Here is a 144,179-nt window from a genome sequence, read left to right as displayed (position 1 = left end):
CTAATATATAAAATGACTGTGTATGTATGCATTGAAAAAATAATGGGAAGGCAAAAGTATCTTTTACCTTGGGAAATAGGATTATCTGTATTCTTTGTGGGAAATAGAATTATCTGTGATTATTTGTGGGAGATAGAATTATGTGTTATTTGCAGGAGGTAAGATTACAGAAGGAGGCTAGTGGCAGCACTGGGATGTTTCCCTCCAACCTGAGGGTCTAGGGGGAGATGGCCTCTTTAGTTACCTCCTGGTAACCACATCCTCAAATAAATCCCTCCCACTCTGACTCTTGGTTAGCTCATGTGTGTCACTCTGGCCAATGGAACTTCAGCAAACATGAAACAGATGGAGGTTTGAAAATCACTGTGCATTAGGGTTCTATTGCTGATAGGAACTCTTCTTCTATCCTGCAGACAAATCTGGGCTGCTCTCCTGGAGGATGAAATGCTATGTGAAGAGAAGCCTCAGCCATTCCAGACATTCGAACCATCCCACCTGACACCTCAGACATATGAGTGAGAGATAATTTTATGGTGGCTGTTGAGCACTTGAAATGTGGCTCATATGATATGAAATGTACTCTAAGTGTAAAATACACACAACTTTGAAGACTTGTATGATAAAAAGAATGTAAAATATTTCACTAATAATTTTTATGTTAATTATACATAGAAATAATAATATTTGGACATCGGGTTAACTTAAAATACATTGTTAAAATTACCTTCACCTGTTTCTTTTAAGTTTTTTAAATGTGGCTACTAGAAAATTTCAAATTGCAGACATGGTTTGTATTATATTTCTATTGGACAGCTCTATTCTAGACTGTTTAGCCACAGACAAGCCATCCCAGACCAGAATAACCACCCAGATGATCAACAGAATTGGAGTAAATAGAATGGTTGTTGCTTTAAATGACTAAGTTCTATCATGTTTTCTTATGCAGCAAAAAAAAAAATATATTACCAGAAGTATACTGTGCTTTATAGATCCTACCAATTCAGCTCTTTGGCCTTTACAGGAATGAGCCAGACCCTCCAAAGAAGCTTGGAAAGAAAACAGAACATGATGGAGGACAATGGCCAGTGATCTAGTGCTGGAATCAGGAAGACTCAGAAAAAGGTTGTAGAGTTTGGAGGGGCTGGAGGATGTTGAGAGATCTTCACCTTCTCAGATTCCCAGCCTGGAAGACACGCCTCCTCGGCCTGTGGCTCTAGAGAGCAGGGGCTTGGGGAATCCTGGAGAAGTCCTTCTTCCCCTTTCCCACTCCCGCTCTCCTTTCCTATCTGCTCTGTGTGTTCTCTGCTGTCCTATCCCACAGAGCTCTGTGGGAAAAAACACTACATCAACAACAAGATAATAAAGGACATGTCAATGAGAGAACAGGAGGAGGGAGGGGAAAGGGTGATTTTGGCAGCAATAACCCATCATCTAGGACCTCTGTGCTTCCCTCAACTCCCTCCTTCCTGAGCCAGAGTGGACTGGTCGTCAGAACTAGGGAAAGCCATAGAGATCATCCAAGCTCTTTTCTCTTACATATGAGTTAAACCCAGTCTCAAAGATGTTAAATGACTTGTATAAGGTGATCAGGAAATTAGTGATGGTCAGGTCTAGGATCTAATTTCTGAACTTCTGGGCATGACACCTCTTTGGAAGGCCCATCTTCTCATACTGCTCTATTTACTGCCTTTTGCTTTTATCATTTGATATCTTGTGGATAATCTATGGATGTTCTTGAGGATTTGAGCACAGGTTATTATGCTGTGTCATCCCAGGGACTTTGGCATCCATATGGAGGTATCTCTGCCCTCCCAGTCCAGTTCCTTAATGGAGTCAGTTCCAATGATCTTTATCTTTGTTCTCTTTAGTTCCTCATCAGCCACATATTAGTGCTGATTACCATACCGTGGCTGAACTCAGAATTGCTTATCTGCAAGAGTCCAAAATCTTTAACCCCAACCTCCTGTACGTTCAGTCTTCTCACCTGCCTGCTTCTGCAGTGTTCTCTTAGATCTCTTCTGTACTGACTCCATTTACCCCCAGGGTGAAGATGCTCAGCACTTCCTTCCCAGAGCTTACTGCCCTTCTTTGGAACAGAAGAATGCTCGCCTGGAAGGCTGCTTACTGTTGACAAAGCAACATGCAAGGAGATATTGAAACCAATAACCAAAAAAGGATCTCAATGAAGGAATAAATCTGCAGGTATCTGGAACCTTGTCACTATGATGCTAAACATCCTGATTTTCTGAAAGGATTTTCTACTTTTCATCCAGGTATTTAAAGTCAGGAAGATACATCCAATATTGTATAACTACAAAGCTATTCCCTATCTCAGTATTCGGAAGCAAATAATAAGAATGTGGCCCAAACCAGGGAAATCAGATGGCAGATGATGACTCTTATGGGTCTAAGGAGTTGGCCTTTGGATTATTTCTGGTCCACCTGACAAGTGCTCAAGGTGGATGTCTCAATTCGTTCTGGCTGCTGTAACAAAATACCACAGACTGGGAACCTTATAAACAACAAAAATCTATTTCTCACAGTTCCATGGTCTGCAAGTCCAAGATCAAGGTGCCAACACGGTCAGGTTCTGGTGACCGCCCTTTTCCAGACTGCAGATTGCCAACTTCTGGCTATGCCCTTACATGGTGGAAGGTGCAAGGGCTCTCTGGAGTCTTTTTACAAGGGCATGCATCCTATTCATGACCCTCAAAGCTCTCATCACCTGGTTATATCTCAAAGATCATAGCTCCTAACACCATTGCCTTAGGGGCTTCAACATAGGTATTTGTGTGTGTGGTGGTGGGGGGGCACAAGCACTCAGACTATAGCAGTGAGACAGAGCAGAAAAGCTACATGAAGTGATGTGAGAGTTGAAAGGAGAAAAGCATGTGATGCTATCCAGGAACCATCTAAGGAAAAAACTCTTGTGAGGCAGATTGAGAATTTTAAAACAACACTCTCCCACCCAACTGCCCCATGACATCTGTTAACACAAGAGGCAGAGCTATTTCCTGGAAAGGCTCCTTGTGTTTACAAGGGTGAGACCCTCTTGATATTTTCATAACTTTAATTAAAGAGCTGAGGGGTGGATTTACATCCTCAGCAGTTCCCATGGGAGAACACACAGGCTGGTTGTACACAATACCGCACATTCAAATAAAAAGAGAAAAAGTCAATCAATTATCCAGATGTTTTTGAATTTTACATGAATGTAGCCACAGTGGGGAATTGGTTCTTGATAATAATGTATTATTCTTGCAAAATGGTGGAGAGAAACATTCTTAAAAGGAAGGAAGAGAGTGTTTTCCAAATACTCTTTTATGTTTTCTTTTCCTTTCTGGGTTTAACATCAAGCAGAACACAGAGATGGAGGACAGACAACAGGAAGAAGCCTTAGGCAGGCCCCTCTCTTCAAACTACACTGAGTGCTCCTGGTTGGAGTAGAGCAGCCTTGAGCTGGGGGGTTAGGGCTTGGAACAATACTTAGGCAGAGTCTGGCCATTCTGGGGTGTGCAGATTTATACCACAAAATAAGCATGTGCTCAGAAAGTATTAATGGCATTCGACCTAAGAGTCTCTCTCTCTCTCTCTTTTTTTTAGATTTTATTTTATTTTTATTTATTCATGATAGACACACAGAGAGGAAGATATAGGCAGAGGGAGGAGCAGGCTCCCTGTGGGGAGCCCAATGCGGGACTTTATCCCAGGACCCCAGGATTACGACCTGAGCCGAAGGCAGATGCTCAACCACTGAGCCACCTTGGTGCCTGCCACATAAGAGTTTCTACTGCTCAAATAATTCTTTGGTCTTCCTTTCTCTGAAGTCTGAAATTTCACTGTTCGAAATCTTGTTCCTCGACTCAAGAAAAAGGTTCTGAGATATTAATGTGCCTAAGAATTGTCCTAGAAATTAAGATGTGAAGTTACAGGCTTGTGGCCCAGTCCCAGATATTCAAGTTCGATAAGTCTGAGGTGCATTTTAGGAGTCTGAACTATGAGGAAGGACCCTGATGGTTCTAGCATGTCTTTGCCTTAAGGCTTTGCCTATTTCAGCTGTTCTTTTCAAAAAGGAGACACACAGGCTGAACGAGCAACCATCCAGCCAGTGTGGGAGCCAGGTTCCAGAACCCTCTGACCAAGTCCCAGCTCCCCATCTGTCTAGCTCTGTAATTTTGGGCCAAATCATTAAACTCACCCTCAATTCCCTCATCCATGAAACAGAGCAGAAAATTTCAGCCCCAATGGGCCAATCAATAGAAAAAACATTATCAGGTGAAATAATTAGTGTAAAATCTTTGAAAACTGTCCATCGCTTTGAAAAGTATCTTATTGTATACATATGTAAAAGGTTGTTATTGTTATTTTCCATTATAGTCCATTAACACATCCATTTGAATTATTTCAAAAAATTAAATGATGGGGCAAGAGGTGAACTTGGGTACCAGGGCTGCTTGGGAGGTAGGTGGGCTAACTATGCCACTGTGGCATGCCCCAGGCTGCTAGGAGAGGGCAGGGGGTATCAAGATGGGGAGAGAGGCAAGCAAAGTATGTGTGTGTGTGTGTGTGTGTGTGTGTGTGTGTGTGTGTGTGTATGTGTATAGAAGATGTTGAGTGTTGGAGAAAAACTGAACTTATTTTATAGCTTTGTTTCAGGTTTCAGATTATTGAGCACTAATAACATGCTTGGAGGGAGTTCTCTGTTTTTTATCCTGAAGACATTTGAATAAGCCCTGAGAGTCACCAATAGTAGAGTATAGGAGAATAGCTTTTATGGAAAAATAAATAAAGAAAAGGAACATTATGGAAATAGTATGGGAAAAGAATCAACTTCAACGTAAAACTTAAAGAATGCATTCAAACTAGCCACAGAGGGCCTCTCACCTTCTGGATATTCTCACTCTCTTTTTGGACAATGAGAATGGTCAGCTATCTTCATATCCCCCAGGCTGGTTTCAAAATAGCCACTTCCCTTGAGAATTCAAACCAAAAAAGAACCCTGCCTTCCAGGAACCGAAAATGGAACTATGTGCGTGCACTTCATCTCCCACAAATGTGGAGGGCACCATCTCTATCTCCCCTGCACTTTGTGATCAGCAAATCTGTGATTTGGGAAATTATGCCTGTCTTTTCCTTAGCACAGACCATGAGAGACTCCAAGATGTGAGTCTTGGGGAAGGGGAGAAGGTACAGGGTGGAAAGGGGAAAGAGCTGGTTGCAGGAGTTGTCCCCATCCCCAGCTCAGAATGAGGTTGCCTCTGGATCTAGCAGATTCCATCTCGATAGGTTAGACTTCACTCTGAATGGAGAAGGCACCTGTGGTCCCCACTCCTGCTGTCAGCTCAGCACACCAACCAGAGTTTGCATGGCACCTTGACGTGGTGCCATGGGTCACTGAAGGGCATCCATCTCCACAAGGTGGGAAGTGGCAGACTGCTTTAAAATCAGTGGAGGGAGTGAGACAGGAAATGAAGAGGAGCACATCTCCCATTTAAAATTTTGTGGAGAAGGCAAACCAATGGAGATTTGATTATCAGCTCGGAATTCGGCCTGGAAGAATGGAATGCTGCAGGGATGTGGTCCAACCTAGCCTGCGGAGGGCCAGGGAGGCCTTTTGTGGTCAGGCTTGGGCTGATGGGTGGAGAGGATGCTGCTTTGCTAGTGAGGCCCCAGTGAAATCTCTAATGCATCCTGAGCTTAGAGAATGGAAAGCGCCATACAGAGGTGGGGCTGTTTTCACATCCCTAACACATCCCAGATTTGTGCCGTTGGGGGTCAGGTCCAGTTGTGTGAAATTCCTGTTGTTTTTCCTTTTCTAACAGAGCCCAGATATCAGATCTGCTTCTTTAAGCAGGATAATAGAATATGCCACAGTGCAATTGACTCTAGGGGAACAGTGAGGCACACTATCCCTGCTCTGGAAAAATCCCCAAATCATATATAACTAGCTTTAGCGTGTGTGTGTGTGTGTGTGTGTGTGTGTGTGTGTGTGTGTGTCTGGGGTGGAGAGTGAGAAGAGCAGATTTAACTGTATTATGCATGCTTTAGTTGATATTAAAATACAGAAGAATGCCCTGGTCCTTGCTGACTAATGACAGGTGCTAGAATGCCCTGCAGTACTTGTGGGCATGGGGTGGGGGTTGGGGCTGTCACCCTGCTATGGCAAATGGGGTGGAAAATTAATGATTAATGAAGTTACATAAATGTAATGAGGTGTTTACTACATGTGGGTACTCTTTTTAAATTGCATATGATGTGAACTCTTGGTTAAGCTGCTATTCCTCTTAATTCTCTAGGTGATGTAGGAATAAAACAGGCTTTCTTCTATATGCAAAGTAAGTTCTCAAGCCCCTGAGAATGAGCCTTATCCTGGAGGTGGTTTGTGATTAGAGTGATTAATTTATCGATATATTCCTGGGAAGGAAGCCTTCAAAGCACTAGTGGACTTCTGAGAATTTTGACAGAAGCCCCTCACCCCCTCCTGCCCCTCCACTCTAGGAGCATGTGGTTTATGAAACTGACTTGAGAATAGTGCTTTGACACTCTTTGGGACTGCGTGCTTGCTACTCGTTACCTGGAACAAGCCACATTTTGCAGTGATGCAATTTTGCCAGACATCTGAAGGGGAAAAGTCCTCTTGTTCTTACATTGTTTCTGATGTTAACTTTATCCCTTCTGGGGTGAGTATAAGCTTGAACTCTCTGGCCTAATAAGATGGTCTGCACCTTGCTTGCTTGGGCTCCTTTCAAATGCAGCTTCGTGCCCTACCCCCTACTTTACACAGCCTTTTAAATAATTCCGGAGAGATAAGCTGGAGTCTCCCCTAAATTTTCCTGCAGCCCCAGTCAACCCATTCACCAGCTCAGCTGGATGTATTTAGGGAGGACCTGCTTTACATTCTATATGGGGCAAGGAAGACATATAGTATAACCTATCTGCTCTGTTACCCCAAAAGTTGTAATCTCATGAAGAGAATGATATATTTAATAACACACAAATAATTGCTTTTGAAAAAATGCTATAATGTGCTGTAGTCAGAGGGAAAAGGTTAACAAGGAAGGATTTCCCCTGGACAAGAGTGAGCTTCCCCTCGCAGGTAGGAACCCTTCGTAGAAGACTTATGAAGCTATCATACCTTCTGGATGTTCCACAGTCAACAGCAAATAGATTTCAGTGAGTTTCAAAGATTTGTCACTGATAAAAGCAACTTGAGTTGAAGTCCCTAAGAACTTAGCGATATAGGAAAGTTTGTTAGACTTTCCAATGGGTCCCCTATGGAATTCTTTCTCTCCTAATTGTGGAATAGAAGGCAGCACAGCACAGATCTGAATCCTAACTTCATTTATATTTATATTTTTATTTGACCTTTATAAAATGAGGACAATATTGACTACTTGCGGGGTTGTTGTGGGATTAATTCACATGACTATCCAAATACATGGCTTATGGTAGAGTCTCAGCTGGTAGCAACTATTATAATTATGATTCAATACTAAACTATTGAGATAGATAACTTCTTTGTGATCAGTCAAAGAATTCAACTGGAAAATACTGAGGAATTTTGGCAGTAGAAACAAATTAATTTTACCTTTTTATCACTTAATAGCTCTGGGACTGAGAAACTATATAATCTCTCTAAGTCCTAACCTCCTTGTCTATAAGACATTACAGGTTTGTTGGAAGAATTGAAACAGCAATCATGACAATGCTTTCCACTCTGTTAATTTTTTAAAGATTTATTTATTTATTTTAGAGAGAGACAGTGCATGCGTGAAAGTGAGCTGTGGGGAGAGGCAGAGGGAGAGGGAGAGAGAGAATCCTCAAGCAGACTCCACACTGGGCACAGACCCTGATATGGGGCTCAATCCCAGGACCCTGAGATCATGACCTGAGCCAAAACCAAGAGCTGGACACCTAATGGACTAAGCCACTTAGTCACCCCAAATGCTTTCCACTTTATACATAAAACCTCCAGAAATGATTCAGCTCAGATCTGTGTTGATAAATAAGCGCCTTTTGCAAAGCTGAAAGAACCTCCGGTGTGTCTTCTTGGTTATGGAAGCAATTCTTGGGTTAGGAAGGAAATGGTTTTTGGAATTCTTTCTTATATAAATAGGAAAATTGAGACTTGAAGAAGTTGTGACATGCCTCAAATTGTGACATGCCTCAAATTGTGACAAAGCCAGAGAGTAACTTGGTTCTCTGATCTGGCGCTTTCTGGCAGACAACTTTAAAAGTGGGAGACTGATGAGCATAATGGAAAGAGGGCTCTCCACTCTCTGCTCCCAGCCCTCATGGAGTGAGGTTTACTCTTGTGCTAAAATGAGCCTTCAACTCTGGCGAGATGGGGTAAACAGCTCTAAGATCTCCAAAGGTTTACAGTAAATGGAGTGTCAAGTTGTCACAGGGATTGATTTTAGTCTCAGGTACTGTAAAGGAAATACTTTTAAGGCTCTTTTAAGAATAAAATTCCTCTGAGGAGATGTTTGGCCTGTGGCTAATGTGTTTGGAAAACTGTTTTCTGTAAAACTTCAACCTCATTAATCTACTTGCAAATCCAGAAAGGCAGCTTTCATTGCACACATCAGGGCTTGCCCCAAACCTCCCCTATTCACAGTGGGAGACACAGAAAAATGAAGCACTGGCCCAGGGTGGCTCTATCTTTTTTATCCCCATACCGTTCAGGAATTGAGGATGTGGGTGTCATGTTCAGCCCCTCCTCAGCTCTGGAAGCTGGCCCTCAGGGCCCAGGAACCTCTGGGGAGCCTATGTTCTTTCCCTGTGTCTTAGCACTTTTCATCCCTGATGCCGTAGGGGACCTTGGAAGGGGGTGAAAGCTGTCACCCCCCTTACAAATCAGGGAGAATCTTTTCTCTCCAAGAAAGGCTTTTGCTTCTTTCTGGTTCCTAGCTATTTTCATGGTTCCTGAAGAATCAGCCTCTGACATTCTAATTATTCATTTATCAGAGCTGTCAAACCTTAGGAATCTCTTCTCCCTTCCTCTGGCTGGCTTACCCTAGACACTCATCTTCAACAGGTTTGGAATCACCAAAGACAGCAAAAAATACAAAGAACTCAATTCCAACAAACTGCTAATTTACTGATATGTAATTGGGGAAGTGGCCGTTTCGTAGATGGAGGGTGACTGCAAAGGAATGAAGGAGTCAGGTGAAACTGAGGACCAGGACTTGGATGCTCACACGCTTCTGCTTTTCTTCTCTATTATGAGATTGCTGATCCAAGCAGAGAGAGGTGAAGTTTACATGTGACATTCACAGGATGGAGATGGGTGTCATGAGTCTCCAACAAAGTCCCAGTGTGTCCTCAGTGAACCCAGGGTGAGTCCCATATGGAACAGACTTTGTCAGCTTTCATCAACTTTGCCCCAGACACTCTTCAATATTGTGCCTTGAACTGATGTGATTTCTTCTAATAAAAGGATTGAAATCCATCCTTGACCTACATATTTCACATGCATATTAAGAGGGTTGTCCTAGGAGCAGCAGCTTGATGTTAGGAAATCTGAGCCTGAATGGTGTGTTGGGGGAGCTTTACAAGGCATTCCACAATGTCTAGCTTTAATTTTGCTTTTATTTCAATGTGACAAGATGTGTTGGACTGAGATGCCTCTGGCTCTAGCCCTGGAATTTATGAAGAGCGAATGCTGCAGGGTTATGGTGTGGGTGAGACTGGAAGATGTCACCCACACACAGGGTTCAGCACAATAACATTTAATAGAAGAATAAACCAACGCTGGAACGGTAAACACACACACACACTTATCCCTACGCATACACACAGCAAAGCCCGTGTCAAATCCTGGACACCCTCCATTTGGTCCTCTTAGCCTTGTGGGGGTTGGAGACCAGTTTCATTAGGACTGTCCTTTCTTTCTCCTCTCTCATACATAGGAACATAATGGAGGACAGGAGCCAGGAGCCAGGAGCCACATGTCTGGACCCCTCTCAGCCCTTATTCCACTTATTCTCTTCCAGTTATTATTGGAAGTAATTTATCACTACTGTCTCCTCTCTCTTAGCCCTTCTCTTGAGCCTTCCCTTGAGCTGCCTTAAAGGTGGCAGATGACAGGCTGGCCTGGCCAAGAACAAAGACAGTTATCCTTGGCCGGCACCTGTATTCCTCTGGGTGCCTGCCCTGTCTTGTTGCACTCCCTCTGTGTGTCTAATTCACATGGCAAACCCTCTGGGCAGGGTCTTTTTTTTTTTTTTTTTTTTTTTTAATTCTCTGCTCTCCTTTATGGTTAGATGGCATGGTTAGACGGCTTATGTCTGATGTTGAGCTATTTGGCCCCACTCTGCTTCATTCTTAAAAAACACCAACAGAAAAATATTTAACACATTTGATTGTTGTTAGACATACAAAAAAATTTTTTAAGGTAAGTGGGACCTGGGAAGAACTACGGCTGGCATGTCTGTAAACCCTTTAAATTTATATGCAGAAATCCTGCCCCCAAGGTGATGGTACAAGGAATTGGGCCTTTGAGAGGTGATTATTAGGTCATGAGGATGGAATCTTCATGAATAAGATTTGTGTCCTCATGAAAGAGGTCTGAGAGGGCTCTTTTTACCCCATTCACTAAGTGAAGACACAGTAAGAATGCAGCCATCTGTGAATCAAGAAGGAAGATCTCATCAGACATTGAAACTGCTGAAGCCTTGATCTTGGGCTTCCAGCCTCCAGAATTGTGAAAAATAAACTTCTGTTTTTTATAAACCACCTGGTTTGTGGTATTTTGTTATAGTAGTGTGAACTAAGACAGGAGGCTTTTGGTGGCTATTGTTGGCCACTTGGTATAGCTGGTGATTGCCAGAAAGAAGAGCTGAATAAGTCTTCATCCTTACTGAGAATGGTGACCCAAACATAGACCAGGACCAGGACCTCTGATTGCTTTGCTCAGAACAAAGAAGACTTTATGATTTGGACCTTGAGATTGGGAAGTGTTCTGGGACAGAAAAACTGGCCTCATGTCCAGAGAAAAGTCCCTTTCTTGAGTACTTTTCTGAGTATTATGCTGAAGATTCTTGTGCTAAATGGGACATTTAGGGTTAGACAAAAATCTAGGGCCTGGTGGAAGTCACTATTTCTTTAATCTATCCATCCATTTACCCATTCATCCATCCATTCACCCACACAGTTTAACGGTAGAGACAACTTTAGAAGGTAAGTGTGGTAATGTGCCCCAAACTTGCATCCACCTGCATATAAGCTGACATAATGTGGCTAAAAGACCAGAAGGCTGGAAATGAAAGGGGAAGGGCAACAACCTGGCTAGGTGCGGTCCACATGGGCAGGTTTTCTGGAGGGGTGCTCAGGGTAGAAGTAAAGGGGCACAGAGGTGGGGAGAAGGGGCCAGTGGGCATGGCTTAGGACTTGGAACAGGCACTCAGGAATGAGGGCAGTAATGACAGGTGGAGGCTAGCTAGAAGAATAGAGAAGGATTGTGGGAACTGTCAGTGTGCAGTTGGGAATCTGATAAAGAAGTCATGCATCGTCGTAGGCCTAGAGACTTATTTAAGGAAGTGGAACAAACAAAAAAATGGTCCTCAGTACAAGCAAGGGTGAGCATTCCATATCAGACAGTTAAGAGTCCACACTCACAGCTCTGAGTCTGTGGCAGAGGAAACAGTCTGGTTGAGATATTGACAATGTGCAATTTGTCCATGCCCAAAGGGCCAGGGGCTAGTCCTGTGGCACAATGAAGGCTTTGAGAATCAAAGGTCCCAGGGCCTGGGGGCTCTAACAAGATGCCAAGACCTAGAGAAGTAAGACTTGAGCACTTGCCATGAAGGTGCAGAGAGCTGTAGTCTCAGTCCTTGGAAACATCATCAAAAGAAGCCGTTCAGACCAAAATGCATTCCATGTGTTGGCTCTGCCCATGTGTTTCTTGTCAACGAGGCTGATCTTCCTGGGTTCAGAGGGTTTCTGTTTGAAATTTTATGAGCCTTGGCTGGGAAGCAGCACTTACCCCTGAGCTGTGGGAGTTAATGGCTTCTTCTGGCGGCATGACTCTGGGGGCCTGGGGGAATTCCCAAATGCCAGGCAAGGATAAGCCTATAGCCCATATTTCAACTTAATATTGTACTTTATTTACAGGCAAGCCAGGGACCAAAGGCTCCCCAGAGGAGTCCTTCTTCAGCATCACTTCAGAAACTGAGGCAGTGTATTTAGGCTCACAGGGCTTTCCTTGGGCCAGTGCTTAGGGTTCTGGCCAGCTCTCTTATGGGGAAGATCGCCAAGTCAGGGGCTCTTCACTCCTTAGTGTCAAACAGAGACATCAACCCTCATCCAGAGAAGAAGCTGCGTTTGTTGCTTAGTCTTCCATTTTTTGGCTATTAAAATAGAAAAGTCAACACTAGTTCCTGACACACCATGCCTACTTAATGCACCTCAACCAACATTTTTGGGGCAAAGACTGGGACTTGATCTTTGTATTAGGTGTCATGGTGAATACAAGGGACATAAATGGGCTGAGGGATTCAGAGTATGATAGTTCAAGCCCTGACCTTCCATAATCTTTTTTTTTTTAAGATTTAATTAATTTATTTATAAGAGACACACAGAGAGAGGCAGGGACATGGGCAGAGCGAGAAGCAGGCTCCCTGCAGGGAGCCTAATGCAGGACTCGATCCCATGACTCCGGGATCATGCCAGAACCAAAGGCAGATGCTCAACCACTGAGCCACCCAGGCATCCCTGCCCTTCCATAATCTATCAAGTTCTGTCACTGTGACAAATCATGGCCCTTCTTTAGGCCTCCGTTTCTTCATTTGTAAAAAAAAGGAGCTTGGATCAATTAGTACAAGTCCTGAAGAAATTCAAACTAATGAAAAGATTCTTGAAGTATTAGTCTTTGGAAGATAATTGAAGGAAACCCATGAAATTTATGCAGATATTGTTATTTAGTATGAGTGTCACTTAACCGCCTATGATCTATGGTAGATTTTCTACCTGAAATAAAAAAAAAAAAAAAAAAAAAAAAAAGACTCCTCACTGCCGCCCAGCTTGGCTGTCTGGGGCCCCTTGCCATCCTGTATCTTTATGCCAGCCTGACATCTCATGTGCTAGTTTCCTACAGATGAGTTGCTATTCACAGCAATGATCCCAGACCAGGCTCTTGACCTGCACCCATTCCGGAGTTCTTTCTGCCTGGGCCTGATTCTTGGCTCTAGGTCCTATTAATTGTCTCCTGTCCTTTGGACTAGGGTTTTTCTTTGTTCTTCTTGGCTGGACTCTTATGTTTCCCTCAAAGTCTTTGCTGGGACCCATGCTTGGATTCATCTTTTTTTACTACCTCAGATAGGACTTGAGTGCTCCATTTGGTCCCCCATGACTCATGTCCTGTCGCTAGACAAAAAAGAATGAGAAGCAGGGAAGTTGGAAACTCCTGACTATAACACTCCTAGCTGGGCAGTAAACACCTCACCAGAATTTTAGTCAAAAGTAATAATGTATAAAGAAAACTGTATAAGATAAGCAAAAATATGACTCATTTAGGATACCAACCACTAGTCTCAGTTTTATCTTTTGAGATCACAGATGAACAAGCTTAATTCCTTCCTCCTATGCCAGCTCTTCACATATTTAATTACAATTATCAAGCCTTCAACCTTCTGTGATGATCTCACCCCCTACCTTCCCCCCGCCAAGTCAGCTCTTCTCCAGGCAAAACATGTCAATTTTTTTCCAACATTCTTCAGGTATTATGGTTTTGAATATTTTTGCCGGCCTAACTGCCCTTCCTAATCCTGTCCAACTGATCTCTATTTCTCTTTCTTTGAGATACCCAGAGCTGCATGCTGCCCTTTTGATAGGCTCTGAGCAGCCCAGGAAGCTGAAATTCTCTGCTTCTCAAAGTGAGTTTCACTCATCCCAGTTCCTGTGACATGATTAGGGGGTCAGGGCTGAGTGGTCAGTTAGTTTCAGTCAAATATGTTCAGGAAATCCTGTGGACTACCATAATCTCCCAGGAATTTAGAATGTACTCAGAACACTGAAGGATCTGAGCAGACCTGTTGATCTTTCTAACCTAGCGTTTCCCAAACTTATTTGACCACAGAGCTATTTGTTAAAATTTCACATGTTAACCTCCCTAGTGGCCCAAAGCCTTGGAAAGCACTGCTTGATTTCTACCTATGCCACCTGAAATTACTTACTTTTTCTCTCTTTCATTCTTTTTCCCTCTTTCTTCTCTTCTCCTCTCCTTCCTTTCTTCTTTCTTTCATTCTGACATATTGAGTTTTATATCAGTCAAAACTCTTAGATATTTTTAAAATCCATTGGTGATAAATCATGACCAACTCCTCCTGTACTCTTTCCTGTGTCAGGACAATTGGTATTAAGCATAACTTGTATACCTTAATTTAAGTCATTAATAAAAATACGGAACAATAAATATTTGTGGCATAATTGAAGTATAGGGCTGAAGGCTGTATCCATCTAATACATAATTCAATTAGTTATTAATTGCCCTAGTTATATTATCCAGGTAGTATATCCTAATATCTAGCTCTGTTTCCATGCTTGGAGGCTATCTTGAAATGCTTTTCAAACGCTTGACTGTAATCATATTCACTACCAAGTCAGATTCCCTAACCTACTCATATTCTAGATATCCAGTCTAGAATCATCTTGTCCCAGAAGGAGATGAAATTGAGATGGCAGGTCTTTGCCCTTTGGGATTCTATGCACAAGTTTAGAAACAGGTGAGCCATGAATGATGGGTAGGGTTTAAGTAAACAGAGGAGATCAGAAAGGGGGTGGTGAGAGGGTTGGGATTAATATGATTAATGGACTATAGGTATGTGTAGACAGGCTTGCAACAGTGAGAATAAATTCAACACATGTTTATCTAGAGTTTTCTGTTGTGAAGTTTTATGCAAGGAGCTGGCAGGAAGGGAATTTAAATGAAATGAATAAGTAGCTAATGATTTAATTTTGTAATTATCACTTAAAGGATAAAATGTGTTGAGTGTTATGTAAAAGAAATGAGCAAAGTAACAGAACTTTTGTCCTTGGGGGAGTCAGGGAAAGTTTCACAGTAGAAGTATCCCCCAAGGTAGACATGAAGACTGAGCAGCCTATCCCATGTAGGGATAGAGGGCTTCAGAACTCAAACAGATCCCACTGCTGATGAGTTGAGTATGATTGAAGGGAGACAAAACTTGGTGGGGATGGGGGTTACTGACAAAACATAGATCATAGCATGAAATAAGAGCCCTTTGCAGACATTATTGAGGGGAAGACAGGGGTAGCAAGAAGGACTTAAAACAGGTGTGAAGGATGGGCTAGGGTTGTAGCCTTATGGGTGGAAAAACAAGAGCAAATGTGAATGCTTTTCAGAAGAATTAGCAGGAGATACTGATGTTGGAATAAGGAAAAACAAAAAGAAAGAGTCAAGAATGCTTGACTAGCTGTCAATCTGTGAGGCTGGAGGGAGGATTTTGGGGGAAGGGGAGATAAGAAAGGATGATGAATTCAAGCATGGGGAGGGAACTTTTGCTGGTAAATGCCCTTGTTACTCGAGTGGGTTAAAATCCTGGGATTAAACATTTTGAGTGTTCAGAGTTGGTCTAGGGCCAATATGGGTTTTATTTTGTTTTAAACATTTCTGAATGTGGTGAGATTAGCTCGCGTCATTGATACCAGCCATTCTCACAGAACAAACACATTTCTGTGTTTGTTGGACATGGGGCAGTACAGGAAGTAATTCTGGTGTATGTTGCTCTGGAGCCAAATGGCTCCACAGGGTCTTTTCCTTGGGGGTTTTCCACTGTGGGATTTTTCAAATGTTCAAACACTATGGCTCCCATTCTGGGATTGATGTTCATCTAAGACAAATCCATATAGATTCCTAGAACCTCCAAACTGGTTCTCTGCTTCTTTTCCTCATTGATTTCTCTACCAGCTAGAATAATCCTAAACCATTCATTGAATGCCTCTTTCTTTCAAAGATGTTGTACCTGCTACTTTCTTATTGGCCCTTTTGGGAAGGAATAAACTTTTACTTCCTCCAGATCTTTCCTTGTTCCTGTCTTCCCCCAGAGTCTCACACCACATTTTTGAGCCTGTTTTCCCACCAGTTTATATTTTCTGGATGAGGCTGGGACCATATAAGAGGAAATCTGCATGGTGAGCTGTAGGACTGTGATGTCCATCCACTGTCACTCATCTTTCCACACTGCCATTGCTCCTCACTTCTCCATGGCTAAATATGCTTCAAGGTCTTAGAGGACCACAAAGGTGGGCTAGGGAAGCTCAGGGATGATTAGGAGCTTGTGCAGATCCCTCTGTTCCTCATCTCTCATGACAAGTGACTGGCTGGCTCTGTTAAGGCCAGTGCTCTTCCATACTGAATAGAGGAGCACCATGGGACCAGGGGACCAAGGGACACTGTATGTGAGAATGGTAGACAGTGGTCACAGTGATTGTTTTTTAGCCAGAAAGGTGCCCTAGAGCAGATTCTTTCTGTTTAGGAGCACTGAGCTCTATATGCTCACTCCTTGTCCTAACTTCATTCCTTCTCCCTGCCCCCAGGTCCTGCTCCCCAGACAGCATGTTTGAAGTCTTTGGGGGAATCTGTGGGATTCTCTGTTACTCATTTTTTTTTATATAGCAATACAATTCCTCTCTAATATGTCTCTAAAGAAAGCAAGTTTTCTTCTGGTGGGAGACATGAGGCCTCAAGATTTATTTAAGAAAGCTTTATATAAAATAAGCTGAATTTGTCAAACAAAAGAGTGCAGACTTTGAAGCAGGCCTCACCACAAGTTCTCCAACTGATAATATTTATAATCTAATAGTACTCACTAAAAGATCTTTGCACTGTTGCACGTACAAAGACCTTATGTGCTAAGTGATTAGCCGCATTTTACACATCAGTAAAGATCAAAGAGATAGGGAGGGACTGATTCCCTTTCCTGAGGTCTCACAGCTGGCAAGTGATGGAGCCAAGATGCAAATAGAAACCATGCCCCTTCAGGACTATGCCATTAACCTCCACACTATGGCTGGCATCCTGTACCCTAAAACATTTACATCTATCCTTCTAGGAATATGTTCTTAAGGTGAATCCCTTCATTTTCTCCCCCTTTTCCCTAGGGTTTCTCTTAGCTTTGGAATAGCTAATACCTCCTAGGACAACCAGGCCTGGGACGATGATGGAAAGTTTTCAGATGATAAACTGTTGACAGCTATCTTGAGTCTCCCCAGACTTCTGACCCTTTGATCCTCCTGGTAAAGCTGGAACCCCAAGGTTCAAATTAGTTCAGAGCTTTGCAGATTAAAATGAGAGGCTATAGTTGCCCATCTATGTGGTCATTGGAGTGAGTGCAGTTTTGAAGTACTTGATCTCTAGTAAGTAGCCTAGAGTTCCTTAGTTCCTTATGTGGCTGAGCAGATGGGGTTGTTGGGCATGGTGAAGGGGCAAGGGAAAGGGCCACAGTTCTAGGCCAAATGCCAGATTAGGCCTTTCTTAGCCCCAGAACATTTAAGGATTTGAGGCTTCCTCATGAATTCAGGACACGAATTGTTAATAACTAAATCTCAAAGGAAATAAATAAGAATTAACTTAATTTAATGTCATCTGGGGACATTATTCAATTCAGCATTGTCCATTTGAATATTGTTGAAGGTGTGGCTTAGAGCAGAGGGACCCATGGGCATTTGTCCCAGCTTGGGGGACTGTATATGTAGGGATGGGAGAGGAAGGGGAAGATGAAGCGTAGGGTCTGGAAACAGGATGTGCAGATGGAGCTGGGAAGTGCTGATGGGCTGGAGCCAGCAGTACCTTGTGGATTCCATTGCTGCCAACTCATGCTCCATAGGCGAGGACACTTCTTTTCCAAGTGTACTAGGTCTTGAATGACCACCTGGTTCACACTCCTATAATGTAGACATGCATATTAACTCTTTATGAATCATCGAGCCCACTGACTCTTTTTACACATGAAAAATCCCTGGCCCCCGAAGCAAGATGTCTTCCCCAAGGTCATCTGGGTGGTTTGTGGCAGAACAGCAGCTAGAATCCAACTCTCTAGATTTCCAGATTCATGAGATTTTTCTTGGATTTGGTGAGGCCCTATGGAATCAGACAGAGCTGGATTTTTCATGCACACCAGTGATCGATCAGTCAATTACTGGCACAGATCTTTGTCTGAACCACAGTATTATCACTTATAAAATGAAGATAGTAGTCCTATAATGGTTGCATAGGCAGGATAAGCAAATCTGTCTTACAAAAATGCAAAGTTACAAAATGGATGAAGTTTGTCTTTGGTGTCCTCTCATACACATGTACAGCTGTCCAAAGCTGCCTTCCCTGAAATATCCCTGCCATCCCTGTCGGGTCTTATTCTCTTGTTCCCAGATTATCTCTTTTTCATTTGCCCTACCACTTAAAAAAATCACCCACCAGAGGTATTTAATGAACTGTCTTCCTCCTCACACAGGTTGGCCTCCCTGTCCCATGTGGGCTCAGTGTGGCAGAGTTGGCTGCTGAAGGATGGTTTCCTTTGGCACTGACCCAGGGCTGAGCAATCCAGGCTCATAACTCCTTGTCTAGCTTCATTCACCCTGATGAGGCTGTGGCACTTATGTGGATCTGCCTAGGGTCCAGGCACATGGGGCACCTCCTCCCCATGGACTACAAGGTCAATACCATTGCCTTCTACTGTGACACCTTCTCCAAGGTGGCTATCTCTGGTTTGACCCCCTCCAAGTCCATTGGACATTGAGTGCTGGAAGGAAAGAGACTTTTCCTTTCTTTGTTTAAAATGCATATATGGGCAGCCTGGGTGGCTCAGCAGTTTAGGGCCACCTTCAGCCCAGGGAGTGATCCTGGAGACCCAGGATCAAGTCCCACGTCAGGCTCCCTGCATGGAGCCTGCTTCTCCCTTTGCCTGTGTCTCTGCCTCTCTCTCTCTCTCTCTCTCCCTCTCTGTGTCTCATGAATAAATAAATAAAATTAAAAAAAAATAAAATGCATATACAAGAAAGTAAACTTACTTTACCTTCCCCAGTTCCCTCAAACCCACCTTTCCCAATCATTCCAAAGAAGGAAGGACAACCGGTCCTCTGATCTGTTGACTCAAAGATCGTAAACCCAAACTCTTAGTCTTTCACTCCATTCAACTCTGACTAGTTGGTTGGCATATTAAGCCCTTAATAACAATTGGTAATAGTTATTACAACAGTAATTGCAATAGTTAGGAATTACTGTTTTATGGGAGACTCTATGCCAATTACCCACATTATCCTCATGTTACAGAAGAAGAAACTGAGGCTTAGAAAAATTATATAGTTTTCTCACAATTGCACAGCTAGCCAGTGGCAGAGCATGGATTTGAATTTATTTGAACTTACATTTGGCTGATCCCGAAGTTCTCTCAGCCACCGTGGTTTACATGACATATTTCATGCGGAAACATTTTCTTTTTTTGTTTTTTTGTTTTTTTGTGTTTTTTTCGGAAACATTTTCTGTGGAAACTCGACTGTGAGCCTGCCACCCTAGATTGGGTCCACCCTGCCCCATAGTCACACCCTCAACCTCAGATATGGAACAGGTTGGCAGTCTCAGCAGGGTTCGCTGCCAGGAAGAACTTGTCTTCATCACTTCCACAGAGACAGCAACAGAAGCAAATAAAATATGAGGAGAAGGCTTCCTAGCCTCCCTGGTGGGGCTGGCTGTTTTAAATCCTTCAGCACAACAAAAAGGTCATAAAATGGGAGGCTGCAATTTCCTTTCTTCTGCACTGGCTCTGGCATTATAGGGAATTGATGGAGGAAGGGGACACTCCAGTAGGGTCGCCACTCCTTGTTCAGCAGGGCCTGTGATGTTTCATTGGCTGTGCTATAAGTTAGGACTGAAATGGCATTTCCATCTTTGGGTTCAGGAACTTGGGAAGTGATGCCTAACAGAAAATATCAACCACCACTAACACTTTCTTGAGGTCTATAATTTATAGGGCATTTGTGCTTTATACTTTGTACCTGTGTCTCCTGATTATTTTCCAAATTTCCTGAACGAAAGTTTGCGAGTCTTTTTGACCTTAAGGATTGAAGTTTCATAATGGCTGGAGAGTTAATCAAAAAAGTTGTCAAATTATTTTGGCCCTTTAGCCCTTGAAAGAATGCTGCATGAGGAGTCAGAAGCATTAGTTTTCTCATGTGTAAAAAAAGGAGGATAACACTGAGCCCATGTTTTTTCATGTGTAAAAAAAGGAGGATAACACTGACGTTGCCTGCTGTACATGGATGTTGTGAATATCTAATGAAATGCAGTTTAAAAGGTGTTGGGAGCTCTAAAGTCCTAAAACCAGGTAAATTAGAGGGAATGTACTGTTACTCTTACAATGTATTATAATTTAAATGCATACATTAATGTATGTATGTATGTATAAAGCATACATAATGCATGTATGTATAAATGCATACATTTAGCTTCTTATTTATGCCCTGCATGTATTTCATTGTTAATCCCTAAAACTTATCTATCCTTTTTTAAAGAAAAACCCTGCAATCTATTAACTTTCGTTAGTTTTTCAGTGCGCAAGCTTTTTTTTTAAAAAAAAAAAAAACCTTTATTTTTTAGGGCAGTTTCATGTTTACAACAAAATTGAAAGGAAGTTACAGAGATTTCGCACATGTTGTCCACTCCCACACAGGCATAACCTCCCCTTTTAGTAACACCACCTCTCAGGATGTACCTTTGTTACCAAAGATGAACATATATTAACACATCATAATCATCCAAAGTCCACAGTTTACCTTAGGCTTCAGTATTGGTGTTCTATGTTTTATGGGTTTGGACAAATGTATGGTCACATATATCCATCATTATAATACCAGATAGAGTGTTTTTTCCTGGCCTAAACAACCTCTCTGCTTTGCCTATTCATCTCTCCCCCACCTCCTGCATCCCTGGCAACCACTGATCTTTTTATTGTGTCCATAGTTTCGCATTTTCCAGAATGTCATAGAGTTGGAATCATGCAGTAGATTGGCTTCTTTCACTTAGTAATGTGCATTTAAGATTTCTCCATGTCTTTCCATGGCTTGATAGCTCATTCTTTTTAGTGCTGAATAACATTCCATTGTCTGAATGTGCCACAAGTTATTTATGCATTCACCTACTAAAAGACATCTTGGTTGTTTCCAAGTTCTGACAACTATGAATAAAGCTGCTATAAACATCCATGTGCACATTTTTGTGTGGACACAAGTTTTCAATTCCTTTGGGTAGATACCAAGGAGTACAACTACTGAATTGTATGGTAAGAGTATGTTTACTTTTGTAAGAAACCACCCAAATATCTTCCAAAGTGGCTGTACCATTTTGTATTCTCACCAGTAATTTCTGGGGCTCTACATCTTCACCAGCTTTGATGTCATCAGTGTTCTGGATTTTGGCCCTTCTATTGGGCATGTAGTGGCATCTTGTTGTTTTAATTTGCATTTTCCTGTTGATCTTCTTTAGTGATGTGTCAAAGTCGTTGACCTATTTTTTAATTGAGTCATTCATTTTTTACTGTTGAATTTTAAGAGTTCTTTGTATTTTTGGATAATAATTCTTTATCAGATGTGTGTTTTACAAATATGTTCTCCCAGTCAGTGGCTTGTCTTCTCATTCTCATTATATTGTTTTTTTGCAGAGCAGTTTTTAATTTTATGAAGTTTTGCTTATAGATTATTTATTTCATGGATTGTGTCTTTGATATTGTAATCTAAAAAGTCATCACGAAAAATAAAAAAATAAAAATAAAAAGTCATCACCATACTCAAGTCATCTAGGTTTTTTTCCTATGTTATCTTCTAAAAGTTTTATAGTTTTACATTATACACATAGGTCTCTGATCCACTTTGAATTAATTTTTGTGAAGGGTAAAAAAATCCGTGTTTAGATTAATCTTTTTGGGGATACCTGGGTGGTTCAATGATTGAGAGTTTTCCTTTGGCTCAGGGTGTAATCCCAGTCCAGGGATCAAGTCCCACTCAGGTTCCCTGTGAGGGCCCTGCTTCTTCCTCTGCCTGTGTCTCTGCCTCTCTCTCTATGTCTCTCATGAATAAATAAATAAAATTTTAAAAAATCATCTTTTTGCATGTTGATGTCCAGTTGATACAGTACCATTTGTTGAAGAGACTGTCTTTGTTCCATTTTATTGTCTTTGCTCCTTTGTCAAACATCTCTTGACTGTATTTATGGGGGTCTATTTCTGGGCTCTCTGTTTAGTTCTGTTGATCCATTTATTTATTCTTTTGTCAATACCACACTGTCTTGATTAGTGTAGCTTTATCATAAGTCCTGAAATTGGGTAGTATTAGTTCTCAATTTTGTTTTTCTCTCTCAATATTGTGTTGGCTATTCTGGGTCTTTTGCCTCTCATCTAAACTTAAGAATAAATTTGTTGATATCCATAAAATAACTTGTTGAGATTTTAACTAAGATTGCATTGAATCTGTAGATCAAGTTGGGAAGAACTGACAACTTGACAATACTGTCTTTTATTTACAAACATGGTTTATCTCTCCATTTATTTAATTCTTCTTTGATTTCTTTAGCCCTTTTCTGATATCGTATAGCAACTGTGATCAGAATATTCATTTAGCAATAAATCATGAATTGTTTCACAATAACCTAACTATTGTTTTGAGCTATTATTATCATTTAGCATTTTATGTAATAATAATTCCATGTTTTCTAATTATATCTTAAATGCTGTCCTCAGGGGAAACGAACTTTGGAAAGTTTTAGTATTCTGTCCAGCACCGCATGTGGCTCACTGAGGTTAGAATTCCCTAAGAGTGGCAGCTTTCCTTTCATGACACTATAGTTTTCACTGCAAATGTCGGTGGAGTCCATCTCAAATAGTTCTTAACATCCCCCCCGCAATTCTTTTATGTTGGCTTTCAAGAAGAGTAACAGGAGGATGATTGATAGAAGCTGAACCTATGCGATAGAATGAACCATGTAGAATTTGTTAAACAGTTAATTTAAGAGCATGGTGAGTGTACATGTGAATACCCCCAAATACATACATGCTAAATAAACTAAAAAAAAAAACCCATAAAACAGAGTAGTGGGATGCCTGGATGGCTCAGTGGTTGAGTGTCTGCCTTTGGCTCAGGGCATGATCCTAGAATCCTGAGATTGAGTCCCACATGGGGCTCCCTGCAGGGAGCCTGTTTCTCCCTCTGCCTGTGCTTCTGCCTCTCTCTCTCTTTGTGTCTCTCATGGATAAATAAATAAAACCTAAAACAAAACAAAACTACAAGAACAACAAAACAGAACATACAGTTTTGGTTCTGGTGCTTACTACAAAAAAACCTTGTTCCGTGGAGCACTAGTGAAATACTGAGCCCGGAATGATTAAGGAGCATGGATTCTGGTTTTGGACCTCTATCTTTATTGTTCTTTTCTGAGTGTCAAATTGATTCAGGACAGCACATATACATCAGTCACTTCCTTTGACTACTGCGGGAGGTTTATACTTAGTATGGGAAATGGGCTCCTATGATTCTCTGCCTGTGATTAGGTTAAGGTACAGAATTACCATCCCCTTTATTACTGCAGTCTTCACTCTGCTCCTGCTGTTTATTGTATGTATTTGTGTAATGCTGAACCTAAAGAAAGAGGGACTTTACTTCACTGTCTTTTCTGTTGCTTTGATGATGTTATTCAATACCTGCTCTTTATGGCCCTGTGGGAGTTAAGGAAGATTTATAAGGTTCCATAAGACAGAACAACTCAGGACTGAATGATGCCACCTTTGTCTTCCCCCATCACTTATGGTTACTTTCTGCCTACTATGAAACCCTCCCTCCTCAGTTGCTGAAGTAGGCTGAGTGTTTGTTGTTCAATGACATCACATTTGCTGTACATCTTGCACTTAAAACTTCCTTTATAAATTTTGTTAATGTAGTTCTTATCTTGATTTTTAATGACTTCTATTTTATTTTGTGTCCTACACAGTATTGACATTGGGAAAATCTAAGGGTGGTTGGGTTGGTCTTTGTGTCTTTTCCTTGGAGTTGGGGAGGGCATTTCTGGGTGTCCAGGGATCCCATGTCACCTTTTCCAGACAACAGTCTGTGGTTTAGGACAGATTTTCTTATAAATCTGTTCTCAGCTCACCAAGAGAAGGTGGTCACCACTGATGTGGGCTTTAAGTACAATGCATCTTTTAGGAGGAAAAGGCAAAGAATCAAAGTCATACATCATGATGCTCCAACATATTAGCAAGAATAAATGACTTCTGGACTCCTAGGCAAGGTACAAGGAATAAACATAGAGGTCAGAAGGGAATGTATTCTGAGAAGGAAGACAAAGATGAAAATAAGTGCCAAGGACAGCATGAATGAGGGAGAGATCCTCAGCAGGGAGAGAAAGAGCAGAGATAGAAGCAGTGCCTTTGGAGCTATCTGTATAGACAGCAGGTGTGAAAGCCTGCCCCAAAAGGTGAAGCTGAAATGTCAGCAGAAGGAGCAGAACATCTGATAAATTCTGGTACTGCTTCATACCTTTCTCTCTTAGAAAGTGGAAGAAGCAGTGAAGGGACTTGTCATTCTGCACTTGATTTTTTTAAACAGTCTATTTTATTTTGAAGAAAAATATGGAAAAGTACTCAACACAATCTAATAGAAGTGAATGTACTAACTAACCTCTAGAATTAACAAATATTACAGCTTCGAGATATGTGCTCTAGATTTTCTTTGGAGAAGTAAACCATTTTTAAAAGATGTTTTCTCTTTTCCTTCCTTCCTTCCTTCCTTCCTTCCTTCCTTCCTTCCTTCCTTCTTTCTTTCTTTCTTCTTTCTTTCTTTCTTTCTTTCTTTCTTTCTTTCTTTCTTTCTTTCTTTCTTTCCTTCTAGATTTTATTTACTTATCTGTGAGAGACACACAGAGAGAGGCAGAGACACAAGCAGAGGGAGAAGCAGGCTTCATGCAAGGAGCCCGATGCAGGACTGGATCCTGGGACCCCAGGATCATGACCTAAGCTGAGGGCAGATGCTCACTGAGCCATCCAGGCGTCCCAGAAGTAAACCATTTTTGGATGGAGTGAGGCTCCTTTGTCCCCCAACCTCAGTTCTGTGGCCCTCTCTCTCTGGAGACTGCAACTGTTTTGAATTTGGGAGTTTTCACAGTCTTTGGACTGAAAGGTGAGAAATATGAAACAGCTGATTTTGAAGAAAAGGAGATGACAGAAAAATTGGGAGGAAAAGTCCTAGACAGCAGTAGCCAAGGATGGCAGCCCTGGTAACTTCCCTAGATTTAAGGAAACTAATGTCATACAAAATCAGATGTAAATTCTGGCCTCTGAAAGGTGGAAGCAGAGGTAAAAGTTGGAGAAAGTCTCAGATAATACATTTGGGACTATTCAATTGCAAAGGAATCTGCTGAGGAAGAAAAATGGAAACAACTTTTAAAATAATGTAGTTGCCTTCGGAGCTCTCCTTGAGTTCAGCTTTCCAAGAGCACATCCCAGAGACATGGGAGGAAGTGACTAAACCAAGGTTAGCAGTCAGGAAATAAATAAAAGAAACCTCGGTTCAGATGGAGTCGAGAAGCCCTTGAAGGGGGAGCTGTCATGCAGGTCCCACTTATGGCAGCATGTGGAACCACAGAAAGGAGGAAGATCAGGATTATCTTGACAAGGATGGACATTTTTCACGTCAGAGTTTCACCTCCCACCTTTAAGAGATCCCTTCCTGCCCAGCAACAAAATAGTAACCACTGCTTGCACCGCAACCTTGAACTTGTTCTTTCCCAATGAACTTTTGTTTAAAACAACCCTCCTTAAGTTCCTCCTAAGATCTTAGAGGTGACTTTCTCTTTGTGTCTTCAGACTTGCAAAGATTCACCATAGTTTGCTTGTCCCAAATTACAAATTCTTTGCTCTTCCTGAATAAACTCAATTTGCTGATAACATAACTGGCTTCTTTATTTTTAAGGCTGACTGCAGAGAATTGTGAGAAGAGTGTCAGAGTTCTGGAATTGCTAAAGGACATGAAGCTCTCAAGCAGTGCTGAGAACATGAACAAAAAATCTGCTTTTAAGACTATAATCAGAACAAAAGAAAGATCAAAGGGGTTGCAGGCTCACTTCTCCGGACAGTTGGTGAAATGTTAATGGATGATAGAAAAAACCCAGAACAACTCATTTTCCATTTTTGATCATTTGTTCATTTCCTCCATTTTTTTTTCTGTAAGAACAATCAGTCACAGCAGAGCCTGAGGTCTCAGACAAGTGAAGAGCTGGTAAGAGAACATTCAACGTGGCCCAATCAGCCATAATCCCAGAGGCAAATGAGTGGTGCCCCAGGGGATGAGTACAATTGCAGATGTGATTATAGAATCTTAAGTACTTCCAAACGTGGGATGGGCAGATGTTTTAATTTTCAAAATGGTGGAAAAATTTACTTGAGACTAGAGACCAGAAAACATGCTTTCTTTCTTAAGCAAGACACTGGAGGTGTGGTATGGAGTTCTCTCCATACGTCTCTCAAGCCCATAGGGGCAGATCTTTGCCAAGAGATTTCCTCCACCTGAGGCCCTTTAGTTCCTGGTGGCAAAGGAACCAGGAGACATAATCCTGAGGGGATACCCTACCTCCAAAGGGAATAGTTCAGAGTGGAACTACCGGAAGGCAGTATGTTCACCTTTGTGACCTGTAGGAATCTCTTGTATCTCTGGATATCTTTTTGGGAGAGTATCCAAAAATCCTTTACTGGCCTTAATTTGACAGACATGGAAGCTTAGGTGCCTGGATTGGCAAGGTCCAGAGAGAGGAAGCAACCTGTCCAAGTTTACACAGCTGTTAATGGCTTAGCTGAGATCAGAGCCAAGTGGGCTGAGTCACCACCTGGGGTTCTCCCCCTGTATGCCACACTTGCATTGCCTCACATGCACTTTTCATTGTTGCCTATATAGCTTTTATCTCCCCAATAAGACTGAATTCATTTCACATTTTATTGAGTATTTATTAAATGGCAGGCACTATGCTAGCTGCTTTGTGGGTATGAAGATGATAAAAACCTGGTTCTTGGGTTTGGTGAGCTTCTACTGTAGCAAGGGACATGAGCAGTGACCTACTCACAGCATGAGACTCAATGAGAAGAGGGACAGGCAGAGTGCTATGGGGTCACAGTGGAAGGGGCCACTGTGATCTAGAGGAGCCAAGGAGGCTCTACCAGGAGGCATGAGCCTTCTATGGGCAGGGGCAATACTTTACACACATTTATATTCTTCTCAGATCATTGCACAGTGTGGTGGAAGCTGAGAAAATTGCATTGCCACTGTTTTCCAAGACCTCACAGAGCTTCTTGTTTTAGAATTCAGAGAACTATTTTTTATATTCCCCAAATGAATGAGACCATATAATGTTTGTCCTTCTCCTATTTATGGTCTCATTCATTTGGGGAATATAAAAAATAGTGAAAGGAAAAAAAATAGTGAAAGGGAATAAAGGGAAAAGGAGAAAAAAATGAGTGGGAAATATCAGAAAGGGAGACAGAACATGAGAGACTCCTAACTCTGGGAAATGAACAAGGGGTGGAAAGGGAGGTGGGCGGGGGGTGGGGGTGACTGGGTGATGGGTACTGAGGGAGGCACTTGATGGGATGAGCACTGGGTGTTATGCTATATGTTGGCAAATTGAACTCCAATAAAAAAAATAAAGAATTCAGAGAACTAGCTCAATCTGCTCCTTAAAAAAAAAAAAAAAAAAAGATTTATTTATTTATTTTAGAGTGAGAGAATGGGAGAAGGACATAGAGAGGAGAGAGAGAATCTCAAGTAAACTCCTTGCTGAGTGTGGAGCCCCAGGTGGGGCTGGATCTCATGACCCTGAGATCATGATCTGAACTGAAACCAAGAGTTGGCTCAACCAACCGAGCCACCCAGGCACCCGTAACCCAACTTGCTCTTGATCTCTGCTCTGAAGGATACCTGAGACCGAGATATATCTCTTTCTCCTTCCCCCCTCTCTCTTTTTTTCTTTCTCATGCCATTCAGATCTCCTGGGCTCCTCTTCAAAGATTTAATGAAGATTAAAATTCATTTTTGAGCCAAGATATGTCACTGGCTGGGAAATGAGAGGCCAGTGAATCATACCAGGAGGCTGACAATTTATGGTGCTTGTACTGGCTCTGAGGCTGGACTGTACCCAGGCCTGCCTGCGGGAATAAGAGGGAGTTATGGGGCAGGGAAAATTTGCATTGTGGGGCTTCCCCGCTGAGGCAGTGTAGAAGCATCCATAGTCTAATGAGGAAATTCAGAGAAAGACATGGAATCAAGGACATGGATGTTAGGAATACATTCTTTCCCATTGAGCCTTGCTCCCTGGGGTGCAGGCCTGTGGGGTGATTTGGAACAGAGACAGCTCCCTGGGTGCCTGGATACACTGGCAAGGACTAGATTTGCCGAGACTCCTTCAGACTAGAGGCCAATGGTGAGAACAAGGATACTGTGTGGGCAGGCTGCTGGGGTCCCTGCCCCCAGCCCCGGGTACCTATTAACCTGCACTGGGTGTCTAGGCAGAGGGGGTTGGAGAAGAGAGATGTTGGAGCCGATAGGTCTTAATAGTCAGTTTCCTTCTTTTAAGTTGACCTTCAGTTCAAATGCACATACGTAATTCTCCAAGGCTAAGGAGGGCCTCATATAGCTGATGGGTGTTTGGAACAGAGAACCTCTAAAGCTCTTTCCATCTCAGGGATCTGGAATTCCACAAGGAAGAATTTAAGGAAGCCCATTTGTCCTCTTTTCTGTCTCTGTCACTATGTTGCCATCTTCACTTCTCTGTTGTGTGACTGTGGGCTCTCATCTTCCCTAAGTGTCAGTCTCCTCATTTGTAAAATGGGCATAAAGCTCCCTACTGCCCTGGGTCATCTCAAAGACTAAATAATATATGTGAATGTGTGTGATTAAGCTTCATAGAATACAGTTTCCTCCCTTCCTCCCTTTCTTCACTTCTTCTCACCAATATCTTAACAAAGATGCTGAATACAGTCAAGCGTGAAAACTTAAGCAGGTCTTTTACAAACTGAAGTTGCCCAAGTGAAATCACATTAAGAAGACCCTCCTTGTCCTACCCTAGACCAAAATTTTATCTTCCAAATCCTATGATAATTGGTGTGATAATGCCTGGTGAGGTGGCATTTGTCAAAATCAAATGATTTTGTACAATATTGGATTAGTCATTGAAATCTTAGTGGGAAATAATTTTAAAAACATAGCTTCCCAAGGTTGGAGGTCACTTTGTCCAACTTCTATATCCATCCCATCCCCCAAAATTGTTTTGATAACTTCTTGATAGATGGTTATCCAGACTCTTTTGATTCCAATGGCAAAGTGCTCAGTACTTTATGAGGTAGCCCATTCCATTGTGGCGGAGTGGAGTTGGCAAGACATTCTTTTATAAGTTGAAATAAGTCTACCTCCCCAGATCTTTGGCCTGAGTTCCGTGAAATAGAGCAAGCAATCTGCTCTCTCCTTCATTTGATAGAACTTTAAATATTTGAAGACAACAATTTTCTGTTTTTCCAGCCTCTAGAACTTGGTTTATCTGATCATTTCCCCTGTGACAGTTTCTAGATCCTTTGCAATACAGGCTGCTCTTCTCTAAGGTTGCCCACATTTTCCAATGTTCTCTGAATGTCTCACCTGAGTACTACCCCAGGAGGGTTCTAACACTATGGAGGACAGGAGGTTAAAATCTCCCTTGGTCTGAATTTGGGCTGATAGCATTACAGTTTTGTTTCTAAAAATCAGATTGTATGGTTATTTAATATTTAATGTCTAATAGATTAAACCCTCAAGACTTGTCCATAGAAATTGCTATCAAGTTAGGTCTTACTTGGACTATACTTAGACTTGCCTATACTTACCTATACTTGGACTAGTATATTAAGCAATTAATATCTTAACCTAAATGCAGATAACTTTACAATTAGGTAAAAATTTCTCCTTCTCCCCTTTCTGTTTGTTCCAGGCCATTGTTCTTGTCTGTGCCTTGAATCTTACTTAATTTGTCACCCTACCTGTTAGTGGCTCCTCCTCGCTTTGTATCATCTGTGAGTCTGAATAAGCAGGTCCAGTGGCAGAGCCCTTTTGCCCAACACTGAAGTCTTTCCGAAAACTGGCACATATCCACCATCTCTAAATAAGATTGCTGGCAAAATTATTTAAGAGTGCTGCATTGAGTACAATCTTGAGAACTCCCAAGCCCAGATGCTTCCATAGTCATTCAGTTAGTGAGTGAGAGTTCACTCATTAATAATATGAGTAGGGTTCTTTACATGCATATGCTTGGCAGACAGTATTAATCAGTATGAGGTTTCTGGATGCCTGCAATGCCACCTACAAGGTGGAGTGGCTCTGGCCCAGAGGCAATATACTCATTCTCTGAATAACAGGAATATTGAGAAATGCACATGAGAAATCCTTAATTTGCCTGATGTCTCAGAAGGTTGAGGAAGAGCTGGCTGGATTTAATTTTGACAGCAAAAGGAACCTTGATCCACCCAGGGGCCAGGATGCCCAATCTTCAGGTGTTTCTCTGTTCTCACCTTGCCCCATAAACCAGCAATTGTATGAGAGACCTCTGCAATTGTGAAAACTGCTAAGATATTCAAGGACAGACAATAGAGGAAGACTATAGAGGAAGACAATAGAGGAAGGACTGTCATTGGGAGGAAACCTAAGCCTTAGACAAAGGAAGCTTTGAACACTGGGCTCCATGTTGGGCTGGAGACTGAGGTCAGTGGGAGGAAGAGATTGTGCTATATAATTATTTTCCTGAGACCACAGACTTAGCTTGAACAGTTGAGTTGATTTTTCCCTCCCATCAATTGGTATGCATTGTTGTAAGAAACCAGCATGAAACCATCACCACTCTTAAGTCTGGTTCCAAATATGCAGAATCCCTCAGCACACTGGGAAAGCCAGCTGTCAGGGTGCTAGCCTCCTCTGGAAACATCTACCAACTTATCAGGGATGTGGACAAACAAGAACTCTGGGTAAAAGTATCATATTTTCATGTAACTGGTCAAGGCCGAGGGAGGCCTTGTTGAAAATGGCAGATGGCCTGAGGTTCCCAATACAGCTTCTCAAAATATCCCAAAGACATAAATACCCCTGAAGGACCAGCAAAAAAGACAAAAACCAATGAAACTAAACTAAACTAAACTAAAAATGACGGACAACCTGATGCTAGAATCTAAGAAGAATCTCTTAGGTATAAGAGAGAAAGAATTAACTTGGGGGAATAAATCCTGTGCAGGTTTCTTTTCATGTCATATTCAAGCTTTGTTTAACTTCATGAGACAGAACAACTGGTGGAAAGAAAAGTCACTTCACAATCCTTGATATCTGCTTCAGTGATTAGAGGCTAAGGATTTTCACAAACCAAAAAAAGTAGGGAAATATTCTTTTAGGGCCCAGGGTAGAGCACTTAAGGGTTTCCTGAAAACTGTTCTCCTACTACTTAGCCATCTTTCATAGAAAGACAGATATAGTCTCATCAGTTATGAAAATATATCAGTGAATGTACTGGGAAAAGCTACTGAACATCTGGAAAACAATTGCAGGAGCAAAAATGGACATGCAGGAAGTCGGTAAGAGAATGGAAGGCTATTGGAGAAACGGTGGGGGGGGGGGCACTGCATTTAAATAGGTATTCTCCTGAGTAATATAGGTGAGGAAAACAGTGAAATCACAATGTCAGAGAGAAAAACAATATTGATAACAACACGTGCTGGAAACTATAGATTTTCTTTAGCCACATTTGTTTAAAGTATTAGAGCCTGGAACAGTAAGTATAGGAGAAAATACCACAGAAACTGAAATAACTGAAGTATATATTGTAGCAACTTGAGCCATGAATATCAACCTGCCCTTTATCTATAGAACTGAGAAGAGCCATCCTTTAGCCTGGGAATGCAGCCAAGAACAGTTCATACACCCTGTTGTTCACAGGGATTCAGACTATATAGGTCCTGCCTTATCTGAGGATGAATGAAGAAGAACCCTGTTCATGGAGACAATCTAAAAACAAACAAACAAACAAAAAACCAAAAACAAACAAACAAACAAACAAAAAACACTGTAGAACAAAGAAAATTTAACAAGAGTGTGAACACTCAGAGGAAGAGGGCTTCAGTTTTTCATGACGTGGAAGAGACTGGAGAAACTCGCCAAGTGAAGAACACCTAAAGATGCTGGATAATTTATTTAAATGCTTTGCTGAGTTGATGGAAAAATAAAAGAAATATTTAACGTCTGGAAATGACAAGAAGGTTCTGGCCAAAATTTGCCCCAGGGTTTATGCGGATCCTTAGAGCTTAGTATTTAACTGGGCAGAAAACAGAGCCTATGTTGGGTGGAAGGTTAGTCAGATTTGAGACTCCTGCTGAAAGCTGGCATCACTGAAAAACAGCATCTTCAGGGGTAAACTAGGGAAAAAGTGCCACACTAGAGAAATAAATAGTAGGAATCCTTGCACATCATGCCTTTGAATTGGGTGGAGGAAAATAAGATAAAAGTCTTCTACAAGAATTCCAAACCCCAAGCTTACCTTGGGTTACCTAGGACCAAAATTTACAACCACTTGAAGATTTAAAAACCAACCTCCAATGTAAATACTTATTTTAAAGAGATCTCAGGATTTGTTGTTCCCCAGGTATCTGGAAGAATTAAATGAAAACCTGTCTGTGAGAATATTTTTAAGTTTCAGGATCCCAAAATTCCTATAGATAAATTTCCAAGGACTATGCACTCACACACACACACACACACACACACACACACAGGAAGACACACACACACACACACACACAGAGTACTAGGTGCTAGAATCAGAAGACACAATAAATTGCAGAACAGAAACAGAAAGTCAAAACTTGAAGATATTGAAATTGTCAAAAATAGGATGTAAACTATGTCAACAAACTTAAAAAAGATGGCATTTAAAATGTTACAAAAGGGAAGGGAATTATAAAGACTGACTGAAAAGAACTCAAAAAGAACCAAATGGAACTTCAAATTGAAATTAGAATTTCAATGTGTGGAGTATTGTGTGCCTACTTGGTTAGGCACTGGTGGGGCAGCAGGGAGGGAAGTGATACAATAGACCAGATATTTGTCCATATGAATCAATAAGAGAGGTGAAATGACATAATCACACAAATACATGTAATTATAAAATATGGTAGGTGCTATGAAAGCAAAGCAAAGAAGGCAGTGAGAGAATGTAATGGGAGTCCTTCCCTGAGGAAGTGTCATTCAAGCCCCTTCTGTGGAATGCCTGACAAATGGAAGGCACCCAGTATATATAGTTTTTAAATGATTGCTACTTTTACCTTCTCTATTCATTCAACAATATGTATTAGGAACTTCCTCCATGACATGTATTAGTATAGGTGCTAGAGATACAACAGTATCTTATTATAAAGACACAGCCAATGAACAAAGCAAGGAAATAGCTGTATTTGAAGGCATCGAGATCTAGTGAGAAACATAATGAAGGAAAGCAAGGCAGAGAGTATTGGGAGAATGTTGGAATTTAAAATAAGGTGGTCAAAAAACTGTAAGTCCTTGAGAACATGAAATTTGAGCAAGGCTTGAAAGTGGTATAAAAGCAAGAAAATATTATCAGTCTACAAAGGGGAGCATAGAGATGGCTAAGGGGAAATTAAGGCCCAATTTAGGTAAGAACTAGTTGCTTTCAGTTCCAATTTCCAAGCCCAGAGACCATTCATCCTAGGGAATTTAAGCAAAGGCATATAGAATCTCTTCACTCAAATGGAGACACATAAATATTGTTTTTAAGAAAAATTCAGAAAAGGTAGATTCTGGCCTTGACCAACTGGTTAGATTTCTATGCATCCTTGAGAGAATTCTAGAATGCATAATAAACACATGATTTGTGACCATTTACTTTATTATTTTAAGTAATCTCTGCACCCAACGTGGGGCTTGACCTCAGGATTGAGTCAGTCAGGTGTCCTGATTTGTGAACATTTAGACAAACAAATAGTTAATTGGTGCCCAAATATACCCTATTACACAATATACCTCAATATACTTACACGTGTATGTGTGTGTATGTGTGTGTGTGTGTGTGTGTGTGTGTGTGTGTGCTTATGCATGCCCAGCGCAGACTCCCTGGTCAACGAATGTGAAATTCTACATAGAATACTACTCTAACTAAAGCTTCACAATGTACATTAGCATATTAAGAGCTCCACAGTAAATGAACTAATCTAGTTTTTAAGCCCAAGAATCACTCCTTAAAACAGAAAAAAAAAAAAAAAACATTACTGGCAGAAGGCGTGTTCCATGAAACACACTTATAGATACATCGTGTGAAAAGGATCAGAGATGGGGCTAGAATGTCAAGGAATTAGACTAGGCAGGGGAGGTTTTGGGAATAAGACTGGGCTGGACTGAACTAGAAGAAGCAAGAATAGCCCTGTGTGATGACCGTGAGCAGCTGGGTAAGTGGTGTAGGGGAGCCAGGCTCACTTAGAGGGCCAGAAGGAGGGCAGGCAAGCATTGGAGCCAGCATAGATCCTTTAAGAGCAATCATTCCAAAGTAAATCATTTTCTCTGATGGTTTTATTGACCTTGAAGATCAAGGGAATGCTATAAACAGTATATTTTGACTTAAGGAAAGCATTTGACAGAGTTCTTTCTAATATTCTTAGGGAAAGGATGGATGAAAATAGGTCAAATGATATTTAGTTTGACTTCTAGCTGGTTGACTCAATTGTTCCTAAAGAGAATTGATTGTTGGTTTAATGATGTCAAAGTGGAGGGAAGCCTCTTGATATCCTCTAGCAGGGATGGTGCAGAGCAGCGGGTAAGACCACAAGCTCTACAGCCAGACTTCCTGGCCTCAAATCTTAGCTGAGGGACCTTTGCAAGGTACTTAAACTCTCTATACCTCAGCGTCCTCATCAGTGAAGTGGGGATACTGATTGCACCTATATATGAGGATTGATGAGAGGATTAAATGTGCTAACTCATGAAAAGTGTTTGTTTTTTAAACATTGTATTTATTTATTTGAGAGAAAGAGAGAGCATGAGCATGGGGAAGGGGCAGAAGAAGTGGGGAGCCTGATGCGAGACCTGATCCCAGGATTCTGGGATCATGACCTGAGCCGAAGGCAGATGCTTAACTGACTGAGCCACCCAGGCACCCTGAAAAGTGTTTAGAACAGAGCCTGGCACATGGTAAACACTCAGTAAATGTTGTTAACTGCTGTATATTCTGTCCTGGCCTGTCTATTGTATGTATATATATATATATATATATATATATATATATATATATATATATATATTTTAATCTTGGGCTTGGATTAAGATAGAGAAGTCAGGGCAGCCTGGGTGGCTCAGGCGTTTAGTGTCTCCTACCGCCCCGGGCGTGTCCTGGAGACCTGGATGAAGACCCGCGCCACGCTCCCTGCATGGAGCCTGCTTCTCCCTCTGCCTGTGTCTCTGCCTCTCTCTCTCTTTCTCTGTGTCTCTCATGAATAAATAAATAAAATCTTAAAAAAAGAGAAGTCAGCTTACTCATAAAACTAGGAGGGTAGATGCAGTGTTAGATGACAATTTAAAACAAGTTCAATAGACTAAATAACCTTTAAACTGTGAAAATAAAACTTTCAGAGGTAAAGGTCAAGGTTCTGTGCTCAACAGAGTCCAGGATGAGGAAAGGGTGACTTAAAAGCCTGTTACTGCCAGAACAAAACCCAGATAAACTACAGAATGCTATGATGGTGTTGTCTCTTTCAAGAACAAAAGATAAGGAAGATTGCGATTCCAGACTCCTATGTACCCAGCAGAACACGTTCAGAGGATTTTATTCTGATCTGGGAGCACCCAGCCTGCCTGCAAGACATCTTCCATCAAGAGCATGTCCAACGGGCGCTGCCTGAATGGGGAAGAGCTTGACAATCCCATCGCCAGTTTCAGGAAACCAGGACTATTTAGCCCAAAGAAGGGAAGACCCGGAGGAAGCTTGACAACTGTTTCAACATATTTGACTGTCTGCCATGAGAAAGAGGGATTTGATGTATCCTTTGAGGCTTCACAGGGTAGAACAGGTCTGATGGTTTGAGTTACAAGAAGCAATTGAGAGTGGAATATGGAGATGAGCTAATAAAGAGGTCTGGACTGCCCCTTGAGGTAGCAAACACCTGTCAGAGGGAAGACGACCCCCTAAGCGCCTTGTACCACAGGGAAATTCTTGCATGGGGAGGAGTGTCCCATTGGATGATCACTGCATTTCTTGCCTACTCTGAGAATTGCCATTCTGGGAGCAGAGTCTGGTAGGTTTGGGAGAAATTTCTTTGAAGAAAAAAAAAATTCACGAGTCTCTGTCTGCAGAGAATAGCAAGAGGACATTTGGGACTTGGTCTATTATTTCTGGGAAGATGGCAGTGAAGGGGCCACTGCCCACCACTAGTCTCAGCCTATTGGCCTGTAACCTCTTTCACATCATGGACAATGCCTTAGAGACAGAGCCAATTTTGGAAAAGATAAAAGAGAAATGAAGCAAGTGTATGCACTGTAGAAGGCAGTTCTTGTTTGGAGAGTTTGTTTTATTCTTCTCCTTTAGTTATTTCCTAAACAGCTTGGCAGCAGAACCTACTGGAGATGGTGTCTATGCTCCCGAGTGTGAGTTTCCAAGCATTATAGGCACAGATGTTTTTGAAATCTAAACAGGCTGTCTGAAGCTGCTTTTTAAAATGAAGGACTGTTTTCAAGTACTGTGGCAGTCCATTTGGACTGAATATTTAAAAATATTCTGTATTTGGATAAAGACCAGTTTTAACTCATGGCCTGACCATAACTTTTTCTTGAAGATGATTGGAAGAACTTTAATGTGATTGAAATCTGGGGCCACAGAGAACGGATTCTACAGCAAAGGAGGAAGGCCCTCTAAAACCCTTCGTTTCCATTCCTGGAGGACCTTTCTCCAGCCTTCTTTCATTTCAGGGTAGATTTAAATGGACTTGATAAGGCTTCTGTGTCTGAGTGATAATAGAGTTAGACAGAAAAGTAGGATCCGGGTCTTCAGGAAGCTTTGAATCAAATCAGGAAATTGTTTTACCTGCACAAAGTGACTTGAGGTTCATTGTAAGGCAATTCACAGATAAACGGGTCTGGCCACGGCCAGGGTGGAGACAAGCCATGTTCACCCCCTTACGCGCCAATGTCTCACATGCCAATGCAACTTTTTTTTTTCTTTTGTAGAGCGACTCATATGATGGAAGCTTCTTAGGAAACACGATTACAGACAGAGGTAGTTCCCGAGTCTGCTACATAAATCTCCAAGTGGCATGGTTAATGCAACTGCTCTACTTGGCCTCTGATCCTCAGGAGGCAAATTAGAGAGTATCAAGGAGGAGCTTGGTATGAACTTGCTGGCAGAAGGACATGTGTATCTCTCACTTGGCTTTGAGCAAGAATAGAAAGTAGTAAGAGTTCAGACAACTTCATTGAGTAACTGTGGTTAATTCATGCTCATCAGATGAGTTGATATAGACTCTCATTCGGCATTCATGTTTTGAGCTCTTTTATGGGCATCTTCTACGTGTGCAGTACCTAACTACAAGGGACAGCTTATGCTTGTGGAGGAGGCAGATTTGTGAACACAAATCCCAATACGTTAGACGTAAAGAATTAACCAGGGTACCCTGTTTACCAGCATGGAACAAAAGGAATTCTGCAAGGACTACTTTGCTTGCCAAGTCTTCCAAATGGAGCCCTAACAGAGTCTTATTTTTTTAAACCTCTAGTACATGGTTATTAAAAAGAAAGCATTGATAGAAAGGGGTAAAGTGTCTTTCATTTGGGGTTGTGAGAAGGAAGAATGTGAACCTTCTTTTTCTTGTAATAACTACTCATCTGAAGAAATTATAGCATTATTTATCTGATCCTCATGAACGTCATTAATGGCGATGTTTTCTATGTAGTGAAAATTATGTAAAGGGAAGGAAATTGGATGTAAGACTCACCGTCTTAACCCTCAAGGCTTCCTGCTGTATCCCTTGCTTGAAGGACAGGAGTTATAGAAGAAAGATTGGGTTTGGTTAACCAGCCATATATAGCCATTTCTTTACATGTCTTTAAAAATTGCAACATGATGCAACCGTTCTTCCTTCTCTGTCACTCTGTCAGGATTCTTCCCTCATGAGTTTCATTTCTTCAGAATGTTGGGATAATAGTCCTTGGTTTTAGGCTGGACATGCATCCTTCTCTTAGAGCTTGCAAGTCTGTCTTTATTCTAGAGGAGATCATCCACCTGAATGCTGAGTATGCACTAGCATCTCATAAGGGTCTTCAACACAGACCTCAAATTATCTGGTTCCTTCTCTCAGAAAGTTTTTCCTTTAAGTTAAAGAACTGTGTCTGTTACTTCAGTTTCTTTGCTCCCAGCTCTCTGCACAACAAGAATTGATTATCAAAGTGAATAGAGAGCTTGCAGTGGACAATCCTTATCTGAGACTCTATGAGTCTTAGTGGTCAAATGCACCCCCTAGAATATTGCAACAGCAAGAAGTTTCTTATCAAATTCCCATTACCTGGAAAACTTGGAGTCATCTTCAGCCTTCCTTCTTCATCACCCATATCCAACTTCCTAGCAAACCATCCTGATTTCACCTCTGTGACACCTGGTGTTTTCAACTCATTGTCACCACCACAATCCAGGCTGTCATCCCACCACTGCATCTCCATCCACATTCCCCTTTCTGCTCCTCAGAGGGCTACTGCCCTGCTCACTACTGATCTCAGCAATCCCATCTCCTCTTTCTGGCCTTTGATGCCTACCATCAATCCTAGATCCCCTTCTTGCCACCTTATTTCTCCTGAATCATTAACATGCATTCCTCACTCTTAAAAAAAAAAAAGCAAATTTGCCACCACAGAAATGTGACTTCAGCTGTCTGATTTTTAAATTCTTTCAATCATTTCAATAAGTGATTTTTTTTTCTGTTCCAGGCCTCATGTTCTGTGCTAAAGAGTCAAAGTTCTGTAAGACATGGTCCTTGGTCTCCAGATAGTACTGTGGAGTATGAAAGCTCTGGGTTGAATCTAAGCTCTGATGTTTGCCAGCTGTGTAATCTTGGGTGAGATGCATAATCTCTGAACTTCAGGTTTCTCATCATAAATGAAATAATATGCCTGATTGACCCATATTTTGGTCTTCCATAAATGTTGGGTTATTTTTGTTATTATTATTATTATTATTATTAATGAGTCAAGTCATCCAACTCCTGGAATTCATTCACTGTCAAGAGCTAATGCAGGAAAGAAGGACCAGGTGGGCCCTACCTGTGGTAGACAAGAGAACTGTGTTTGAGGGAACAAGTGAGCTACTCCTTGGTGACGTCACAAAGAGTTTGGTGGGATATTCCAGTTTGTTCTCATATTGGGTCCTATTGCAGCTCGGGGAGGCAGTTACACTCAAGGGGTCATTATCCTAATCACCTGCCTGAGAACATCGGGAACACTCACATTTACAGGGTGCTTCCCATCTTTATACTTTGTGCTCTGGTTCTGCTCAGAAACATTAGATTCTGCCTGTATTACAGAGTAACTCTTATTTTCTAAGGTTTTGTAAGCTCCTGGAAGGCAGGGAATCTTTTACAATATTTATACCTCCCATAATGTTATAGGAGTAGGTGCTTCAAAAGTGTGTTAAATATACTTAGCCTGAACTTCAGTGATTCCCCATTGGTTATCTGAGTTCCAAACTCGGCCCACCACCAAAATGCTTCATCAACTTTATCTTCTGTTATTTTCCAGGGCTGTTTTAGACAACCCCGTCTCCTTGTGGTCCTGGAAAAACATAGTGTTTATTGCTTTCTTGGCGTGGAATAAAAAATTTCACAGGTTTTGGGACCGAGGACACTTGCATCAGAGGGCCAGTTCTGTAATTAATTATTGGAGGTATGTTTTTGGGAGAACAAGCCTCAAGATCTGTCTGAGATCCAGTCTTCTCTATAAAATGGGGAGCATAAAATGTAAACCTTCCTACAAAGTACTTGGGACATAATAGGTGATATATAAATTTTAGTTCTCTTCCCATGTTTCTCTGTTGTTTTCTCCCTCTTTTTTTTTTTTTAAGATTCTATTTATTTATTCATGAGAGACACACAGAGAGAGGCAGAGCCACAGGCAGAGGGAGAAGCAGGCTCCCTGCAGGAAGCCCAATGTGGACTCCGTCCCAGGACCCCAGAATCACGACCTGAGCCAAAGGCAGATGCTCAAGCACTGAGCCATGCAGGTGCCCCTGTTTTCTCCCTGTTGAGATGCTATGTTCCTCTCTGCACCCCATACCTACTCACCTCCCCACTTTTAATGGTGTGTTCATGTCCTACCTCTGTCGCAAAATCTTCCCTTATTATTCAACTCACATGGATTTCTCATTCATTCATTAATTCATCAAACATTCATTTAGCACTTTCTTCATTTAGGCCTTGATTAATATTGTCTTAGATTGTTGTCCAGTTTTGCATGTATTTGTGATATATTTCTATTCATATTTAGTACATTTGTGACAGACATTAGTCCTGCTCTTCAGTATTTCCGGTTCTCCATATTGTGGGCACAGTAGGATCATACTTCCCACCTCTTGAAGTCAGTCATGCCATGTAACTTGTTTTAGCCAATCAGGTCAAGAAAATTTGACACAAGCGACACATTCAGGCAGAAGGTGAGGAAGGGTCAGTACAGGATTCTCCCTCTTCCTGCCATTGCTGTGACCTGTGACACTCCACAAAGTTGAATCTCTGTTAACCTAGATTAACCTGCCCCCTCCATGACTTATGAAAGACATGTAGCATATTTGAGCATTTAAGCGCTGATTATTTTAAGTTTTGGAAATTAGCCTAATGAGGTGTTTTATTTCCTGACTAAGGTTAAGTACCAGGATTGAGACTTCATTTGTTTCTGCATGTCTCATGGTACTATAAGCAGTATGGTGCACATACCAGGCTCTTAGCATTGGTTAAAGGAAGATGTTTTAATTCAGTCATCACACCATAGGATTGAAGGTAACTAAGATCATCTAATAACAACATTTACTTGCTTGTTTGAATCTCTTCCATAACTTTTTTGCCTGGTATTCAGTCTATTTAAATAATTCAGTGATATGGGGCACCTGGGGGGCGCAGTGGTTGAGTGTCTGCCTTTGGTTCAGGTCGTGATCCCAAGGTCCTAGGACTGAGTCCTGCATCAGGCTCCCCATAGGGAGTCTGCTTCTCCCTCTGCCTATGTCTCTGTCTTTCTCTCTGTGTCTCTCATGAATAAATAAAATATTTTTAAAAATTAAAAAATTCTAGTGACAGGAGACTCTGTTTATTAAAAACAAATTATGCTAGAAAGTTCAGGCTTGTGTTGATCCAAAACTGATTTCAGCATAGCATCCTTCATCTGAGCTACCTCACAAGCTGTAAGGAAAAGCTGTAAGTTGGCCCAGCAACTCACTGTGTTGGTGCAGAGGGAAGGAGTGGCTCCCTCTTACCTTAGAGAATGCACATCAGTGAATTCCATGACTTGGGTTGAATATTCCTCCCTGTTCAAGAAAAGCCTCAGAAAGCCCCAGGTCACTTGTGGAATAGCTTTTAAATGTATTGCTGTGGCATTGCCATGATGCGAAGGAAGATCTATCCTTTTGCCACTCCCAAACTGTGCAACACACTGGTGAAGGTTTGAGGAAAAGTGGGAGCAATCTGTGACTACGAATTATGAGGACAAACAGTCACTATGTGGAACTCTACTCATTTATCCCATAGATATGATACAACACCCTGACTGATGGCTACAAAACCATGCAGAGATGCTCACCTCATCAGTCCTGGCCTCAGCTGTGCTGTCTGGCCACAGACCCTATGCTTTCTCCAGGGAAAGTTCCATGATTAAATAGACATGGGAGGGTCCACTTGCAAGGATGCTGCTGACATGGACCTGAATAGAAGCCCAGGGGATAGTGATTTATTTCTCTGAGCTGCATCTCCAGGCTCTGCAGCTAGTGGCAGACTCTGCAGAGCGGCCATGTGTTCTACCCTTAACAGCACCCACAGCCTCGGAGCTATTCCAGCCTCAGAGGAGTTTAGAAAGTTGAAAGCTCAGCAGAGGAAATAATATCACAAATTAAATCGTTTTGAACCATAACAAAATGAGTTTTCCTTGGAAACTCTTTTGTTTCTTTAAATCAAAAACAAAACCTCTCAGACTGTGGAAAAACACAACCCAGAGACTTAGGCAATGTTGCAAGCCTGGGTACTTCTTTCTGCCCTTCCCTTCACTTGTTCAGTCCAGGAGACATGAGGCAGGGTCACACTCAAAGCTGGTGACATGTAACTTCTTTGACAGTTGGATGGTCCCTAGCATGTGACTTTCTAAAGTCCAGAGATGGAGTTTTCTTTAGGAGACTAGAAAGAAGAGAAGAGAATAGAAAAAGGTGAGGAATTTATTCAGTTCCTCCCTCAAACAATTACCTAACCTGTCTACTTCCCAGGCATTGCAGATGTGAGGAGGAAAAAGACTCATTTCCTGTCTTCAAGGTGGGCGATATACTCATTCAATAAATAATTATGTTTTGATATATAGATGTTCTTCATTATATATTAATATGTTGTATATTTGTTATTAAATATTAAATATATTTGTTATAGATTTATAACTGTAAGGCAGCTTTCTTAAGAATAATTCACATTGGGATCCCTGAGTGGTGCAGCGGTTCGGCGCCTGCCTTTGGCCCAGGGCGCGATCCTGGAGACCCGGGATCGAATCCCACATCAGGCTCTCGGTGCATGGAGCCTGCTTCTCCCTCTGCCTGTGTCTCTGCCTCTCTCTCTCTCTCTCTGTGACTATCATAAATAAGTAATAATAAAAAAAATTAAAAAAAAAAGAATAATTCACATTGATTGAGTTCCGCTATGTGTCAAGAGTTCAATATTTCTCAATAAATCTAATGAAGATAGAGATACCACTACTATTCTCTCTATAGATGGAGAAACTGAGGCATAAAGTGTCTAAGTAATATGCTCAAGATCATGCAGCAGGTAGGAAGTGACACCATGACTAGTACCAGATCTGTTTCTACAACCAATGGTTTTAACTGTGGACACTTTATTTAACCCACCAAACAGACCTAGGACATGGGAAATTATATTGTAGTTTTACTAAATAAGGAAATGGAGACAGAGAATAAATAATAACCTGCTCATCCTCTCACATCTAGTGAGTGGCAGAGCCAGGGGTTGGCCCCAGCTTTGTGTGCAGCAGTAAGCTCTGGAGACAGTCCTAGGCAGCTGGTTAGGACAACCCAGACTATTAGATATAGAAGGGGCTTTTAATATCAGTGAGCACTGAGCGTGGTGCCTGGCACCTACCACAATTTCTGTAGATATTTGTTGAAAATTTTAATTTGTACTTTAACTTCCTTACAAATGAAGAAACTGAGAGAATCAAAGAGGTAAGTGACTTGTTTGAGTTTGCGTAGCTAGTCAATGTAATGAACTAAAGCTTCTTGCAAGAAGACAAGAACCTGGTCATTGTAATGGGTGAGGCAGTATATTCATCAAGATAGGCTCTGTGTGTGTATGTGTGTGTGTGTGCATATGTGTGTAGGCATATGTGTGTGTGTGCATGCACGTTTGTTTGTATAGCATCTTCAAATCCCAGTGGTTGAAAAGTCCAGAAAACAAAGGTTTCTTTCTTCCTTTCTTCCTTTTGTCTTTCTTCTATCCTTCCTTCCTTTATTTCCTTTTGTTTGTTTGTTTGTTTGTTTTTTGAGAGAACCAGAGATTGAGTGCAAGGTGGCAGGGAGGGACCCAGGGAAAGAGAATCTTAAGCAGGCTACACATCCAGCATGGAGCCCTATGTGAGGCTCCATCTCATGACCCTGAGATCATGACCTGAGCCAAAATCAAGAGTCAGATGATTAACCAAGTGAGCCACCCAGGTTCCCACCAAAGGTCTATTTCTTACTTATGCTTAGACTCTGTAGGTTGATGAGAGACTCAGCTCACCTTGGTCACTTAGGAACCAGGCTGACAAGAGCCCTACCCTCTTATGATTCCATCATGTCCACACAGAGCTCTGGAGTTCACTGCAGCAGGGAAAAAGAGTATGGAGAGCTGCAACTAGTGTTTGGATTCTTCTGCCAGAATATGACTCACATTGCTTCCACTCATTTCTCATTGACCAAAGCAAGTAAAGTGGCCACTTTTAACCTTATAGGGGGTTGGAAGTATAATCTTCCCTTGCACCTGGAGGGAGTTGGAACTGGAAATACTGGTGAACACTAACCATGTCTTCTTCGGTGGCAAGTTCTTATGTGTGTAGTCTCTGGACTTGGACAGTTACATCTATGAATTCCATCTGAGACATACTTGCCATGTGATCTTGATTGAGTTAATCTCTCTCAATTGTGGCTTCCTCTTCCTTAAAATGGCAACAGTAGAAGTAACCTGTGAATCTCTTAGTCCATGTGTCTGCAGCTACCTGCCTTATGTCTTCTTTGATGCTTCCTGAAGAAGCATAGGGACAGTTGCTTTGCTTTATCTCCTTTGGGTTACCTATCAGGACACTCTACTCCCTCTGGGTGGTAAGCTAAAGTATCATGTCCTAAAATATAATTGACAAATATTACCCACGCCCCCACTATATAATACCTAGTAACACCCCAATAGAGCTAGTGTTCTGTAGAACACACTCTAAGGAAGAATTGAGCCAACTCTGTCTTTTCAGGGATTCTGTGATTGTCATTAATGTTAAGATTTTCTGTCAAATAAATCAAAATAATACCACATGTGAACCACCACATGTGTATGGGCCAACCAGTCACTGGTGTCAGACGAGTTAAAATTCTCCGTGACTTTTCATGATTACAAATTATGTCTTTACATGGCTGCCTTGGCAATCTTTTAAAGTACAAACTGGGGCTTCATAGGCTTGCCATTGCTCACGGGATAAAATCTAGATTCTAGAGAGCAGTGTTCAAGGCTCATCATGAATGACTCCTAACTGTTTTCCCAGCATCATCTCTCTCCTGACTCCTAAGGACATCTTGGACTCTGTCCAAGCACCTTCCTCCAGTTACCCAGAATCCCATGCTTTGCTTTGCCTCCCTCCCTTTGTAAATGCTGTTTTCTCTGCCTGGGACTTCCTTTTGTCCTTGTAGGGTGCTCCTCCTCATCCTCTGAGCATAAGCTCAAATTCCCCCTTTTGTCAAAGGCATTGCTGACATCCTTAAGCAGAATTAAAAAGCTTTCTCTCACCTCATGTTACCTTTTACCACATTCATATCTATTCCATTACTCACTAATTGGATTGGGTCTGGTTTTCCCACTAGACTGTGAGCTCTCTGAGGGCAAATACTTTGTCTTACTCATATCCTCCCCACCCAGTGTCTAGCACATAGTAGAAACTTAATATGTGTTTGTTGAAAGAATAGATGATTAAATGAAAGAACAATAAAAGTAGAGGATGTTACTGCCTGGTTACAGATTTGTAACTGGTGTTCAATAGTCCAGGAATGAAGGAAAATGAGCTTCAAATTGCTTGGTCACCAGCTGTTATTTCTTACCAACAAGGAAAAACATTGAAAAAATGGAAAGCAATGCTGAATGATGTGATCCTTAAGGACTAGTGAAACCCTTCAGAGAAAGATGTCAGGCAGGTACCTAGTGTTTTCTCAGAAAGGACTTTGTTTTTCATCCATATCAAAGCTTCCCTAGCATCCATATCTTCTCCCTCTTTGATTCCTTCCCTATGCTTTTAAGTATGTTCATACATTCCATGTTAAACAAGAAAAGCAAACAAGTAATCTCTAATCACGCCTAAAGTTCTACCTCTGAGTTCCACGATGGAATCTCAGGGTCATGATACGCACAAAGTAGTTTGACTTCCTCAAGGCATTTGACAACATAGCTCATGAAATCCTTGCAGACAGGATGGAAAAAGCAGATTAAAGGTTTATGACAACTGAGTTTAAGAAGCAGTGGTTGTAGATCAAAACTAATCTGGAGGCAGGTCTTGGTGACCAGCCAAGTGGCTCTCTCCCATGGCCTCATCTTCCTTTAGGCTCCTTGTTCTGCATTCCATTCCAGCCATGCTGGCCTCTTTTCAGCTTCCAGTACTTCTGGGCTCTCTTCACCACCAGACCTTTTACAAAGGCCTTTGCATCTGTCTAGAAACTTCTTTACTTTCATCCTCATTTGGTTGGTCCCACGCATCCCTCACCTCACACATGATCCTTCTCTCCAACTAGGTCAAACCCCTTTATTATGATGCTCAGGGGTCCCTCATATTTCCATTTGTAGCACTCCTCATGGTTGCAAAGTTATTTATTTTGGGGTTATCTTTCTTCTTCACTAGACTCTAAGGAGATGTTTCTTTTCCCATGTCCGATTTTTCTTACTGATGCAGTCTCAGTTCCTGTACAGCTCTTGGCTTGGATGAACAAATGAATGAATAGAAAAGCTGCAGTCCAAGTTAAGCAAATTCAAGACCTGAAAGTATGTGAGAGTGTGCTGCCTGGGGTCCAAAGTTGACAGGAACAAGCAAACAAATAAGGAGAGTGTTCAGACAAAGTGAGTTTGCAGTGAATTTCTTGGACCAAGGTCACATATGTTGGTATTTCTTTTAAAAGCTCCAGGTTGGCCCGAGTCACAGGCCTCAAGCCACAATCCTCTGGAGGTTGAGCGAATCGATCAGAATGTTGGATCACCAGATCAGGATTTAGAAAAAACGCAAGATCAATGATCCTTCAAATCATTGGGCCTCTTTTATCAGTCTTACACTTTAACCTCTAGGGGGAGCTCTAGGCTTCTTCTCCTCTTACCAGGTGACCAAATAGAGGGGTGGGGCTCCTAATAGGAGGAATAATACAATGATTAAGAGGAGATGGACTGAGCAGATGCTTTTATTCATCTCTTGTTTCATGGTTTTCTTTTGTTCTTAGTTTCTTTTCTTTTTCTTCCCTGCTGTTTGTCATCAGATGGGCTTGTTTGGATGAGATCACACAAGTTCTACAGCAGTCAGAGGTGCTCCAGGCCAGGTTGCCAGGGTGGGAGACATTATGGGGATATGAGGGGGTAGGTGGGGCAATGCTATAATTAGGAGTAAAGATCAAGCTTTTGCCTGATGTATTATTGGTGCTTTTATGCCTTTAGCTGTCATCATGTTGGAAGGAAGCTATTACAAAACATAGTTAACATGTCAGTGAGCCAGGCACTGTGCTAGGTTCTGCAACACCATAATGGGCTAGACATAGTTCCTGCCCACAGAGGCTTTCGATCTCACTGTTTAGTCAGCCACACTCCTATGTTTAACCTAAATAATAAGTGGCAGAGATGAAAGATGGAGGAGTACTGGTTTAATAATAGTAAGAAAACAAAACACAACAAAAACCCAAGGAATTATAATTTACCATAAACTCAAAGTGAAAAAATCTAGAGTGATGTGGCAGCTGAAAAAGTTTTTGTAATTTTAGGCTCCATTAATAGAAATATACTGTGTGGATCAAAGGAGTTAATAGTCCCATTGTAATTAGTGCTGGTCAGTCCACATCTGGAGTATTGTGTTTCCTTCTGGACACCACATCTGAAGAGAAACATGGACAAATTAGAGTGTCTCTAGTGAGGGCTGCCCGGGATGGTAAGGGGGCTGGAAACCCTATCATACACAGATAATTGAAGGACCTGGGAATGTTTAGGCTGGGAAATAAAAGACTTAGGTGGGGGATATAATAGCTATTTTCAAAGATTTGTCATATGGCAAAGGGCATGGGCCAACTTCATGTGTTGCTACAGAGAACACTTCTCAGGGATAGCTCTTGGGAGAACTGGTGGAAATGTTGGAGAAAGATTTTTAGTTTGACATGAGGAGAAATTTTCTAGCATCCAGGCTGTCCAATGGTGGACTGGGTGTTCTCTTTTCTTACCATTTCAGTTTCTTGTCTTCTTTCCTGCCTCTCTTTCCAAGAACTGGTTTGCAGGTTCTTTTTTCCTCCCTAATGATCTCAAATTCCTGATTCTTCTTGGTCATGATGGAATGAAGTCTTAGAATTTACTTCTGTGTGAGTGGATGGTAATATTGACAACTGACACTATGCTAAGCAGCTTATTGTGGAGATACTGATTTTTATTTAAAGCAAAGTATGGAATAAATATAGTCATCATTCCATTTTAGAGAGGAAGAAACAAAGCTTAGATGGCTTGCTCGAAGTCACATACCTAGTATTGTGGACTGAGTAATACACCCCTCAAATTCATATGTTGAAGCCCTAGCCCTCAATATAACTGCATTTGGAAATGGGGCCTCCAGGGAAAAAAGTTAAAGTTAAACAAAGTCTTAAGGGTAGGGCTCTGATCCAATAGGGTTAGTGTCCATATAAGCCCTCTTCCTTTTCCTCCTGATTATGCCCCCTCCTCTCTCTCTCTTTCCCTTCCCTCCATGGGAGGACATGGTGACAAGACACCATCTATAAGCCAGGAAGAGAGCCCGTACCAAAACTCAAATCAGCCAGCACACTGATTTTGGACTGCTCAGCCTCCAAAGCTGAAAAAAATTATTTTCTGTTGTTTAAGCCACCAGTCAATGGTATTTTATTAAGGCGACCCAACCTAACTAAAGCAGTCAGTAAATGAAGATTTGAACCCAGAAATTCTACTTTCATAGCCTACTTTCATAGCCTATTCTAGCCACCCTGTTATACTTGCCTTTCTCCACCAAAATATAAATTCATGAAAAAAAAAACCAGAAAAACAAATCAGGTAGATTCAGAGTTTGGACCTAAGTGGACTAATGGAGTAGGATTTTTTTCCCCAGTGAATGGGGGCAGGCGTACATGGCAGAAATAAGTAGGTAGCTTGTGTGAGTGTATTGAGGGCAGCATTGCTCAGTGTGTTCTTCTGGACTTGTCACTTCTTGCTACCTGAACTGTGCACAGTCTCTTTGTTAAAGGGAAATAGTACTCAGATCCACCCCGTAGTCCAGATGGTCTGCATGTGTCATCAGGCTGGACCTACTTTATTTAGTGGCACAGCCAGGATTCTGATTCAAATATTGCCTTCCTTCTCTGACACTCTCCCTTGGTGCCACAGGGATCTGGATATTCTATTTTAATTGTGTCTTTATTGCTTGACGTGGGACAAAGTCTTTTATAATGAATAAGACAATTGAAAAGCTCTTTCCTCTTAAGAGGCTCTATGACTCACTAATGCACTCAAACCACAACTCAATAAAGCCATGATTAAAGTCTATGTCGAATAAATCTCTCAATGAGCAGAGTTTTGCATGCTGTTACCACAAGTCATCCAAACCCTTTGATGTATGTTGGGCCCTCTTGCTCATAGACCCCTGTCCTATCATCACTTTCCCCAGCCATGAATCTTATGCCTGTGTGATTTCTCAGTGGAGAAGTCTTGTCTAATGGGAGGTACAGAGGGAAGGCTTCCTGGAACATGTGGAGAAAAACCAGGAAAGTGACCCAAATGAAAGGTAAGCCTAGAAGAAGAAAATCAGCAGCAAATGGATAGCTTTCCCAGCTGGACTTGCACTGAATCCAGGGGCTGCTGGAATGAGTGAACAAGACTGATTTAAAGGAAGTTTTGCCCACATTTTCATCTTCTGGTTCTTGTTCTGTGTAGAATTATGTTGTGGAAAAAAAAAACCACACACACACATACACACAACAAAAAAACCACCCTTCAAACTGTGTCTGAAACAAAATTCTTTCCAGAGATAAATTTATATTTATCACCTGAGGCTGTAAGTACCAATACCAAGAGGTAACTGAATTATCTGAATATATGATTTCTGGTATACATGTACAACATTTTCTTTGATTTTAATGCTTCCGGCAACTATGAATTCAGAGAGAACTAACTGGCCATCTGTTCTGATAAACTCGAGGTGGCTTGAATTTTTTGCAATTTTTTTCAAGCAAAGTTTCTCTTAGGGCAATTGAAAGCCTCATTTCTTTGTGCATTCATGATGCTTTACTCAAAATAGTGATTTTTTTTAACTTAACAGGTAAAAGGGGGATTGTAATTACAGCAGCAACTGTATAGATCCAGAAAGGAGCCACATAAAGAGAAAAGAATAGAAATGGATGTCCTTTTAATTTTTTAAAAGATTTTTTTATTCATGAGAGACACAAAGAGAGGCAGACACATAGGCAGAGGGAGAAGCAGGCTCCCTGAGGGGATCCCGATGCGGGACTTGATTCAAGGACCCTGGGATCATGCCCTGAGCTGAAGGCAGATGCTCAACCACTGAGCCATGCAGGTGCCCCTGGTTGCCCTTTTTAAATGATAATCTTCATATATGACTGACTGTAAAGAAACTGTATATTGCCCTTGAAGGGTGAAAGCCAGAGGTGGAAACTCCACATATGGCCATCAAGAGATCTGGTTTGGGGTTTTCAAATGCTTCGAGTGCCTCCTGATATGGTTGGGCTATGGAATTAATCTATTTAAAGCTGAAGGGAGACAAATTCTGAGACCAATTGGAGCTACTTGTTTTACACACTTAACTCTGACTTTTTTCATTTTTACAACCATTGCCGATAGCTATATCGAGTGTTATGTAAACTGTTCTGGGTGCAGTAAAAACAGCCCCTGGGGGAAATTTTAGGATAGATCGGAATGTCTCACAGTGTTGAGGATGACTTTTCATCCCTCTGTTATCAAGATGGAGACTGGGGGTCAGAGAAGAAAGGGAGCTTGCTCAGATTTATTTTGTGAGGGAGAGGCTCTGTATCAGGCTTCTGTGGTGGTGCTTTGCTTGTCACTGACTCTTTTTCTGCAAGTAGGATCGAGCCTGGTGCTGAGTGGCAGATGCCCCCTTTTCTTCTTCTTCTTTTTTTTTTTTAAGATTTTATTTATTTACTCATGAGAGGCACACAGAGAGAGGCAGAGACACAGGCAGAGGGAGAAGCAGGCTCCCTGTGGGGAACCTGATGCAGGAATTGATCCCAGGACCCCAGGATCATGACCTGAGCTGAAGGCAGACACTCACCACTGAGCCACCCAGGTGCCCCATTTTGGTATTTTCTTTAGCAAAACCCACCCAGCTGGATCAGAGAAGATCCAGCATCATAGCTCTTGAAAGCCAAGGGAGTGCCCAGAAGACCCAGATTCTCACCCGGGTGTTGACCCATCCAAGTGCCCTCTGCACCAAGGAAACGGACCTGCTGGTTCTTGCTTTTACTGACAAGAGAAAGAGCTGGTACCTAGGTGCCAAATCCAGATCCCTGATGTGCACGGGTGTGGGTGGGGTGTGGGATGGTTAGTGCCAACCTCTGTAGAGCCTCAGGAATGAACTCCGCTTGCAACAGCCTTCTCCTGGCAAGAGTTAATGCTAAGGTGCAGCCGGAGGAATGCGAAGGCTGCAGAGCCAGCTCAGGGGATTGCTATTGCAATCAGGACGGCCCGAGTCAGAGCTCCAAAGTCCTTTGAAGGGATGCCAGCTCAGACACATGTTTCCAATTATCATATGCAATCTTGAGTCAGTGTGCAAGTTGCACTTTCATTATGTCAAAGTGAAAGGAATGGTGAGGGCAAGTTAAAGGGGAGAGAGGCCGCCAAGCCCAAGAGGGCACAGAGCTGTGGCACCCAACATCAGCCTAGGCGGCTGGCAGGCCTCCGGCCCAAATCCATCCCCGAGGCTAGGGGCTTGTGGTGCCCACTCTGAGGGCCAATCTTTTTCCTACTCATTTTGGGGATTAAGTAAACCTGGCTGATAAGGCTGGAGGAAGCTTCATCTTCAAGAAACTCTTGGACTCTTTTTGCATTTGGGCTGAGTATGAAGATTTTGTGGATAGCATGCAGGGACCTTGTGTTCATCCACAGGATTTCACACCGTTCTTCCTTGGGTTTTCCCAAGGTCTGTCTGTGCAGGAGAAGTTTTTTCCCCTTTGCCAGTTTATAGCTCAGAATGAGGCAGCTCTCCTCTCTCCCTCATCCAGGGTTGGGCAATCTCTTGGGTGGGTTTTACATGGTGTGTAAATCTAGGTAAAGTCCTAATGCAAATGATAATTTCATTTGATTTTTTTTTTTTTCCAAACAGGTCTTAGAAGTTGTTTCCTTCAGGAAGTCTTCCCTGATTTACTCTTTCTACCTGATTGCTTCTTAGCACTGTGGCTGTCGTTTTGAATGTTTATCTGCACGGGTTTATATGTCCCTCTGTGTTTTTAAGTCAGTATGAGTGTAGGTTACGCCGGCTGCTTCTTAGCTCTGGAGGGCTCTCTCTGTATGTGTCTTTGTGTGTTGTGTCTATATGTGGGCATACATGTATATATATAGCCATGTGCCTATTTATATATGTTTTATATACAATGATTTACAAAGTGCCAAGCACTGGACTAAGTGCCTTACAATTCAACAAAGTTGGCTCTATTATTATCATCCACATTTTCCATATAAGAAGACTGAAGTGCAGAGAAATAAGGTAATTTGTCTGATATCACTCAGCCAAGCTTGTGGTGGGACCAGGATTCCATTGCAGCAGTCTGATTATGCTCATCACCCTGACACCAACCTCTGAAACCTTCTCTGATGACTCTCATGCAGTGACCTCAGGAAGGTCTTTAACCCCTTAACTCATTTATTGCTGACACAGGGGAGGCACAGACAGGGTGTATGTTTTGGGGGGGGGGGTTGCTGGACAGGGGGTGGAGAAAAAGATAGGAATTCAATCTGTCTTAACCTGCCCTAAGGTGCTGATCAAGTGCCTGTCACATGCAAGATCGGGCCAGGTGCCAAGGGGACACAGATGAAACGCATCCTTGATTTTAAGGAGGAGCCCTGGGTTGGAGGGCTTCTCTCCAGGCTTCTGCTGCAGGAAGGCCTGCCCAATTTAAGCTTGGCCCTGGACCTCCCGAGCTGTCTCCACCAAACTCAGGTGAATTTTGAGAAGGTCGCGTCTGTTTTGTTGCACACCCAAGTGAACTGGACCAAAACAGATCCCACGTGCTTGACACGTGGAAATTCTCAGAGCCAGTGGTTTATAAACTTGCCAAAGGCCAGAGGAGTAAACACATCCCAGAGAACCGTGGAGTAGTCCTCTGGCAGTGAGGCATGCAAACAGAAAGCACAGATTTCTGGCACGCGCCTTAAGGTGGTCCTGGGTTTGGAACCCAGAGGCTTGCTCAGAGGTGAGCCGCATGAAGTGCTTAGTACTGTGCTGGCACGTAGCAAACTCTTAGGGAATGGCAACAATCACCACTAAGATTGCTTGTCACAGAAGGACCTGTGATGCATATATGAAACTGTTCATGAACCTCCTGGCCCTGTTGAAAGCTGCTCCACCCTGTTCGAACATCTTTTCAGGGTTTTGCAGCCAACTCAACTTTTCAAAACTAAAATTTATGACATCCTTCTGAAGTGCTAGGTGCTTATGGATCTTTATATATTATCTCCTATAATCATCTCTAGGCCCTCTGAGAAAAGTGCAATTATTATTCCCATTTCTCAGATGAAGAAATTGAAATTCAGAGAAGTGAAACAACTTGCCTAAGGTCACAAAGCCTAAGTAGAAGTACCTGGCTTGTCTGCCTCTGAAGCCCACACCCTTCACAGTGACTCTAGAACCTTTAGAATGTGTGTGGCCTTCCTGAGCCCGGGTTCAAACAGAATCTGAAGCTGAAGAACTGCTGGCTCTTGCTCTTGACCTTCTGGGCCTGGCCATGCTGTACCCATACTCATAGTCCATGACATCCGCTGACCAGACGGTTTCCTTTACCCAATTTATACCTCTGCCAGTAAACTGGGGTTCTATGAGTGCCAGCATAGCTGTTACTTGCCTACAATCATTACAGGAATCGTTCCGTTTAGGATATGTTACTTTTTCCTTATACATGCATAGAATGTGGCTGTTTACTTTCAAATATGTGGTTTTGCTTCCTGGTCATAACTCTGGGAGATAGGAATGATTATTTTCATTTCCCAGCTTCAGTATCTGAGGCCAAAAAGGAGCCGTGGCTGGCCAAGGCTCACAAACAGGAATGGGGGAGTGGGGCCTAGAACCTAGCTCTGCTGACACCAAGCTCCTTGTTTGTGGCATCACACCCGGGTTGCTGCCTCAGTGCCTGGGGCCTGGGGGGCTCCCCCTGTTCCATTCAGGCCCTTGGAAGAAAGCCTGAGGTCCCTGCCGATTGGGGCCCTGGGATCCTCACAGCCCACACGTGCACTCAGCTCTGCACCCCCCGATTCCTAACTACTCCATTCTCTAAGGAGCAGAGACATGTGGCCTGGGAGGGGCAGATCCTGCCCCTGTGTCCCCTGTCCTCCATCCAGTTCTGCCTCGGACGCTTCTCCCATAATACAGATTATACAGAGGAATAAGTGGTGAGACTTCGGAGAAGAACATTCCTGTGTCTCATGGGGATGAACATGGCCATTTGCTGGCTGCTGAAAATCTGGATCTCTGGGGTAGGTGTTTTGCTGGTGGTGGAAGCTGATCTAGGGGAGGCTAGCGCTCCAGCTGGAGGAGGAGAGGTCAGAGGGATGGATTTGGAGTATAAACTAGAGCCAGGCACCATATTACTCTCGTCCCCCAAAACCAGGAATTTTACTTTTGCTAGGAGGGCTGGGCCATGTCAGGCGGAGGATGAGCCAGGGTCTGCTCTAGTTTTCTTTGGCATGCTAGAAGGAGGCCTTCCGGGGAGGGTGTCTGCTCTGACTCTCCAGGCTTTGGGGAACTGGGTGGGAAATCTCAGTGAGGTGAGCACAGGAAGGGCTGGGGGGATTCTCAGTAGGACATAATGGGTGGTTTTGAGCTATTGTTCCAATGTGTTCAAGTGTCTGGCACCCTGGTGACCTGGGCCAGTCTCTCAGAGGCAGGCCGGGTGGATCTGGAAGCCAGAACTCCCCTCTGTGTGTGTGGGGGAGGGGCGGTTTGTGGGCAGAGTCCAAGCTGCACAACCACTAGGCTCCGGGTTGTTTTTGGACTGTTCCAACTCCCTTCGGCCAAACTGCTATCCTTGTGCGTGGTGTGAAAACACTGCCTCCCACACAGCGACTCGGGAATTGGGCCTCGAGCTCTGTTGCCTTTGGGGAAGGCCTTGGTGTTAGTGGGGTGAGGGAGACCTCCTCTTACCTGACCCTCGACCCCCGTCCTTCCTCAGAGCCTTGGAGGCTGCCTTCCCTCCAGGCAGGCCGGAAGAGTCCAGAATATATATTCTAGATGTCCCAGTGGTCTATAGCGCGGGGAGTAGCTGCTCACAGATGAAGCTTTGGGACTGGGAGCTTCCTAAGTGCCTCCCTCACTGGCTGCCCTTGTCATATCCAGGGCCCCCCAGGCCTGCCAGCCCTTGGGAGGGAGGCCCCCCAAGAACTGTCTGCAGGCGGAGCCAAGAGGCCGAGGCCACTGGCGCTAGAGCCCAGAAAAAAGCCACAGACACAGGCCAGCAGGAAGGCTCCCTCTCCCCAGCCTTTATCTGACCAAGTATCTCGGCACACAATGTTCTGGTTGGTGTTTCTTGAACATAAATCTTTATTCCAATTGCAGTAGCTTTGATAGGAAAAACAGGGCACATTTCATCATACTCTTACCCTAACCAAATGTCTCTCTTCCCAAAGCTCTCCATGTTTCTAATCTGCCCTATTTGGATTGGGTTGGGGGCGGGTGGGACAAACAAAGGAATGAATAGGACCCTTTGCTTTTTTTTTTTTTTTTTTTAATCAGAGGGACCATTTAGATAGAAAATCTAGTGCAGGGCTTTCACCCTGGGCAGGAAACGATGGCAAGGAAAGCAAAAAAAAATTGCTGAAATTCTATTTCAGTGTAAATGAGATTTACACTGAGGGGAGAAATTATGCCTTCAGGGGAAAAAATTAAAAAGTTACTGGGGAAGGTGGCAGCTTGAGGATGGGTGGAGCCCTGCTCTCTGTCACTCCCATGTCTGGCCAAGACCTCTTGAAGTAGTCAGTGTTGAGGAGTACAACCCCTCAAAACACGACTACTCAGGGTGTTGGAGTTTGGGGAGGCCTGGGATCCTGAGGCTGGTTAAGTACCACACATCTTCCTCCTCTTCCTTCTCCGTGGCCCCCTCCTCCCCTGCCTCTCCTCTCCACTCTCCTGTTCCCAGTCCCCTATCGGGGAGGCGCAGGAGGGCAATGTTCCCTTCTGGCCTGGCCCAGTTTTCCTCTGTACCTCCCTGGCTTTTGTGTCAGTTCTTACCCTGTTTACCTCTTTTCTCCACCCTCCATCCTCTCTGCAGGTTCCCTGACCCCATCCACCTTCGGCCACTTGTGGAAGTCACCCAATTAGAAATCAAATGGTTCTTTCTAGGTAGGTCTCTGCCTCCCTGATTATAGGCCAACGTTGGGACCGCTGGACGTTGCTGTGGGCTGTCAGTGGGTGGCAAGAGGGCTAGAGGCCTTAATGTTTTCTCAGATAATGAACACTTGGGCAGGAAGCCTCTGGGGGCTAGGTGGGGGACCAGCTGTTAGTCCTAAGGCAATGTTACCATGAAATCAGATCTACCATGACAGAGATTATTTCGTTACCGTTCTTCCAGACAGCATTTCAGGCAAAAGCACATCTCCCCCTAAAAACAAGCCAACCTCATAGGTCTTTGGTGCAAGTCTCCTCCTACTATACAGTGAGTCGCCCCCAAGACCCAGCCTGGGCATCGCTGAGGTGGGGACCTGCTTCTGCTGAGGCTCCATGGACTTCCCCCAAGTAAAGCAATCAAGGCCCACGCATTGGGGCGGTGGGACAGGTAATCCAAGGATTTAGGTAGCTTTGGCTCTGGAATGCAGAGCAGAGTCGCAATCCAGCAGACTTCCCTTTCTAATTATGTCCGGCTTAGGCTAATATGTGAACCCAGTCAGATTTCCCTTAAGTTTGCAGAGCTGGCTGGGGTGGAGTGAGAGTTACAGCCAGGGGACGCTGTGGGTAGTCCACCCGCACAGTGGCCGGGGCTTGCACATGGTCACACTGGGAGAAAGAACTGGAGCGCCGGCACACCGGATGCTTCCAAAAATTTAATAAATAATGATTTTTTAAAACTGTATAAACTATAAATTACCATGCAGTCCTTATAATTTAAAATAATTTACAGGTTGAGGTAGGGAGGGGCCCAGGAGGGTGTGGAGGGGGAGCGCGGGGAGGGTGGGGGCCGCCCGCAGGTCAGGCTCGCAGGTCAGGCTCGTCTCCCGGCCTTCCTGCTGAGCACACACACGCAGGCCGTGTCGATCCGGATGAACCGCCAGGCAGCCTGCTTGCCGTCCATGGTCAGCGCCTTGACGAAGGTGTGGGTGGTGGTGCAGTAGGAGTTCCAGTGCTTGGAGTCGATGCCCCTGCACCCGCTGTCCACGGGGGTGGGGTCCCGGCACTTGGTCTCAAAGAAGTACTGTTTGAACACACTGTTGTTAATGTTCACCTCTCCCAGCACCATCACCTCCTTGCCCTTGATGTCGGTGGCTGTGGTCTTGTCGCCCACCCACACGCTGACGCTGTCACACACCGAGAACTCCCCCCGGTGGAAGACAGGGTGGGACGAAGACCGCTTGCTCCTGTGAGTCCTGTTGACGGAGGCGGTGCTGCCGGCCTCCAGGTCCAGGTCCTGAGCGTCCGCAGCCACAGGTGGGGGGTGCGTGCTGAACAGCACGCGGGGCGAACGCAGTCGCCGCTTTTTAAAGAGTTTGGGATCCACAGTGATGTTGCGGGTCTGCCCTGTCACCCTGGCAGCTATTGCCGCGGCCGGGGCGCTGCGGGCTCTGCGGAGGGCTGTGTCAAGGGAATGCTGAAGCTTAGTCCAGTGGGCGTGGGGGATGGCGTGTCCTGCTGGGACATGGCTCTCTGGATGCGGTTCTGCCCGGATGCCGATCAGAAGAGCTGTGATCAGAGTGTAGAACAACATGGACATTACGCTATGCACCTGCCAGGAAACAGAAACAAGGGTCAGTCCACCGGAGCCTAAGGGCGAGGTGACCTTGGAATTCACCGTCCAAACTGGGAGACTTTTGAGAGTGAAAGGGGCTGCTGGCCATAATTACCTGGGACAATAGGCATCTATCTGCAGGGCTGGCTCAGATGACTGGAGATGTGGTCACACCATGGATGGGTAGGCTTTTTCAAGAAGGGACAGAGCCAGGGCACTCCGGGGTGGCTCAGTGCTTGAGCTTTGGCTCCGGTTGTGATCCCGGGATCCTGGGATCAAGCCCAGCATCAGGCTCCCCGCAGGGAGTCCCTGCCTCTCTTTCCGCGTCTCTCATGAATAAATAAATTAAATCTTACAAAAAAAAAAAAAAAAAAAAGGAAGGGGCAGAGCCCCTGAAATTCTGCCCTTTGGCTCCCATGTGAACTTGCTAGCACTGTATGCAGAGTCCCTTGAGTGCTGTGCCTGCCCACTTGAGGCAGCTGAGGGCGGGCGGTGTGTGCCTGACACCTGTCCTTAGTGCTGTTTCCTGCCCAGTGGCTTGACTCCCCCGGGAAGGCAGTGGGAAGGGTTGCTGGGGACTAGTCTGGACACCTCAGCCCTGAATACACCCTCTTCAGACAGCAGCACTGGCTCAGCTCTGAGATCTGGTGACTCTGGACCCTCGTTACAAGTCCACGAAGCATCATGTTTGGTCAAAAAGCATATAGCTCTGGACCATGATTGCCAGCCTATTCAGCCACCAGTCAGCACTCACAAATACCGATGCTGAGGATAGCTCCTTGTTGTGTGAAGTTTTAAAACTTCTCAAGCACATTCGTTTCTAATTTCTCATTAGTCTGTGTGTTGGGTTAGGATTTTTCATCTTTCTTTCATATACAAAGAAAGTAATCCACAGAAAATTAACCAACAGGTCTAAAGTCATCAGTGCCAACAGGACTAGAAATAGAACCCAAAGCTGACCCGTTCTCTGCCAGCCGACCCTTCCTCCTTCCTCTTCACTTTCTCTTTCATTCTTACAGGTACCTTTGCCTGTTATTATTTACTCTTATGTGAGTATAAACCAAATGGCAGAAATCCATCTGTCCCCAAGAGGCAGTGCAAGCCCCTCTGGAGCATGGTCCAGACAGGGCTCCGCACTGCACTAGAGTTGCCCACCAGTGATCACCCCCAGGGCAGCTAACTGTGGGGGCCCCAATCACTACCTGTAGATGGATATTAGGTGTCACCTCCTCTGCAAAGCTTCCCTAAATCTTGGTAGGGTTAAAGGCATCCCCTAGAGAGGGTGCTCAAACTTCCTACTCCATCTCTACCGCCTCCCCATTCCCACAGATCATTCTGCATTGGATCTGGATCCAAACCTTATTTGGATTCCCAGCTCAGTTACTTGTTAGCAGAGGAAAGTCCCTTAATCTTTCTGAGCCTTCGTTTCCTCCTTGATAAAAAGCAGGTGCTAAACACTATTTCATAGGGTTGTTGTTAGGATTGAAAGGTGCCCACACACCTACTTAATTCTGAGTCATTCCAATGTCCTGTGGTCAAGGACTTCGTCTTCTTCAGTCACACTGCTGCCTGTTCGGTCTCTGAGCCGGTTCCATGCACACCTTTTCATAGCACGCTCATTACCTTGATTAAATTTCTTTTCAAGCTCAGTGATTTGAGCTTGTCTCCCCCACTGGCTGCAAGATCCTGGAGCACACAGCCATGTCTAATCCACCTGCCCTAATCACTCGATCCCTCGTTGTGCACCTCCCCTGTCTTCCATGGTGGCTGTGCATAGCCCTATCATCTTTCCTTAGTGCTGTGGATAATCGAGTGCATGCCTGACTCTTCAGAGCACTTTACAAGCTGTACCATTTGTAGCTGTATATTTCTGGGGCCATGCGCAGTGCTGGCATACAGTAGGTCCTCAAAAAATATAAGAAGAATGAATAAAGCAATGAATGGGGATGGCTTGAGAAGCTCACTCTCTGCCTTCTTTTCACTGTGGTACATGCTTTCTTTTGGATTTTGTGGACATGGCTGATTGCTGCATTCCTAATCTGTTTCAAAGTGATACATTCTTCTCCTCAATACTATGCCTTTTTTTTTTTTTCAGCTGGAACTAGGCAGCTCTTTGGTGAGACACCAAAAATAAAACCACCAAAATTCTTTTCTCTTGGGTTACTTTGAAAAACATTGGTGTTTGCCCCAATCCTCCAGCCGGCCATGCTGATGAGGTGGTGGCACATCTGGGCTTTGACCACTGCTGGGCCTGCTGGCTAATGGTCTGGAAGATAATTGTCCAAGGCAATTGCCACAGAACCGATCATTTGGTTGGTTGGCAGCTGGGTCAAGCCTCTTAGTTTGCTCCTTTTCTTTCTTCCCAATACATGGTAGCTCTCATCAGATAGAAGAAGGGAGAAGAGATGAAACCGAAATTCATCCGTTTATATCCAAATTAGTAACAGACTTTGGATGGGGAAATGGATCTCTCATCAGATAGAAGAAGGGAGAAGAGATGAAACCGAAATTCATCCGTTTATATCCAAATTAGTAACACTTAAAATTTGGATGGGGAAATGGAAAAAAAAAAACACTAAAATTTAGAGTTTTGATGGTAATGAGGGACATACTGCTCCCTATTTCCCATAACCAGAGGTTCCTACCTCCTCCTACAATCTCCTCTTTGGTAAGGTCATCCTCTTCTAAGGAGTCAACTGAGACTTCTGTGGGATTGATGCCCATCCATACCGCACCTCCAGCCTGACGTCTCTTTTGAAAGACTGTCCTGAACCTCCAGCAACTCTCCATAGATCCTGATGTTTTAAATGCAAGGTACCCCAAACAAAAATCTTTACATTCCTGCTCCTCATTAGGATAATCACTCCCTGCCCTCCCTGTACTCAACAGCAGCAACCCCATTTTGGACCACTTGATGTTTAATGATGAAGTTCCACAGCTGCTATCTCCTGTGAACACTGCCCCCCCACCAATGTATTTCTCCAACCTTTTGCTTTATTCTGGCACTGGAACCACCATCTATTTGTTCACCGGCTCCAAACCTCAGCTTGCCACTGGCCTCTGCTCCTTCCTCCCAGCCCTCCCCCAGAACTCTGCATTCTGCTCTGGTAGCATCTCTTGAAACTGTATTTTCTATTCTCACCTCTTATTCCTAGTTCAGGTCACAGAACAGTTTCCCAACTGATGTCCTGGAGGCTCCTCTCTCTTCTCCCAGTGCCAACTGCCCCTAGCTACCCCATTTAACCTCTTGAAGCACCGCTCTGATCACATCACCCTGCCCAGGAGATCCAGCGGTGAGTAGTCTAGGGAGCCAGGAACCAGGCAGACACTGCCCTTCTTCTACTCCCCTTCCATGTTTCGCATTTCAGGCAAATGGCACTCCTGTGGCAGTCCAGGCTTGTGCTTCCCCACATTGTCCCTGGTTCAGACTCTTTTATGCCTGGCATATTCCCCCTCGCCCTCCTTGTACCTTTTCTGCTCCCCATCTCTGCTGGTTGGAGTCCTACCCTGTCATCTTTTAGCACGCAACTTAAACACCACCTCCACTGGGGACCTTTTTCTATTTCTACAGATACAAACTCTCTCCTTTCTCCACCTCTGTAAAGCATTTCCTTAATACTGCCTTAAGGCAGTTGTGTTCTCTTATCTTCCCACCTACAGGCAAACTCCCTAGAGATGGCAAAGCATCCTATACATCTCCCTTGTGTCCAGGTGACCTAGTGTTCACAGGTGACTCCAGCTCTAAGAATCAGTGAGTATGTGGATGAGTCCCTTGCTTCTGTGCTCCTTCATTTCTTCATGTGACTGCGGATCCTTAAGAAATCTTCCAGCTTAGACATGCTTCGAGTTTAAGCATCCATACAGGTCACTGTGCTGCCTACCACTCTGCAGGTTCTACTGAACTGACTTCACAAAGTTCTTTAAGTCAAATGTGATTTCTCAGTTCGCTGTCAGAATAACACATGGTAGTGGAGGGCATTTAATCACAGCGGAGATCTACATCAGGGACAGGTTGTTTTATTAAGATTTGAAAATGTTCCAGATATATCTCTTATTTGGGCCTTAGATTAAAAATTTTTTTTTAAAATTGATTCACTCATAATAGCATGCCCCATAATCTTTTTAAAAAAATTTATTTATTAATAATAAAAGTATACTTCCTAGCTTTTTTGTCAAATGAGAATATTGCCATGTCTGACATTTTCCCATAATGCAGTGATGATATAAAATATTTTATTTTTATTTGTTTATTTTCATGAAGCTTTTTATTTTAGTTCCAGTTTAGTAAACCGTGTTGTATGAGTATCGGGTATATAATACAGTGATTTAACAATTCTGTGCATTACTCAGCACTCTTCATGATAAGTGTATTCTAATCCCCTTCACCTACTTCTTTTTAAATTAAATATGTCTTTCTTTTTCTTTTTTTTAAGATTTTATTTATTTATTTGAGAGAGACAGAGAGAGCATGAGCAGAGAGCCCAATGCAGGGCTGGATCCTAGGATCCTGAGATCATGACCTGAGCCAAAGGCAGATGCCTACCTTACTGAGCCATGCAGGTGTGCCAAATAAGTCTTTCTTTGTAAAAATCATCAATGAAGCAACAAAGAAAAGAAAAAAAAAGTATGATTTCTATTCTAGTGATATAATGAACAAAGCACAATTTACAAAAGAACATTCTCTCCTTGGTTGATGTGAACCAGGGAGTGAGTTTTATTTATCTATTTTTAAAAACAGCCTTTGAAGCCTTTCTTCTGAAGACATGACAGTCCTTGCCAGCGCTTCACTAAGCAGAGCCCTGTGAGCTGAATGATCAGCCAGGGATGATGCCATTAGGGGCTCACACGTGGGAACGCGTCTGTGTCACTGCTGAATGTTCTGTGTTTGTTCCACTTCCTAGTCTGAATGGAGAATCAATGATGAAGAGTGTGTGTGTGTGTGGGGGGGGTTGCCTTTTATCCAGGGCTTCTGTGAGTGCCCTGTTCTGGGCCAGTGGTACATTCTGTGGGTTTCCAGTGGTTCCTAGCCCCAATAATAACAGAAATTTCCTGAACGATCCCACATTCTTGTGGCGAGGAGGCCTGATGGCACCGGAAGATGGTGCCTGGGGAGGTGCACTGTCCAGGGAGGGTGATAATTCCTGCCTCAGAGGGGTGGTGCCTAGAGCTGTTAGTGATTCTGGGGCCAAGGATTGGCTCAGTGAATTGGAGTCACTAGTGTTAGTGAGACGAGGTTCCCATGGCTGAGGAAATCCAGCCTCTTTCTCTTCCTCTTCCTGCTCCATCTCCTTCATGAGAGTGGAGCATGAAGAGAGTGGAGCTCGAAATGTACACCTGCTGCTGTCTTCAGTTGTAAAGACTGGGACACCCCCAGTTGTCAGGGCCCTTGTGGATTGTGAGAAGCATTCTGTGGCTCCTCAGCTCCCTCAGGGAGGTACCCCTGGGGCTGCAACAGAGAAAAACATTGCCAGGATAGAACCCAGTGAGCGTTTCTCCTGGCATCTCCTGGGGGAAGCTAGGAGTGGAAGGGACACCAGAGATTATCAAGTCCAGGGGTTCAGGGCATCAGAATCACCTGGAGGTTCAGCTAAACTGCAGGTTTCTGGGCCCCACTCCCAGAATCTCTGACTCAGTAGATCTAGAGTGGGGCCCCTAAATCTACGTTTCTCACAAACTCCCTAGTAATACTGATGCTGCTGGGCCGGGGACTGCATTTTGAGAACCAGTGATCTGGTCCAATCCTTAAACTTGACAGAGGAGATACATGGATGTTGGGCTGTGAGTGACCTAAGGTTCTGCAGCTAGTGAGTGGCAGGCTCTGCACGTGGGTGCTTGGCATTGCTCAGCCTTAGCACCTTCCAGAGGACAGCGCCCCGAGGCCGCACTTACTGGTTACCAATATCAAAATGAAAAGTCCACTCAACAGATGATAAGTTTTACCTTCCTCATGCCACACATCTTGACACTGGGGAATGCCTGGACATTTGATGATTTTCATATTTGGTTTTTCAGGTTTCTGGGCATCAGGTAGATTTGGTCCAAAAACACTTAAAGTGCCCATGATTGAAATATGCAGCCAGAAAGCACGAGCGCGTACAGCACCCGTGGCTTTGCTGGGAACAGAAGCTACTGGTCTGTATTCTTAGACATACGTCTTAAAATGAATAAGGTGAGATCGTAATTATCATCATCCTTTATCGGGCATAAGTATCTCATTAATCATCATCACAGCAAACTTGGGCGGAGGCCTTATTATTCCCGTTGCACAGAGGAGGAAACAGAGAGGCAGTAAGAGTGAGGAATCCGACATGGGCACACACCTGGTGGAAGTGGCACTCAAAGCTGGCCTCCATCCCCTGATCTGGAGTTCTCCCTGCCTTCTACTCCACAGCCAAGGGCGATCAGGGACGTTTCATCTCACAAGGTTGCCTGCTTAGAGAGACCAGGAGCTGTGTGGAGGGTCTGACTGATGCTCTGTCTATTCAAGGGAAACATTATCCTGTGTTCTGTTACTTCAGAGGTGGGCAGCTCAGACTCTTAACATGTCTCTGGAAGCTGTGGGGCCAGCAGAGAACATGGGGGACTTTCTCTTCCAGTTGGACGAGGGAGAGCTACCTGTGCCGTATCACTGGGACCCACCCCAGGTCTCTGATGATTAGCAGTTAGATGGGACGCCCCTTCTTCAGCCCTGGGGCTCATTTCCAGCTCTCCTGGGACACTCCAGAGCCAAGAGCCTTGGCGAGGCCAAAGCCCCTCACGTGCTTACCTTGATGTGGCCAGGACAGAAAGCTGCTCCCTTGGAAAAGCCGTTATTGGGCCCAGACGCTGAGCTGAGCTTGGGTCCAGCATGCCATCCAGCCCCCTAGACTGCACGACCATGGGCCAGGACTCTGTGGAAGGAGAGAGCTGGCATTAGATGGGCACTTCACCATATTCTCTAGTGGATGGATAACTGTACCCTAGGCAGAAGGGGAGGGATGTGCCAATAGGACAAACCCTATTCTCTGAGTTCTGGGACTTTATCAGTATCAGAACCCAGGAAGGGCTGAGAGTCTAGCTTCTGAAATTGCCAGGTGACCTTGCACAGACCTATGGTGGCACCTGCCTCCCATTCTTATGCCAAAGCCCTTGGTTTCTGCCGGATGCAGTCCATGGGTCCCAGTGAGGAGCTCCCAATCCCACCCCAGAGTCCTGCTCCAGCAGACCCCTAACTTAGCACCAAAATGGAAATTATTCTGTACATTGCACACACAGAGATGTAGTAGATCCAACTTTGGCCCAGCCTAACTGAAGATAAATTATACAGAAGAAAACATCCTGACAATTGAGAACAAGCTGGTACTTTGATAAAAATCCGGATGAGTTATGGTGGTAAATATGACAACCTGACTACATGATAGATAACAGAAACCTCTGATAGAATTGAGTTAGAATTGTGACTCTCAGGGAATCACAGCCAAAAGTCAACTTTTATCAATCAGAAGATATCTAGATGACATAATGAGGAAAAAATACTATTCAAAGTTTAGGTTGTAGTTCCTAGAAGCAATGGAAGGTTTCTATTCTTTTCTCACTTCTATAAACCTCATATATGTAGGTGCTTCCTTCCTTCATTCAACAAATATATCCTGAGCACCTGCTATGTGTTAAGTACCTGATCTAGGTAGGTGCTGGGGACCCAGCAGTGAATAAGGCAAACAAGGTCTTTCATCTTATGGAGCTTATAGTCTTATGTAAATAAACAACATATCTTCTGATTCTTTACATGTCATGGAGGAAAAAACAAAGTGCTAATAGAGGGTGACTGCAGAGTGTAGTATGCTAATAGAGGGTGCTAATAGAGGGTGACTGCAGAGTGTAGTAAAGGGATCCTATAGACAGGCTGCCAAGTGAAGAGTTCTTGGAGGAAGTGGTCTTTGGGTTGAGATCTGAAGGATGAAAAGGAATGAGGGAGATAATTTTCTAGGCAAAAGGAATAGCAAGTGCAAAGGCCCTGAGATAGAAATAAGTTAAAGTTGCTGAACATGTAGGGAAGTAAAATGGGAGGTAGAAGAAACCAGGTCTGCAAGGACATAGCTAGAGCTATGGTTTTATCATAAGGGTAATGGGAAGGGAGTGGAAGACTTTAAGCAAGAGAATGACATGACATTTTTAATGAATGAATGAACCATTACATCTATTGTAGAACTTGTTGTAGGATTGAGTCCCCCACAACCCCACAAACTTCTAGAATGATATCTGTATCCTTCCTGTTTATATTCTCTTTCCAATTACAAAAACCCCTTTCCCTATCGTGGTTTTTTTTTTATCATGTTTTTTTCCACTGTGGACCCCTAGCGCTTACCTTCCTTCAACCCTCTCTCATCTTTTACAATGAAGATCTTCATCTTTTCCAATGAAGCCACCAAGTCTCTAATCACTTAGAGGAGGTAGAGAACAGGGAAGTATAAAGAGCATCTGGAGTGTTTTTCCTGCTGCTAGAAATCATAAAATTAAGGACTAGGATGTTTCCCTTCCTTTTCCTTACCCATTCTGCTCAAAAATATCCTTTCTGTATCAGAAAGACCTTCTAGAAGTACCAGAGAAACCTTCCAATAATCAGTTGGAGTTCAAGTCTAGAGATGGAAATTTACCTAAACACCCTTTAAAAATGTTAGATTCTGTGGCAGAGTATGCTGTCACACTTTCTCAGGGTTGGGTTTATCAATGGAGAGGGAAGATGGCATGTCCCCAGAGTAATAGGTGGACATTGTGGGGCCTGATTCCATTGCTTCCGGGAAAGAAGGTCTGGATCCAGTCCACAAATTCTTCATCTGGGTATTTGGCCAAGACTGATTGACCATTAGACTGGAACTCACAGAGCTGGGTCCTGGTCCAATTCACTCTGTTTCTTAGGTAAATCACTTAGTATCTTTAAGCATCTCTGAGCTTCCTCCTCCACAGGATAAGGAACTGCTATGATGATATAGCTAAGGTCTCCAGCTCTGATCATCTGTTATTCTACAAGGTCAATTCATATTTTTCAGCCTCTATCCCTACTGGATTCTTTTTAAAAAAGATTTTAATTTATTTATTCATGATAGACAGACAGAGAGAGAGAGAGAGAGAGAGAGAGAGATAGGCAGAGACACAGGCAGAGGGAGAAGCAGGCTCCATGCAGGGAGCCCAATGTGGGACTTGATCCCAGGTCTCCAGGATCACACCCTGGGCTGAAGGCAGCACTAAACCACTGAGCCACCGGGGCTGCCCTCCCTACTGGATTCTTAAGTAATGCTTTCTCTCATCCAAAGACTAGAATTAATTTTTTTCCTTAATTAAAGAGTAAAACTTGCAGACCTTGTGCCAGCCACTATGTGAGGACACGAGGAAGAATATAACATAATACTTCACTTCCAAGAGCAAATAATCTAGAGGTAAGGAAAGGCAAACATATGAACACACATTTAAAGCACAGCATGATAAGTATGATGTATATTTGACTTGATATGGAAACCTAGTAGAAGGAGGAACCAGTCTTATCTGGCCAGATTAATCAGAGATACAGGTTCATGGAGGAAGTAACATCTGAGCAGAGTTCTTAAGGATGAATAGAAGTTCCTCAGTGAAGAAGGGAAGGCATTGCAGTGCCCCAGAGTTCAAGAATTGGCTAGAGGTTCAACACAGCTAAGAAGGGGACTTGTGGGGAAGGGTGAAAGGAACAGTGATGAGTCTTATACAGCAGTAGGTGCTCATGAGTTTGCAGAGCTCACTGCAGTGGCCTGCCCACTGACTGTTATTTCCTGTGTGACATAAAAGTTCTTGGGCCATCTATGGAACAATCAGTGGATTTCTCTAGAAATATTCTGGATATTCCATTACAAGTCAGGACGGCTTCCTGTTTAAGATCATTAGAGAGAGAAGGTCTACCTCAAAAAAGAAAAATCCCATAACTTCTAGGCAGAACTGCCTTCTTGAAGATTTGCTCTAGACCTATCACAAATAGCTCCCTAGTCCTATAGATGCAATCTGGGTCAAGCCAACTTGGTGTAACAGGGTCACCTGCCAATCTAGATGCATGAGTGCTATATTTGAGATCCTGTCTAGCATCTCCTATGACTTTGACCTTCTCTTGTTCGATATAGGTATAGATTGCTGCTGGAGAAAACAGTTCCCTGTCCAGAATATTGAAACACTAAATGATTTTCAAAGATGCTGCTGTCATTGTGTTTAGTCTTATGCTAGTGAAGGTTGAGGCTCTAAAATTAAATCTGATTAAATTGTTACCAATTTCTAATGCAAAGATATGAGGGACAAACAACCCAAATGCCTATCTATTTAAAAACCCTGTCTGTCCTCATGAGGTAATCACTTAGTCAGATGGCTCTCACCCTTTTACAAGTGCATGAAAATAAGGCCAAGCTCATTGCAGACCCATGTTCTATTCCTTCTTTCAGGGCATGATGGAATACTCTTGAAGTCTGGTGTACCTTTTCTAGACCAGGACAAGCCTAGTCTGCCCAAGGTCTCATGTTTAAGGCAGTGATTTTCAAAGTGTGGTAGTAGTAGCAGCAGCAATATCTCAGAACTTACTAGAAATGCAAATGCTTAGATTCCACCATAGACCTAGCAATGCTGAGTGAGACCCCATCAAATGTGCTTTAACAATCCCTTGGGTGATTCTGTGCACACTTATGCTTGAGAATTACTGTTTTAGAGGATCCACTCTGGCTCCCCTTCACCTGCGATCTCTCCATGGGATGAGGGATTGAGGGCCAAGTGATAGGATCAACCCAGAGTCAGTCTACTCCTCTAGACTGCCTGCTTGATTGGAACTTTCAATATTATAGTCCGTCTTATGTCTAGACGATGACTCCAGAACCCCAGACCAACAGCCTCAAGTCAAGGACTCCTTGAGCTTAAGCCTCTTTGAATATCTCTCTGTTGTTGCCTGCCTCAGTGTCCCCTTCGCTTTCTTAAGGTCTCAATGATATTTTGGTCAATTTCAATCAAGAAGCTTAGATGAATAGCAAATTGTTGAAAATCCAATTAATATACAGTTTGAGGAAACTGAGCCTCTGCTAGAGAGTTATTAGGAAGTGACGGGCATCAGCTGTACAAATGCAACCTGCTAACTATCAATCAGCATCCTGCAAAGCCCTTCATGCTTGAACTTTGTGGAAGATTTCATCTGCCTCCTAGTTTCCCCTTTCTGCTGCATCCTCCCTCTGAATCCTCTACAGCAATGGCTCTCCACCCTGGCTGATCACTGGAATCACCTGCGGAGCTTTGCAAACTCCTGTCCCACCTCCAAAGATTCCAGCTTAACTGTTCTGGAACTGTGCTGCCTGGGAATCAGCATTTTGTAAAGCTCCTGAGGTAATCCCAAGGAAAAATCCAGGGCTGAGAACAACTGCTGTACAGAGTGAACAGGAAGCTTGACATTGGCTTTGATGAGCTAGCAATTAAGAGAAATTATTAAGAAATTAATATACCTCAGAAAATGTAAAGTGCAGATGTGGTCACATTTAGGCAAACAAGAATACAGCTTCTAGGTGCTTCACTCTGCCAGCTATCTATATATAATTGATGTTCATGAATTGGAAGGTTTTCTTTTTACTCCTTGCATGCCACTTAAAATGTTTGGTGGTTGGAGCTATGGTTAGCTTATTATTAAGCCCAAGGATTATTTGCTGGCAACTTTAATACCAAGGATTTGGGGATGCTTGACCAAAAAGACCTTTTGGACCATTCCTCGCATGTGCTCGGAAGCAATGGCTAGTCCCCAAGAGCAGCTTAAGCCACTTCAAAGATGCCAGAGCAGCTGGCATGAACTGTGGCTTCCTTTCTCCTAGCTTCCACCTGTCAGAGTTCTGTGCTGGGAAAATTCACTGGGGATGTTGGGCATTAAGAACGTGTAGTTGAGGGTATAATAATAATTATTGGTACTCTTGTTGTGATTTTCATTGCTGTGACCATTCTCCCTTGATTCCCTCCTTTCTCTGGTAGTTCTTACTCTGAGCCTGAATGCAAAAAAAAAAGGGAATTTGAAGTCTTTTGTGTCATAAGTCTATTTTCCTAATATTTAGCTTAATCAGAAATTTTGTAGTATGGAATACAACCATGAGGTTTGCTGACTAGGAGCTCTTTAGCGGCAGGGGGGGTGCGGAATTCAATTTTGGCCATTTAGACATGATTTGATGTGTTTTAACTATTTGGTGGTTTTGGCAAGTCCAATAGGAAAATAGTGCATCTAGCACCAAGGACTTAGGCAGACATAAAGGTTCAGCGAAACCACTATTCTTTTTGAATGAGCGTTTCAGTGCTAACAATTCTACAGCACCCTGCCACATTTCCCTGGACGATAAATGGTCCTCTGGCTCTTTGGAAGATTCTGAGGTAAATTACAAAACCCTAGCATTTCTCCAGAGAGTCAGGCCGCTTCAGGAAGAAACCACCAAGGTTGGCTGACCTTGAGCCTCTGAATCAAGGAGCATTTGCTATGAATGTGCACGGCCCTCTTGGTGTGTGTGGCTGGCCACAATCTTCATGGTATTTACCTGACTGGATTCACGAGCTGTGCAATGCCAGCACCGCAGAGAGGTTTTCATAGCGTGGGTAATCACAACACCAACGTGGTGGTGGGAGATAAGACATCTAGACATCCGGCAGCCTGCCATTACAGAGCTGAGAGCAGTGGACTTCGGCAAGATTGTACTGCTAAATAACAGTCCTTGCACTGTAGCCCATCGGCCTAGTAATAATAATGACATATCTATAATCTACACATTGGTGCCAAAACCAATCCAATCGTTTTACAAACTTCTCTGTAACCCTAAGAAAACATCTCCTTGGTTCCAACTGGCTGATCCTTAAACCACAAGGAAAAGATCCATTTCAGTCCTGTTTTTGGCCTTTTCCCGCCTGCTGTTCCCATGCTTGGGACTAAAAGCAGACAGAGTACTGGGGAGAAAGGACTCTCAGGTTGGTTGGAGTCAAAGGTTGCTTTCAATAATACCAGCCCCTAGTGAGGTCTCTAACCTGCTGCAGACCTCGGGTGACCACCTGGGAAGGAATGCATGAATGAAAACAAAACGCTGCCGATGAATGCTAACTCGCTAACTCGGATCCAAGGCCTTCCTTCTACTTGCTTTATAGGATTAAATGTCCTCAGCTCCTCTTGAGCTAGCCTTTTCCTCTCAGTGTGTGGTATGTTTTCCAAGCAATAGGTCAAGCAACGTTACAGCACATAAGTCTATAATGCAATTCAGATGTAACTTCAGAAATAAAGACAAGCTAAAGATCTATAGTCCCGAGACAGACCAAGAAAAATCCTGGCCCAACAGACACGTAGTGTTCTAGGGCTTTGAAAAAGACAGGCAGGCCATCTTGCAGTTGGTGAGGGATACAGAACAAGCTGTGGGACTTGAATGTAAGGATCCCTGTGAGGCACACTCACTTATCCGTCAGTCACACTCACTTGTCCATGAGATAAACTCACTCATCCCTGAGTCACACTCACTTGTTTGTGAGACACCCACACTTATCTGTGAGACATACACACTTGTCCATGAGACACTCACACTTGTCCGTGAGACACTCACACTTATTTGTGAGACACACTCACTTGTGAAACACATTCTCTTATCCCTGAGACACACCCACTTGTCTGTGAGACACACTTATCTGTGACACACTCACTTGTCCGTGAGACACGCATACTTGTTTGTGAGACACTCACTTGTCTGAGACATAGTCACTTGTCCCTGAGACACCTACATGTCCCTGAGATATCCACACTTGTACCTGAGACACCCACACTTCTCTGTAAGACACATTCCCTCATCCCTGAGGCACACTCACTTGTCTGTGAGACACCCACACTTGTCTGTGAGACATTCATACTTGTCCATGGGACACATTCACTTGTCCATGAGACACATCTGTCCATAAGTCAGGGCCATTTCTGTTTGAGCAGCTGGACTTCAGTCTCTGCAAAAAACTGCTGCACCTCAACCACCCCGAATCCATGGAAACTGGATCACAGCAGCCAGCACCAAACACATCACAAGGGGAAACTGAGCCTCAAAGATGAGTCAGACATATTCTCACACCACACCACCACCACTCTGGAGTGACAGCTGCCACCGTGTCTCCAGCTCCCTCACTCTTTTACACTGACATTTCCTGGCTTGTCTGCTGACTTCACACCCAGAAAATCTGACTCAAGGCAAGAAAGAGATAACTCAGCCCAGCTTTGCCCAGGCATGCGGCACATGCAGATCCTCGGGAGCCCGAGGCTAAGATAAGAGCTGGAAATGAAGAATTTCTTTCCATGTGTGTGTTTGTCAGGGGGCTTTGAGCTGTTTTAGCTACTTCCTGTGTATGGCTTTAACTATCCCGGTCCCAAATGGGCTCTTCCCGCACAGTAACATATATCCCTGATGGTGGATGTTGTAACATCCCTGGGGTGGTTAACTATAATGAGGGGCTATTTGATGGGCATTTTTCAGTTTATTTGAAGGAGTTTCATCTAGCTCTTTCATTATCTTAGGAAAAAGGTCAGGGGAGATGAAAACCTGCTGTCCCTTCTAAAGTCACTTGATTCTCATATAATTATATTTCAGAACATTCCCCATCTTCTAGTGTTTCTTCTTTTAGGTTTTATTTGACCATGACATCATGAACAAAAGAAAAACTCTGCACTGGTGAAATTCAGTCCAGAGCTAACAAGAGACCCACAGCACGCATCTGTCTTCGGGGACCCAGAACACTCTGGGTAATCAGAAGTTCCAAAAATGAGGGCAAACAGCTTCACCCACTTGATCACCACACAAGTGCACACATGCACGATCGTGCACATGCACACATACACACAGACACTATACCTCCTGCTGTTTCTAAAGAGGGAAGTTTGGATGTTTAAGATCTGAAGAACAATAAACTAATTTACTTCAGAATCTCAGTTGTTATTTTACATGAGGATAGAATATGAGAGCTGTAAAGAAAAGGCCGCCAGCATTCTGCAGTCCAGGTACTTCCCCTGACAAACTGGCCAACTGATATCCACAGGCCTGGAGTTGGTTGCATTTGAGCCCTGCCACTTACCAGCCGTGGGATCTTTAGCAAGTGCCTTACCCTCCGTGTACCTCAGTGCCTCCTCTTAGAAATCACAATAATTCTATTCTCCCCAGTGGCTTATTGAGAGGATTAAGTAGAAGAAGCATTTAGCTCGGTGTCTAGTACCTAGTTGGTGTTACATACATATCAGCTATCCTAATGAGCATCATCAAAGACATCCAGCTAGAATCAGGCAGTGAGTTACTAACAGGCTGGGTACAGAACTGAAAGCGATGTCTCATACCCGTCTTGTGCCCCACTTGGGCTGTCTCTCTGGCAGGAAGGATCCTGCTGTTTGTCCCAGTCTGGGTTGGGATGGCTGGCCATGCACATGCTCAGTGGTACCGTCTGAGCAAGTGTAGAATGCTCCATCTGCAGCTGCAAGATGATTATCTGCAATCATTTCCCAACAAAAAAGCTGAGTAACGAACTGAAACATTTGTTTTTGGAATGATCCATTTTCTTTAGCCACAGGGCAGTCATAGGGAGGAAGCTGCTCCAGTTGACTACAGTTTGGGGATCATGGTGCTCTTTGGCCATGATGAAGACATGCCAGGCCCTGTAGAATTGGTAGCATCTTTGCTTAGGGTAATCACTGCCTTACAAGAAAAGTGAGTCACAAGGGGAATACGACACAGAGGCATCCTCCTGGTCAAATTCATGTTCAGGGATCCAGGAGATTTGGGACAAATTCAGGCATCCGCGTGACTGCTGACTTCTTGGGGTCTTGGTGTTTTTCTAACTATGGGCTGTCCCAGAGTGGGCACTTAACGAATGTTTATTGAACGGAATTGAAAATAATTCTTCCCCTAGCCACGCCAGTGTATTCAAAGTAAATCATTTTTTCCCTATTACATCAGGAAATAACAAGTGGTCCCAATTTATATTCCTGGAAAACTGGGTAAGCCCCCTTTCATTTTGGTGAAGTTTCATCACAGAAGGACAATGCCCCATTGGTGGGCTGACAGTTGAACTGCTGAGGAAGTCTCTTCGTTCTCCATAAACCCTCATCGCGCCTCCACTACCAGCACTAAAAGCATACGCAGGTGTTGTATTATTTCCAGCCCGTTCACTTGTCTTGTCCAGAATTTATTTGGAGAAAGCTATGCTCCAACCCAGCCACTGGTTCTATTGTGCAATCCAGTGGGATGGCAGTCACCTCATTATTTAGTTACAACTGGAGAAAAAATGAAAAAAAGAAAAAGAAGAAAAAAACCAGAGCACACACATACAGGACGAGGGTGGAGGCTGTGTGACGATAATGAAAACCATTTGTTGGTCCTTCGCTCCTTTCTCTGTGATTCCGCCAGGTTCCTGGCATGAGGCCTCTGTGCAGGGAGCTGTACCTCTCAGGCCTTCAGGCACTCATCTGCCGTGTCCAGTCTAGGGTGTTGTCCTTTGTCCTCTGAGAGGGGGGCACAAGACTGGTTGTCCCAGCTCTTTCTGGGTGCCAGCCACCAGGCCTGGCTCCAGCTCTCACCTCTGTCCCTGGGAGCCTCCCAGCTTGTGGAATCATGCATTGATCCCAGTTGTTTTTAAACTCTGCTTGAACCAGACTGGTCTGCTCTGGGTGAGAAGGCTCTCCTCTCTGCCTGCATGGTGTCCACCTGCAGTCCCAGCTTTCTATTTAACTGCTTCAGCGTTTCCTTCTCTCCACAGAACTCATCTCCATATTCCCAAACTACAGACTCAAACTAGGTTTTAAGGTAAAAATTTAAAAATTTCTAACAAACAAAGCCCCCCCCAAATTCACAACCAGTAGAACAGTGTGTATCTATCTGCCTAAGCGCTTCTGTTTTGCTTGCGTTGTCCCTGAGAGAGGAATCATCTTGAAAGGCACCTTGAAGGTGACAGTTACAGGCAGGAAACCCTTGCCCTTGTGCCCATTAAGTCCTACTGCCTAATTGCCCACCTCTCTGCCCATTTCTCAAACCCATTACAATGTTCCAGTCATATCTTTTATTTTTAAATATTTTACTTATTTATTCATGAGACACACACACACACACACACACACACACACAGAGGCAGAGACGCAGGCAGAGGGAGAAGCAGGCTCCATGCAGGGAACCTGAGGTGGGACTCGATCCCAGGACCCTGAGATCATGCTCTGAGCCAAAGGCAGACGTTCAACCACTGAGCCACTCAGGAGTCCCTGTTCCAGTCATATCTTTTAGTCAGACCCATGGAGCACAGCAGAGTTCTCTTCAACCCACTCTACCACTGTCTCCATCTCTACCACCACCACCACCACGACCACTGCCTCCTCCATCACCATGATCACCACTTCCTCCACCATTGCTGCCTCCATCAACATTGCCACCACTTCCTCACCACCACCACCATCAAAGTCTTAAAGAATTTTCTGGAGCCAGGGAAGTCTGGCCAGTGTTCCCCAAGAGCTCCCTTTATGTTGTCAATAGAATCAGCAGAACCAGAAGAGAGCCACGCCTGGGGGTCATTTATTCTCTCCAGAGTAGCTAACTGAATTGTTTAGGTCTATATAACTTCCAGTGGAGTGGTGAATAGAGCTGGGTCTAGAAATCGTATTTCTGCTTTCCTGTCTATTCCATTATACATTTCCCAGCACCTATTTGGGAAGCTGCTTTTCCCCCTGCTTCTTTCTCCTGAGATTTTGTTGTTTGTCTTGTCTTTGCTGTTATCTTTGTATTTACAATAATGTAGACAACAATATTATTCAGTTTAGACCTTGATGAAATCATCTCAAAAGAGAAATATCAATGATTGCCCCAAGGACATTATATACAGACACACAAATTCACAAAGGTAAATAAGGAATTAGGTATCTTGGTTCTCCAAAATGAGGCAGGTTCTTCCATGTGCCTCATGCAAGGTATTAAGGATAACTGTACAATTATTTGCCAGGTAGGGCTTTCTATTTCTTCATGTCTGAAGACAATTAGACCTCGTGTTTAGGCCCCTGTTGGGAGAGAAAGCTCTCCCCGACCCCTCCCATCAATCTCCAGAAGGAGGTACTCCTCTGACTAATCTGATTCCCTAGCAGTGATTGACTCCCACTTGTAAGAAGGGAATTCCCTGAGTATGGCTCTCTCCCTGCCTTCCATGCCAGCAGAAGGGGCCTGCTAGCTGTTAGCTGCTTGGCTAACCCCCTGGCATGCTTCTTTCTCAGCCACAAGGGTGAGTACACCAACAGTGGAGATTGGAGTTTGGGCTTGGTGGGAGAAAAGGTAGGGGTGGTATAGAAATATCTCAAAGATTTCCCTTAGGTCTCTCCCTTAGGCTGTCTGAGAGATGTTAATAAAGATAGAATTACCTATATGTTAGGTGTAAAATGTAATGTAATATGATGTATTAAACTGTGGATTAGAAGTGAATACACCTATTACCACTAATAATACAGAACATTTATTGTGTATTATGTGCCAGACACTCTACTAAGGAATTTCCATATATTATATTTTAAATATTTATTAAAGATCTCTGAGATCAGTATTATCCCCATTTTACAGATAACTTCAACTCAGCATGAGGTGGAGAAGTGCAAGGTGACACTGCTTAGTGAATGGTGTGATGGATAAGAGCCCAAGCCTCTTGCTCTGTGGTACCCTCCTCCATACCTACTCTGTGAGATTGCTCACAAATCTGACCATTCAAAGGAACAAGAGCTTCATCCTCTGGGTTTTGTATTGAGGGTCGGTTTCTGCTTCTGTGACATGGGTGATAGATAGGTGGAATGTAGTTATTCCAATACTTCTCACGCTTTTTTTTTTTTTCATTCTCGAATATACCCTTTTTTAAAAATCTAGTGCTGATATCTATAATTTTCTAATTATAAAAATATCTTGACTTCTCCACTTGTCTGTCAGGAGGCTCTCCTTGTTTACAACCTCGAGGGAATCCATAGAGCATACTTCCTCTACACTGAAAAACTCTAATCACCAAGAAATTGACTCTGGGAAAACCCACTATTCTGACAGCAGTGTAGGCACAGGGCATCTGAGTGGCACATTTGGTTAAGCATCCGACTCTTGGTTTCAGATCAGGTCATGATCTTAGGGTCGTGACATCACATCCTCCATTGAGCTCTGCGCTGAGTGCAGAGTCTTCTTCAGATTCTCTTTCCCTCCTCCTCTGCCCTTACTCCTGCACTCTCTCTCAAAATACAATAAATAACTCTTTAAAAAAATGTAGGCACAGAAGCTACATGCTTAGGATGTGTAGTTGTTTCTTCCTAATTTATAGGCATTGGAATATAGCTATTCCACTTACTTTCATACATTTTCTGGATATGATTTACTCTTAATTATGAGACCATGAACAAAACCCACAGGCAGGACAGGAACTACTCACTCCAGGCTGGGATGTGATTCCCTGCTGGTTGGCTTTTTGGGTGTGAAGACCAAGCCAGAGGATGATGGAGCCAAGTGGAGTCTGTTAATATTTCCATTCATGGACATGCAATAGAAAACCATCTCATACATTTACAGGAAAACATCGAATATAATATCGTTGTTGAGCTTAATCAGAACCAGAGTAAAATTCCAGTCACCCAAAATAGAAACTTACCCTAATGATTTCATTTTTTAGTCCAAAATATACAATGTTTTCTCTGCCTGCTCTGTTTGTCACTTTCTAAAACAAGAAATTACCAAGCTATGACTTTGGTTTGAGGGATGGATGGAAAGTAATAAACACTGCACAGAAATGCAAAGAGATCGGATATCAAGGGCCCTTGGTGGATGAACATTCAGAAGTGGATCAGTTGTGAATTGTTGACTTTGTTTCTCGGAACTGTGTGAATTACTCAATCAGGGTTCAATTGTCCAAGCTTCATGCTCTCAGCAGTGAGTATTTCATACAACAGAAGTCAATCAAAAGGCAAAGAAGAGGAGTTGAGTTACCACCAGTATTTTTTGATTTGTGTGTGTGTGTGGTTTTTTTTTTTTTTTGGCAGACATGGTTGTTTTCATTGTTAACAGGTGAAATGTTTTTTTCCTAGGCGAGTGAGAAACTCCCACTATGAAAAACAGACTACCTGTGAGGAATCATGCTGCTATGTGTGCACCAGATCGGGGGTTTCCATCTGAAGCTCTGGGGTGACTGACAGTCTCTTTAGCCCACCAGCCCACTGTCTCCAAAAACCTTCTTTCAAGGACACAGGGTCTCTGTCTTCTTTTAGCTTCTCAAGAATAGCATGAGCAGGAAAGTGCAAATCACGGGAAGGCTCTTCACCAGTGAGCAATGGCTGTCACCTACAGGCTGACAGTGACATTATGGCAGACTCTTCAGAAGGGCACACACTGGCCATGAATTAAGTGGCTTGGCCCATTCCCCACAGGGCACGGTGGGGGATCTGAATAATGCTGGCACCAGGATGGCCCTGGCTCTGGTGCTGGACCTGCTGTTTCCAATTAGGGGCCAGCCTGGGTCTGGGCCCAGGTCAGGGACAGAGGGAGAAAAGGCCTTTCTTATTTCCCATCAGCTAGGAGCCTGAGGGGTATTGGTGGCATGAATAGATGAGTCCTGAACAGATGGCATCAGACCAGCCAAACACCTGCAGGCACTGGGACAAACTAAGTGAGCTGAGATTCGCCCTACCCTTAGGAAATCTGATGTCATTATCGAGGGGAACTGAAGAAGCTGAGTGAGAAAGACGGAACCACAGCTCACCTTTGAACAACATGGGGGTTGCGGGCACCGACCCCCGTGCAGTTGAAGATCTACACCAACTTTTGAATCTCCCTAGAACTTAACTACTAATCGCTTTTTGTTGACCAGATTCCTTACCAATAACGTACACAGTGTGTTAACACATATTTTGCATGTTGCATGTATCACATACTGTATTCTTGCAATAAAGTAAGCTAGAGGAAAGAGAATGTAGTTAAGAAAATCATAGGGAAGAGAAAATACATTTATAGAGCTGTACCATGTTTATCGGAAAAAGTTGACATATAAGTGGACTGGTACAGTTCAAAGGTCAGCAGCATAGTAAGAAGCAATGGAGAGAGGCAGGGAGTGGGCAAAGCAGAAGGAGGGTGAAGAGGGAGACCCACAGGCCAAAGGAGCAAGAGCAAGGAGAGGGAGAGTAGCCTGGAGAGGAACCAGAGAAAGTAAGCGGTGGAAGAGAGACAGTGATGAACAGAATACTCTGAAGATGGTCTCAGCCTCAGCTGTCTTGAGGTGGAGGAAATCCCTGCCTGAATTACAAACAGACTCATACTCTTCAGCCTAGAGAAAAAGCCTAAACAACAGGTAATCAGAGTCATTTATAATTAGCAAGTCCCCCCAAAGAACCCAGATTTTCACTGAACTGGCTTCTGATAACCTTACAAGATGATCCTGATGATGTTTCAATTAACAGCCCATTAGAATATGATTTTTGCTGGAAAAGCTCCAAGTTCAAGTCCAAGCCCAATGATAACATTGTGTTGGCCGGATGACACAGTGATTTCATTCCATAGGTTAGGATAGGGCCACATCCCAGGGTACACAACATTTTCAACACAAAATCCTTCATCACAGAGCCGCCGTGCTGGGAGTGCCAGACTGGCCCTTAAAATAAATGAGATCGAATGACCTCACCATTATCAGATTCAGAGAAAATGACTTGGAAGAGAAATTGTGAGGGAAAAGGACAAGAGGACAATATCAGGGGAATCGGGGCTTCCCATTGATGCTTAGATCCAGCTGGAGTTGGTTAGAGTGTAAACTTTGTTTAATCAAATCCTCTGTCATTAATAAAACCCCAAACCAAATCCAAACACAGATAAATGATGATGTACTTGGATTTCACATTGGTTTGCATCATTGCTTCTTCCCTAGGTGCCATCCGTAAGTCTGGAATGCAGGCTGCTGGAGCTCAGGCTGCAGAGACACTGGCCTGGGGGTGTGCCTCCCTCATCGTGCTTGCACCCTGCTACTCCCGTTACTGGACTCAGGTGGTCCGAGAACAGAGGGGACCCACAGCCCTCCTCTTTTCCCCATGGCAAGAATTAAAAGCCAAACCAGGAAGGCGAGGCATCTGGAAACCACTCCAAAACAAAAATGACTGGATGAATTAGAGACGGTACAAATTCAGGAAGGCTCTCGCAGGGGAGGGGGGAAGAGCTGGTCTCCATGGCTCCAGGAGACACAGCTGGGATGGACAGACAGACTGGAGGAGTAGCAGATTCTGCCTACCTCCACATGCAGTTGCTCCTGATATCCAGAGAAAGGACCGGGCGGTCCACTGAGATAGAATCCCCTGCCATGAGCCAGCCATGTTCAAGTCCGGCTGAGTAACTGGAATGGCCTCTCCTTTCAAAAGCATTGAACCCGTGTGGATTCGGTTAAAAGCAATTCGAACGAATACAAGGACCTCCCTTGTATTCCTTGGAGGAAGTAGGAAGGAAAGAAGAGAGAATGGATAACAATTTCATAGTGAGGGTGGTTCCTCACATCGTTCCACCCATTGAGCACAGGAGATGGAGACCATTCTTCCAGCAGTATTAGCTCCCCCTGACTTGGCATTCTCAGCCTGTGCGTGGATTTGCCATCAGGGATTTTTATATGTTTTAAATGGGATGGCCCCTCTGCAAGCCAACTACTTCACCTGGTGCTCAACCAAAGGAAGAGCGATCTGTTCTCACACTGGAGGAAAGCACAATGGTTGGACTTCTTGGTGGCATTATATTATTCTCCAATGTGGAACCTTCCTTAGGGGTTTTTAAAGATCCATCTGGCGATGCTTCACAGATCTCTTGCACACTGACTTGCACACACACAGCCCCGGCACGAGAGCAGCCAGGCTCAGTCTGATAAGAAGGCCCAATTCTAGAGAGGGTCCTGTTGGCCGGAAGGGCAGATAGCCTTTAACAGAAGGTGGATGATGGGGTGTGCTGAAGCAATTAGGGTAGCCCCTGAGCCTCCTTCACACTCAGACCCCTTCGATATATACTTGACTTACTTGTCTTAATTGAGGCTGGTGGCATATGTAACTTCTCCTTTAGAAAGTCTACTCTTGTTACTATAATAAAACTAATTTTATTTATTTTTTTTTTTAAATTTTTTTTTAAATTTTTTATTTATTTATGATAGTCACAGAGAGAGAGAGAGGCAGAGATACAGGCGGAGGGAGAAGCAGGCTCCATGCACCGGGAGCCTGATGTGGGATTCGATCCCGGGTCTCCAGGATCGCGCCCTGGGCCAAAGGCAGGCGCCAAACCGCTGCGCCACCCAGGGATCCCAATAAAACTAATTTTAAATAGATACACATATTAAAGAAGACACAGGGAAAACCACTAAAAGGAAATCCAGTACAAGTAAGTTATCAGTGGTTGGCCTGAAGGATGGTGTGTGATTTTTGTTTTATTTTTTATACTTTCTTATACTTTCTAAATATTTTGCAGTGAGTCACTGAACGCTTTTACAATCAGAATGGTGTAAAGTTTTGCCAATATTATATTGAAAACTATAGAAAAGTTCATAGATTTTTACCTATGAGTCCCACTTTTGAGACTTGATCTTCAGAAAGTGATCCTAAAAGGGAAAAAGCTATATTTTCGTGCCTTTTGTTTTTTCCTAAATGGTTTATTTAGATTGCAAAGTCAGAAGCCAAATGTTCTACAGTAATGGGGTAGTTCATTAGTTACATCGTGGAAAATCTTTTTCAAGAATTTCTCTGTAGTCATTAAACAAGAAAACTGTGAAGACAATAAGAACAAAGGGGGACACTTGGGTATCTCGTGTGAAATTGGGGGAAAACAGGTTAGAGAAGACGATGCATGAAATCACTACAGCCAAGGGAAATCATATATGCACAGACCAGGCCTGGGTGTAAATACATAAAATGAAAACAGTTGTATTCAGTGTTAGAACTTTGGGTGATCGCCTTCTCTTCTCCCCCATATTGCAAATGGTTTGTAATGTTGTTATAATGCCTTTATAATGAACATAAAGTCCATAAACCTTTCCATATGTTCTTTCTGTAAACCCCTCAGGTGTCAGGTGATACCAAACATGCTCCCCCATGTCTGTATTTCCCTTGTGGTGCCCAGTCCAGGCTGCTTCATTCTTGCAGTGGCTGACTAGGGTACTGGGCTTATTCTATGGCTTTGGGGAGGTATGTAGAGGGGACATGCTCAACCTGTGAGCAGCCTCTTTCTTTATTCAAGTTATAGTTTTATGATGTTGAACAGAGAAAAAGAAATGCATGAGTGGTTCCGATGTCGGTGGGCACACTCCCTATATTTGGCAGTTCTTGGGCATGAATGCAAAGGGTTCATTTGCATTCATGGTTCCATTATCTATTGTTGACTTAGGTGGTTCTATCTTCTGAAATTCACATAAGGTTTGGATAAAGTGTCAGCTCCTGATGATCTATTCTATGGAAGGAAAAAGTTGGCAACAAACCACGAAGCTATTTGTAGTGCACATCATTTGATTGTGCTCTCCCTCGGCTTTAGAGAAAGAGGAAAAGGAGGAGGAGGAGGGGGAGTGGCCACAGGAGGAAGGGAGCTACTAACATTTAATACACGCCTGCCACTTGCTAGGAATTACACCAGAGGCTTTTTGGTGTGCTGCTCAGTTACACTCATCAGACAGACCAGGAACCTGAGACTCCGAGAAGTTAGACTTGTCCTAAGGCACACAGGCTAGAAAAAGGAATTACCTAGTTCCAAAACACAGTGAGCATTAGCTTCCATTCTCTGGGCACATACTAACAGATAATCCACAGAATGAAAAAAAATCTAGAACCCACTCAACCCACTGGGGGGTTCTTTTATCATCAGTGATTCTCAAACAGGGATGGTTTTGACCCCACCTCATACCCAGGGGGCACTTGGCAATGCATGGAGATATATTTGGTGTCCTAACAGGGGCGGAGGGGGGGTTGCTATCAGCATCTCACAGGTGGCCTGTGAATGCTGCTACACAACCTATAGTGCAAAAGACCACCTGCCACAACAAAGAATCATCTGTGCCAAAATGTGCTGAGACTGAGAGGCTGTGCCATATCATAATAGAAGCCAATGGAACTTATCCCCACTAAATTCACTTCCTTTTTCACTTATGAAATTAAGTGTCTGTGGTTCTGAAGAATTCTGAAATACTTAAAGCATCCGAGGTGCAGTCTGTTGACTGATCATACAATTAGGAACCACTCAGCATATGTAAATCAAATAAATGTGCATAAAATCTAGATGACAATGCCAAGTTTAAATCTAAAATTTATGAAGAGAGTTTACAGTGAAATTGCCAGCAAGAAATTAACAACTCCCCAAGTGTTACCAATTGTGGCTAACCCTAATCTGTATTAAATTCTACGATGAATAGCTAAACATTCACTTGAGTCTTGGGATTCCCATATGTAAAATCAGAAACTTGGCTGTTTTCCGATTACAAGGCCAAATCATTAAATTTTAACACTTAGGATATATCTATAAGTAGAGGGTAAATTGCTTTAGTTTGCTGTGGCTTGCCTATTTGGAGGAGCAGCACACGTTAATTTTGTTACTTGTATGGCGTTAAGACAGTTCCTGGAAAACTAGAGCCATGAATTATTTAATATTTTTATGGTTCACTGTAATTTCGTAGGCAAAGAGTTGTACCAATATTTGACAAAGACTGAGAAACTGCAAAACTAAAAAGGACTAAGGGATCATCTAGTTTAGTCTTTTTTTTTTTTTAAGATTTTATTTATTTATTCTTGAGAGACAGAGAGAGAGAGAGAGAGGCGGAGACACAGGCAGAGGGAGAAGCAGGCTCCATGCAGGGAGTCTGCCGTGGGACTTGATCCCGGGACTCCAGGATCATGCTGTGGGCCAAAGGCAGGCATTAAACCACTGAGCCATCCGGGCTGCCCTAGTTTAGTCTTTTTTGTTTGTTTTCATTTGGTTTAGTCTTTAATCATCCAACTAGTATTTACTGAATAGTAGGTCTACTGTGTCCAATTCCGTGCTCAGTACCAGAAATACTAGACAAGTATCAAGTATGAACTTTGCTTCAAATAATAAACAATATAGGGGAGGAGATAAGACCAGTGCACAGGAAATGTTTAGCGAGTAACTTGGGTTCTCAGTTGTGTTTACAGACTGTCAGCAGCAATGGGTTTCAGAGAAGACTATCGCAAGAAATTGTTGATATTTGTTCACATTTATCTTTCCCATTACACTGACAGCTACCAGAGTGCAGGGACCTACACACTTTCTTCTTTGTATGTGCCTTGGTGTCTAGACAGAGCTTGACTTGTAGAATCCACTAAATTAACAAGCACTTAAGAAGTGAATGAATGATCTCAATAAGCAGTGGACCTTGATCTTGGCATTGAAGTCACAGGAATGTCTAAACCAGTGTTTCCCACCCCTGAGGATGTCAAAAGACATTTGGTCAAACAAGGGTTCCATGGTCAAATGCATTTCAGAATTGTTTGGTTGGAAACAGCTTTCTTTATCGAAGTGTTCCATATGTTGGTATACACTGAGAATCTCTGGAAGGATTCTCTTATGTGAAGTCAAACTTAATCATGGGAACTTTTTTTTTTTTCTGAAGATTTGGTAATAGAAATTTGGATCAATATACCAAAAAAAAAAAAATCACTTTGAGAATAATTAGTCTAACCAAAGAAAATGGCTTCTTGAACTGATGAGTGCTTTGATAACTAGTACAATGGAACCTCAAAAATTAGGATTTGGAGATTTTTCTAGAGAGAGGAAAACGGAAGCCCTGTCCCTGCAAGCCAGGCCTAGAAGGGAAGGGAGGACCAGGGATATTTTTTACACCATCCATAAGCAGCTTTCACAAGTGGCCTCTTTGCAGCCATGGTTTACACGGTCCTGCTTTGGCTTGTTTTAACGGCTTGAGCCCTGGATGCACATTTTTCAAAAATTTGGATGGATCTATTCTTAATATTCCCAGTGGGCTTGTACTTTTATTTTTCAAATGTCTTTTGCCCTGAACTGCTCAATTGGGCTTGATAAATTCTCAGCAGATTGCTGGCCCTGGAGCCCTAGATGATCTGGAGCAGCTGCTGCTTGTTTTTCTGTAAATCTGCACTTGCTTTGATTTTGGTGGGTTTCCTCACACAGTTTCCAATTATAAGGATCACTTATGGGCACCAATCCACTGAAAAGGTAAAAGCAAAAATACCTAGCATATTAAGTTTCTTTACCTTATTAAAAGCCTTCCCTTTTTTCCCCTTTCATATACCTTGCAAATGTATAGTTGTTTCTTCTTTTCTCATCAACTTTCAAAACAAGCCTTCCAGATCCCAAAGGAGTTTTACTAAAAGACAAAGTTGTTGGAAAAAAAAACAAAACAAAACTGATGGTGAACCAGAGGACTAAGTAACATTCTGCCCCCACCAGGAGACACAAGCAGATAGTGACACATTTTGTGAATTATTTCTATTTACACATTTGAGCCCGAGGATACAGTTGAGGCAGAGCTAAATCCGTTTTTGCAAGTAGCTTTGATTTTAAGATAAATTTGTAAAATGATTCCTGGTATACTGTGTCATGATCTATCCCAACTTATAATCCTGCCTTTTGTTTCTGGATGCCTTCCAAAGGCGCTGGTTATTGGGAAGGGGCCTCAGCCCAAAACAGCCTCCCTGACACCAGGGCCTCCGGCTATGGGTCCTGAGGGTGGCATTGCAGAAAGGCCCTGTCCCTCACCACAAACGAACGGGCGCGACTTCAAAGCTGCTGAACAAAGTTGCCAGTTTCTGCGGGAGGGCAGCAGAGTAAGACAGGAGCACAAATCCTGGTGGGTCTGACTCACTGAGGTTTGTCTGCATGGTGCTGTGGTGGCCGGCTGGCTTACCCTTCCCCTCCAACACAGACCCTGTGACCCTCGTGGCTTAGGTTCATCAGCCCCTTTGGTCATACTTACTTCTGCTGCTTTCCCCAGAGATCTGCTCTAAATGCTTGGGCCTGGACAAAGCTCGCTGTAAAGAGCTGTGTTGGTCTGCACCTCCCTGTTTTCCCCATCACACAAAGCTGCATTTGTGCTGTGCCTTCCCCTCCACCAGAGTTGCCCAAGTTCTAATGAAATGCTGGGACCATCTCTTGGGAAAATTAATGAAGCCTTTCGGCAAAATGCCTCTTGTAGAGGATACGAACTGGACTGAAGTCACATATAATTTGTGGCTCGTGGTTGGCAATTGTTCAATTTAATTCAACAAACATGTAACGAGCACCTGTTCCAAGCAGGTGACCATGCTTGGAAATACAGGAATTACAGAGGGAAATAAGGCTGGTCTAGCCAGGGTAGAAAGACAAGTACACACACAACTAAACAGAAACACAGAATGAAAGCATACTGTTGATTCAGTAATGCGGCAAATATATATTGAACACCTACCGTGTGGCAAGGCACCGCTTCAAATATGGGGATACAGGAGTGAACAGAGTGGGAAAGCTCTCTGCTCGTGGAGAGCTTAAATTCTAGTAGGGGTGGTGGACAGAGCTAAGAAAAAAATAGCCAAGAAAATGTCAGTCGGTGGCAAGTGCTAGAAAAAATGAAGCATGGTAAGGCTTCGGAATTTTAAGTCGAGCAAGTGCTAGTTTAGTCGAGGGAAGGTCTTTCTGATGAGGTGATGTTTATAAAGAGACCTGCATGAAGTGTGGGAGAGAGCTATGAAGAAATGTGGGAAGAACATTCTAGGTAGAGAGGATGGCCAGTGTAAAGGTCCTAAGGCAGAAGCGTGCTTGGCAGGGAACAGTGAACATGCTCCTGTGGCTGGGGCAGAGTGCTCGCCCAGGAGAGGGTAGAGGATGAGCTCTGAGACACAACCATGGCCCGGTTTTCTAGAACTTTATGGACGCTAGTGAGGGCACCTTATTCTAAAGGAAAAAGGAAGCCAGTAGAAGGCTTTGAGCAGGAAAGTGACTTGAGTTGGTACATTTTTAAAGGAGCACTCTGGCTGAGCCTGCACAGTGGAGTGCAAGAGCAGATGCGGGAAGACTGCCCAGGTGGCATCTGTCATCATCTGGGCAAGAGGTGGTGATGATCAGGGGTAGGAAAGCAATGTAGGGGAGGCGAGAGGCTACTCTAAGTGACATGTACGGAAGGAGAGAGGCAAATAGGATTCCCTATGCGACTGTGAAGTGGAGGAGAATCAAGGATGGCTCCAAGGTTTTCGCTCCCATCTGGGCGGAGAACACTGGGGAAGAAGCAGGTTTCAAGGGCAGAAACAGAAGTTTAGGTTTGGACATGTTACATTTGAGATCCCTATGGGACATACAAGTGGAAAGTCTGACATAGAAATCTGGAGTTAAAGGAAGAAGTCAAGTGCTCTAAGTACACATTTTGGAAATATCTAGCTTTGGAAGCGATTGGGATATGGAACCTGGAGAACAAGTGCACTGAGGTGTTTATCATGTGACCCAATTTCTGACCTTCCATCTTCTGTAGAGGAAATTAAACAAGTTTCCCCTCTCTGAGACCACACCAGCCCCCCCCCCCCCCCCCCCCCCGCCCATTACTACCTGCAGTGCCTTCCCTGGTAAGTCTTTGGAAGCTTCCGGAAAGCAGAGACTGTCTTATTTAGCTTCCTATCCTTTACATTGTGGAGCACGTAGCTGGCACATCAGATGACAAAAGTCATTGTTGAATTGGATTAACAAACCATTTGCCAAGGACACATTCCACGGCCAGGGCTGTGCTGCCTGCTGGGTGATGTTACTAGTGGTATAAGGCACCAGTGGGGCGTCAGGTACCTCAGCAGGTGGAAAACCTGAGAGACCACCTGTCAGAGTGAGGGATGCACCAACAGTCAGGGCCCCAGGGTACAGCTTTGTCTGGGTTACTCTGTGCTGTCAGGTTAAGTCATCCCACCTCTGCGCTCACCTTCCTCATTTGTAAGATGATCTGGACGCATCATCTCTAAGATTCCTTGTGGTCCTAAATTCCAGCCTCATCAAACTAAGCATTACAGGGAGGCTGGAGGGCTTGAGCTGGGCCCTGGATATTTGTTTCACACTCACATCTATTTCAAATGAGGCAAATTCAGAAGAGAAGATACTCGATATCTGCTCCTTTGCCCACTTATTTGCTGCACTTTTGGTGTCATCTTTAAAAGAAAAGTGAACTATTATACTCATTTCATTCAAATGAATACAGAAGCGCTAAAATTGATCAAGTACCTGGTATGTACCATGGATTAAAAATACTTAGATGATCTCGCTTAATACCGATAATACTTCTATGGGTGCAGTTGTCTGCTTTGTGTACAGAGGAGGAAACCAAGGCTGAATATACACTACAGATTTGCCTAGGTAAACCTCAGCAACCCGCTAATCCACAAACCCATACCAACTTAATGTTCTACCCAGATTCCATAATTTCAACCTAGAAAACCTCAAAGAAAGTCAATACGACTTAAACTTCGAAATATCAGAGCAATTGAGATAGTTTGTTAACTAGCTAGAATTTCAAGATAAAGTGATGTCGAAGGATATTGCATTAAAAAAAGATTTCATCATAACCTCAGGAAACCTTGGAAAATTCTTTGGGGATCGAGTGAAATTTTCTCAAACAAGTATGTGCAATTCTAGATACACCATCTTGGTTTTTTATTCTAATCCCACCAACTCGGAGATGACTAACATTTGGAGCACATCCTTCTAGGACTGTCTGCAGCCTTCACGTGTCTATACTACCTTATCTAGAAGTACCTTCTTTCAGCACGGGTTTGTGCCCTCAGAGTGTGTGACAGAGAAGAGAAGGCCTTCCTCTCTCACCCAGTCGGTAAAAATGGAGTTTCACATGGCAGTGAAGAGAGGGAGTCATGGCTCTTGAATTTTCCAACGTGATGGCGCTTGCGTGGAGGCACCATCTGTTTGCAGGGCAACTCTGAGGGCCGGACATCTGATTTCAATAAGCATGGAGAGTGGTTCCATCCTACAGCGCATTAGTAGGCAGGCACATCTGCTCTATTTCCACACTCCAGAAGCCAACGGAAAGTTCGTCTCGTGGAGCCTGTGGTCCAGCTTGACAAGAGAAGACGGTAGTTGCTGTTGGATCTAGCCCAATCCCTAGGGAGGTCAGACCCAGAGCCTTTTGGATCTCAAAAGCCAGGCTAGTATTGTTCTTTATCATTAGTTGTGTTGTATCAAATAGAAAAAAAAATCCATGAAGTCTGGATGCAGAATTCTCAAGTCTGGAATTCCTCCCACATATGGAAAACAGTACTCACTCAAGGAAACAATGTCACTGTGTTTGTCACCCACATACTTTGGGATCTGACCACAGAGAATAATTTGCACTTTATCTGAGCACTCTTCACCTGGGGTTGTCAAGGAGCTTCCACCCAGTGGGGCCAGTCAGGAGACCCCGGTCAGGTGACTCTGTGGCAGCAGAGTGAACACTTGGTGCTGGCTGTATTACCAGAAATGCATCCCTGCCGTTGGCAGGAGCCCCATGTTCACTGTGATCTCGGATAATTATCAGCAATAGGACGTCTTATTTAACAATATTTATGCAATGAGCATAATAACATAAACAAGCTAATTACTTCAATGTTCATAAGGAGAGCCTCCCTTCCCCTCCAGACGGCATGCATTTCAGTGGAGGAAACAGAGAAACCGGTGCAAGCTCCAGGAGTCAATAAGTGGGCAACCCTGGTCCTCACTTTCCCCTCCCACAAGGGCAGCCTCTCCCCTGTCCCCCCATGGCTCCCGCCTTCCCTCTCCTCTGGGCTTTCCCTCTTCTCTGGAGGCCCTCCTTGCAAAGCCCATGGGTGCTGCCCAGGTGCTCGATGCAGGTGGGCTACCTGGAGCCCTTGTGTGCAGTAGCAGAGGAAGCCCTCTGCTCAGGCAGGTGTCAGTGGGATGGCTCCAGAAGCAGAGTCCCCACCTACCCCCTTGGCCAGACACTCTGCATGGGACACATTCTTCACAACCACGCCAGACACTGTCTACCTTCCTCCACCGGTGGCTTATCAGGGGTCCACTGCGGACTTTCTCACTGACTCACAGCACCTGGACCCAGATCCTCCAATTACTGCACATTGGCAGAAGGGCCAGCAGGCACCCTGGGGACCCAAGGCAGTGTCAGGGAAGGCGCAGGGAGGGGATGCAGCATCTCTGCAGGGCCCTGGAAGCCTTACATCCACCCCTTTTTCCTGTATTACTGGGGGCGGCTCTCCTGGTGCCACGTCCTTCCCCACTGCTCCTGTGATCTCCAGCCCCCCTTGCCTTCATGGTCTCCTTCATACTCTGAACATATAGCACTGACAAAGCCAACTGCTTCAGCAGCAGCACCTCCCCACCACACCGGCAGCCGCCCTGCTGGCCTCTCACCCACACCTGCCTTGGGAGGCCTTTGCTCCCTCTGTGCATCTCCTGCCACCCTCATGTGCAGCCTGATGACCTAGAAGTGAATCCAAAAGGAGGTATTAGTAGCCAGTAATGCTGCCCTGATCACTTTCAGTTTTGCTTTGAACAGAAGCCTCTTGGAGACTCACTGTCCACCCAAGTGGCCATGCCTGGAGTGGGGCTCTGGGCAGATGATGTTGGGGGGCTTCACAGGACCCCCTGAGTCATGCCTCTTCATGCCTGACTTTCACAACGAACCCTGGTTGGGAGACTTAATGGGTGTCACCCACCTTTCAAATCAGATAAGAGGTCAAGGTAATAAATGAATGGCTCAACTTCCCTAGCACAGGGGGTGCTTCCCCAGCATGGGCCAACTGTGGCAGTCACTGGCTCCTGTCCAGGAACTGGAAGGGAGCAGCCAGAAAGGGATTCTCTCCATCCTCAGTGCCCTGCTTCTTTTCCCAGCCAGACCCTATGGATTTGGGATTTTCCATCTCAAAGCCCTGCCTGCCTTGCTCACGTGCACCTGCACCACCATCCACAGCCACTATTTGTTCCTCCATGTTCCGTATGCACAGCAGACACTACACATGCACACACACACACACACACACACACAGGTGCACATATGCCCTGGAAACAAAGGTACTTCCCCTGCAAACACTGCCTCTGGGATGCCCACCCACCCTCTTTGCAGGTCTTTGTAAGGACTCAGAACTCACTTTTTCTTCTGGCAACTGTCCTCAGAGAACTGGGGCGGCAGTGGGGTCTCAAGGGCAGCAGCATTAGTTGTTTTAAAAACTTGACCAAGTCATCTATATGGTGAACTCTGACCTCCACTTGCTCGGTATTTCCTGTGCCCAGAGACAGACTAGGGAAAACAGCAGTGGTGCCATCCCCTCATCTCCGTCAGCCCCTGGTTCTTGTGCCCTGAGCAGCCCAAGTTATGTTAAGGAGGAACAATGTCAGCCCAGAAGCCCCAACCAGGCTCCGAATTCCTGAGGGGTCAAAGCCTGACTTGCAATCTGCCCAGCCAAGTGTCTCACAGAGAGCTGGGCCAGTGTGGGTGGTTGATAAAATATCATTAGATGGCAGGGGGGTGACGAAGACCACAAGAATGGGTTCTTTCTTGCTTGCTGGTTGCTTGCTATTAACTTGCTGGATGTCCTGGATCCCAGGAGAAGCCAGATGGCCCAGAGTCTGAAATAAACAGCTCTATGGCCCCAGTAACTTGTTGACAGTGCCTTTCTGGGAATAGGCTCTTCATGGAATTTCTCAGGAAGGGGATCAGGCATTTGGCTAAAAGGGTAGGGTCTGTGCTAGCCTCAGCTAGGAAGCAGGTGGAACATGTGGAGCCCCTGGTGTATTCGTTAAATCGGCTCTCCGAAGGGAGAGGCGTCCTGATTTGTAGCACCTGCTGCTTTCTGTGGTGTGACTACTCCCACCATGGCCAAATGGAAGCTAGCAGTGTGACCTTACTCAGTGGGAGCCAGGAGGAGAAGCTTACTGGGGAGCAGGTGTGAGCTTGTTGTGAGCCAGCACATTTCCACCACCAATCAAAGCATTTTCCTAGACAGGGTAAGAGGACTGTGCTTCTTTGCTTTGGGAGCATCTGCCCTTCAGCCCCTGCCTACCTTGCCGATCTCAAACGAATCTCAAATACCTTCCTGCTGGAATCCTTCCTGCCCTGCTAAGGCACCTTCTCTAATGGCACATGAACCTCTTACCAGAGTAGAAACCCCTCTAATGGCATGTGAATCTTTTACCAGAGTAGAAACTCCCAATCCTTGGTGTGACTGTTGATCACTGTCTTCCAGGCAAGGCTGTAAGCCCTGTGAACCCATTCATATGCATATATATGTTTATATATATGTATATATATGTGTGTGTGTGTGTGTTTATATATATATATGTAAAAAAGACTGCAAGACTTCAAAAGGGTGGTGCAATTTTCAAATATTTGCAGCCACCTCAGCAATGTGTCCACTTTTTTGTGTGGTGTGTGCGTGTGATATATGTATGTGCCTATATGTGTTCACGTGTGTGTGTGTGTGTGTGTGTGTGTGCATGCCTGCATATGTCTGTGAGACAGAAAGAGAGAGAGAGAGAGGAAGGGAAGAAGAAAAATCTTATAATGAAATGTTTTTGTTTCCTTTTCATGTCCAAGGCCCTGGGTCATAGAAGAATTCATGTGACAGCCAGCCCTGTGGTATTAGATTCATGTCCGTCATTCTTTTCCCAAAAGGCTAAAGCCTTCCTTGGAATTAAAAGGGAACTAAGAACTGCCAATCAGTTCACAAATGCCTCAGTCATAAGCATCCCTGCTGTCCACAAAAGCCCAGAACAACACAGTACATACAACGCACACCGCGAGAGCTCAGGGATAGACACCTGCTGAATACCTAGCTTCAAGACATATCTCACCCTGCTAGTAAGAATTAGTCTTCATTACTAGTTGTGGTGGGAAAAAAAATGTCCTTCCATGTTTACATGTTTGCTTGAGGACACATGGATAGAAACGTCTTCAGAACATTTTACGAGTTTTGGTAGTTTTGATCATAAATGAGACAACTTACAATTTACTTCTCCCCCAGAGTCTAAGAAGCATACAAGATGCTTGTCTCTGGGACTTCTTTTCTATCCAGGTCCAGCACATTCTGGCAGAGCCAATGGCAAATGCTAAGTTTGGTGCCACTTTCCCTTTGCTGGTCACTGGATACATTCATTTAAGGGGCTGTGGCTCCCTTGCTTTGGTGGCCGTCCCAGGAATGAGAGATGAGAGCCAGGGAGGGTCACCTCCAGGCCCCTGTGGGAAAGGAAAGGGGCTCTTCTCCGTCCGTGCCTAGCACGATATTGCCTTTCCACGAAACAAAGCCACGTGGAAGCAGTGAAGAGTGGATCCCAGAAATCCACTGGAGTGACTTTTAACTGGCTGCAAATGCCCTGTGGCAGAAACAGACCCTGAGAGGTGAGGGAGAGCTGTCCCAGCCTAAATTCTGGAATAAGGCTTAGGAACCCAGGTTGCACCTGTGTGTGTAGAAGCTCGACTTGAAGGATTGATGGAGGAACTAGTATGGAGAAAACAGGTTGTGATTATGATAACAACAGCGCTAAACTCTTTGAGCCTTATGTGCCAGGTGCTATGGTAGCTGTTTTATAAGCATTACTGCCCCCATCTAACAGATGGCTTTACTGAGGCTTATGCTACAAATGAGCAATCAATCACAGTGACATCATGACACCTACCTTCTGTCTTCCTTGTCTAGAGATTTAAACTCCATTCCCTTTCTCTCTCACTGTACAAAGAACTTAAGATCTAAAATATTTCCATAAGCCATTGATATCTGAAATCTAACTTTCCAAGATTTTAATAACATCTGCTGTTTGAAGGAAGCCTGGGTGGTTCAGTTGGTTCAGCATCTGCCTTTGGCTTGCATCATGATCTCAGGGTCCTGGGATAGAGCCCTGCATGGGGCTCCCTGCTCAGTGGGGGGGGGGAGGGTCTGTTTCTCCCTCTCCCTCTGCCCCTCCCCCTCCCATTTGTGCTCGCTCTCTCTCTCTCTCTCAAATTAATAAATAAATACAATCTTAAAAAAAAAGAATATCTGCTGTTTGAACACCTTTTTATGTGCCAAATACTGTGTGGTTACGTACATTCTCTCATTTAACCACTACTATATAAAGGAGGGATTATGATTATTACTATTATTTCAATTTTACAGTTGAGGAGACTGAGAATCAACAGGAGTTTATATGATATGTTTTAAAATCACACAAACAAAATAAATAAAATCACACAACCAGTGGGAAGGAGGGACCAAGGCCAGCCTTTTGCTTGCTCTGTTGTCTGTGCGTAGTTCTGTAACCTGCCTTCTGATGGAGAGAATTTGATGGCTGCTAAAGCTTTTGTGCCTAGGATGAGCATCCGTCTGAGCCCTATCAACCATGTTATTTATTTGTATGATGAACGGTAAGAGGTCACCTCTTGATGGAGAAGTTTGAAAGCATCCAACCTCTGTATACCAGAAAGGAGAACTAATGATGGAAGGTGGCCCCATTGACAAGTTGGCAGACAGGTTTTGTGAGCAAAAAGTCAAAGCCAGTTGTTCTCTGAGGGAGCATGGAAGGAACAGTCACTCGGCCATTTAATGACTTCCTAGGCTATGTGACAGACAACCTCATCACCTTCTCCCTACGAGGCAGCTATGAGCCATGTCTGTGGGGAAATACATATTTCTATGGACTGAGTCAGGGCTAAATTAGACATTGGGGTAATGCGACACATGTGAATTTCATCACTGTTACATCATCCTTTAGACCTTGTAAACGTTCATAATGATATTTTTGGTAGGCTGGAATAGGCCGTCTCCATCAGAGGTGTATTAGTTTAAACCTACATTTAACAGACTAATAAAATGAGGTGTTGGCCAGTTAATCCCCTGTAGTCATATCCTCAGAAGTGTCCAGGCAGCAAAAGGAACCAGAGTTATGAGTAAGTGTCCTGAGGTGGCCCTGAGGGCACAGACCCTGACCATACTGTGTCACTTAGGGGAGATGGTGGGACAACCAGAGCCATTTGTATCTGGGACCAGGCATTCCCCTCCCATGGGAGACTCCATAATCTATATATCTTGGAATTCTGAGACCTTGGAAGATGATCCATGGTCTGAACCGAGCCCCCTACCCCTGCCTCAAGAACTGGACATCATCATTTTGATTGTGAGGTGGCACAGGGGGCCAGACTGGGGACCTGAGGAACATCTGCTCATCGTCTGACATGTGCTAAATACAGACTATATGCCATCACATGTGACATTACGGGAGTCACTTTTTTTAATTGGAGCATAGGACCAATGTTTGACCCTGAAGACTAGCTCGGAACCATGATTGCATAATTATCTCCTGTACAATCATCTCAACACAGGTCAGTGTGCTGCTCAGAACCCAGTCTCTGCCAGCCTGTGAGGGATACTTGATTTCACCCCTCACTGGGCCCTTCCAGTGCTCTAGGTCCTACTCGGCCCCTCATGGGCTCCTGGAAAATGCTGGCGGAAGATCCCCCTAGTTCCTTCTCCACAAATGACCAGTGGCCCTTCAAGATGAGCTGACCCAGAGATCTTCCCCTGAGTTGGCTACTCTTCTCTCCTTCTATCCTGGGCTCTGCTCCTGACCAGAACCAACTCGAACTTAGATTTCTCTCTCTTGCCCCTGTTTTTCTCCCACTCACCTCCCTTCCCTGACTCTTCTCTTCAGTTGTACATCTCAGAGCCCTCCACCCTTGCTTTCCTTCCCATTTGATATTAAAGTTCACATCCAGCTCTGGTCCACATCAGCTCCCCTGTACATTTACCAGAGGCGGCCAAACCTCCAGAGCTCTGCTCCATCTGGGGGCCCTTAGCTGAAGGGGACTGCACAGGCTTGCCAATGTCACGCCTCCTCCAGGAAGCCTTCCCTGAAATGCAGGATCCCACTGATGTCCTTTCCTAGCTTTCGGTCATAATCTATGTCTGTGCCATACTTATCAACTTCATTCATTCATTCATTCAACACTTATTGAGCTCCTATTATGTCATGCACTTGAGAAACACAACAAAGTTCCTGCCCTCATTCTTAGATTCCTGTGAAGAAAGCAGATAATACAGAAACAAACAAATATTAGAATTAAGTACTGTAAAATAAATAAAGCACGGCAAGGGACTATAGTCTACTGATGGCAGGGTGTGGTGGGAGGTAAAATTGATATTTTAAATTAGAGCAATCAAGAAGTGACGTCTGGGGATCCCTGGGTGGCTCAGCAGTTTGGTGCCTGCCTTTGGCCCAGGGCATGATCCTGGAGACCTGGGATCGAGTCCCACATCAGGCTTCCTGCATGGAGCCTGCTTCTCCCTCTGCCTCTGTCTCTGCCTCTCTCTCATGAATAAATAAATTAAAAAAAAAAAAAAAAGAAATGACATCTGAGCAGACCTAAATGATGAACAAAAGAACCACACAAAGAAGATCTGTGGGCAGAAATTATCCAAATAGAGGAAATAGCAAGTGTAAAGGCCCTGAGACAGTAACCAGATTAGTGTGCTGAAGACATAGCAATAAGGTCAGTGTGGCTGTCACATAGCTGGCAAGGAAAAGAGTGATGCAGGATGTCAGAGAGAGGGTCGGGGTCCAGATCATATGAAGGCAGAGTTTCTCCCAGTAGGGCTTTAACCCTACTGACATTTTGAGCCAGGTAATTCTTTGCTGTGGAGGACCATCTTGTGCATGGTAGGATGTTTAGCTACATCCCGGGACTCCACCCACTAGATGCCAGCGTCACCACCCCTGTCCCCAACTTGTGACAATTAAAATTTGTCTCCAGATGTCGCCAAATGTCCCCAGGGGAGAATCACTCCTAATTAAGAACCACCGAAATAAGGCCATGGCAAGACTATGAGTTTGAGTCCATAATGGGAAGCCACTGGAAGGAAGATTGAGGACTGTGAAATGATGTGATTGACATCTTTTTTTTTTAAGATTTTATTTATTTATTTATTTATTTATTTATTTATTTATTTATTTGAGAGAGAGAGAGAGAGAGAGAGCATGAGGGGGAGGGGAATGCAAAGGGAGAGAATCTCAAGCAGACTCTCCACTTAGCATGAAGCCTGACTCACAGCTCCATCCCACAACCCTGAGACCATGCATGACCTGATCCAAAACCAGGATCACTTAACCACTTAACCCAAAACCAAAACACTTAACCCACTGAGCCCCCCGGGTACCCCATTATTGACATCTTTAAAAGGCCACTCTGACTGCAGCCAGACTAAAAAGTCTATGGGAGAAGAAGAGCGGAGGTAGGGGAGCTGCATTAGGAGGTTCCCGTACTAGTCCAGGGGAGAGATGACAGTGGTCTGGACCAGGCAGTGGTAGGATGGTGAGCCTCAACTGAATTCAGAATTTATGTTGAAATCAAGGCTTGCCAATGGATGAGAAGCGAGAGGTAATGAGGAAGGTAGAATCAAGGTTGATTGCTAGATTTGGGGTCCAGATAAGAGTGGGGATAGTGATCTCATTATCTAAAATAGGGAAGACTTAAAGTTAAGACCTAAATTTGCAATATCCAAGAGGATGTGACAGTAGCCCATGAGAGCCGAGAGCTTAGGGGAGAGGTCCGTTTTGGGAACAGACACCCAGCAGTGGTATTTAATGCCTGGAGAGGATGAGACATCTAGGGAGAGAGTGATACAGAAAGAGAAGGGGCCTGGATTAAGCCCCAGGGCATTCAAATGTTTGTAGTCAGGAGAAGGCAGAGCCAGCCAAGGGGATAGAAAAGGGAGAAAGGACATTGGGAAAACTCATGTCCCTGAGGCATCTGGTCCGGTGACTCTACCTGCCTCCTCCTGTCCACGGTCCAGTCACTGAACAATCAGGCAGCTCCTTAGGTATCCATCCCTCTCTCTCTCTTTTTTTTTTTTTTACGATTCATTCATTCATTCATTCATTCATTCATTCATTCATTCATTTGAGACACAAAGAGAGGCAGGGACACAGGCAGAGGGAGAAGCAGGCTCCCTGCAGGAAGCCCGATGTGGGACTCGATCCCAGGACCCTGGGATCACGCCCTGGGTGGAAGGCAGACCCTTAACTGCTGAGCCACCCAGGCGTCCCCTTAGGCATCCATTTCTTTTCAGCATCAACGACTCCTAGGAAACCAGGTTTGGGGCAAGCAAACGACTTAGAAGTCATTGTATTTTAATCCTCACTAAGAAGAGCTATTAGGCCCATTTTCAGCTGATGAAACTGCAAATCAGAGAAGTACAGTAAGTCACCCTTGATCACATGTTTGTTTTTTTGTTTTTTGTTTTGTGTTTTGTTTTTCCCCCACTCCTGGACCTGGAAGCCTGGTGAGTCTGATCCCACTTCCAGACTTCTTCCACACTGCCCTTGCCCTCTTGCATTAGGGGCCCACTCCATGCCTGGCATGGGCTCTGTTCCCACCGTGGCAGGAACAGCTCATTTTAGCCAGGCTTATGTGAAATGCTTTCACACCTGCTGCTTCATTTGGTGTGGGCAGAAGAGAAGGGGGTCACTCACGCGGGGCAAGTGGCTGTCAGGGGCCCCCACCACCCAAGGGCAGAGCCAGCACCGGTACCTGGAGTCTCTCTCCTTGTCCAGGGCTTTTGTGCCTTACCAGCTGGCAACCATACCCAATATAGCAGCCCTCTCCCATACACAGTATCATTACTCTCATTTTATCAGATTAAGATTCAGAGGCTCAGAGAGGTTCCGTGATTTGCCCAAGTCACACAGCTAGGAGAAGGCTGAGTCAAGAGTAAATCCCTGGTCTCCTGGATCTCAGTATTACTGAGGTGAAAGAAGTACCCCCTATCCGACTTAACCACTTTTTCTTCCTAGTAAAACAACTCTCCCAATCCCTGAAAGAAAGAAGCTACAAAAAGGTTTGTAGAATTTTGCCAAGCATGAGTTTGCCAGTCAGAATTCTGTAATAGGCCCATAATCATTTCAGACATTGAAGTGCTTAGGAGGTAGACATTCTGTGTACGGTGCCAGTTTAAATTCTTATTTTGCTTAACTGTAAAGATCCTTTAAAAAGAACCCCTGAGACATACTTTTGCTTTATTAAGCCTTCCACTTTCTGACATGTCTTACTGTGTTTTAGAAAAATTCAAAACAACAACACTTAAAAGCCCTCCCCCTCCCAAATATTTTCTTTCATTTCCAAGATACGGCGATGCTGACATGTGGGCGTGAAGCCTGGAGTAAGGCTTTGGTGTCTGAACTCCTCCAAAAAAGAAAATGAAGACATTTCTGGGTGTCCACACTTTCCCCAGGAAAGGACAGACACGACAGTCTTGAACCCAGATGAAAAGAAAGGTAATTCATTTCAAGCCTAAGAAACCGTCTTGGTGATGGGGCATGTTCTGGGACAATTGATTCCATTTGTCATTGGAAGTTTCAGAAAGGGTGAAAATACTTTCTTTTCCTACTCCCTGTTTTGGACACAGGAAAAATAAGACAGCATTTGTTTCTTCCTTTAAAATAAAAACAACAGGGGCAGCCCTGGTGGCACAGCAGTTTAGCACCGCCTGCAGCCCAGGGTGTGATCCTGGAGACCCTGGATTAAGTCCCGCGTCGGGCTCCCTGCATGGAGTCTGCTTCTCCCTCTGCCTCTCTCTCTCTCTCTGTGTCTCTCATAAATAAATAAAATCTTAAAAAATAAATAAATAAAATAAAAACAACAAGGGATGCCTGGGTGGCTCAGCAGTTGAGCATCTGCCTTTGGCTCAGGGCATGATCCCAGAATCCAGGATCAAGTCCCCCATTGGGCTCCTTGCATGAAGTCTGCTTCTCCCTCTGCCTAGGTCTCTGCCTCTCTCTCTCTCTGTCTGTCTTTCTGTGTCTCTCATGAATAAATAAATAAATAAATAAATAAATAAATAAATAAATAAAATCTTAAAAAGAAAAGAAAGAAAACCAACAAGACCAGGTACAATGCTGATGTATTTAAACAGCCTCTCGGCTGCTTTATTGCAGTGCCCCCTCAAGCTCCAGTGTTTGGCTTAATATAACTCACGTGCTTGGGAGAAGAAGGGAGCCGGGTGTGACATCCCTCTGTTATAAACGTTAGCTACAGTGTACAACTGACCTGGGGACATTGATTCTATAGGGACTAGCAGAATGGGTAGTGGGGAGGAGAGAAGGATACTCTTACAGAGATGAAAATCACCATTGGAACCAGGGCCTCTTTTTTCCCTTCCATCCCACTGACCCAAAACTTCAGAGTTGTCTTAAGTGCCCATATAGGAGCCTTAAATCTTTGGTCTGGACAGGAACTCAGCATTTGAGGAGATGTCACTAATAATCCTCTTTGAGTCTTAGTGGTGAAAATGGGGCCCAGTGAGAGGGCACTTTATGACAAGAGAGTTGGAATGAGCCCTAGGGGAGCACAGAGAAACACAGAGCTGGGGCAGGAGACAACTCTACGCCAACAAAGAGGCAAGCAGTTCATCATTCCTGTCCGTCCTCAGGGGCTGCATTAGCTAGGCTGTCAAAAAAATTGGGACATTACACCTTTGTGGTCCCAAACTAGGATCTTGGTGTGTGGGTCACTTGTGTACCTTCCACTGAGAAGGGAAGTTCTGGGGTCAGTGGCAGATTGTGGGTCGGGGTAAGGGCTAGGGTTAAGATTAGGGTTTGGTGTGCCTGAAGGTGACCACTCCAGTGTCCTGATGAGGAGCCCTCACACTTTTGATACCAGGGGAGAAACTTAAACCCCCCGCCTTGGGCAGCCTGGAGCCTTGCTCATGAGAAAATGTTAGGCTTTCTGCTCTGGGCAGGAACTTCTTTAGAGTTTTGACAATGTCAACATTTTAATGGCATCTTAGCTCTGCTGCCCTTATAAAAATATACTAGAGGGGAAGGATGTGATTTGTGGGAACAGAAGCTCCTTCCAGAGTCACTGTGCCCACTCTAGGACCAAAGCATTTATCCTGGTCACACAGCCAGGAAAGGCAGTGATACTCTTTGATGGTTCTTGGTCACAGAGAAGGATGCCTTGTGTCCCTTGGATGATTATGTCATGGTCGAGAGTGGGGAACAGAATCACATGAAGATGGCTCTGCAAACATGAAATGGGAGAAAGGTGCTATAAAAGGTGGGAATGGAGTCAGGGTATGATCATTGCTGTCTGTGCTTGATTTTGATTTTTTAAAAAAGATTCTCCTCTCTTACATTAAAAGAGAGAGAGACAGAGAGGATAAAGGAGGAGGAGGAGGAAAGAGAAGACAGATGGTAATAGCAGCTCTCACAGAGGGTCTCTCTGGTGGCAGGCACTTTATACATCTTTTTCACTTAATCTACACAACAGCCTTATGATGATGGAATCCATGCGACCTTACAGAGAAGGACAGTGATGCTGTGCAAACTTAGGTCACACAACTGGGGATCACAGAGCTGGGATCAAACTCCAAGTCTGTCTGCTTTGGAGCTATGTCCCCTCATAAACCATGCTGTCGTCTATACCGGTAGTTTTTAACCTTTTTCAACCATGATTCATAGTGAAAAAATTTATTTCCCATCACCATCCAGTTTGCACATATGTATGTGTAAGCATATTTACAACAAAAACAAAAGTTTCATGAATACTTTCCCTTTGCTACTTGTGATGCATTTTGATTTTTAAAAAAATTTTTCCACTCTCTTGCATTTAAAGAGAGTGTTGTACCACTCAAGTGGTTTCACATCCTCCTCATGGGTTTCAATCTGTACTTTGAAAAACATTTTCCTTCTCTCTACCCTATGGTGGTTGACTTCAAATGTTTTTCAAGCTTCCTGCTTGATCTTGCTGGATGCTGGGCAGCATCTTTGCTTCTGAGGCATGCTGCTAATTATGCACTCTGGACCATCCCTCTGGTGGAGGGGTCATCATTAATCAAATATTTCAGAAATTACAAATATCTGACAAAGCTGTTTGCTTGGAAAAGAGTCAGTCTAGGAAATCATCCAGAAAACATAATCGCTGATCTCAGGCAGCAACTAATACAATATTTTAAGCAGTTGATATGCATGCTTGTAAAAGAAACTCTTTTCTCTGCTTGTAGAATCTAAAGGACTCATCTGCTCTTGTGGGCCAATGCACGCTCACCATCTCGCAATCAGGCCAAAGGAAAAGGCACACATGAGGTGTTGTGGGGAATCCATCAAGAGTAGTGTTGGCTTTCTCAGTTTTTTGTGAATCCACCTAGGATCTGAAATTAGACTGCTTTTTTAGGGGACTGTGCAGGTCTCCACCCTGGTTTAGGACTTCAGGGACAATTCTGTTTCGACTGCTAGGGACAGTGACAGGGGTTGGTTGAATCAGATTTAGGTCACGGAAAGTGAAGTCCAGATCAGATGGCTCAGCGCGAGTCAGCCCTGACGAGCCACGGACTCAGTGACTTCACTCCAAGCAATGTGCACGCTAATTGAGAAAACATGTTCCTGGGATGGCCTCATGCAAAAATCCAGATTTACGAATTTTTTTTTTATTCCTAAGAATTCCTTGAATATTTGCCGTGCATGTCTATACAGCCTCCCGGAGTACTTTTCCTTCTTATTGAGTAGTGTTTTTCTGCTTTGGCCTAGGTCAGGTTTTTAAAAGGGTGAGATCCTGACAGAGAACAAGTGGGCACGTGGACACAAGCCTTGCGGAGAAGGAGGAGTAGGGTAGGAGAGGAGAAAGACAACCAACACCTTTGGTCCTTTTCCTGGGGCAGAAAAAGCAACCGAGACCCAAGTCTTTGAAAAGCAACTGTCCACAGAGCTCTGAGAGGAACCCTTCCCTTTCCGGCTTCTGGCCCTGCATTCTGAAGCCCTCTGGGCTGGCCAAACCCCCACCCACCCCAGCATTAGGAGCTAAGCTTAGGCTTCCAGGACACTTGCTGCGTTGTGGCTTCTAGGCTAAGTTTGGGCTTTCTGGCGTTCTCTTCTCTCACCTTATGACTGCCCTCTGAGATCGGTGTTACGAGTCCTTTTTACAGATGAAGAAACTGAAGCATACAGGGATTAAGGAATGTGGTCATAGAAGCAGCCAGAAGTGGAGGATGGATCTGAAGCTCCTGCTGTCTGATTTTGTGCCGGGGATGCTTCTATCCAGCCCTACCTGCCTACAGGACATGCCACCTCCAGGAAGCCTCCCTGGAGTGCACCACATCATTCACACCTCTCCCTTCCTGTGGCTCTTACAGTCACCACATTAGCACTTTTTCCACTTGTCTCCCCTTCTGGTGCTGCTCTTGACTGCTCTGAGTGTGTTAATCTAAATGAGAAAATAAAAAAGCTACTGACAGATTCTGTTTAGTCTGCATAGAGGTTCTGAAAGTGAAGAGATCATACATTCAAGTTCCAAGTTTTGAATTTTCTTGAAAAGTTGGAAGATCGAGTCATATTGGACCCATGATCCTGCGGACAACAGCTGGCCTGTCGCCTTTTGATGGGGCACACACTCTGCAGTTTACTGTGGTCCCCACCAGCCTCTGGACTTACCCCTCTTACATTATCTGATGAGCCTGGAAAGCCATTTTACTTTTGACTCCTGAGCAAGCTCCTTGGGTGGGATCATGACTTATATTTATCATGAACCACTCCACCCCCCACCCCACCCCCGTGCCCAGTCCCCTGGCTAGCACATTAATAAAGATGCTGATTTAGGAGAAGGAAAATCAACCCAGTGGCCTAATATCCAGAGGACCTGCATCCCCAGTGGCATGGGGACTGCCCCCCCCTCCAACCGCAGGTATTATGTGGTTTAGCAATAGCTGCTCAGCCACAGACCCTTGGTACGGTGAGCACGACTGCCCTGCTGTCACAGAAAATCCACTTCCTCCTTCTTTATTCTCTTGTAAACTTGATAAGATACATAAAATCCTAAAGACACAAGTGGTTGGGGGAGGAGGCGTTGGTATGTGGGGTAAGGAACCAAAACACGCTTCAAGCTGCCAGTACAAATGGCCATTCTCAAGAAATGCCTTATTTAGAGAGCACGGCCTAACATTTTAAAGTAAAAGTCTGAGAAGAAGTTTGCCGTTGGAAGGAAATCACAGGAGACAATCCACGCGTCTTCTTTTACCCAGAAATTATGAGGCAAAGATAATCCAGAAATGAAGCATTTGGTTAAAATTCTATCAGAATGAGGATGTTAATTACAGAAGGTCCAAATATAGGTGAGGAAATTCCTAGAGAAGCCCTCAATGCTACCAAAAAGATTTCTCCTCCCAACTCAGCAAAGTTTTCTTTTTCTTTCTTTCTTTCTTTCTTTCTTTCTTTCTTTCTTTCTTTCTTTCTTTCTTTCTTTCTTTCTTTCTTTCTAAAGATTTTATTTATTCATGAGAGACATAGAGAGAGAGGCAGAGACACAGGCAGAGGGAGAAGCAGGCTCCCCACGGGGAGCCCGATGTGGGATTCAATCCCAGGACCCCAGGATCATGACCTAAGCTGAAGGCAGATGCTCAACCCCTGAGCCACCCAAGTGCCCCCAACGTTTTCTATATGCAGAGATATGAAAAGGGCAAAGATGATATTACAGGGCCTGAAGTGAAACAGCATGAAGAGGGGGCCCTGTCAGACTGAGAGCCCCTGAGGAAGAACACATGCAAGGGAAACTTGTGCCCTCAGAGTGCCTCCCCTGTGCCAGGCCCGTGCCAGCATGTGTCCCACTCACGATGCACAGCAGCTCGACCGAGCAGGTACTACGGTTACTTCTGTTTCATGGAAGAGAAGCCCATGTGAGAGATGCCGCCCCGCAGCTCTCCTGCTGGGTGATCGTCCCCCTCCCCTTGGCCACCCAGTGCAGCATCTGTGAGACAGTGAGAGCCCAGCTGTGAAATCCCTCTCTGAGGGGATCCTGTTTCCCTTGGCATTTCCCACCACCTCAGCGACTCAGCATCTAGTTATCAACAAGGGGGAGGCAGCAGCCAGTGCATTAATCTCTGAGCCAGGTGTGCTCAGGGTCAAACACGAATGGCATGTCACCAGACTGAAATATAAGTTACTTCAACTGTGCTTCACATCCGCAGTGACGGGTAGGTGAGACAGGACCTCCTTCCACCCCCAACCCGGCCTGAGCTCTCATGGCCTCTACCAGACAGTCGGTCCCCCTTGGGCTCACCAAGGAACAGCAGGCAGGATGCAGACACGTGATCATGTCACCAATCCTGCCTACTTGAAGGAACAGCCAAAGGACACTGGGATGGGACAATCAGCCCATCTGTACCAAAGAGCAAACATCTTGTGGTTATCAGGCAACGATTCCAGTGGTAGTGGATACCAAGTGCCCTCAAGGTGGAATGGTTTTGGTGGGAAGCTTGGGCCATTCGCTCCCACTAACTTGGGAACCAGGTCCTTGCACTTGCAGGCTCACCCACCCCATACAGTGCTCAAACGTCTCTGTCTGCTCAGCCTCGTGGCCGATTTTCAGGCAAGCCCTGACTGTCTGACTCTGACTAATACTACTACTACTGATGAAAAGACTCTCCACACATGAAAGATGCTGGCCCAACTCTTGGGCAATTTAAAAAAAAAAACACTGCTGCTAGTCCCACCTGACAGACTGCATCACCAGACCATTCTCAGCCTCACCAGGGATCTCCCTCAGTCTCCTATGTCCTTTTCCCCCAGCCCAATGGTGGAGTAGTAGGAGTAGTAGGAGGAGTCAACCAGCCCAATGGGTTCTCAACCCAACCCTTCTCTCTCTTGCTACTAGTGGGGCGCAGGGCAGGCAGGTGTTTCTATAACACTCTCCAAAGGTAACATCCATCTTAGCCCTTTGCACTGTGAATACTCAACCGCTTCCATCTTTTGTCCTATGGTGAGAGCTTGGGGTAGGGTTAAGCATAACATGAGCCAGTCTCCTTGAGAAGAAACTCAGTGCTACAAGCACCACCCCTCCCACATAGCACTGCTTGCTGACTTTTTTCAATCAAATGTCACATTTTTGATTCCCATTTATTCTCACAGCTTGGGCACAGTTGTATTAATTTGATATCAACATGTCCCCACGTTGATTGAAGTGCTGGCAGTGCCGGAGTGAGGTCTGCTTCCTCATTCTTTCATTCAGAGAAGGGACCTCCTGGTGCCAGAGTGTGATCCATTTAGTAGAGGAGGGAAGGATTCCCTCCCAGAGCCGTGGACACCTGGGGCAGGCAGTCTGCCTGTGTTTTTCATAGCATATGGCAGAGAAGGAAAGCTGCCATGCTCTAATACCACCTGTCCCTTTCCCCTACTCTTTTTCGTTTTCTTTTCATGTGGGTCATTTGTAGTCACACTCCACTGACAAAAGGCAAAGAGTGATGTCTGGTGGGACCACAGCACGGAGGTTCCTGCCAATGGCTTCCTGGAGCCTGCTATCCTGGTTCTTGGAGATGAAGTCCAGGGCTGGAGTTCTAAAGCCCCATTTCCAGGATTAAGTAATTGATGCCCTGACAGTATGGCCTAGAAGAAAGGCCTGTATTGGTAATTTCCAAAGGAAATTTTGACTGGGAACAGTATTATCCATTTAAGAGGCATTTAGCCATATGTGGGGATGAGGGGGGGGGGCAGTATATTTTTGGTTGTCACCACGACTTCTGACACTTAGTAGGCAAGGTAGGGATATTAAACTTCCTGCATTATTTAAGTAGGTCACACTTAACCAAGAATTGGCCCCAAATGCCAACAGCTCCATTGAGAAACACTATTAATTCCTATAGATGGGAAAAGTGGAAAAGTGAAGCCTGTCAAGTTTAATGACTTATTCAAAGTCACAAATATTTTTCTTTCTCTCCTGTCTCTCAACTCAGGAAGCTACTATGGAACGTTTGCCCAAAGCACAGCAGGAAAAAGTCAAGAGATCATCTCAATGTTTCAACCCAATTCCTACTATGTCAAAGTCTGAGGCCAACAATATATAGAGGCTCCTCAAAAACATGTAAAGCAGACAAAAAAAGAATAATAAACACATTAGGAAGCACGAGAACTCTTCTTCTGGTCTTGGTCAATCATTGTGGCTGAAGGTCTATCTTCTTTGGCTCCAAGGCTCCTCCTTGGCTTGTTGGCTCCAAGGATGGGCAACTCTATCCTCATGCACACTCAACCGAAAGACCAATTACCCCAAAGCCTGGGTTTCTCCAGCTGAATTTCTGCCTCAGGGCCATCCTGATGTTACCGCTCTCTGGAGTCAGGATGTCAACTGTTTGTCCACTGTCAAGAAGGTCCCTGAGACTGGGTTGGGGAAGGGTCTTCCATCTACATTTATTTGCCTGATGCCACCACATGCTGTTCTGTGAAACTGGTCCATCACAGATTTGATTTCTCAAGACTGGCTAAACCTGAGAGCTGATGGTTTAGTTGGTGGTTTGTAAGATCAGAGGTGCCAGTCAAAGAAAGAGAAACCCTTTGGAAACATGGGCTGTTTGCTCAGAGATACTCAGAGATTTTATGTGAATCCTCAGCACACCTTCCACTGCCCCTGGGTACAGAGTATTTGCTGCCCGCAAAGGTCTCCAAGGCCTGCTCAGGACCCCGAAATCCCTCCAAGTTCTTACTGGGAGAAGACAGATGGCTGGAACTCTGGTGCCTGGTCTTGCACTGATGTCTGCTTGGGGGTCGGGCCTCACTCCTGCTCCAGGCAGTGAGGAAGAGCAGTAGCATACTTCCTTGTAATTTCTCTGCAGCTCCAATGCAGTTGCCGACGCAATAGGGCAGTCAGTGAATCTGCTGCAGTAGTGCTCAGCACTTGTTTCAGAGTGAAGAGGTGAGATTTTCTCATCAATTTAATCTCAGTAATGATGAGAAACTTCCCTCAGGCTCCAGCCCTGCCCTGCCATGCCCTACCCTCCCTGCTGATGTCGGCAGCTGGGGCCCCCTTCCTGGCCACGACACAGATTTCTACATGGAGGAGAAGAGGAGTGTTGAGCCTCCCTCTGGCCCCCCAGCCAGGAGAGATGTAGGGTGGGCAGTAGGAGGAAGCAAGCACCTCACTCCTTTGAGAAAGACTGAGGGGACAGAGTCACCAAGACTAGGATGACTGTCCTGAGTGGACCCAGTTTTCCTGATTCGCTTGTAGGCCTGGGCTGCTCCGGGGGAAAGATGGCTGCCCAGGGAAGGTGTGGCACCAGCAGCTGGTTGTAAAATCCCCTGAGGTACTACTACAGTTCCATCAAGACATGTATCCCCATGCCCCCAGAGACCCTGGTTTCCTATTTGTAGTGTCTCCTAACATTTTCCCCTTTAAGGCCGCCCTTTTTCTGCACCTGCATAAAAATGTTGGGAAAAGGAGGAGGGGTTTGGCAGCATGTGACCTCAACCCCACCCCCTCCAACGACCCAAACCTGAGGAACATGTACTTCTTCTGTGAGTCAGTGCCAGCAGCCCCAGTCCCAGCCCCCAGACCACTCCTCCCCACCCGTGCTGCCCAGTCCTGAGGTCCCCTCTGAACCTCCGGGAACGCTGCCCAACACGGATTGACATTTGGGTTGCCCAGGCTGACATATGACTTATTCCGGAATAAGACCCACAGAAGGCGCCCATCCAGATCTAAAGTAGCCTTTCCTCTGCAGAGGGAGAAAGTTTCAGACATTTGGAAAAAAACAAAAACAAACAAACAAAAAAACACAACAACAACCTGTAAACATCGCAAAGGAAGGGCTGGCAGACCTACGTGCTGCTGCCTTTTCTGTGCTGCCTGAGAGGCAGAAGTATTCCCTCCAGGAGACTGATTGACAGCTCAAGAGTCTGAAGACCCTGCAAAGATGTCGCGGGTGGGCCTGCCACCACTACGTCTGAATTTGCAGGATGCAGCTGGCCACGCACATGTAGGGGAAGTGGGGGCTGGCACTGGCAGTGGGTGCGCCCAGAGGATGGAGCCAGGACAATTAATCAAGTGCCTTTTCTCCAGGATTTCCATTGGCCTCAGATGACAGATGGGGCAGAGACACCCAGGAGAGCACTATTTTGGTTTCCAGCCGGGAACGTGCACTAAGTTTTCCTTAATACCCACAGCACCCAAAAGGCTTTGCTGTAATACACTTTAATGCATGAAACACCCATAAATTATCCTTCAAACTGTTACAACTTCCAACCTGGAACAACTTGGAAAAACCAGCCTAGCAAGCAGGATCTTTTTTAATCTCTCAAGTCACAAGGGAAGAGAAAGTTCAAGCAGAAAACACCTTCCACGAAAATCTCAGATTTTTTTTTTTTTTTTTGAAAGATGGAGAGTTGTAATCAAACAGAGCTGAGCCACTTGTTTATGTTGGCTCAAAGATGCCGTTCCTGACCCCTGGGTCCTCTCTCTGCCTCCTCCCCTCTGCCCTTGCCTCCTGGACCCAAGGCGCTGCCCGCCCCACCCCTCCACGCCAGCTTCTCCTACACCTGGCAGCAGACAACTGGAGGTGAGGCGTGTGACCCAAGGAGCAGCAGGGCTGAACCCTGGCGACCTTGGTCCAGCTCGGCTTCTTGGAGGTCCCCCGGTGGTGCGCAGCCTTCTCCTGGCGAGCCCCGGGGGGCCCTCGCTCGGGTCTCCCAGCCCGCCAGCAAGGCGCAGAGGAGCCCGGAGTCCCTGACTCGGTTCCCCGCACCACTTCCAGCGCGCCCTGCCCGCTTGGTCCCCTTCCTGGGGGCCGCGCGGCACTTCCCGGGCTCGGCGTCCACACCCGCCCGGGCGCGCTGCGCACTGGCCCCCGCCGCGCAGACCACCCTTCCTCCGCCCCGGCGCGCCCGCAGCCCGCGCATCCCTCTCTCTAAGCTCTTCCGCGCTCCCTCACTTGCGCGCTGTCCCCTTCCAGCCTCCGCCCGCAGCCCCCGGCATCGCCGCGTGGCCACCGCAGACCCCAGGGCTGCCTCCCGGACCTCGGGCCACCGGGCGACCCGGAACTCCGCGACCCAAGAGAGAGCGCGCCGCTCGCCTCCGACCCGCCGCCAGCCGGGGCCCCGCGCTCCCGCGCCCACTCGGGACACTCCCGCCCTGGCTGCACTTCAGCCTGCGGGAGCCTCGGGGGAGCCCGGAGGTCTGGCCCGGCCGGGATCGGTGCCCTCGCTCCAGGGAGCCCAGCCGCGCGCGCCCGCGCCCCTGCCCGCGCAGCGCGCCTCTCGGGGCTCGGCTCGGGGCAGCCTGACTCACCGCTGCGCTCCCCTCCGGCTCCCGGCGCTCTCTGCTGTGCAGGAGCGCCGAGCTGCTCTAACACAAGCTTCTTGAATCCTTAGCCCCTCCTCCCGGACTCCTGAGTCACTCGCTCCAAATCCTTCCCCCCACCGCAACCCTCGCCAGCTCCGGCCCCGCACCTGCTCTGGTGGGCGGAGGTGCCCGGCTGTAGGGGGTCCTGGGTGCGAGAGATCGGTGGCTCCCGGGAGGGTCGGCTCCACGCAGCCAGGAAGGGGTCAAAGGGAAACGCACGGGGGTCGGCACGGCCGCGGGCAAAGCCTGGAGGGGGGTCCTCTGCGGCACCGCAGAAGGGGGTGCGCCGACCGGCTATTGTGGGCGGAGTTGTCCGGGGCTCCCCGCACCTCCCCACCCCTGCCTCGCTGCTCCCGGGGTCGGCCCGACGTCACGCTCGGTGCCCTAGGCTTTGGCCTCCACGTTGAGCAGCCAGAGACAAGAGCCCAGAGAGTCTTCGGCCTGGGACACCACCCAGCACCCGCCAGAAAAGAGCACCCAGGGGAGCTTGGCGAGATGCAGGTGCCAGGATCCTCCGGTTCGGGGGAAGGTGGCGGCTCTGAGAAGCAGAACCAGGTAAAGGGCCCGCCCCCCGCCCCCCGGGCTGGGGCGAGTTGGCGTGGAGACAAAGTCCGGAGTACTTAGACGGCAGAACCTAGACTCAGGGCTTTAAATTAAGGGCCTGAGTTCCAGAAGCTTCCTTGGTGGGGTCACTGAAGCCTCAGAAATTGTAGGCAAACTTGTATGTCTGTGTTCAATGTGTGCATTTTTCTGGGTAGAGGGTCTGCAGCTTTCTTCAGCTTTGCAAGATTTTTGTCACTCTAAACTGATCTAGGCAGAAAGAGGCTCATGCCCTGCCTTAGGCCCTAAACAAATTCCTTTTTACCCTCACAAGTGCGGACACCAAGTGAAGCTGGAACTCTGGGCTTTCTAAGATTTCTTGGGTTCCTGGATTCAGAGCCTCACAGGGGAGCGCTTCTGGATAGGCCACCTGCCTTTTCCCACCCCCACCCCCCCACCCCCGCCGCCCCAAACTAGCAAGGCAGATTTTTCACCAAGTGTGTGTCACTCATTGTAACGTCTGGGGGATCCATAGGTCTTTGAAAATTCACATCCCGACTCCTTCTGGGGCGGAGCTCTTCAGATGTCTTCACTTCTTCCTTGAATAAATTGTATGCGGAACCCCTCCTCTGCGCCTGATGCTACAAGGAGGAACAGATGTGGGGAGAGGCAGAGGCAGAGACCACCCTTTTGGTGAAGCCAGTGCTGGCACAATTCAGATGAAGGTCACCTTCTGGTGCTGGGATTTAGTGAGACACAGGGGTGGACTTCCTATTGCAAGTCCAAGAGTGACCCTTTACCCCCAGTGCAGGTCACTTGAGCAAAGTCAGGCTCTGCTTTGGCAGATCCAATCCCCCTGAGACATGCTGGTCTGAGCTCTTTGCCCCCTCCCTAAGTTCACTCCGTTGATGCATACTGAGAAGGATGAGGTAGGTAGAAAGCCCCAGAACTGAAAGTCAGCTTTAGCTTTGGTATGACCTCATTATGTCCCAGCAAAGGCTCTTCCACTTCTGAATTGTTCAGAAACAGACTGGAGGCTGAACACACTTCGGAGGTGGGAGCTAACGGGGGGGGGGGGGGGGGGGGGGGGGTAGGGGTAGCAGCATCAGAGTCGAGTGATGCATGAGGAAATTCAGCATTGTCAAATAAACAAAGGGATTTCCAGACAAGAGGACAAATTTATTCATCAGGTGTGTCGTGTAGAAACTTGCTTGAAAGCACCAGCCTTAAGCCTTACCTAAGAGCTGCCTGAGAATTTAGGGATGACGTCAAAGATTTTAGAGTTAACAGAGAAATTTGGTTGTTGGAGGCAGAGCTTTTGTATGCAAACTTGTGGCGTCACCCAGAAGGACAAAAGGATTCAGGGCACTTGTGGTTCTTTTTCATGTGGTGTGTAAAAGGGAAATTTAAAATGATGTAAGCAGAATATAAGCCCAGATGCCCCACCCCCCGAATGGGTGATTATGTTCTGATGGCACATGTTGGTTTAATAAGAGCTACTTCCATCTTTGACTTCGTTTCAGTTCCTCAGTTTTAAGGATCTCAAGTAAATAAGGACATGTCAATGACAGACAAATGAGCAAACACTTCAAAGATCACTTATTGAGCACCTACTGTGTGCCAGGCACTGTGAGATGGCCATGGTCCCTGGTCAGAGAGCTCGTACTCTTGTGGGAGCCCGATTATTAGGTCCTACCTGTGTTTATCACAGTCTCTCCAGGTCCTAGCACAGGTCCTGGCACATGGTAGATGCTCAGTAAACGCTTGCTGAATCCAACAGTGGTCAGAGTGCAGCTGGCAGACAACCTGTTCACCCTGCAGTGCTTTCCAGCAGGTAGTGGATCAGGCCAACCTCAGCACAGAGACTGCAGCTGGGGGTGGGTCTTCTCTTACCCCTTCCACTTGCATGAAGGGCCCACGAGGAAATGTCCTTCTCGTGGGTCATTGAGACAAGGACTTTATGGCCTGGACCAGCGACATTTATAGAGATGCAAAAGCAGCTGGAGGGACAGCGGGCAGAAGGAATGGTGCAGACAAGTAGAGGATGAGAATGTTTTTCTGTACTAGATTTTCTCGAAAGAGCTTTTTATCTAGGGTATCAAAATAGCCAGCAGCTGATGCATTTGCTGCTTCGGAGGACAGATTGTGGTGTGTGCAGCAATTGTTATTTCTGAGGCTTCGGGAAGCCTGCAGCCATCGAGTGCCTCATCAACAGCGACACTCAGCCGAGCACAAAGCTCCTGCTTCTCTCTTGCTTCATTCCAGAAGCCAGGACAAAATGCACATGCTATTTAAAACACCAGGAGGCTCGGCAGCGATCTGCCAGCACTGGTGGAATCGCCGGATCTGCTCGCAAGACGTGGGAAACAGAAATATTGTCCCAGTTGCTGGGGGAAGTGGTAGCTCCAGCTTGAAGTTAGGCTTTTTTTTTTTTTCCTTCCTTCTAATCAGAGTGGAGAAAAACTTCAGGAGAGGAAACGTTTTGTAATGCTTACTGAGGTGGTGCTTACAGAATCAGGGATGGTCACCCCTGCCGCCTTGTTTGTTTACACAGGAGGAGGCGGGGTGCAGTGGGGGGTGCCTGGGAAAGTAGAGGGCTCTGCCAAGTACAAATGGCCAGTGTCAGGGTCAGACCTTGGGCTTCTGGCTTTCTACCACTTTCTCTGACCGAGGCTGAGAGAGAGAGACCTCTGCCCCTGGCCCTGGTGGGAGCAAAGACAGTTCAGGGTGTAGACAACAGTCAGGGGCTCCATCTACTTACGGTTGGAGGGTGAGGGGCGTCCCTGCTTGTTCCTGGGGCCGACCCCTGGTGTCTCGGGGATGTCCGGTTTCTTCATCTCTACAGGGTACTTGTGAACATTCACTTGCCTCTTCTCTGTCAAAGAAATTGCTTGGCCCTCCTGCTGCCCAACCACCAGATTTCTCAACTTCCTTCCACTATCAAATTCCTCAGCAAAGTGATCTACACCCACCGTTTCTTTGGCTCCCCTTAACTTCCTGCAATCTGGTTCCCATCTTCTTCCCCTCCCCTCCCCTTCCCAGTACCGAACTGCTATTTTCTCCTTAAAGGTCACCAGTTGCAATAACAGCACCACCACCAACATAATAATCACAGTGTTTCTTGAGTGCGTGCTGTGTTTCCCGCCCTGGGCAGGGCATCTTCCGAGCTCGGTCAGTAGGTATGTTTGCGAATAAGAAGCCTGAAGACTAGTAGGTAAGTCTCTGGCTCATCCTAAGTTCCTCGTAGGCAGTAGAATGGCCAAGTAGAAATTTGAGCAAGCTCTTGCTGTTAAACTCCTTGCCTCCTCCTCCATTCAGCCAAGCTCAGCTGACTTTGCCAGTCCTCTGTCTCCTCTCCTGAGGACTTGGTACACTTAAGGCTTCCTCTCAAGGCATCTATGGCTATGCTGTCCTGGCTTGCAGCTGTCCTGTCTGATGTCTCCATCTGCCCTCAGAATGCACATGCTTCCATGGCTCAGATAAGGGCTTTATATTCTTCCCTGCTCTAGGTTCTCCTCATGTTATGATTCTGCCCCTTCCCCCTAGCCCCAGCTCTGACCTCTCACCCTTGCTCCTTCGGCCACTAACATTTTGAGCATTCCTGTTTGCCAAGTGCTACCTAGGTTCTTGTTTTAGGCCACCTGCCCAGGCACTGGCAAGGTCTATCCCACCTCCGACCTTTAAGTGTCTCCAAGCAAAGTCCTTGGTCTCAACTCAGCTGTCAGAGCCCCCCACCCCCACCCCGGGGTGTCATCATTGGAGCACGTCAGAGAATCTAGTTGGGCTCAGGGTAGTTCGGCTCTTCTCCAGCAGGGGCACTGCAGCCCAGGAGAGCCAGCAGCTTGGAACCCAAATTTAGCTCAGTCTATCCCATCTACTGTGGTCCTGGGAGAAAGATCTATCCCCTTTGAGCCATGATAAGTCTAATTCCTTATAATTATATAACTAGATATGTCAAGTGACTCATTTATGAGCACCTGCTAGGTGCCAGTCCTGGTCTAGGTGCTTGGGGATTCAGCAAGTGAACAAAACAGCCTCTCTCCATGTGGCACTCAAGTTTCAGTAAGTGACTCCATCCATCTGATAAATATTTATGTAATATACTTGATTTGCCAGGCCCATAAAAAGAAAATTGTGATCTTGGTGAGCTTGGTTTGGAAAGGGCGGTGAGACAGAGAAATCGGCAGCGATGATGCAGATGATGACCTCCTCAGTGCAAAGCGAGCGGAGCATACCTCCCAGTGGATTGGAGTCCATGCTCCACTCTCCTGACCCAAGCAGCTGTGAACCTCCAACTCCTGCGTGCTTTCTGTCCCCACAGGGTCTCTAATGACCCCACGGCCACTACATGGACAGCGAGCTCAGGTCTTCATTGGTGCTGTCTTTGGAGAGCTCTGTGGCTGTCAGAGGGGCGAGCCCTCGGTGCTCCTCCTGAACCTCCCCAGCCCTGTGCTGCCCCAGGGTCTTCATCCACGTAGCCTCTTGCTACTGGTGTGGACCATCCCTGCTTGGCCACCCCAGAGTTGCCCCTGGGTCAGGGACCCCTCAGTGGTCAAATTCTGCCTGCAGAGCATCCCAGCTGCACTTTGATGCCACATGGTGTGGTGTTGACAATGAGGCTCCTGTGCTGGGGCAGGATCTGTGTTAGCGATAAGGAAACAAAGATTAGGAAATGTTTTCTGCCATATAGGAGTGTGCTACCCACCGGGGAAGAAGGCACAGGAACCAAGAAGACCTATCCCAGGGAAGATAGGGAAGCTCAGGGGATGCAGCATTTGACTAGCATGGAGCTCAGGGACTTATCCTTCTTGTTGCACTCGCGTCGAGTCCATAGTCCTGAAAATGACACGAAGCCCTGTGTCATCCTGCAACCTCGTGCCTCTTTATCTTTCCCTCTTGCTACATCCTCTTCTTTGCTATCACTCCATCCTTGGTCAGTTTTGTTTGTTTGTTTTAGTTCATTTAACGAGCTGCTCCAGCACACGTGGGCCCTCTATGCTACTTCCAGGGCCTCAGAAACTGTCCACCCTCCCACCCCCTTCATTTGACCGGTTCCTCTTCCTTGGAGACTCATCTCTTTAAATCCTAGGTGACACTTCTGATGGGATGCTCTCTCTGGTCCCCCAGGGAAAGACTAGGGTGCCCTTTCCTGACACTTCTGTAGCATTCTGTATGGTACAGAGCAAATGCTTAATAAAGGTGTGTAAATGAGGTATTGTCGGAGCTGAGCTTTGAAGCATGAGCAAGAGCAAGGAACGATGCAGGGAAGGGCATCCTGTCAGGGAGAGGGACAGCTTGATCTAAGGTGTGCAAGTGTGAACCAGCACAGTGTGTGCAGGAAGCTACAGCCAGTTCAGAATCAATGAGCACAACCCTCAGGAGCCATGGATGAAGGAGGGCCTGGATTTCAGAGGGTGGGGTTGAGTATGGGAAGAGCACCTGGGGGCCCACATCATCTCTGGTGGAAAATGAGAGAGCCGGGGTGTTTATCTACCAATTCCATTCAAACAGGGTTGAAAGTGATTTCTGGGGAGGGGAGAATAATCTTCCATCACTACTCTCTGCCTTTGGGGTTCCTTGAACACACTCTTGCGTCCAGAGAAAGCCTCCAAGTGCATACAGAAAAGGCCATGGGTATGCGCCACAACAGTGGGATGGCAGGGAATGGGCAATGGCCCCGATGCAGTCCCAGCCTGATGCCCCAGAGTCTTTCATTTTCTTCCCCCAGTTCATCCTCCTGGTCTCCTAGGATTGAAACATAAAGTTTTACCCAAGTGAACAATGATGATGGCTGTCTAAGCAGGGCACAGGGAACTGAGCGGGGAGAGGGGACGCATTCAAGATAAATTCTGGGAGGAAATCTGTCAGGACATAGGGAATGGTGGATGGTGGGACGAGGGAGAGGAAGAGGCCCCCCCCCCCACACCCTGGATTCCCGAATTGCTTGACCCAGTAAATGGTGGTGCTAACTGCCAACTATGTCTGAAGGGGGAGCCTGTGAGAGGCCCAGGAGACAGAGGTCTTCATTTGGGATACTGTGGGACCTATGGAACAGTTGGGGGCATGAGGCAACACAAAAGCCTGAAGGTCAGGAAAGGTGTCGGGGCTAGCAGGTGCTGCACTGCGCATGCCGGCTGAAGGAAACCAGCGCCATCATCTCAAAGTCTGCACTGAGGACTTCCCTCCCCATTCATGCCCTACTCATACCTCCTCCGTGTTGGTCCCAGGCCAACTATGAGGCATCTCTCAGAGGCCTTGGCCCAGGGAAATATGCCAGTGGTTCCAGCAATCTCTTGTTCCCTCCCATCTGTTTTGGTAGCACTCACCCTGCACCCCTCAATTTAGGGCCAGGCCAAAGAGTGGGCCTAGTATTCCCACTAAAGTATAAATCCTGTGAACTGTCCATTCCTAGGACCCATCATAACACCTGGGGTATAGTAGGTCCTGAATAAAGGCATTTTATATGACTGAATAAATTGAAGCTCAGAGACTTGAATAACCTGCCTGAGGTCACACAGCTAGTGAATAGCTAACTGAGTCTGTTGGCCTGTAAAGCCCACACCCCCAGTACTACACCTTGTTGATGGATATTTGGGGGAATTTTTAAAAAACTCAGTCTTAAATCATTCTTTGCCAGCATGGTAGAGCTAAAACCACCCAGGTGTGCTGGCAGGTTTAATTCCACTGCACCCTTGGCCATGGGGTCAAGAAGCCGTGGAGTTCTTTGCCCCCACTCTCCAGGGCTGTCCTCCTGCTCAGGAAGCAGCAGTCTGGGCCCAGCAGGATATTGCTTGGACTGCTCTCAGGTACTGGAGGTGGGCTTCCTCAGCATGGAGCTGCAGACTGCAGGTGTAGCAAATGTGAGATGCGTGTCACCCCTGCCGATCGCACCTTTGGGGCAAGAATCCATTCCAGCAGGACTTCGCTTCTGCCAAACTGTGAGTCTGGCAAAAACTGCCTCCCTCTGGGGGGCCTACAACCACCCCCGGGTCTTTATCCTACTTTCAGGACGTAGCCTGGGATCCTCATGAGTCCAGACCTGAGATGCACTGAAATCATGGCTTTTTCAGGGATGCCTGCCTTTTAGCCGATGGCAGAGTTGATTCAAAACACAGAAGAGCTAACCTGTAGATTAAGAGAAGGAGGGGCGCCTGGGTGGCTCAGGTGTTGAGCCTTTGGTTCAGAGCATGATCCCAGGGTCCTGGGATCAAGTCTCTGCATGGAGCCTGCTTCTCCGTCTGCCAGTGTCTCTGCCTCTCTCTCTGTGTCTCTCATGAATAAATAAATAAAATCTTTTAAAAAGGGAAAGAAGGAGACACTGGGAAGTGCGGGGACCACAGGGTCTTGGGTGGGGGCAGGTGGAGCTGTGGTCATTTCTCCTTGGGTCACAGACAAATTGTACAGGTTTCCACGGGTTAGTCTCTTCTGTCTCTATGCCTTCACACACGTTCTTTCCTCTTCCTGGGACATTTTCCTTGTTCTGTGTGCCCTTTACTAAGCTGGCTCTGCCTCTTCACTGAGGTCTCAACACAGGTGTGGCCTTGGAGGCAGCCTGACTGCTCCCCTCTGGGGCAGAGTCCTCCTCGGTGACCCCATCGTCCCTCTGGCTAGGCCTCCACAGTCTCTGTGCTTGGTTATAAAGGTCTGTCTGCTTGATTGTTCCCTTTCTCTCTCCCCCAGCAAGCTTCTCTATAGGGTGCCAGTGGCCATAGCATCCCGGGTACCCAATGCTGCCTGCACACAGCAGGTGCTCCATTCTCACCTGTTGCTTAACTGCATGTTTACATTCGTGCTCTTCAACTCTTTGCCTTTCTGGGGATGTAGGTCAAACCTCCATCATCACGGTTTGTTCTTAGCTTATATCTCTCCCCAAGAGAAGCAAAGCAAGACGCCTTTAGAACCAGAAAGATCCGGGTTCATTATTGAGGCAGGATCCTTCCCCTATTGAGCCCAGCATCTGTAAATGAGAATGATGCCTGCCTAGAAGGCACAGGGCAGACTCTGTTTAGCAGTGCTCAACACAGACCTGGGTGCATCCTCTCCTCCTCTGCACCTCCACATTCACCTGCCCCATGCGGGCATGCCCCACACATGCCCTGCCAAGGGCCGAGCCAGATGCATTGCAGCAGCACATGGGCCAACAGAGGGAGGCTTGAGTGCTCATCACAAGGTCAGAGAAAGAGAGGCTGCTGGACACTTGGGGACAGCAGGAGGCAAGGTTGCAGACCAGAACCCTTCTTCCCTAGGCTCCTAGCTCCTCTGGGCAGTGGAATGTCCTCAGGCTGTCTTTCCTCCCTCATTCTGCAAGCCTGCAGAGCTTTTCTTTCTTTCTTTTTTTTCCCCCCAGGAATGGAGATTCATTTATCGTCATTCTAATTTTAAAAGTTCTCCATGTGCAGAGATGACTTTGCTCTTCAGCAGGAGTTTATTTCTTCCCATTAGCATCGCATTATACAATCTCTGACAGATTAATCACAGCTATTGTTCTACTGTTTATTCTACACACTGTATAATTTTACTTTCAAAATGTTATTTTAATTAAGAAGGAAGTGCATTAGGGAAAGACATTTTCTTGACAGACTGGCTTCTCAGGCCCCACCAAGCAGGTGTATGCCCCTGCTGCCTGCAAGGGTAATGCCTCCAGCAAGGAGCTCAGGGAGAAAGTGAATCCTGGCTTTATATGATGTCATGGGAAGACTGGGAATACCTTGGTTGAAGCTGAGTTATATATTTCCCAAGAAACTTTCCTCTTTGTCTTTTTTATAAAGTAGCATGAGTTTTCATGTGGCATAAAGGCTGCTGACCTAAAAGTAGGTGGCCTTCGATAGAAGGCTGCATAAGAATAGAAGTTGGGCCTGTGGTCTTCCTCATTTCTTCATGCGAGGTGTGAGTCCAGCCTGTCTCAGCCACTTATCAGCTTCTGTGATCTTGGACAAGTGATTTAAAATCTCTGAGCATTGGATTCCTCAAAGGAGCAAGATCCCCATCAGGGATGTGTATGGAAACTTCTGGAGGTTTAAACAAGACAGTGAGGGTAAGCCACTTTGGGATGTTTCTGGACAATGACGAACACTCAGTAAAGGGACCATTACTGATTCCACAGATGCATTTCCTCATGCTCAGATCAAGCTAGGGGTAACGGGATGGGGAGAGGCAAGTTTCACCAACTTGATGGTTTTGCGGAGGGCCCACCCCAGCTTGGAAAGAGCCACCACTTTGAAACCACAGAATCCAAAAACACATTTCGACTTCACCATTTACCCTCAAGTTCTGGACTCGGAGCCAGATACCAAGCCAGTTGGAGCAACAAGTTCATTTTTTGGAAAAGAAAAACATTTTGTGGTGAGGGGAAAAAATGCCTGCACAAGCGTCCTGAGCAGCAAAGCTCCTAGGTTCAACATCGTCCCACTGGCCTGAGATGAAATCAAGGAGCTCTTTTGCTACCAAGTTCCTAGGATGGGTGAAGGGCTGGTTTAAACTCTGCATCTGATGGGCACTTTGGTGCAGATCATCCCAATTCAGCTGTGTGGTGTCAAAGCCAGTATCATCCTGTCAGTCCTGATTGGTGATTAAGGAGACAAAGGGCTTTTCAAACCCTGTTGGAAGTGAGTCTGTGTTGTCACAGAGGAACAGCAGTTGCTGAAGGACTCCTACCCCTAGATAGAACCCAGGAGCCATCAGACCCCTGACCAAGGAGCTACCTTGAAGAAAAGGGGCTTCTGGAATCAGGTCATGAACCCAGGGTCCTGGGATCAAGCCCTGCATTGGGCTCTCTGCTCAGCAGGGAGTTTGCCCCTCCTCTCCCTCTCTCCTCACTTGTGCTTTCTTTCTCTCAAATAAATAAGTAAATTCTGAAAAAAAAAAAAAAAAAAAAGAAATGAAAAGAAAAAAAGAACCTAAACCTAAAATTCCTGGAGAATAAAACTGCCACCCCACTTGGAATTCTCTATTAGGTGCTATCAGAATAAAGTTCAAGGGATAACCACAATTCTTTTGTTGTGTTGAAACTTTGTCATTTCAAATACCGGGCCCTCTGAGATCAGATATTGGGCTTTTTTTTTTTTTTTTTGCATTTCTGCACCAGCAGATCTGAATCTATACAGTTCCTGGCAGAATTGTCTTCAATAATAGTAGTTAAGCTGAGTTGAGTAAAATGATTCCAAGAAATGGGCCATCATTTGGGATATTTCGTTATAGGGAAATCTTTACTGTAATGAGACTTGGTCACCATTCTTTAGTAACAGCTGGGATCTGTTAGGGTGGAGAAAAGGTATAAAAAGGAGTAAAAACTAAAGACAGCACACATGGCATTGTCATTAATGGCACTTAAAATGCAGTTAATATATGAAACAGGCCATGCATCCAGAAGTAGCGCACAAAGTCACATTGTTCCAAGAGTGGCTTTAGCAGTCTTTCCAAACTCCTTGCACGTGTGTGGGGAAAGACAGATCAGTTTGCACTGGAAGAAAGGGAGGTTTACCCAGGACATCAAGTGCAATATTTGCAGATCTCTCAAAGGAGGAATGAGGCACGGATTATGCCTTTTTATGGGGACATTTCCTTTCCAATGAAAGCAAAATCACTGGAAACACTCTTAGTTAACATTTTTATAGGCTTTTGATATACTTTTCAGCACTTTTATATATTGCAGATATTCATTTAAACCTCAGAAACAAAAGTTAACGGGACTTCAGTTTATTCTTATTTTTCCAGTACTGGAGCCTGATAAACATTTCAAATGTCCCTTGGCTTCCAATGGCTCTGAAAGTTGCTACATGGCCTTTAAAGTTGCAGATCTCCTCAGGTGATTCTTACCTTCTTCTCTGAAGAGGATGTTCGGTCCAAACCTCCTCGTTGCAGCTTACCGTTCTGTCACGGGAAATTTTTGATCATTAACTACCTAAAAAAGGGGTCTGGTTTCCCTAGATGCTAGGGCGGGTCTAAGACAAAAGTCACTAAAAATGGCATTGTCCAAGATTTGTCAAAGTCAGAGAGGGGTTTCACTGTTAATGGTTTCAAATAGCTGTTTTAAAAGGTAAAACTAATAATAAAAATCTAATAAAAATTGTAGTCAGGCACTTTGCAAATATAATGCATGACATAAAAATGCATAATACAAATGATTCTAGTCAGTGTGCTAGGAGACAGTGTGCTAGGATATGAAGAGGCGTGTTGGCACTGTCTGTTTTTAGCTGTGCCCGACCCATGGGGTGCAGCTCAAAGAATGCTTTGCAAGAAAAATGGCACAAAGCTGGCAGGGCAGGAAAATACCAAACAGGACTGAGGAGAGAAGGGACTTGAAATGTGCTCCAGGCTCAGTAAGTCTAAGTGTCAAACACACTCACACACAAAATTGAACAGGATGCATTTTTTTCAGTGTCTCTCAATAATTTTCTTTTAGGCTTTGCTCTTTGGCTCAGGACCAGCAAAGTCAAGGTTAGTGTGAAGGATTTGCAGCCTTGTAGGAAGATGCTCCTGAATCCTTCTCAGGACTGGTCCATGCAAAATAGTGAAGGAGGACTGACTGCTCCTTTCATATGGCTCCCCCTCTGCTCCCTGCACCCCACCAAGACCCAAGCACAGCAGGAGCTCCCTGCCTAGGCGGGACAATAGGCAGGATGTCAGGAGTCCTTCTATTTGGATCTTGGCTTGACTCTAATTTCCTACATGACCTTGGGCAAGATCATTTACCTCTCTGGACCTCCGTTTCTTCAAGTGAAACAGGAGGATTGGACTATATGGTTTCAAGAGTGATTTTGAATTGGAAGTTACTAAAATAAAACAATCCACATTAAGCAACCTCACTAGTGGGTACTTTCATTTTGAAAGAAGTTGCCCGAAAAGGGCAATGCTTATCCAAGAGGAATGACTATTTAATGGTGAAATTTCGGGTATCTGCCAAATGAAAAACAGAGTTCTTTTTTTGAAATATGTGTGCGCGTGTGTGTTGCATGGAAGGGGTGGTTTGGATGGTGAAGAGCTTTTTCATCCTTCTAGTTACCCACACCAAAAGCCTTGGGGACATTGCTGACTTCTTTCTCTTCCATCCGGTATCCAGTTCATTAGCAAATCCTAGTGGTTCAGTCAACATAATGTACCTAGGACCTGATCACTTTTCATTATCTGTAGTGCTCCAGCTGGTCAGTAGCCCATCATCTTTATCGCTTACCTAGATTATAGCAACAGTCTTAACTGCTTTCTCTGCTTCCAGCTGTGTTTCCCTTCAGTCCAATTGTGCCAGAATGATCCTGCCAGAAGTCAAAACCCTCCCTTGGAATCTCTGGAAGTCCCTTTGAACTAGATTATGCTGACGGAACAAACAGCACCAAAAACTCAGTGGCTTAATCCAATCAAGCTCACTTCTCCATCAAAGCTGCTGTCTGAAAGTGACCACATCACCCTTGCTCCTGGATGGGGCTCACATAGCCACACATAGCCTCGAAAGGACAAAGAAGGACAGTCCTCTCCCGTGGTCATAAGAAAGAAGAAGGGAAATACTTAGCAGAAGCCTAATGGCTGCCACAGCTCCCCATCTCACTTGGAAAATGTCCCACGTCCTCATCACACCCTTCAAGGACCTGCAGGTTGTGACTTCCAACTCCATTACCTCTGAGTCTTACCTCATTCTACTTTCCCTTTATCTCAACTTCAGCTGCTTCACAATCTAGGTGGGCTCCCTGAGATATTGTGACTTACAATTAGAAATGTGTATCTGTTCTTGGACCAGTTCCTGGCACAAAGCTCCTAAAACCCTTGGAATTTCCTGTGATGCGAGCAATCAAGGTGCCTCTTGTCATGTTAACGAGATGACTTTTGGACCACACCTAGGGATGGGGAGGCTGGTTGCCAAGAGAAGCAAACCCTGATTAGAAGGTTGGAACTTCCAGTCCCACCTCTTGACCTCAGGGGCGGGGAGAGGGCCTGGAGGTTGAATCAGTCACCAGTGGCCAACGATTTAATCTATCATGTCTGTGTAATGAGGCCTCCCAAAGGGACTGGGTTCCGAGTGTCTGGGTTGGCAAACACGTGGAGATCTGAGGAAAGTGCCACACTCAGAGTATGGAAGCCCCACACCTTTTCCACATGCCTTGTCCTATGATCTTTTCCATCTGGCTGTTCCTGAGTTAGATGCTTGTATCATAAACTGGCAATCCAGTAGGTAAAATGTTTCTTTGACAGGTTCTAGCAAACTAATCGAACCCAAAGAGGGGGTCATTGGAACCTCTGATCTATAGCTGATGGGTCAGTAGCACAAGTGACAGCTTCATTAGACAATGCGCATCAGGGGGTGGGGGACAGTCCTATAGGACTGAGCCCTTAGCCTGTGGGATCCTTCGCTATTGAGCTGACTTACAGACAAGTGGTGTCAGAGAACTGCTTTGGTGGTGTGAAAACTCCCCCACCTCCACACTGAAATTGGGTGCAGAACTTGTACTCTCCCTCTGGGCCTTTGCACTAGCTATCTGTTCCTTGGAATGCTCTTCCCCCAGAAGATTGCAGAGCTTACTTCCTCAGTTCACTCAAGTCTTTGCTCAAGTGCTCCTTCATACTGAGGATTTTCCTGACCACTATAATTAAAAATACAAGTCACGGTCTCCCACGCATACACCCCAGCATTTCCTATCCTGCCTCCCTGTTCTTTTTTTTCTCCTGAATTTATCACCTCCTAATATAACATATAACTGACATTTATTTTCTGGCAGAGTAATTATTGCAAGCATGATCTCTGTGTTATTTAGGTTCCAATCCTTGCCGCCTCTGCTTCGTAGATAGTGACCTTGGGGAGGATACTTGACCTCCTATCTGTGTCTCAGTTTCCCTGTGTGTATGTTGTGGTTAATAATAGGGCCCACCTCATGGGGCGATGGTGAAAGTGAAATGTGTAAAAGCACCGAGAACTGGCACATAGCGATTGTGTGCTTTGCTATTCTGATTTGTTGTCTGATTCGCCGCTTAGGCTGTCAGCTCCATAGGAGAGTGAGTTTTATCCTTTTCCAGCCCTGGCCCCAGAACAGTGTCTGGCAACAGTAGGCACAGCATAAATATTTGTTGCATGAACGAGTGAGTGACTGTTTGAACGACTGGCATGTTGGGTGAGCCAGCCAACGCTCACTCTACTCTGGCCCTCAGCAACCAGGCCACAGCATGGGGAGGACTTGCAGAGAGGCCAACTCTCTCCATTAGGCAAGACTGCACAGGCTCAGGGGCCCTGCAATGCCTGCCTCTACAGGCTCCTTGGGATTCCCTTAGGTATAATGATCTGACATGGATTGATTGTATTGGGAAGCATCCTGATAAAAACGGATCCCAGAGTGTGGACAAAACCTGAGTCTGCTCTGTAATGGCAAACCCTCTACTGGGTCAGCCTCAGCCGTGGTCTTGAATTCTGCCCTCTGCTCCCCTGGTGCCAGGTATGCCTGTCCCTATTGCAAATTATTCACTTCCCATTGTCCTGATTTGTCTCCTGTGTACCTTGGGGTGACCTCTGAAGGCCCAGTAGCTGTCACTGGGCCAGGCACACAGTAGGTACACAATACTGGCTTGTTAAATGAATGAGCCAATGGATGCAGAAACCCACTGGGTGGAAGTCAAGTTTCCTTCTTCAGTAGTTACAAGAATCTTGATCCCCTAACTGTAGGAAATTGCAAAGAGAGCTATCAGAGCCTGTTTTTTCACTTGTAATTGGACAAATTAATTTCACATCACAAACCTGAAGGGTCTTAATAAGGAGCATCTGGATTCACTGGACGTGGTAGTACATTCTGGTCCAGCATATCAGGCCTTCCCAGGTGGGTGGCTGCCTGAGGGAGGTCAGAGAAGCCAGCGGTTTCCTGATCTGTCCCATGTCGGGTGCACCGGAGCTTTCCGTGCTAGAAGGCGCCTAGGGTTACAAAGCAAAATGTAGATACCGAGAAAAAATTCCTGGCAGTGAGGATCCGCCAGAGCAGTTCATGTTTTTAAATCCATTACATGTGGCAGTCTCTGGGAAGGGGAGACTCGCGGAGAGTATCAGGTGCCTTAATTCTGAGTTCTGGTCTTGATTCTGTTCACCAGCGTCTGACTCTACGCAAGGCCTGTGGGGAATGCCTTTCCTGTCTACAACCCTCAACCTTCAGGCCTCGGGTGTAATAGGTTGGTGGGATGGGAACGTGTTTATGACTGTTGGGAGATAAGAAGGGAGGATCACTCGGATACTTTCTTTTCCACCTGGGAACGTGGTAGGGGAAACTGAGGGTGCACGTGTTTGCTCAGATGGGCGCGTGGCTTCTGCCTCACTTCCTGGATAACTGCTCTCGCCCCTCCCTCATCCCCAGCACCCCCAAATGGGGGATGGGATGGGGGGAACAGAGCTGCACTGCTGTACTGTGCTTGGGGGCCCAGTCCCAGGAACAACTGTGAAACAGGTGAAAACCTCCGTGTCCTCATACTGTTCTAGCCCCTTCCCAGTCCCTCCCTTGGCTTCTTGAAACTGTATGACCTAGGCAAGTTTCTTAGTGTCCCTTTTTTTCTTTTAGAGTTTTGTTTATTTATTTGAGATAGAGTGCAAGAAAGAGAGAGGGAGAGAGAGCATGAGCCAGTAGAGGGGCAGATGGTGAGGGAGGGGCAGACTCTCCACTGAGCAGAGAGCCTGATATGAGGCATGATCCCAGGACCCTGAGATCATGACTTGAGCCAAAGGCAGACACTTAATGGACTAAGCCACCCAGGCAACCCACCTTACTGTTCTTAAATATGAGTTTCCTCATCCATAAAATGGCATTAAAGAGCATATACCTGCCCATAAAAGTTGCTTGGAGGATTAAATGAAGTAGTTCCCAAAATGAATGAATGATGCCATTGGCACGGCTTCTCAGGAAAGGGTCTGACATCACTAAGGTCCGTGTTAGATTTAAGCCAGCATTTCTCAGAACACTTGAGGAACCCAATAGAGTGACTGCTATGCAATGAGCTTTGGCATCAGGAGAGAGCACCTGGGGGGAGATGTTCCTTGGGGTGAGGCAGATGCCCCCTGAAGCCCTGCTAGGAAGGGAGTCACCTGCTCCTTCCAGGAAAGGTGTTCTCTGCTTCCTTCGTGGGAGGGCAACAGAGATGGTGAAAGTAAATCCTTTGCATTGTGCCCCTCCCCTTCTTTATGGTCGAAAAGGACACTTATTACACAGTGGCTGAAAATATATCCTCTTGTCCTTGTTACCCTACTTTCATATATTTGTGTCAAGATATTGTTCGTAAATCCCAGAGCATTTCTGCTAGAAGACAGTGTTTTTAAGAGATTGCCATACATGCCCCTGGCAGAAGGAAATCGCTGAGTTCCCAGCATATTCAAGACAAAACTCCTAATAAACACAACTTATGTTGTACGGATTAAATATAAGCTTTTATCAATAGTTCAAGTAAAATTTCCAAATCAACAAATCAGAAAAATCCATACACAATATATGCCTACTTTGGCATCTATCCTTATGGCCCCACAGCATGGGGTGGATGTTGCTAGTGAGCTCTATTTAACTTGCGGGAGTGCCTGCAGATTGGTGCCATCGAAATGCACAGAGGCCTGACCTTTGTTTCAATGGAAACAGTATTGAAACAGAATTTTGTTTGTTGGCTCAGGAAGCATTGGTTCCTAGAGTCAAGTCACTGGAGGGCCATTTGTTTACAGAATTTGTCGTCCAAGGAGGAACTTAGTCTGGGAAGTGAATTAAAAGGGATTTAGTCCAAAAAAAAAAAAAAAAAAAAAAAAAAAAGGGATTTAGTCCTATAAGTATGGACTCATATGCAAAAAGATTGTTGGGGGAAAAAATTAAACTTCTTCTGCAGGTATTGTTATGGGGTCTGTGGATTTTGTAATATAATGTGTGCACATGCATGCATGCTTACGTGTGTGTGTGTGTGTGTGTGTGTGTGTGTGTGTTTTAAGAATGTCACCAAGGCCTCATTTTTTAAAAAAGCCAATAGGCCACAACCCAAATTTATAGTGAAAATAAAGGAGATTTTTCACACCATAGACGAATTTTGCAATGCCCCTTTAGGGGCCCCAAATTGGAAAATACAATCTATTGGTCTCAAATTCAGTTTATACACATGATTTCAGGAACAGATGCACAGCAAAATGTGAGGCACACCTGTATTTACTTAAATAGAATGCATTTCTTTGGGACCAACCAACTCTTTTGCAGAATCCTCGGCCCTGAGTTTTGGAGCTTAAGCTCCATAAGTTGTGAATTTTCTTCTTAACAAACTACACCTTTTTTTTTTTTTTTTTTTTTATTGGTGTTTAATTTACCAACATACAGAAAAACACCCAGTGCTCATCCCCTCAAGTGTCCACCTCAGTGCCCGTCACCCATTCCCCTCCAACACCCGCCCTCCTCCCCTTCCACCACCCCTAGTTCGTTTCCCAGAGTTAGGAGTCTTTATGTTCTGTCTCCCTTCCTGATATTTCCCAACATTTCTTTTCCCTTCCTTTATATTCCCTTTCACTATTATTCATATTCCCCAAATGAATGAGAACATACACTGTTTGTCCTTCTCCGATTGACTTATTTCACTCAGCATAATACCCTCCAGTTCCATCCACGTTGAAGCAAATGGTGGGTATTTGTCGTTTCTAATTGCTGAGTAATATTCCATTGTATACATAGACCACATCTTCTTTATCCATTCATCTTTCGATGGACACCGAGGCTCCTTCCACAGTTTGGCTATTGTGGCCATTGCTGATAGAAACATCGGGGTGCAGGTGTCCCGACGTTTCATTGCATCTGAATCTTTGGGGTAAATCCCCAACAGTGCAATTGCTGGGTCGTAGGGCAGGTCTATTTTTAACTCTTTGAGGAACCTCCACACAGTTTTCCAGAGTGGCTGCACCAGTTCACATTCCCACCAACAGTGTAAGAGGGTTCCCTTTTCTCCGCATCCTCTCCAACATTTGTTGTTTCCTGCCTTGTTAATTTTCCCCATTCTCACTGGTGTGAGGTGGTATCTCATTGTGGTTTTGATTTGTATTTCCCTGATGGCAAGTGATGCAGAGCATTTTCTCATGTGCATGTTGGCCATGTCCATGTCTTCCTCTGTGAGATTTCTCTTCATGTCTTTTGCCCATTTCATGATTGGATTGTTTGTTTCTTTGGTGTTGAGTTTAATAAGTTCTTTATAGATTTTGGAAACTAGCCCTTTATCTGATATGTCATTTGCAAATATCTTCTCCCATTCTGTAGGTTGTCTTTTAGTTTTGTTGACTGTATCCTTTGCTGTGCAAAAGCTTCTTATCTTGATGAAGTCCCAATAGTTCATTTTTGCTTTTGTTTCTTTTGCCTTCGTGGATGTATCTTGCAAGAAGTTACTGTGGCCAAGTTCAAAAAGGGTGTTGCCTGTGTTCTCCTCTAGGATTTTGATGGAATCTTGTCTCACATTTAGATCTCTCATCCATTTTGAGTTTATCTTTGTGTATGGTGAAAGAGAGTGGTCCAGTTTCATTCTTCTGCATGTGGATGTCCAATTTTCCCAGCACCATTTATTGAAGAGACTGTCTTTCTTCCAATGGATAGTCTTTCCTCCTTTATCGAATATTAGATGACCATACATTCCAGGGTCCACTTCTGGGTTCTCTATTCTGTTCCATTGATCTATGTGTCTGTTTTTGTGCCAGTACCACACTGTCTTGATGACCACAGCTTTGTAATACAACCTGAAATCTGGCATTGTGATGCCCCCAGCTAAGGTTTTCTTTTTTAAAATTCCCCTGGCTATTCGGGGTCTTTTCTGATTCCACACAAATCTTAAAATAATTTGTTCTAACTCTCTGAAGAAAGTCCATGGTATTTTGATAGGGATTGCATTAAACGTATAAATTGCCCTGGGTAACATTGACATTTTTACAATATTAATTCTGCCAATCCATGAGCATGGAATATTTTTCCATCTCTTTGTGTCTTCCTCAATTTCTTTCAGAAGTGTTCTATAGTTTTTAGGGTATAGATCTTTTACCTCTTTGGTTAGGTTTATTCCTAGGTATCTTATGCTTTTGGGTGCAATTGTAAATGGGATTGACTCCTTAATTTCTCTTTCTTCAGTCTCATTGTTAGTGTATAGAAATGCCATTGATTTCTGGGCATTGATTTTGTATCCTGCCACGCTACCAAATTGCTGTATGAGTTCTAGCAATCTGGGGGTGGAGGCTTTTGGGTTTTCTATGTAGAGTATCATGTCATCGGCGAAGAGGGAGAGTTTGACTTCTTCTTTGCCAATTTGAATGCCTTTAATGTCTTTTTGTTGTCTGATTGCTGAGGCGAGGACTTCCAGAACTATGTTGAACAGCAGTGGTGAGAGTGGACATCCCTGTCTTGTTCCTGATCTTAGGGGAAAGGCTCCCAGTGCTTCCCCATTGAGAATGATATTTGCTGTGGGCTTTTCGTAGATGGCTTTTAAGATGTCGAGGAAAGTTCCCTCTATCCCAACACTCTGAAGGGTTTTGATCAGGAATGGATGCTGTATTTTGTCAAATGCTTTCTCTGCATCTAATGAGAGTATCATATGGTTCTTGGTTTTTCTCTTGCTGATATGATGAATCACATTGATGGTTTTACGAGTGTTGAACCAGCCTTGTGTCCCAGGGATAAATCCTACTTGGTCATGGTGAATAATTTTCTTAATGTGTTGTTGGATCCTATTGGCTAGTATCTTGTTGAGAATTTTTGCATCCATGTTCATCAGGGATATTGGTCTGTAATTCTCCTTTTTGGTGGGGTCTTTGTCTGGTTTCGGAATTAAGGTGATGCTGGCCTCATAGAACGAATTTGGAAGTACTCCATCTCTTTCTATCTTTCCAAACAGCTTTAGTAGAATAGGTATGATTTCTTCTTTAAACGTTTGATAGAATTCCCCTGGGAAGCCATCTGGCCCTGGACTCTTGTGTCTTGGGAGGTTTTTGATGACTGCTTCAATTTCCTCCCTGGTTATTGGCCTGTTCAGGTTTTCGATTTCTTCCTGCTCCAGTTTTGGTAGTTTGTGGCTTTCCAGGAATGCGTCCATTTCTTCTAGATTTCCTAATTTATTGGCATACAGCTGTTCATAATATGTTTTTAAAATCGTTTGTATTTCCTTGGTGTTGGTAGTGATGTCCCCTTTCTCATTCATGATTTTATTAATTTGAGTCTTCTCTCTCTTCTTTTTAATAAGGTTGGCTAATGGTTTATCTATCTTATTAATTCTTTCAAAGAACCAACTCCTGGTTCTGTTGATCTGTTCCACAGTTCTTTTGGTCTCGATATCATTGAGTTCTGCTCGAATTTTAATTAACTCTCTTCTTCTGCTGGGGGTGGGGTCTATTTGTTGCTTTTTCTCTAGTTCCTTTATGTGTAAGGTGAGCTTTTGAATTTGAGATCTTTCCAGTTTTTGAATGTATGCTTGTATTGCGATGTATTTCCCCCTCAGGACTGCTTTTGCTGCATCCCAAAGATTTTGAACGGTTGTATCTTCATTCTCATTAGTTTCCATGAATCTTTTTAATTCTTCCTTAATTTCCTGGTTGACCTTTTCATCTTTTAGCAGGATGGTCCTTAACCTCCACGTGTTTGTGGTCCTTCCATATTTCTTGTTGTGATTAAGTTCTAATTTCAAGGCATTATGGTCTGAGAATATACAGGGGACTATCCCGATCTTTTGGTATCGGTTCAGACCCGATTTGTGACCCAGTATGTGGTCTATTCTGGAGAAAGTTCCATGTGCACTTGAGAAGAATGTGTATTCAGTTGAGTTTGGATGTAAAGTTCTGTAGATATCTGTGAAATCCATCTGGTCCAGTGTATCATTTAAAGCTCTCGTTTCTTTGGAGATATTGTGCTTAGAAGACCTATCCAGGGTAGAAAGAGCTAGATTGAAGTCACCAAGTATAAGTGTATTATTATCAAGGTATTTCTTGAGTTTGGTTATTAATTGGTTTAAATATTTGGCAGCTCCCACATTCGGGGCATATATATTGAGGAGTGTTAAGTCCTCTTGTTGGATAGATCCTTTGAGTATGAGATAGTGTCCCTCTTCATCTCTCACTATAGTCTTCGGGGTAAATTTTAATTTATCTGATATAAGGATGGCAACCCCTGCTTTCTTTTGAGGACCATTTGAATGGTAAATGGTTCTCCAACCTTTTATTTTCAGGTTGTAGGTGTCCTTCTGTCTAAAATGAGTCTCTTGTAGACAGCAAATAGATGGGTCCTGCTTTTTTATCCAGTCTGAAACCCTGCGCCTTTTGATGGGGTCATTAAGCCCGTTCACATTCAGAGTTACTATTGATAGATATGAGTTTAGTGTCATCATATCTATTCAGTCCTTGTTTTTGTGGATTGTTCCACTGAACTTCTTCTTAAAGGGGAATTTTAAGAGTCCCCCTTAAAATTTCTTGCAGAGCTGGTTTGGAGGTTACATATTCTTTCAGTTCCTGCCTGTCTTGGAAGCTCTTTATCTCTCCTTCCATTTTGAATGAAAGCCTTGCGGGGTAAAGTATTCTTGGTTGCATGTTCTTTTCATTTAGGACCCTGAATATATCCTGCCAGCCCTTTCTGGCCTGCCAGGTCTCTGTGGAGAGGTCTGCTGTTACCCTAATATTCCTCCCCATAAAAGTCAGGGACTTTTTTTCTCTTGCTGCTTTAAGGATCTTCTCCTTATCTTTGGAATTTGCAAGCTTCACTATTAAATGTCGAGGTGTTGAACGGTTTTTGTTGATTTTAGGGGGGGATCTCTCTATTTCCTGGATCTGAATGCCTGTTTCCCTTCCCAGATTCGGAAAGTTTTCAGCTAGGATTTGTTCAAATACATATTCTGGCCCTCTGTCCCTTTCCGCGCCCTCGGGAACCCCAATTAAACGTAGGTTTTTCTTCCTCAGGCTATCATTTATTTCCCTTAATCTATCCTCATGGTCTTTTAATTGCCTGTCTCTTTTTTCCTCAGTTTCCCTCTTTGCCATCAACTTGTCTTCTATGTCACTCACTCGTTCTTCCACCTCGTCAAGCCTCGTCGTTAGGACTTCTAGCTTGGATTGCATCTCATTTAATTGATTTTTAATTTCTGCCTGATTAGATCTAAATTCTGCAGTCATGAAGTCTCTTGAGTCCTTTATGGTTTTTTCTAGAGCCACCAGTAGCTGTAAAATAGTGCTTCTGAATTGGCTTTCTGACATTGAATTGTAATCCATATTTTGTAACTCTGTGGGAGAGTGGGCTGTTTCTGATTCTTTTTTTTGAGGGGTTTTCCTTCTAGTCATTTTGCTCAGTGCAGAGTGGCCAAAAACAAGTTGTATTGGGAAAAGGAGAAAAAGAGAGAGAAGGAAAGAAAAGAGAAAAAGAAAAAAGAGAAAGAAGAAAAAAGTAGGGGAAAAAGAGAAGAAAAAGAAAGAAAAAGAAAGAAAGGAGAAAAAAGAAAAAAGGGGGGGTGGGGGAAGCAATCAGAAATCAAGAAGAAAGAGAGAAAAAAAAAGCACAAAACAAAACAAACAAACAAAAAAAAAAAAAAACGAAAACAAAAACAAAAAACCAAAAAACAAAAAAAACCACGGGGGAGTATCTTCCGATTCTGTGTAGTTTAAGTCCCTTGACTTCCCTTGGAACTGGTCCGTCTCGCTGGTCTTCTGGGGGAGGGGCCTGCTGTGCTGATTCTCAGGTGTTAGCACTTGGGGGAGCTGCTCTGCCCCTGCCTGGTGCAGGGCTCGGTGGGGTTGTTCACCCCGTGAGGCCCCGGGAGGAAGCCACAGTGGCGGGGGCAGCTCTGGGACCCTGGATCCAGCCCCCGCAGTAGCTCCGGGGCTCTCCTTCTGCAGGGCCTGGGGGCTCCGGGGCGGGGCCGCTGATCTGCTCAGTTCCAGGCAGGAGCGTCCTTGCTGTCCTGGGCCCTCCCGGCCTCTGCCTGTCCCGGGGGAGGCCGGATCCTGGGCTGTGTCCCGGCGCCCTGTGCTCCGGGGCCTGCGCTGTTGGATTCGCGCTCCCGGCGGTGCAGCCCCCTCCGCGGAGCCGCCGCCCGAGTCTCTCGGAGCTGTTCCCGGAGCCGCGCAGCCCCCTCCGCGGAGCCGCCGCCCGAGCCCCTCCGAGCTGTTCCCGGAGCCGCGCAGCCCCCTCCGCACGGAGCTTCTTCCCCAAACTACACCTTTTAAATTATTTGGGATAAAACATTTCACAGCTTGATGATACACTCAGTGTACTGGATTATTGATACAAGTCAGTCTTCTATTTGCTGCATTTATCTGTTCTCTTGCTGTATCACTCTTTCCTTCTCCTAGGGTTTTGCTTTTGAGATCTAGCTAGGCTCCACTAACCTATTGTGGCTGACAACTTTGTGTCCTCAGGTCTTCAGCACCCCTACCTGACCTCATTCTGTGTTCTTTAGTGGGACTATGTCCACAGAATCAGGGTGAAGCATGTGGCCTAGGCCTAAGGCAGGTGGCACATCATGTTTGTGGTCACAGAGATTGGTTCATAAATGGGCATGTGGTGCCATCAGAGCCAGTGAGATGTAATGAGATTTTGCTAGGAATTCTGGGACAGAAGGAGGTGCCTCCATCGAGGCTGCCCTTCCAAGTTGAACCTGGAAACCATTTTTGTTTCACTAGGACAAGTGCTTTTCTGAGAACAGAGCCTTGGGAGAGTATAGAAAGCTGAGGTACTGGGAGAGAGAAATTAGCTAAAAATGGCAGCTCTTAGCTGCTATAGCTCACGCTGCTATAACAAAATACCAGAGACTTGGTGACTTAAACGACAGAATTTTTATTTCTCACAGTTCTGGAGGCTAGAAAGCCCAAGGTCATGGTGCCAGCATGTCCAGGTTCTAGTGCAGGCTCTCTTCCTGGCTTGCATATGGCAGTCTTTCCTGCTGTGAGCTCACACTGGAGAGAGAGAGAGAGAGAGAGAGAGAGAGAGAGAGAGAGAGAGAGAGAGAGAGAGAGACTCTCATCTCTTATAAAGATACTGATTTCATCATGAGGACTCCACCCTCATTGCTTCCTGTAAACCCAATTAGTCCCAAAGACCTCACCTCCAAATAACATCACAATGAGGGCTAGGGTTTCAACAGATGAATTTGGGGAGGGGGACACCAACATTTGGTCTATAGCAGCCTATCTCTACACTTAAAAGTTATGGGGGCCTATAAATTAATATTTTGCTTACCCTAACTTAGGCTGGGTTCTTTCTTTCCCTTGTAGCTGATCTTGAACTGATAGAGAAATACGTCTTGGAGACAGACAGGGTCAAGTCCCACCCATTAAGAATTTCCATTTGTTCCAGGATTAAAGCTATTTCTTTTTCCTCCACCCCATTTTTTCTGCTACTCCTCCTGAGCACAGGTGTGTCCCATATTGGAACATTGCGAATCAGAGTTTTAGATGCTCTGTTGCCTTGTATACTTGCTTCCCGGCTGGGAGGGAACTCAATCAATTACTCTAATGGAAAGGCGGTGAGACTATTTAGACTAAGCTGTTTTCATTCTCCTCCAGGTTTTCCTCCACTGTGACTTCCACAATAAATCCTCATATACCTCAAGTTTATTTTGGGCTGTAAATGGCTCCATAGAATCAGTCTTATAAAGGTTACCATTACCTGCTGTTTTTCAGACTGTCTGGAATAAAAAATCTGGGCAGCCAGAGAGCAGTTTGATGCTCTAGAATGTGGCAGTGGACAGCCATGTTTCTGTTCAAAGTTTGAACAGAACTCAATTTTGAAGGGCCATTTGTGTATACTGGTCAATAGCTAAAACTGTGGCAGCCACTCAGGTGGCTGCTTCTACCACAGGACCATAGTCTCTGGTAGCCACTGCCAGTCTTGTTTCCAGGGTGGATGGGGAACCTGGGAGGCCTCCAACCACGGACTCTGTGTGCTAAATATATATATTTATGGCAGGCGGTGAAAAAAGTTGGATTTTGAGGTCAGACAGATGTGGGTTCTAAGCCCATCTCCACTGTGGAGGCTTCAAGTCACTAACCTCTCCGAGTCCTATTTTCTTCATCTGTAAGGTTGGAATAATATTGATACTTACCCTATAGGGCTTTTGTACGGATTTTAAAGTTCTTGAAACACAGCCTGACAGATAAGCACATAATAGTTTGCCCTGTTCTTCCACCATAATACAATGGGCCAAATGGAGGACTAGGAATCTGGACATCCCAGTTCAAGCCCTGGCTCTATTCCTAATCCCTATGACACTGAGAGAGTCTGTGTCTTTTTTCCTATTGTGGTAGCAGAAGTGATATCCTTATTGCTATTTTATAGATGAAGAGAAGAATGTTTAGATGAAAGCCACATACAGGTAGGTAGTAGGATTGGGAATTTAATCCATCTTGAAAACTGAGTCCAATTCTACCCATCCATCCTCTGACCCTTCTACCCATCACCCACCCGTCCCTTTGGTGAGTAAATATTTGAGTATCTATTCTGTGCTGGACAGCATAGTAAGAGCTTAGGTTACAACGATGAACAAGGAGCTCACTGGTCTACGGAACCATTTCCTTTACACCTCACAGAGCATACCTGAGGCATACAAAATATGGCATTTTGTAAGCATAAAACACAGGAACATGTAAGGTATTATTCTCTGTTCAAATGTATTGGCGGCATTGGCTATGCGATATAAAGTATCACTTGATGCTAATTTGAAGTTGAGGAAATATCCAACATATAGGCAAAGGGAGTTAGTTCAAACCCTCAAGCTCTGAAAGAAGACTTCATGCTGAACCCAGATGTGGTCCTTAGAAAAGTACAGAGAGGTCCCTGCATCTGAATTCCAGTGCTCAAGGAGATATTCTGGGCTGTGTGTCTGCCTTGGGTCTGGGGCAGTCCTGGGACCTGTCTCATTGCACCTGGCCTTCAGATGGATGCTTTCCTCAGATTCTGTGCCTGCTCTTGATTTAGGCATCTGCTTGGCCTCTGAGACTTCTTGACTCTTCTCCAGCTCCCAGAACCAATGACAGACTCACTGGCACTCTGCCTGTCCTCCAAGATGGTTTAAACATTAGAAAGGAAAACCAATTGTGAGAAAGTTGCACGTAAAAAAAAAAAAAAAAAAAAAGAAAGAAAGAAAGAAAAAAAAGAGTACCTTCCATATGACTACTACTCATTTCATTGGTATTTGATTTACAGGCATTGGGCTGTCTGTCAGTGGAGGAGGTCCTAGACTTTAGGATACCCTCCCTGTATGGTGGCTTATGGACACTGGGCTCCCAGGGGATATCAAAAGAATGATGGGGAATAATCTTTGACAATTGCAGGCATGGCCTCTATATGCTCAGGATGGGGCCCTGGGATCACTTGGTTTTGTGGTCAAGGTCACACTGGGTAGAATCTGAGGTGAGCCCTCTGTTAGGTTTTCTATTTCTGAGAGGTGGATTCCCTCAAGACTCCCCCATGTTGTCCTCCAAGAATGACGAATACCTTCCACTTTCTGGCTGGCCTTCCAGCAGGTGCCAAACCCCTGGGCGCCTCACCCTGAAGTGAAGGAGAATGGCGCACATATGAGGCCTTGCTGCCCTCTGCAGGTGGTGGACCCAGATCCCAGAATGTGTGCCTTGTCTCTCTTTTTCAATTTGAGGCCCTTGAACATGGAGCCGGAAGCAGGGCAGTGTGGCCCTTCATGGCCAGGCCATCAGTGCCAGACTACCCAGCATGTCACATGCTATTGCCGCCTGCAAGGCACACCAACTCCATCCTGCTTTGGGCTTGCCTCATCATCCCAGGCCCCAGTGTGCGCGTGGTGCGACTCCTGGCGTTTCACAAAGTCCCCAACTGAAACCTGTGCAAGCCTTGTAATATATGGCTGGGAAAAAGAAAAATGAACGTTCCCAGTATTTTTCCCATTCCCATTCCCTCTTCTACCAAGAAGACCTTAAATGAAGAGGGGAGGGGAGTTTCATACCAGAGGCAAGTTTGCAGTGAGAATCTCTGAGTCTATTTTCGTCCAGTACCATCTGGACACAAATCAAGAATCTAATTTTTCCCACTACTTTCTCTTTTTTTTTCCCCTTTGTACTTTAGCTGACTCTGAGAGCACAGAGCCTGAAACCAAGTCTGGACCACAGAATTCCATTAAAATATAAAGAATAAACAGAGAGAAAATGTCAGAGTTCCATGGATGATTTCCCCCACCTACAGTGCCCAGGGCAGCCAGAGCCCCGGAAGCCCTCTTTTGAGGACCTTTTGGATGCAGCAGAAGATGCAATGAGAAGCTAGATGAGTATGGTAGTGGCTGTCCCCTTCCTGGGCTGCCTCACACCTCAGGCTGTGGCTGGAGTGTGCTCTGAGCCCTAGGGTGGGGATCTAGGTCCAGCCATGTGATAGTCATTAGCCAACCTCCAGGAAGCACCCGCAGCCTACCAGTGGGATGAGTTCAGCCTGACTGCTCCCTGTAGTGTGCCTGGAAACCCTCGCAGCTGAGCAGTCTCGCCTAAGTGACAGAGACCCTTGCTGCATGCCTGAAATAGCACCTAGCTCCTTCTCTGTCCTGGATTGTTTCCCCTTCTCTGGGGCTGCCACAGACTCTGAAATATCAGTGCAGTGTATTTTCTTAACATTCTACTGGATGAGGGTTTCATGCCAATGAAGTTTGAATGGAGGGTTTTCTTTAAAGTCATTGGTGCCAGACAACTTTGGCTTGAAAATGAAGTACCTGAAGTTCTAGGCTGGGTCTCCTGTATAATAATAAACATATTGACTCAGGAGTCTGGACATTAGGAATTTAGCTTTATGCTCTAATAGTTCATCTGGCAGAACCAGACAGATGAAAATGGGAGCTTTGTTTTTTGTGTTTCTAGGAGAATGTTGTTCTGAAAGCCAGAGAGGGCTGGCACAATGTAGTCCTCAAGTCTTATTCTCCCTGATGAATATCTGGATCTCCTTTGTGCACCTGCTGGGGTGGGAGACTGCTTGTGAAGTACCTGGGCCCATGATATGCCCAGCTCATCAGGGAGGACACTTGCTCCTTCCAGAGTGAAGAGTATCAGGGAGCTCCTCATTGGACTGAGCCTCTTGGAAGAGGCGAAGAGCCAGCTGGACGCCTGGTGGGCCTCTGGCTGCCAGCAGGACAGATGTATCAAGTCAGGTTTATGGGAGAAGTTTTCCCAGACTGCTATGTCCAAACTTCTGTCCATCCTGCTATAACCTCTGTGGTTAGATGGATGAAAACCAGACCAGTCCAGCCTTGAACCAGAGCTGCACAGATAAGAACCCAAAGAAGAAACGAAAGGAGCGTTCTTTTCACACTGGAGCAGAAAAACCAGGGACTAAAGGGAACTAAAGAAAGTGGCCTCTGAATGAGATTTGGTGACGAGACAGCAGGCGAACAAAGGGACGTTTGCTCAGGGGAGCTTTACTAGAATGTCCCATGGTGTACAGGACCTGGGGCCTTCTGGATATAGAAATGACCATAAAAAGAAAGCAGACAGATTCCCATGCAGAAGAAGTGACCTCTCCTCTGAATTCCATGCTTGGAAAAATACTTATTTAAAGGAAGAAAAAAAAAGTCCACACACAGCAAAACCTGGCTTATTTAGATGACTTAGCCAAAGAACATGGTAGAAACTGAACTGGGAGAACATGGTTGCACAGGGCACAGTGCTCGGTGGGAATTGATTGTGTTCTCTGAGTCCATAGCCCTGGAAATGTGACATTGAGAGACCATGAGTGTGGAGAAATCTGTCTCATTTCAACCAATTGTGTTGCAAAACGTGTTGAGTCATGCTGAGTCATTTCTCTGGACTGAAGTGGCCTGGATGGGTTCTTTGGGACTATTCAACTCAACCCCAAGGCCCACTTTGGTCTCCACCATAAATAGCAGGTGAGGGAGCAGGACAAGCCTCGCTCATAGGACAATCATTAGGCAGAGAGCTCCTCTGAGAAACAAATATCAGATCAGGCAATTTTAACACAGTGGATTGTAGAGACTACTATAATAAAAACTACTACTATTGATGTGATATTTTCACTCTAGATTTTATATGATACCTGCTATAAATGGTCCTAAACTTGAAGAAACCTATTAGTAAGAATATCAAGAACTTACATATGCCCTTTGTTTTTTTATTTTGCTTACTCTGTTTGCAAACTTTCCAATTTATATTTATTTTTTTTCCAATTTATATTTAAAAGACAGTTATTATATTTCTGATTAGTTGGGATAAAAGGAATTTTCCTCTATAGAATTTTTAAAGTTGTTTTATTTATTTTATTTATTTTATAGTTATTTTATTTATTTTATTTTATTTTTAAAAATTCCTCTATAGAATTTTTGAAGTTGTTTTATTTTGAAAATTTTAAAATTAAAAAAATTTAAATATCTAGGGCACCTGGGTGGCTCAGTCAGCTAAGTGTCTAAATCTTAATTTTGGCTCAGGTCATGATTTCAGGGTTGTGAGATGGAGCCATGCATTGGGCTCCATGCTCAGTGGGAAGTCTGCTTGAGATTCTCTCTCCCTCTCCTTCTGCCCCTCCTCACCAAATAAATAAATGAATAAATAAATAAATAAATAAATCTTTTTTAAAAAAATTAATTACTTTAAATGTATAGAAAAAGTTGCCAAAATAGTACAGAATTCCATTTCCCCAGCTTCGCCTAATGCCACTATCTTATATATCAATAATACTTTGATCAAAATAAGAAATGAACATTGATACAGTGCCAAATTATAGACTTTATTGCACTAAAATCTTTTTTTCTGGATTGGGATCCAAACCAGGGTCCCGTACTGCATTTAATTACATGATTCCATCTCCTCCAATATAGGACTCTTCCCAAACTTTTTCTTGACTTTTACAATCTTAACATATTTTTTAAAACTTCTTATTTTGAGAAGAATAAGCCTGCAGTTGAGGAGATAATGCAGAGATCACCTGGTTTTCCTCAGTGGTAACATTTTTCATAACCATAGCACAAAATCAGAACCAGGAAATTGACATTGATATAATCCATGGACTTTATCCAGATTTCACCACTTTTATATGGATTTCAGTGTATATGTGTGTGGTGTGTTTAGTTCTATACAATTTTATCACATGTAGATTTGTGTGACAACCAGTTCCATCACAAGGATCCTTTGTGGTACACCAGAAAGGATCCACAGTGATCTCCCGGCCTCTCACTCCCCAACCCGGGAAACCATTCATCTGATCTCCATCTCTAGAGATTTGTCATTTAAGGAATTTTGTGTAAATCTTATAGTAGGTAACCTCTTGAGATTGTTTTATTTCACTCATTTTAATTCCCTTGAGCTCCATCCAAGCTATGGTGTGTATTGATTGCTTTCATTCTTCTTGCTAAGTACTCTACGGTAGGATGTGCCCCAGTTTACTTAAGCACTCACCCATTGAAGGGCATTTGAACAACTTCAATTCTTTTGAAGACACTGGTTAGTGTTTTGTAGGATGTCTCTTGATTTGAGTTGGTCTGATGTTTCTCATGATGAAATTATGGCATTTTTGGCATGAGTACCACAGAAGTGATGTGTCGTTCTGTGTTCATCATATCAGGAAATACCTGAAGTCAATATGGCTTATTACTGGCAATATTAACATTGATCAATTGGTTAAATGGTGTCTGCCATGTATTTCTACTATAATATATATTAATTCTACTATAATATAATAATAACTATAAAGTTATGAAGTTATTGACTGGAGAAGACATTATCCAAGGAGGAAACTGAATACACCTCTTGGAGCATATTTTACCATGTCAAACTTTGATAGGAAAAGCCCAACTAGAAATGCTGGGACTCTAGGTATGCACACGATTTTCAACGGTTTCTTTTGGTAGGGCTTGGCAGCAGCCCAGAAACCAGAAGCCTTATCCCTATGGCAGTAAATGTGGATGAAACTGTGCAGTGGGTGGCTCCACTCAGATTGTTGAAGGGAACAACCACAGCTGGAGTCACCTGCCTAGACTGGGACTCCTTGTTTCATGTTGCAATAAAGGAGGGCTCCCTCACCTACCTGGGCCAGTCCTCCTCCGTATGTGCTTTGACTCCCATCCCCTCCTGCATTCTTGGAAGCTTTATACTATCATGCCTACCATCTTTCTCTGTTATCATCAATTGGCCATCGTGGCATGAACCATAGATAAACATGTTTAAGTCTCTCCAATCTTAAAGGTTTAAAGAATATAATAAAATAAGTAAGTAATGAAGAAAGGGAATGCTCTGAAAAATCCCATGGGCCTCCAAACTCTAAGGACATTTCCATCCCCCTTCCAGGTGATTGGCTCAATAGCGATGTAACCCTGTTCTGACCAAAGTGATGCCAGGAGAGGTTTGCTGGGAAAGCTTCCTCTTGCTTTTAAACTAGAGACACCTAAGGTTGGGCAGCCCGGGTGGCTCAGCGGTTTAGTGCCACCTCCAGCCCAGGGTGTGATCCTGGAGACCCGGGATCGAGTCCTATGTTGGGCTCCCTGCGTGGAGCCTGCTTCTCCCTCTGCCTGTGTTTTTGCCTCTCTCTCTCTCTCTGTCTCTCATGAATAAATAAACAGAATCTTAAAAAAAAAAATAAAGACACCTAAGGTCAATCTTGTTTTCCAAGTGGATGGGAACCAGGAAGCATGTAGCCCTGACTTCTACAACAGCCATCCTATAACTTATGATGTGATCCAGGTTTAAGATGAAACAGCCACTGTTGGGCAGCAAAATGGAGAGACAGACAGCACCTAGCATTTAGGAAAAAGCAGGATATAGCATGGCTTCAGGTAAATCTAGTTAAGGTCTAGGTCTAGATTACCTTGTTCATCCTAACCTTCCCCAGAAGATGAGAATAATAATAATAAGAAGAATTAGCATTAATTGAGATCTTATGCGCCACTGTTCTAACTCCTTATGTCAACCATTAAATATTTACATGACCCTGTGAAATGGACTCTCATTGTCCATATTTATTGATGAGAGAACAAAAGCTTAGGGAACTTAAGTTTCTAGCACAGTCACCAAGCTAGTAAAAAGGAGAGCCACAATTCAACCAGGTTCTGTCCAATCCCAGGTTCAGATGGCATATTTGGAAGGAAATGTGATTTGAGTTTGGGTCCCTAGTATCTAGCACAAGGTGTTTAATAAATGTTTGCTGAATGAATGTGGACTCTTTATATACTTCCTGCAAGCATAGAAATTGAGACATCCCTTTAGTAAGCAAAGAAGTGCTGAGAGAGAGATTGGAAAACTGAAGCACTCTGACTGCAGACAAGTTCTGGGTTTTAGCTGATAAGATTGAACATTACTAAGCTATAAGTTAGTGACGTGCTCTGTGTCCCTGAAAACCAAACTATGCTTTTGGCCACCTAGCTAGGGAATTGTACATAGGCCATGATACAAAGAGCTCTCTTTACACCCATATGGAGGACTGATGAGGGAGGAAAATATTTTTACCTGCAGCACTAACAGAAGGAGATTCCATCCAGAAGGTGAAAACATCTTCATTATGAGGAGTTTCTTAAGCAATATTATGATTCTCTCTCACTGAATAAAGGTGGAATGAAGATTATTTTGAATATGCTTAGGTTTAGCATTTGAGTATGTGTCAGGTTCAAAAGCAAGGAGATTGCAGGCAGCCTTGAAATGCTCTGCACACTTGACAACAGATATATTTTAATTCTTGAATATAAATGTGTTGTATCAGATAAAGCCATCAAGCCAGTGCTGATGAAGCCTTAGATTCTGATGCAATAGGCACAGTGGAAATGACCTTGTGAGGAGTAGGCCTGTTTCTCATGAATGGAGCTGGGAAGGAGCACTAGAAGATGCCAGCACCTTGCCACAGCCTGGGTTCCTGCAGTTGGCGCTACATCCATTCTGTCTGGATGATACACCAAGACCCTGGCCTATTCCTTTGGGTCTCTCTGAACCAGAGTCTTGGCAAAGACCCACATGCCTCTGAACTTTAGTCCAAAGGAGCCATTAACACCTCATTTGTCATCCATCACATCCATTCCTAGGGGAAAGTGCCTGGACCATGATAATATCCTGTCCTGGGATCAGGGCTGGGAGAATAGGGACATACGTGTTTGGAATCATTTCCTTCTTTGTCTACTGAATGAGAAAGAGCTGCCTTTTTCTCGTTATTAGTGTTCTGATGTTAAGAAATACCTAATTTGGACAGGTTGTGCTGATGGGTTAGAGACATTAAGGAGATGCTATCCTTAATTACTTTGAATAATTTAAGGGCCATATTAAAATGTAATATATCCTCCACCATGAAGGATGCTAACCACATGATTTCTGCCCCAGTTTTTTTTTAAATTAACTTTTATTGGTGTTCAATTTACCAACATACAGAAAAACACCCAGTGCTCATCCCGTCAAGTGTCCACCTCAGTGCCCGTCACCCATTCCCCTCCAACACCCGCCCTCCTCCCCTTCCACCACCCCTAGTTCATTTCCCCGAGTTAGGAGTCTTTATGTTCTGTCTCCCTTCCTGATATTTCCCAACATTTCTTTTCCCTTCCTTTATATTCCCTTTCACTATTATTCATATTCCCCAAATGAATGAGAACATACACTGTTTGTCCTTCTCCGATTGACTTATTTCACTCAGCATAATACCCTCCAGTTCCATCCACATTGAAGCAAATGGTGGGTATTTGTCGTTTCTAATTGCTGAGTAATATTCCATTGTATACATAAACCACATCTTGTCTGTCCATTCATCTT

At 44.7% G+C, this 144,179-nt stretch overlaps 1 protein-coding gene across 2 annotated transcripts; it reads right to left on the bottom strand.

Annotated features, from left to right (window-relative positions):
* Positions 1-57,018: 57,018 nt before the first annotated feature.
* Positions 57,019-113,421, bottom strand: NGF (nerve growth factor). Of its 2 annotated transcripts, none has more exons than XM_041754041.1 (3): positions 113,292-113,421; positions 64,695-64,818; positions 57,019-57,925 (listed from the first exon to the last, which is right to left on the bottom strand). In XM_041754041.1, exon 3 carries the CDS (start codon positions 57,911-57,913, stop codon positions 57,188-57,190), a length of 726 nt encoding a protein of 241 aa, XP_041609975.1. In that variant the 5' UTR covers positions 57,914-57,925; positions 64,695-64,818; positions 113,292-113,421; the 3' UTR covers positions 57,019-57,187. The 2 variants fall into 2 exon arrangements, with proteins under 2 accessions (XP_041609975.1, XP_041609973.1); XM_041754039.1 differs by lacking the exon at positions 113,292-113,421 and adding an exon at positions 109,937-110,017.
* Positions 113,422-144,179: the final 30,758 nt, after the last annotated feature.

The sequence above is a fragment of the Vulpes lagopus genome, chromosome 5 (genome assembly GCF_018345385.1).
Source record: "Vulpes lagopus strain Blue_001 chromosome 5, ASM1834538v1, whole genome shotgun sequence".
Taxonomy (NCBI): Eukaryota; Metazoa; Chordata; class Mammalia; order Carnivora; family Canidae; genus Vulpes; species Vulpes lagopus.
This window is presented reverse-complemented; position numbering and strand designations above follow the sequence as displayed.

Coding starts and splice junctions, on each gene's coding strand:
- NGF (XM_041754041.1), bottom strand. CDS start 57,913: ATGTCCATGTTGTTCTACACTCTGATCACAGCTCTTCTGATCGGCATC.